The 144179-nt window shown below is 37.2% G+C and overlaps 2 protein-coding genes across 2 annotated transcripts; both read left to right on the forward strand.

The window, feature by feature from the left end:
• The first annotated feature begins 8799 nt into the window (after window positions 1-8799).
• Window positions 8800-42700, forward strand: LOC130247417 (CD109 antigen-like). The gene is made up of 24 exons (XM_056480640.1): window positions 8800-8812; window positions 8952-8980; window positions 12007-12243; window positions 14091-14216; window positions 17197-17236; window positions 17322-17403; window positions 17490-17583; window positions 18609-18747; window positions 18865-18974; window positions 20110-20451; window positions 22712-22791; window positions 24810-24977; window positions 25050-25113; window positions 25806-25982; window positions 29393-29545; window positions 30004-30096; window positions 30180-30258; window positions 32538-32646; window positions 33993-34072; window positions 34162-34268; window positions 35096-35182; window positions 41299-41440; window positions 42346-42522; window positions 42609-42700. Exons 1-24 carry the CDS (start codon window positions 8800-8802, stop codon window positions 42698-42700), a joined length of 2820 nt encoding a protein of 939 aa, XP_056336615.1.
• Window positions 42701-44875: 2175 nt separating this feature from the next.
• cd109 (CD109 molecule) lies at window positions 44876-110693 on the forward strand. Its single transcript, XM_056480641.1, is given in 33 exon segments — window positions 44876-44881; window positions 45208-45444; window positions 47277-47370; window positions 47373-47401; window positions 50370-50409; window positions 50482-50575; window positions 50660-50684; window positions 50686-50757; window positions 51775-51913; window positions 52030-52139; window positions 53277-53618; window positions 58045-58143; window positions 58216-58278; window positions 58973-59149; window positions 62557-62709; window positions 63168-63257; window positions 63340-63418; window positions 65690-65798; window positions 67100-67214; window positions 67302-67415; window positions 68113-68331; window positions 74459-74600; window positions 75506-75682; window positions 75769-75850; window positions 81079-81307; window positions 83281-83452; window positions 88539-88729; window positions 99306-99464; window positions 100817-100882; window positions 103386-103522; window positions 105682-105838; window positions 107685-107787; window positions 110306-110693. Coding segments are annotated over 33 exon segments (4215 nt in total). The 3' UTR covers window positions 110500-110693.
• Window positions 110694-144179: the final 33486 nt, after the last annotated feature.

Raw genomic sequence — 144179 nt, forward strand, 5'->3', positions numbered from 1 at the left:
AACATTGACTACCATAGTAGGAAAAACAGGTTTACAACGTTCTTCAAAATATCTTTTTTTGGGTTTGTCTTCTTTCCAATGTTATGGATGTGACATTTGCAGTTAAATCTTGAAACATAAATTCATAGAGATATTAACAGTATATTGAAACATCTATTTATATCTACCAAAACAACTAACCACCGAGTAAAGTGATCAGAAATATAAATCTGTATATTCATTTTCTTTTGGCTTAGTCCTCACAGCGGAATTAACCAACAACTTATCCAGCATATGTTTTATGCAGCGGATGCCCTTCCAGCCACAACTCAGCACAGGGAAACATCCAATACATGTGAAGTTTCACAAACTAATTTCGAGAGGAGCACATGATATGATCGACTACAGGTGATCCTTATCGCTAATCATTAGTTAGCCTATCGGATTATTCCAAAATTACCATAAATATCCTGCCTAAACTTCATTCTCTATGATTCCCTAAGTCACAAGCACTAAACGCATACATACTGAATAAATCAGAACCACCATATTAGCCAAAGTTTAAACGGGGGGCTCTCGAGAAATACCTGATCTCGTATCCCTCCTAATGCTCATTGACCTGGCGGGAACGTTGGGCTCATCTATCGCCGAGCTCAGAGTTCTCTCCCGGGACAGCATGCCAAACCTGCTATTATAGTCGAGCATTAAGTGTTCATTCATTCATTCATTCATTCATTCATTCATTCATTCATTCATTCATTTTCTACTGCTTTTCCGGGTACGGGTCGCGGGGGCAGCAGTCTTAGGAGATAACCCCAGACTTCCCTCTCCCCAGACACTTCCTCCAGCTCCTCGGGGGATCCTGAGGCGTTCCCAGGCCTGCCGAGAGACGTAGTCCCTCCAGCGTGTCCTGAGTCTTCCCCGAGGCCACCTCCAGGTGGGACATGCCTGGAACACCTCCCTAGGTAGGTGTCCAGGAGGCACCCAAAACAGATGCCCGAGCCACCTCAGCTGACTTCTCTCGATGTAGAGGAGCAGCGGCTCCACCCCGAGCTCCTCCTGGGTAACAGAGGTCCTCACCCTATCCATAAGGGTGTGCCCTGCCACCCTGCGAAGGAAACTCATTTCGGCCGATTGTATCCCAGATCTTGTCCTTTCAGTCATGACCCAAAGCTCATGACCATAGGTGAGAGTAGGAACGTAGATTGACCGGTAAATCAAGAGCTTTGCCTTTAGGCTCATCTCCTTCTTTACCACAACAGACCGATACATTGACCACATTACTGCTGCCACTGCACCAATTCGCCTGTCAATCTCACGTTCCATCCTTCCCTCACTCATGAACAAAACCCCAAGAAACTTGAACTCCTCCACCTGGGGTAAGGACTTTCCTCCAACCTGAAGATGGCAAACCACCTTTTTCCAGTGGAGCACCATGACCTTGGACTTGGAGGTGCTGATTCTCATCCCAGCCGCATCACACTCGGCAGCAAACCGCCCCAGTGGATGCTGAAGGTCCATGTTCGATGAAGGCAACATAACAACATCATCTGCGAATAACAGAGATGAAATCCTGTGGTCCCCGAACTGGACCCCCTCCAGCCCAAGGCTGAACTTTGATATTCTGTCCATAAAAATTGTGAACAGATTTGATATTATGTAAGTGGGAACTCTTAAAATACACTACAGCCAGTTTAGTTTATGAATTCACCTATAGTGCATGTCTTTGGACTTTGGGGAAAATCGGAGCACAGGAAACCCATGCTAACACGGGGGGAACATGCAAACCCCACACAGATATGCCAAATGACCCAGCTGGGACTTGAACCATCGACCTTCTTGTTGTGAGGTGACGGTGCTAACCACTAAGCCACCCAAAATCAAAGACAATGGATCCAACTGTTGATGAAGTCCTAACATACGGCCCATAAACGTAACAACTTTTGACTAATAAGCTCTAATAACAAGACAATTCCATAATGAATGGAGAGTAAACAAGTAAATGATGACAGAGTTTACAGTGAACTATCCCTCTAAATAGATTTCTCATTTGCTCTCTGTGGTGTTATGTAAAGTGTGTGGTATATGTGCAGTGAATGTGCTGTTATTCCCTTAGGTGTGTACAGTAGGTGGAGTAATGCAGGATCAGGTGTTGAGTCTCGCTTTTAAAAGCGTCTGCAGGTCTCAGTACCTTAGTAAACTCTTGCACTAAAGTCTAGCACCTGCAAATGGAGTGGCTTCAGCTCTTTGGGATCCTTGTGTGTTCACTAGTCTGCAGAGGAGCGATGATTACATCAAGGTCTGATATGTTTTTTTACATTCTATTAAAGTCACGTAGTCGAAGTCAATTATTTGCCAATCAGTGAATTTTCTTGTCTGTTTAAAATATTTCCCAAATGATGTTTACCAGAGCAAGGCATTTTTCACAGTATTTACTATAATTTTTTTTGTCTTATTTGTTTTATTTTGGCTCGAATAAAAGCAGTTTTTAAGGTCAATATTATTAGTACTCTTAAGAAATATATATTTTTTGATTGTCTACAGAACAAACCACTGTTATACAATGACTTGCCTTATTAACCTACACTGAAAAAAATCCTTCAAAGATGATTCCTTGGATTTACTAATTTTGTTTAAGGGGTTGTAAATAGTTTATTTGGGCTTGATTTAAACAAACAAATTAAGTTAAACTTTACTAAATTTAATTTGTTTGTTTAAATTAAACACATTTAACTTTTATGTTTAGAGATTTGTTGACAAAATCTCTCCATTAAACAGAAATTGGGGAAAATATTAAATAATTCAAATTGAACAGGAGGGCTAACAATTCCGACTTATATCTGTCACTAGTCCTTTAAGGCTGATTAATAAAAAGTATTATTATAAATAACCCTCAATTAAACTTCTATCATGCTCTAAAAAAGTCAAATTTGCAGTGGTGGTATGAAAAAATAGGGTTTTTTTTTGTTCAAAACTTTAAAATGAGCATTTTATTTAAAAAGAACAACTTTCTCTTTTTGGTGTGAAAATTTTATTTTATTTTTGCTGAAGTTTAATATTTTATTATTATTTTTTTTTTATAAATTACTTTTTGTGCAGTGGAATGTGTAATGATTGTTCATGTAATTGTTAATGGCATAAAGAACCTTTATTTTTAGTTTAAGCACACTATGGCAATTGCTTTTGGTGTTTTTTTTTTTTATGGGTATTTGAATAATGTTATCAGTTTAGGATAACGTTATATACAGCGGTCAACATTTGAAATGGAGCACCACAGTGGCTCAGTGGTTAGCCTTGTCATCTCACAGCAGGAAGGTTGCAGGTTTGAGTCCTGGCTGGGCCAGTTGGCATTTCTGTGTGGAGTTTGCATGTTGGCTTGGGTTTCTTCTGGGTGCTCCGGTTTCCCCTACAGTCCAAACAAATGCACTATAGGAGAATGAATTGAATAACCTAAATTGGGTGTTGTGTGTGTGAGAATGAGTGTGTATGTGTGTTTCCCAGTACTGGGTTGTGGCTGGAAGGGCATCCGCTGCGTAAAACATATGCAGGATAAGTTGGAAGATCAATCTTCTGTGGCGACCTCTAAAAGTAGAGACTAAGTTGAAGGAAAATGAATGAATGTTTCTTTGAAATGGATCAAAGAAGCTTTTCAAATTTGTCCTAGTACAAGAATGGGGGTTGTTGAATAGTTTTAGGACAACTTTGAAAGACGATGATCCATTTCATATATTGACTACCGTAGATTATTTATTTAGAATATTTATAAATACCTTATTCATTCATTCATTCATTTTCTTTTCGGCTCAGTCCCTTTATTAATCCAGGGTCGCCACAGCAGAATGAACCACCAACTTATTCAGCACATATTTTATGCAGCGGATGCCCTTCCAGCTGCAACCCATCTCTGGGAAACATCCATACACACTCATTCACACACATACACTACGGACAATTTAGCCTACCCAATTCACCTGTACCGCATGTCTTTAGACTGTGGGGGAAACCGGAGCACCCGGAGGAAACCCACGCAAATGTGGGGGAGAACATGCAAACTCCACACAGAAACGCCAACTGACCCAGCGGAGGCTCGAACCAGCGACCTTCTTGCTGTGAGGTGACAGCACTACCTACTGCGCCACCGTGTCACCTATAAATACCTTATTTCAAGATAATTATTTTATTGCAGTCTATAAGCAATACCATGACCAATTTTTCTAATCTAGATTAATCTTTACATTTACATTTACATTTAGTCATTTAGCAGACGCTTTTATCCAAAGCGACTTACAAATGAGGACAAGGAAGCAAATTTACACAACTATAAGAGCAGCAGTGAACAAGTGCTATAGACAAGTTTCAGGTGTGTAAAAGTCTAAGAAGCAAAAACATTAGTAGAAAAATTTTTTTTTTTTTTTTTTTTTTGAGAGAGAGAGAGAGAGGGCACAGTGGTATAGCCAGAGAGGCAGTTGCAGATTAGGAAGTAAAGTGGAGACTAAACAGTTGCGTTTTTAGTCATTTCTTGAAGACAGCAAGTGACTTTGCTGTTCTGATGTAGTTAGGGAGTTCATTCCACCAACTGGGCAGATTGAATGTGAGAGTTCGGGAAAGTGATTTCTTCCCTCTTTGGGATGGAACAACGAGGCGACGTTCATTCACAGAACGCAAGTTTCTGGAGGGCACATATATCTGCAGAAGTGAGAGCAGATACGAAGGAGCACAGCTAGAGGTCACTTTGTAAGCAAACATCAGAGCTTTGAATTTGATGCGAGCAGCAACTGGCAGCCAGTGCAAACGGGTGAGTAGCGGAGTGACATGTGCTCTTTTGGGTTCATCAAAGACCACTCGTGCTGCTGCGTTCTGAAGCAGCTGAAGAGGTTTGATAGAACTAGCTGGTCTTTCAAGAAATTGTAATTTCATTATACACTACCATTCAAAACATTTATTATTATTATTTGTTTATTTATTTTTATTACTGAGAGGTTAAAAATAAAAGCAATTATCTGAAATAGATTTAAGTGAGAAATTCTGTCTCTTTTGATCAGTTTAACGCATCCGTGCTGAATAAAAGTATTAATTCTTTATACTATTTTAGCAAAAACTTATCAAACTATATTATATTATATTATATTATATTATATTATATTATATTATATTATATTATATTATATTATATTATATTATATTATAATATATTACATATTATATTGTTTTTATTGGAAATATTGTATGTGTGTATGTGGAGGAAGATGAAACTAGCAGTCTATATAGACAGTCTTCATGCTTTTAATGTGGAACTAAACACTGCTAGACAGACTTTCTTTTCAAGCCTTATAAACAACAACCTAAATAATGCTTGTACCCTCTTTGCAACAGTAGAGAGACTTGCAAACCCCCTAGTAGGATTCCTAGTGAACTACTTTCCCAAAGCAAATGTAATGAGTTTGCTCATTTCTTTTCTGACAAGATCAATAATATCAGAAAGGCAATCAGCTCATCCAATCAGCCAAGTTGTGTCGAAGTCAGACTAGCTCAACCACAACTTAAGAAATCAGACATTATGTCTGATTTCGTGACAATTAATGGTAAAATCTTAGAAGAGATCGTGCAAATTATGAAAACATCAACCTGCAGTCTCGACACGCTCCCCACATCATTCTTTAAATCGGTGTTTACCTGTTTAGAAATGGATCTTCTAAAAGTGGTAAATGCTTCACTTCTCTCAGGGATTTTTTCAAACTCACTTAAAACTGTAGTTGAATAACACCCTATTGAGCAATTACATGTCAATCTCAATTCTCCCTTTCATTGTTTAAATCATTGAAAAAGTTGTTTTTAATCAGGTTAACAAGTTCTTAAACTTCAAGGGATATTTAGACAATTTTTAATCTGGTTTCAGACCACATGACAGCACAGAGAGCGCCCTTATAAAGATAATCAATGACATCCGCCTAAATACAGATTTAGGCAAACTAACAGTGCTGGTACTGCTCGATCTCAGTGCCGCATTTGCCACTGTCGATCACAGCATACTTCTGGACAGGCTGGATAACTAGGTTGGGTCCTCAAATGGTTCAGATCTTACCTTGAAGGGAGAGGTTACTATGTCAGTAAAGGTGACCATAGGTCAAGGTGGACACCCATGACATATGGAGTCCCACAAGGCTCAATTCTGGCACCTCTCCTGTTCAACCTTTATATGCTCCCTCTGAGCCAAATAATGAGAAATAACCAAATTTCCTACCACAGCTATGCTGATGACACTCAGATCTACTTAGCCTTACTGCCTAATGACTACTATTGACACCCTCTGCCAATGCATTGATGAAATTAACAATTGGATGTGCCAAAACTTTCTTCAGTTAAATAAAGAGAAAACTGAAGTTATAGCATTTGGGAGCAGAGATGAGGTTTTCAAGGTGAATGCGTACCTTGGCTCTAAGGGTCAAACAACGAAAAGTAAGGGCAAGAATCTTGGTGTCACTCTGGAGTCAGATCTGAGTTTCAATAATCATATCAAAGCAGTAAATAAATCAGCATACTATCATCCCAAAAACATTGCAAGAATTAGATGCTTTGTTTCCAGTGAGGACTTAGAGAAACTTGTTCATGCTTTTATCAGCAGCAGCGGCCTCCTCACAGGCCTTCAGACAGTTGCAGCTCGTCCAGAATCCTTCGGCCAGGATTCTGACCAGAACCAGGAAATCAGAGCACATCACACCTGTCCTCAGGTCTTTACACTGGCTCCCAGTCACATTCAGAATAGATTTTAAAGTATTATTACTGGTCTATAAATCACGAAATGACCTAGGAGCTCAATACATCACAGATATGCTGACTGAATACAAACCTAACAGATCACTCAGATCTTTAGGGTCACCTAAACTAGAAATTCTAAGAGTTCAGTCAAAGCAGGGTGAATCCGCCTTCATCTACTGCGCCCCTCGCTGCTTCCAGAAATGATCAGATGTGCTCCAACATTAGGTACATTCAAATCAAGGCTGAAAACACATCTGTTTAGCTGTGCCTTTACTGGCTCCCAGTTACATTCATAGACTTAAAATAGAGATTTTCAAGTATTATTACTTGTCTATAAATCACTAAATAACATAGGACTTCAATACATTACAGATATGCTCACTGAATACAAACCTAACAGATCACTCAGATCTTCAGGATCATATAAACTAGAAATTCCAAGAGTTCAGTCAAAGCAGGGTGAATCTGCCTTCAGCTACTAACAGCGCCCCCTACTGCTGGAATCAGCTTCCAGAAATGATCAGATGTGCTCCAATATTACACACATTCAAATCAAGACTGAAACACATCTGTTTAGCTGTGCCTTTACTGAATGAGCACTGTGCTACATCCCACAGATCACACTATTATGTCATTCTTTTCTTTTTCATTCTTTTATAAACCTGTTTTAACACATTTTAATCTGTTTTATCTGTTTTATAATCATTTTTCTAATTTGTTTTTTTATTTTCTTATACTTGTCTTTTTTATTCTTGTTTATGTAAAGCACTTTGAATTGCCACTGTGTATGAAATATACATAAATAAACTTGTCTTGCCTTGCCTAATATATTATATTATAATGTATTATGTTATGTTATGTTATGTCATATTATATTATGTTATGTTATATTATATTATATTATATTATATTATATTATAACATTATATAGTATTAGATTATAATTTATATTATATTATATTATATTATATTATATTATATTATATTATATTATATTATATTATATTATATTATATTATATTATAACATTATACTGTATTACATTGTAATATATATTATATTATATTGTAAAAAAAAAACATTATAAAGTTTAGGCTTTCTAAAAATAATTGCATCAATTTTCAGACAATTGCCTGCATTTTTTTATGAAAATAAAGCCAAAGTCAGCTTTGTTGCACTTACAGAGAATCGAAAGTGTGTCTCTCAGACCCTAGGTGCATAACAGATAGTATTATAAATACAATTACACATGCTATAATCTAAAAAACATTATATAAACATTATATATAATACAAATACAATTAAGGGCACATGTCAAGAAGTGCAAACCAGAATTGTGCAGAGGCTATAATTATGTAAAACTATAATTGTAAATAAAACTATAATTATGAATAGAAAAATAACTCTTTTAAAATCAAGTGGAATTAAAATATGTTCTGATTTCAGCGCTCGTCAGAACCTCTCCTATCTCATATCGGTGTCTGAAGTTCTGCGCTGTGGCGTTCCCACCACATTATCAGTCACCGTTCTGTCAGATTATCCCATCAATGTCACAGCCAGACTTACTCATGGAAAGACCAGTGTGGCCCAAACACAGAGTACCGTCCCAGCAGGTATACATCAGCATCAGTTACTGTCATTTTTATTGTTTGATTGCATTATTTTATTGCATAAATAAATGTTCATCAAGGTCATCCTCAGAAGTTTGTTTATACTTGCATTTATTTAACACATGCAATTATTAGATGAAGAATTAAAAAGAATTAGCATTTTCTTATGCTTACACATTTGTGCCTTATATATTTTGGTGCCCAAAATTGTGCAATATTTTTTTCTATTTACACTTTTACTTTAAATCAGTTTGTCAAGCATATATTTATTTATCTGTTTATTCATTTACATAGTTATGCATTTATTTATGGATGTTTATTTATGCATTTTGCTGTATTTACCTTATTTATGCACTTCTTTATTTATTACTCCTTTAAATCTCCTTTACTTCATACTACGTATCAGTAGGGCATCTCATTGTTTACAAAACAATTCATAATTATATATACAGAAATGTCGGTATTAGGTTTTTTGTTCCTCCAGAAAGCACTTTGCAGTTTCTGAAGGTGTAACATTGATGTAGCTTAATGTGGTAAAGTGTAATTGAAATGAACCTCCATCCTGCTCAAACAAGCATTGATGTGTGTTCTGCTTTGATTTTAAAGGCTCCTGCAGAATTCTGTCTCTCCCACCTGTAAGTATCGATTGAATTTCCTAATAAGATAAATTAATTGATTAGAAATCAGAAAGCATCAGTGACTATTTGTTTGTGAACTACAGAAGTAGCCAAAATGTTTGGGATCAGTACAATATTTTAATGTTTTTTAAAAGCCTTGATTTATTATACAGAAAAAAACCTGTAAAATTGTGAATTGTTATTGTTATTATAAATTAAATGTAATTCTATGATTTAAACCATTCATAAATCATTCTAATATGCAATTTTTAAAAATTAAAAATTCATTCATTCATTTATTTTCTTTCGGCTTAGTCCCTTTATTAATCAGGGGTTGTCACAGTGGAATGAACCGCCAACTTATCCAGCAAATGTTTTACACTGCAGATACCCTTCCAGCTGTAACCCAGTACTAAGAAACATCCATACACACTCATTCCCACTCATATACTACAACCAATGTAGTTTATTCAATTTACCTATAGCACATGTGTTTTGAACTGTGGGAGAAACCGGAGCACCCAGAAGAAACCAACGCCAACACGGGGAGAACATGCAAACTCCACACAGAAATGCCAACTGGCCCCGTCAGGACTCTAACCACTGATCTTCTTGCTGTGGGGCGACAGTGCTAACCACTGAGCCACTGTGCCGCTCAAATTAAGAAATTATTATTATTGTAAAATTATGAAAAATGGATGATTATTAAATGTATTAAGTTATAAATCTATTAACTTTTATTATTCAAAGACATGGCAAATTGTTTAAGAGTGACAGTAAAGACATGTATATTGCAATGGATCACTATTTCCACACTTCTATGACACAGAAAAGGCATTGATAATTATAAGTGAGTATCATTATTAAATATTGAGTACTTAATCATAATAGGACAGAAAATTAGCATATTGAATCATTTTTGAAGGATCAAGCGACTCTTTATACTCCATACTCATTTGATTTGGCTTTATTATTTTAAACTATTGTCAATAAGTAAATTAAATGTTCAGAAAATAAGATAAATGTAATGTAAAATTAAATGTAAAGAAAATAAACAGTTATTTTAAATGTTAATACTATTCACAATTGTACTATTGTAATTCACAGTTGTAATTTCAAGGTAAATAGGGAAAAACAAGAAACAAACGAAAGGAAACAAAATCGGCTGTTTCTGTCAAGGTTCAAATACTATTTTCTTGTTAAAGTACTCCATAAATAGGTTCCATTTTACATAAAAAATGTAACTTAATTTTTTTTGTATCTTAAGCAGGTCGCACACCAGAAGCACCGCTCGGCGGCGCGGCGCGTAGAACCACGCAGCGCCATACATTTCAGAATTCTAAACATAGGTTTCTATCAAGGTACACACACCGGTGCCGCAAGTCGGCAGCTGTCTGCAGCGCCCAGCCACGACTCAGGACACTGTTCATTTTTCTGCCGCACCACAGAGCACCATCTGAATAGTTCAGTTTAAAATAGCATGCAAATGTGCGCGTCTGGTGTGCGATACTTTCAACCGTCATGTGCATGCCGTGTCGCGGTGCATCCGGTGTGTGACGGCCTTAAGATGTAAAATAAGTCTCTAATGTCCCTCGAGTCTGTTAAGTTTTATAACTCTTTGAAACTGCCCATTATACACTCAAAAAAATATTTAACCCCAAAAGTTAAACTTTATGTAATTCAATTGAATGTCAATTTTCCATCCAATTTAATCACATAAATCCAACGTAAAAGTTAACATTAGTTTAAGCGTAACCTCTTTATGTTTAGTTTACATGAATTAATTAAATAAAGTTTATGACAACTGCTGTACTCTGTTTTATGCTTGTATAATACATAAACTTTACTTATTTCTAATAAGTTATTGTTATTTGCCTTATATAATCACCTTTTATGTACTTAAATATATATTAAATAATTACTCAAAACAGGTTACATTTTCAAATATTTATTGCATTATTTCTCCATGAGTCCAAAGTAACATCTAAACTGACCAAAAAAGAAATAAATAAAATACTGTAATGCCATTCTTAACAAAGAAAGACAATGGTTTTCTTTTGTGCCTACAAGTAACATAAACAAGGAAACGTAATACAACATCAATGATTAATTTCACATTTTCAACGTAACACTGTTATAGCATAGTATGGTAAACAATGTGCTTTCTCCTGATCTATAACACAAGTAAATGATCCCCTCTCTTCCTGTTTGTTAAAAAAGTTAATTAACAATAAACCTTAGATAAAAATGCAATTAAATAGATTCAATAAAAATAAATCATTTGACTTCACATAACTGAATTTGTATAACCTTTTAATTACATAAAAAATGAAAACACTTCAGCATTTAGAAGAGCAAAGCATATCCTACTCACAGCAGAGGGGCACGCTGCATTTCTAAAGATCAGTCATAGCTTTAAAGGCATAGTTCATTCAAAACTGAAAATGCTGTTATCATTTACTCACCCTTCAAACCTCACTTGTTTCAAACCTTAATTGTTTCTTCTTCCATTATTAAAATAAGAATATATTTTGAAGAAATCTGTAACCATTGACTTCCAGCCTTGATCCTAATTGTGTCACATTGGTGACTGTTGCTTTAAACTTAATTGAGATTGTGCTCTTTTCAAAAGAGGGTGGAGTTATAAATGCCTGTGTCAGCATAGTGACAGATTCAAAAACAAGACTAACGTCCTATGCTAACGAGGGAGAGATGTCAGTAATGGGAACAAAGAGGGAATGTCAATCAAACTGTTTCTCAGACTGTTTTTAACTAGTGTAATTATAAAAAATTAAATGAATACATCTTTATCATCAGAAGCTGGTTATATTCACAGACTAAATCCCTTATATAAGTGATTTTTGGATAATAGGTAATAAAGTCTGATCTTTTCACAACTACTGTCCTATTTTTACAATGAATAATTGCAGCATTGGGAAGCAGAATAGACTTCTTTTAAATCATTTTATGAATCGTACCAATCCCAAATATTGTGACATGTAGTTTACATACAGAGTTTATTTTGTGTTGTTTGTTCTTCGCAGGTTTTTTATGATGACATGACTTACTGGTATCCATATCAGCTGTATGTGGAGGGCTTTTCGGGAACTCGTCTAGTGTTTTCCAACTCCACCTCCATGGTCTTCAGCCCCAGGTGCATGTCCATTTTTATCCAGACCGACAAGAACTACTACCAGCCCGGACAGACGGTCAAATTTCGGGTTGTATCAGTTACTCCTGAAGGAAAGCCGTACAGCGGTCGGACTGATATTTTTATTAGGGTAAGTGTTTAGTTGGCATATAAACAAACGCATTAGCTGTGTGTATGAGGAGATGGATGAATGAATACACTACAATACCTAACAATAAAATTCAAATAAATGAGTTAATTTCACTCAAATGTTGAAAAACGTTCTTTTTGTACTTAATATAAATTAGTTACGTGAACTCAACATTTTATGTATTGAGGTGAGCTTAAACTGACTCCGTAATAGCAGATTTTTTTTGTTCCAAACTTGCGTTTCTTATTAAAATCAAGTGTTTTCTGTTTGTTTTTACACAAGATTAATTATTTTGCAATTTACAAATTTCTAAGGTTACTATTGGAGTAAAGAGTAGAGTCTGTGGTTTGGTTTTTCTTTTTCCTTCTTTTTTTATTGGGTTTTTCTCAACATTAAAACAAGACATTTAAACATCTGAACAACACATTACGACTAAACAACTCCAGGATAACATACAAAACTTTAAAATAATAATAACAGTAAGAAAATTAAAAAATAAATAAATAAAAAAAAAACAAAATAAATGAATAAAAAAAGAAAATAATAATAAATAAAAAAATTATAATAAATAAATAAATAAATAAATAAATAAATAAATAAATAAATAAATAAATAAATAAAAAAGGGGTTAATATAGAGTATAAATATTGACATACAATATCAAAATGAAATTCACTGATTAACCTTGGTGTTTTATTTAAGTTCTATTCTTCTGTCAGGTCCACTTGGTTGCAAAAGTGTAGAAAGGGGTTCCAAATGCTATAAAAGTCTTTTAACTTCCCTTTGACAATGTATGTTAGTTTTTATTACAGGACATTTCCTTGATCCATTGATTAGAAGAGGGCCTTTGAGTCTCTTTCCATTTTAATGCAATAACGCGCTTGGCCTGCAGCAAACTAAAATCTATTAGTTTGCATTTCTTTGTATGCACAACCAGAGTACTTGGGTATATATGAAATAAACACATTTTGGGGTCGAGAGGAACATTTTCCTCTGTTAATTGACAAATTAAACAAAGAGTCTCCTTCCAGAATTTCTGCAACTCTTTGCATTTCCACATACAATGATATAGTGTACCTCTTTCTTCTCTGCATTTTGTACACCAGTCAGAAATATTTGAATTGAATTTATTTAGCTTTACTGGGGTAATGTATGTTCTAAAAAGCCATTTATACTGCAATAGTCTGCATCTAGTGTTGATACTATGGGTTTGGGCAAATACACGTGATTCTTCCCATTCTTCTTTTGATCTGTGGTTTGGTTGAGGAAAAATTATTTATAGTATAAATAAAATAAAAGTATAATATAAATATACAATTATTTATATACAGTGCTGCGTAAATTACTTCATTATAATTGTATTTAGGCGACGCAGTGGCGCAGTAGGTAGTGCTGTCGCCTCACAGCAAGAAGATCGCTGGTTCGAGCCTCGGCTGGGTCAGTTGGCATTTCTGTGTGGAGTTTGCATGTTCTCCCTGCGTTTGCGTGGGTTTCCTTCGGGTGCTCTGGTTTCCCCCACAGTCCAAAGACATGTGGTACAGGTGAATTGGGTAGGCTAAATTGTCCGTAGTGTATTTGTGTGAGTGCGTGTGTATGGATGTTTTCCCAGAGATGGGTTGCGGCTGGAAGGGCATCCGCTGCGTAAAACATGTGCTGGATAAGTTGGTGGTTCATTCCGCTGTGGCGACCCCGGATTAATAAAGGGACTAAGCCGAAAAGAAAATGAATGAATGAATAGTTTGTTTACTCAAATATTTTGAGTATCCACGAAGATTGTGTAATCTGAGCTTATCAGGTTTTCCAGTGCACTCTTTGCATTGTTTTTGTGTGTTTTGTAATACGAGCAGGATCCCAAGGGGAATATGATTCGACAGTGGCTCGCTGTGGAAAGTTTTCTAGGCGTCATTTCTAAAGAGCTGAACATCTCTCAGAATCCACCACTCGGATCCTGGAAAATTACAGCTGGAGTCAATGTAAGTGAACAATTAAGGAAGTTTTGAGTGTTTTTTTTCCTGTTAGAGCTGGGTGATGTATATCTTTAACAGATTTCGACCTTGATTTAAACATCAGTATCAGAATCATTCAGTGGCGTATTGTTGATGGCTGGTTGTCGCCAGCAATTTGTTAAGTAATGTAATTGCTACATATTTTGAGCATCAAGTTAAAAGGCATATGATAGTGATTAAACTGTGATTTAAATCTTTACCATACATCTCAACTATAAACTCTTATCCCAGCACGTATGCGTTATTTGATTATTTCTAACTTTGTAACTAACTGAAAAGTGTAAAACCTGAATCAATGCAGATTTGAATGCAGCGCTTTGTTGGACAAATTATAAAGATCCTAAAGAACTGTATGCTTCTCACTTGGCTTGGGCGGTATCCAAATTTTGATACCGTCAAACCTCCTCCCTATTTTACCTCGATATCCGGTATTATCGGATATCGAGGTAAAAAAAATTATGACGTAAGGCTCAGACAGCATCAACAAACTTTTGGCTTGTGCCTAAACCATTCAGAAACTGAATACTGTATATGCGACCTTCGAGGTCACCTGTTTGTCCTGTTCGTATTAGAGATCTGTGCGGGATGCTCCCTCTCATTCTTATTCTCACAAACACACACATAGAGAGCACCAAGCATCACACAGCATCACGCTCTCTTTCATTCACATACACACACACACACACACGCACATAAACAGCATCCATGCGGTTGCACGCGTGCTCGCTCGGGGGTGATATTGTTAGACCACCCGCCCGCTCCCTTTCAAATTACACCAGTGTTACCGACCGCTCCCGCGCTTTATTCGGAAATTTATTCCCGCACTACAAGAAATCTGGTCTGGTCCTGCGGATCCTGCTGTACAGCAGCAGGAATGCAGACCTCTAGTTCGTATTTACCACGTCTCCCCTCTCGTTCAGTCGAAACCAGAAATACTGCCAAACTGCAGGTCACTTGGTGCACGACTCGCTATCTTACCTTACCCCTCTCTCTCTCTCCTCCACACTGTCTGTGATGACAATCACGCATACGCATTTTTAGGCATTAAATAAATAAGATTTATTATTTAATACTTGTCTCCTATTGAAGTGCATTGTTTTTATGATGATATAACGGTATTGAAACTGACACCGTTGCTATTTTTAGATCCCGCAGTATACCATATTACCGTACTACTGCCCAAGCCTACTTCTCATGCTTTATGAGCGTCATTCATGTCTTTTCAGGTGCACTCGGTCAGAAGACAATCGCCTGTGATATGTCATTTTGTTTTTGATTTTCAGGATGATGTAGGCCTGTAGTTATAATAATATTTATACAATATAGTTATAATGATATACATGATTAAACTAGTGTGCAACTTAAGCAAAACTGAAACTAAAATTAATATAAAAACCAGACTTTCATGCCTTCTTCATCTCGGGAGGCTTTTTCTGTTTATTCGTGACAATTTGCTTTTGTATAATGTTGTTATTATTAGCAGTGTTATTTATTATATCCATTTTTATATTTGTTTTATTAAGAAACAGCTTTGATTTGCCCACATGTCAGTTTTAGACCTGTTACGTAGCGGCTGCACCTCGCTACGCACATAAGGTTAAGAATGACCGCTGTTAAAAGAGGTCACCCGGAGTCCCCGTTCCTGTTCCCCAAGCACTCACACACAGGCCAAGTTGCGAAAAAGGAGTAACAAATTTATTAAACAAAAATTCCAGAATAGGAACCAGGGAACAAAAAGGCTAAAACAATAAACAAAACAAGGTACGCTACCTATTATTAAATTTCTTACCTAAAACCGAAATAAAGTTCTGTAAATGGAAAACAATTCTGACCTCCATAACTATCCATTAAACAGGAGAAAACTGGACAAAAGAAAAAAGGGGCCTTCCCTTAGATCATTCAGCAGTAAGTAAACATTTAGCCACAGCTAACACAGAATACCGTCCTAGTACCGTATTTAACAGAGTATCTCACCAGATTACTTTGAAACAGGGTTGTAGACATTAAATAAACGATCAGCCACCGCTAATGCAAGTTACCGTCCTAGTACCGTATTTAACAGAGTATCTCACCAGATGACTTTGGAAAAAGGTTTCAGACAGAAAGATATCACTGCCACATAGAGAACTTATAGCGATCTGCTCACACACACAACAGCGAGGGGAAACAGGAAGAGAACTCGATGAAGAGCGCAAACAGCACGCTTTTATAACTGGCGCCGCCCCTCTCACAGCTGCACCTGATCTCCGCTCATGTGGAGAGAGAGAGAAAAAGAAACAGATAGAGGATACAACACACACAGGAACAATACACACTAGCATTGTCAAAATAATGTTACTCAATATGTAACAGACCAAATGGGGCACAGCATGTGTATTAGGATATAACTCAGTGTTTTGACCACACTTCGTTAGTATTGTTCATTATTTCGTTTGCTGGAAATTAGAACTGAATTTAGAAATAGTTTTGAAACAAATCTTTGCGCTTAAAAAAACTAAATTAATTATTTCTAGGCTAATAGATGTCTGTGTGTATAACACGTTTCCCTATCCACGAGAGTGAAAGTGGATAATGAGGAGGCCTTATCTCTCATTCTCGCGCTGCAGATGCTCTATTTAACTGTTTTCTTGCTAGAGAAACGCTCAGTTTTTTCACTTGCAAAGTCCATCATGTAAATAGCAAATGCGCTATGGCATAAGGCTCTTAAAGGGAATGGGAGATGAGACTCTGATTGGTTTATTCTCAAAACACACCTATAACTCATTAAGAAAATGAGCTCAACCCTTTTAGACCACCACGGCGCAAAGCGTTTTTTCCCGTCCTTATATTAGTGGATTCTGACACACCCTTAATGCGTTTGCGCCCTGCACTTTGCACTTTGCATGGATCGTCAAAATAGAGCCCTTAGACACACATCACTTTCATTAACTGTTATTTTTTCTTGCAGGATGTTATTCATGAGAGAGCGTTCACTGTGGACCACTATGGTGAGATTTCACGCATTGCACACATTTATTACGATCATTGTTTTGTCAGTGCATTGGTAATAAATGAATTAGCATGTGTTTGCAGTACTTCCTAGATTCGAGGTAAAGCTGGACGTTCCCTCTGTCGTGTATTATGAAGACACACTGACGGGGACGGTCACAGCCAAGTGAGTTTTTGTCATGAACAACTGTTTCATTATTCATTAGAGACACAAAAAGATTACATTTGACAATGATACATCTCTCCTCTCAGATATTTTTATGGGAAGCCTGTCAGTGGGTTTATGGATGTTACATTTGTCCATAGTTTTAATGGCATTGAAATGCGATATGAACACACAGAAATGGTGAGTATCTTTCACACAAACACATAAAAAAAATTTTAAGTCTTAAAGTATCAGCCCACCTGTATATCCCCCCCCCCAAATTTTTGTTTAATGGAGAGAATGTTTTTTTCAACACATTTAACATAATAATTTTAATAACTCATTTCTTTTATCTTTGCCATGATGACAGCACATAATATTTCACTAGATATTTTTCAAGATACTAGTATTCAGCTAAAGGTGACATTTGAAGGGTTAACTAGGTTAATAAGGTTAGTAAGGGTATATTGCAACAGAGGCTCATTCTAAAAACGGTACCCTATATTCATTTCTGGAGATCGCGAATTATGTAGCCAGATGTACGTATGGCTGCATTTCATCTTTAAAACAAACGCTATGAGGGCGGTATGACGTCGTTCCTCTTCGCACTTATGGGTCAATCGGTGCTTTTGAAAACACTATCGGTTGGGTTTAGGGAAGAAGGTGGGTGAGTCAGTCAATCAGTCAGTCATTCAGTCAGTCAACAGCCGCTTGTGAAGGATTTATGTGAGAACTGCAGGCGCAAATGACACTTGCGAAAGAAATTTGAGATCTTAAAAAGCGTACACAGCGGCCTCTGGTGGATTTGCGTAAACAAAAAGCAAAAAACTTACCTTCTGGGATGTATTTGGCGCTCTCCAGAAATGGATATAGATATAATATACATTTTTCAGAATGAGTCTGGGTTGGTAATTAGGCAAGTCATTTTAGGATGATTTGCTCTGTAGACAATCAAAAATATAGCTTAAGGGGGCTAATAATATTGACCTTAAAATGTTTGAAGAAAATTAAAAACTGCTTTTATTCTAGCTAAGATAAAACAAATAAGACTTCCTCCAGAAGAAAAGATGTTATAGGAAACACTGAAAAATTCCTTGCTCTGTTAAACATCATTTGGGAAATATTGGAAAGAAAAAAAATCACAGGAGGTTGAATAATGTTGACTTCATTTCATTTGAAACCTGTTATATGTCATATCAGCTAACGTTTTATTTTCTCCTCTATAGATAGAGGGCTCTGTTGAAATCACTTTTGACATGCAGGACTTTTCCACACGATTCAATGATTATTCATATACATATTATGATGGCTACAGACCCATTGAATTTATTGATGTTAATGTGAATGTCACAGAAAGTGCTACAGGTACGTCATTTTTCTATTTCTATTAAACAAATCATAATTGTTTATGCAAAATTAATAATATATTCTTAAAAATGCACACATTGAGATTTGTGCTGTTTTTCGTTTGTGTGTCTGTAGGTTTAATGTACAACAGCAGCGCAAGGGTTTCCATTGTGACAAATAAATATCAGCTAGAGTTTCTGCAATATCCACATATTGTTAAACCCTCCATGACCTTCACCGCTAAGGTAAAGAATGAAAAACATTTTATTTATCTACGTTTTAAGTACATTGGGTTGTAGTTGTAGTGATAATCAATGTTTATTGATTCGATTTATGTATTTGGAACAGAAAAATCAAACACTTTAAACAATTCTTCAAATAAAATGCATCTCATCATAATCGATTATTATTTTCCATTATTATCTTTCTACATCATTGATCGATTACTTCAACTTATTTCTTCTACATATTATATATTCAATTCACCTCTTGAAGTTTTCACCAGATGTTGGTAACAACCAAAGAAGTCCTCAAATGCAGAGAAAATTAGTTAACAAAGTTATGCACAATACAATAAAATTACACGGGGAAAGAGTATTGAAAACATGAAGAAAAGGAGGTGTAGAAGGCAGTGAAAGCCCAGACAGCAGCTGAAGTCTCTTAGTAGTTCTTCGGCCGTCCTCTGCCTTTCCAAATTGAGATCTTGATGCGTCTGTGGGTCTTGTCTATCAAATCTGAGCTTTAGTTTGTGTTTTATATTGGATTTAAGTCAGGTGATTGGCTGGGCCATTCTACAGCTTGATTTTCTTTCTCTGAAAGCATTTGAGAGTTTCCTTGGCTGTGTTTTGGATCATTGTCTTGCTGAAATGTCCACCCTGGTTTCATCTTCATCATCTGATAATGTAGATGTTGGACTGAAGCAGCTGATATTCATTTACACTGAGGAAGGGCAGAGAGTTGCTGAAGAACTACTGAGAGATTTCAGCTGCTGTCTGGGCTTTCACTGCCTTTCTACACCTCCCTTTCTTCATGTGTTCAATACTTTTTCACTGCGTCATTTCATTTCATTACAGAGAACTTAATTTGCAATTGAATTAGATTAGCTTTCTTTGCATATATGAGTTTCTTCAGTTGTTACCAACATCCGGTGAAAATTTCAAGTCAATGGCAGCTTTAGAAATAGGTTTTCTGACAAAATGGTGACGTGTTCAATACTATTTTCCCCGCTCTATATTGTATGTGTATGTATTTATTCATTTTTATTTTGTTTCTCCTTAAAGTTCCTAAATTAATAATGACAGTGTTAATACAAGTTTATTTGCTGTTTTTTGGTGTTAAATAAGACCTTGAGAATGATACTTTGTTGTATTTGTGTTCTAGCTGAAGTTGAGTCTGTATAACCAGCGGGCGCTGTCTGCTGAGGATCGGAATATAAGTGTTCGTCTGGCAGTGATGCAGCACAAGCTCAGCCCCTGGACGTGGATGTGGAGTGACGGAGGACCTCTAGGGCCTCGTATGATGAACAGCACACCTTCCACCAGCTTCACTCCCATCAGTGATGGAAGACCTCTAGGGCCTCATATGATGAACAGCACACCCTCCACCAGCTTCACTCCCATCTACGACCTCCCTGTCCAGAACATTGAGCTTCCTGTCACTGCTGACGGCTTGATGTCTTTCCAGATCCAGCTCTCCGACAGCGTGGCCACTCTGGATCTAGAGGTGCCAGCACTGCTTTCACACATTAGTGCTGCATAAGGAGCCGATCACGCCGAACATGCTTTGTGTGTTGAGGCGCATCTTTTTAATGGTTTTCTAATGCAGAGCGTCCTGCGTGCCTTACATTTTAACCGCCCCCAGTTAAAAAAACTCCACTCTGAGTCAAAAACATCAGTCGCATCTTTTTCATCCTCCAATCAAATGAAAGCAGAGGCGGGGTTTCTGTTGAGGTGAAAGCAGGCAGTGTTTGGCTGCATCCGAAATTGCATACTTCTATACTATATAGTATGCTAAAAACAGTGTAGCGAATTAGTTCAATGTGAATTGAAGATTAATTTGAATGGGGCTTCAAAAGAATCGACTCTTTAAATCTGAACAAATTGTCCAGCCATCGTTCAAATGGACCGTTGACTTCACCTATAGCTATTGCTATCAAAAATAAAACCCATTTATGTTTAAGCAGGTAACAAGATCGAAGTTTAACACATTAGATTCATAAATATGCACAGGCACCTTTCTTTATACAAAATTAAACTTTATTGACTAATCTAAGAGAAAGTAAAAGTCTAACACAAACATATGTTCATACAGGTTGTAGAAAAGAGTAAAGGAAGAACAATAAGAGTTTGAGAGAGTTTAATAAAGTTATAAACCTCAGATTTTGCAAGAGTAATTTAACCCTTCTATGGTTTCTTTACGGTTACATTTAGTTTACAACAGTTCAGTGTTAATCTGGAGGTGTTACTTGTGTTCTTTTTGTAATGTGAAGAAACTCCCTCTGTTGAGCGGGGGGTTCCCATGTGGTTAGCTGGTGGTTGGCTCCTTGTCCTGTGAGGCTTGCAGTGGGGTGGAGTCTGTGGTTTCAAGTTTTTGAAGCAGCGAAAGGACTAGTCGTGTTGATCTCTGGTTTTGCGGCGTACTACACTTAACTAGACTCTCGATGGAAAAGGAAAAAATGTATCGGAGATGGGAATGTCTGAGTGGTGTGGTTAACCGATTTTTGTCAGGGTCCACATCTGCACCCATGACCTGATGAAAAGCTGTGTCAGTTCTCTTCTTCGTTCTCATGGTTTTCTCTGGGGTTCTTCCTCGGGTGCGACCTTAGTCACCAGCTTTTATAAGGGTGGTTTGGACCCACCCTTGGGAGCCGAGTTGACCAATGAGAAGTTAACTACCGCGAGGCATGTTCTGTTGTTTTGTTCCAAGCATGGTGATTTGCGTAGGCATTCTGGGTGTAAGCTGATGCAAAAATGTTTAAAGTTTCTTAAAATGTTAAAATGCTTCACATGTATTAACATAATGTAAACAACTGTTCAGTACACTAAATTAGCTTTGCAGGGACATCAAACATGAACCATCTATGATCTTGTTTAGCTATGGTTAAACATTGATTGCAGGAGTATTAAAACCATAATATTAATACATGAGCAAGAGCAAGACCACAAAGAGAGAATAATACTGACATTCATACTGTATAGAACATACTTTTCTAACAGTCGAGTGGTACGTTTAAATACAAATGCAAGTACCTACTGAGTAATAGGCAAACCCCAATGGAAACCCCGCTTTTGCTTTCTTGTGATTGGACAATGGAAAAAAAACACACCTGACGTAACGCTTTTTCCGATCAGAGCTGGCTTTTTTCAACTGCAGGCAGACAGAGTACAACACCAAACACACAAGGCGCAGCAGGCTGTTAAAAGGCTAGACGCAAAGGGCACATAAGCAGCATAATACAGGCACTTGTGGCCATTATTAAACCCTTCAAAAAAGACATCTCCCAACAAGCACGTTCGGTGTCATCAAGGTCTAATTCTGCAATAAACTAGCTGTGTCTTGTTTCAGAGGCTGCATCCTCCGAAGGAAATTGATGCCAAATTGATGAGTTTCCATTAGTTGTATTTTCAATTCGCAGTTTCAGTTTGTGATATTTAAAGTATAATGGAAATGTACCTGTTGTTTGTATCCCAACTTTTATCTCAGCACTTCTGTCACAAGTTTTTAATGCAGAAATAATAATGCTAGAAGAATTTTTCCATATGATCTCCATGTGTTTATTAAACGCTTGTTGATCACATCTCTACATTGTGATCAATGAGTTAGGGCTGGTATGTGGCCTGGTGGCCAGGTTTTTTCCCATGAAACCTGACCGGGCTTGGCCCGAAGGAGCGACGTGGGACCATGCAGGGGGAGCCGTAAGGGACCGGTGCATTTTGGAATGCATGGTGGTTGAAGGTTAGGACCATGAAAACCCGATCGTCAGGCACAGAAACTGGCTCTTGGGATATGGAATGTCACCTCACTGGGAAGTAAGGAGCCCGAGCTTGTGCGGGAGGTGGAAAGGTACTGACTAGAGATACTTTGGCTCACCTTATGCACAACTGGGTCTCTGGAACTCCACTTAGCCACCATGTGTTGGAGTTTTCCCTGGTGAACAAGAGGGTCGCCTCCCTGCGCCTTCAGGTCAGGGATAGGTCTCTCACTGTTGTTTGTGCCTATGGGCCAAACACCAGTGCAGAGTACTCTGACTTCTTGGAGTCCTTGAGGGTCAATTAATCACCACCTTGTGGTGAGTTGGATACAATGACAGGGGAAAAAAAGCTGGAGAGACCTGGCAGGTCTAAACGTATTGTGGGGGTCCTCTGGGAACATCTGGCTGAACCTCAAGTCAGAGGGATTTTCAACCCTCATCTCCCGAAGAGCTTTGACCAGATCTTGAGGAAGGCTGGAGACATTGAGATCGAGTGGTCCATGTTCTCTGACTCCATTGTTGACGTGGCAGTGAAGAGCTGTCGCCGTAAGGTTGGTGGTGCCTGTCGAGGCGACAATCCATGAGCCCGGCGGTGGACACCGGAAGTGACACCAAAGAGATTCTGGCAAACCGTCTGGTGCTTCAGGAGGGGAAAGCAGCTCCACATCGACACTGTTTACAGCAGAAGTGGGGAGCTGTTGACCTCGACTGGGGATGTTGTCAGAGGTGGAAGGAATACTTTGAGCATCTCCTTAACCCCACTGACATGTCTTTCATTGAGGAAGTAGAGACTGGGGATGCAGCGGCGGACTCACCCATCACCCAAGCTGAGGTCACTAAAGTAGTTTGTAGCTCTACAGTGGCAAAGCACTGGGGGTGGATGAGATTCACCCTTTGTATCTTAGGTCTCTGAATATTGTAGGGCTGTCTTGGCTGACACGTCTCTACAATATCGCATAGAGGTCTGTGACAGTACCTCTGGACTGGGCAACTGGGGTGGTGGTTCCCATTTTTAAGAAGGGGGACCGTAGGGTGTGCTTACCTATAGGGGGATTACGCTCCTCAACCTCCCTGGAAAAGTCTATGCCAGGGGTACTGGAGAGGAGGATCCGGCCGATGGCTTAACCTAGTTATCAGGAGGAACAATGTGGTTTTCGTCCAGGCTGTGGTACACTGGACCAGCTCTATACCCTCACCAGGGTGCTTGAGGGTTCATGGTCGAATGCCTTCTCCAAGTCCACAAAACACGTGGACTGGTTGGGCATACTCCCGTGTCCCTCGTGGCATTCTGTGGAGAGTGCTCTGGGAATATGGGGTAAGAGGTGCTTTGATAAGGGCTGTCTCACACCTGTATGAACAGAGTAGAAGTTGGGTTTGCATTGCCGGCAATAAGTCAGACTTGTTTCTAGTGCATGTTGGATTCCGAAAGGGCTGCCCTTTTTCACCAATTCTGTTCATAACTTTTATGGACAAGTATCTTGGGGTTTTGTTCACGAGTGAGGAAAGGATGGAACGTGAGACTGACAGGCAGATTGGTGCAGCAGTAATGCAGTCGATGTACCAGTCAGTTGTGGTAAAGAAGGAGCTGAGCCGAAAGGCAAAGCTCTCGATTTACCGGTCAATCTTCGTTCCTACTCTCACCTATGGTCATGACCTTTGGGTCCTGACCAAAAGGACAAGATCATGCATACAAGTGGCCATAATGAGTTTCCTTTGCAAGGTGGCAGGGCACAACCTTATAGATAAGGTGAGGATCTCTGTCACTCGGGAGCAGCTCGGAGTATAGCCGCTGCTCCTCCACATCGAGAGAAGTCAGCTGAGGTTGCTCGGGGATCTGTTTTAAATGCCTCCTGGATGCCTTCCTAGGGAGTGTTCCAGGCATGTCCCACCGGGAAGAAGCCTCGACAAAGACCCAGGACATGCTGGAGGGACTATGTCTCTCGGCTGGCCTGGGAATGCCTTGGGAAGTCTGAGGTTCTCTCCTAAGACTGCTGCCCTCGCGACCCAGCAGAATGAATTAATTATTGAATCTCTACATTCAAATTAACCTCTGACCCAAAGAGATCAGTTGTCATTTATGCTTATGAAACTTTTAAAATTAATTGTGCAGCTCTACATTTCATGGCTTTGCAGTACAGGAGTGTAGGTTTGATGTGCCTGTCTTCATGATGGTTTCAGGCAAGGTTTTAAAGACACAGTCCAGCATCTTCAGCTCTACAGGAGTTATTCTTCGCCAAGTAAATCCTACATTCAGCTTCACAGAGACAACAAGCCTCAGGTACTTTAGAAATTGAAACATGCTGTATTTTTTCCTTTGAGTTTTCACTGACAGTCTGATTGATTTCTGCAGGTTGGACGGCCCGCTGAATTTCACTTTGGAGAGCAGTTTTAACTTGACCAAATTCCACTACCTTGTAAGTATTATGAATCAAACAAGCATCCTTTTTAGGACTGAGCTTTATGCTTGGCAAAGCCAATACTAAAAAGTACTCCGTTATTAGTACTAATTTTAATATGAGTTCACAAAATGTACTTTTAATTGAACACATTTTTTAAAATTTATTCTGTGATTCAGATGGATTTTATATTATTTTAATTATATATACCCAAAAAGTGTTGAAAATTGTTTAAAACTATAACTATACATTGTTTTAAATATATCGTATACTATAATGTAATATATAATATAAAATATTTTTTTTCTGACAGTTTGGATTAAATACATATAATCTGCATTAAAGACTAATGCATAATATATAACTATATATATCAAATGTATTTCTAATGAAAACAATTTAATTATGATTGCATGTTTGTATTTTTGTATTAAAATTGCATTACATTTAAAGGTTATTTGTAAATGCTATAAATAACAAAATGTATTTAAATGAGAATCAAATCATGTAAATGTGCAGTCAAGTGATGCGATTTCGCAGGTCAGAGTTCACCAAGCTTGAACTTTGCACCGCAGCGACCTGCGAAACTTGACGCATGACCTTGCGTTTCCAGTCTGATGCATTCGCGTGCGTATGAATGGAAGTCTATGGGAAGAAAAGTCCAGTGTGACCGCACCTTTAATCCTGTATTATTATTGGCTGTTTTACAGGTGACGTCTCGTGCTGGAGTGGTGGATGCTGGGACAGTTCAGTCGTCCTCCTTCAGTCTGAACACAGATCACCTGTGGGCTCCCCAGGCTTGTGTGGTGGTTTATCACACACTTCCAGATGGAGAGATCGTGAATGACGCTCTACACGTCTCTTTCACTGAAGTGCTCAGAAACGCAGTAAGAGCTCATCATAACACATACTGTTTGAAGTCAGGTTTTTAATCATAACATAATAGTTTTAATAACTCATTTCTAATAACTGATTTATTTTATCTTTGCCATGATGACAGTAAATAATATTTGACTAGATATTCTTCAAGATGCTAGTACTTAGCTTAAAGTGACATTTTAAAGGCTTAACTTGGTTAACTAGGCAAGTTAGGGCAATTAGGCAAATCTGGTATAGCGATGGTTCGTTTTGTAGACAATTAAAAAAAAAAGAAAAGCTTAAGGGAGCCAAGAACAATGACCTTAAAATGGTTTTAAGAAAATTAAAACTGCTTTCATTCTAGCTGAAATAAAACCAATAAGACTTTTATCTAGAAGAAAACAATATTATAGGAAATACTGTGAAAAATTCCATTCTCTGTTAAACATCATTTGAGAAATATTTTAAAAAAGAAAAATAAATTCACTGGAGGGCGAATGATTTTTTCCCCCCTTAAATTTTCACTCTGTTATATTACAGCTATTTGCTAAAATCATTTAAGTTCATTCATCCACAATAATGTACACACAGCAGCCCATATTGACAGAAAAACACAGAACTGTTGACATTTTTGCAGATTTATTAAAAAAGAAAACTGAAATATCACAGGGTCCTAGTATTCAGACCCTTTGCTCAGTATTTAGTAGAAGCACTCCTCTGTTCTAATACAGCCATGAGTCTTTTGGGAAGATGCAAGTTTTTTCACACCTGGATTTGGGGATCCTCTGCCATTCCTTCTTGCAGATCCTCTCCGGTTCTGTCAGGTTGGATGGTAACATTGGTGGACAGTCATTTTTAGGTCTCTCCAGAGATGCTCAATTGGGTTTAGATCAGGGCTCTGGCTGGGCCATTCAAGAACAGTCACTGAGTTGTTGTGAAGCCACTCCTTCATTATTTTCGCAGGATATCCCTGTACTTGGCTGCATTCATCTTTCCTTCGATTGCAACCAGTCGTCCTGTCCCTGCAGCTATAAAACACCCCCACAGCATAATGCTGCCACCGCCATGCTTCACTGTTGGGACTGTATTGGACAGTTGATGATCAGTGCCTGGTTTTCTCCACACATACCGCTCAGAATTAAGTCCAAAAAGTTCATCTTGGTCTCATCAGTCCAGAAAATCTTATTTCTCACCATATTGGAGTCCTTCAGGGCAGTCTTTCATGTATTTTGCACCAAGGAGAGGTTTTCATCAGGCCACTCTGTCATAAAGCCCTTGAGTGGTGGAGGGCTGCCGTGATGGTTGACTTTCTACAACTTTCTCCCATCCGTACAAGAACCAGCATGTACAGTTTTCTTACACAACAAAATCACTTTACATTTCTTAACAAAAATGGAAAACAATGAGAAGAAAAATGTTAAAGGAGGAGCATATATTAATTGTTTTAATTGCTTTTCTATTTTTAGACTTAGAAATCACTTGTATATACATTTGAATCTCTTATTCTAGCACCATGAAGAGAGGTTTGTTTTTGGCAAACTTGGATTTATGGATGTGAAATGTACATAATAATAAAATAAAGTTTATAATAAAACCAGCATCTTTTAAAGAGTGATCCTTAACATAATAACCTCAAATCACATGTTTATAAGATAAGGAAAATGATTTAAAAATATTATGAGCAATAAAAGCTTCAACATTAATCCAAAAAAGTCGAGTATATTGGCAAGACCAAAATAAATGCGAAATAGTTTCACAAAGCTTTCACAAAAACAGCATTCTAATTCAATATCAAGTTAAAATTTTAGTAGAGCTATTTTTGTAGGATAAACTCTATGAAGTAATTTAAATGATATTTCTTTAGCCTTATTTTTAATAAAACATTTTTGAGGTAATGACCATACTTAAGTCCAGTTTACATTATTAAAGATATTGTTCCAGTAAAAATCAACATATGGTATAGAGGTATTTTCCTTTAAGATTAAAGATCTAATTTTGTGATTATTAGGCTTAAATCCAGAGAGACAGATAAACCGACTGAGGTCTGTTCAGGTTTAGGAGGACAAACAGAAAGCGCTGATGAACATACACTGCTTTTGTACAGCATATGTCTACCAGCAGGAAATGCCCCTGTTAGTATCGTAAATTCCTGTAATGTAATAGGAATTTTGTATCTTGCGATAAATTCTGTAAATGTAAAAAACCACCTCTTGCATCTCTGGAGCTCAGCCACAGTGATCTTTGGGTTCTTCTTTACCTCTCTCACCAAAGCTCTCCCCGATAGCTCAGTTTGGCCGGATGGCCAGCTATAGGAAGGACTCTGTCATCCCAACATCTTCATTTAAAGATTATTGAGGCCACTGGGCTCTTAGGAACCGTAAGTGCAGCAGAATTTTTTTAGTTACCTTGGCCAGATCTATGCCTAGTCACAATTCTGTCCTCTGAGCTCTTCAGGCAGTTCCATTGACCTCATGATTTTCATTTGCTCTGACATGCACTTTGAGCTGTAAGGTCTTATATAGACAGGTGTGTGGCTTTCCTAATTCAAGTCCAATCAGTATAATCCAACACAGCTGGACTCAAATGAAGGTGTAGAACCATCTCAAGGATGATCAGAAGAAATGGAGAGAACCGGAGTTAAATATAGTGTCACAGCAAAGGGTTTGAATACTTAGGACCCTGTCATATTTCAGTTTTTCTTTTTTAATAAATCTACAAAAAGTCAACAATTCTGTGTTTTTCTGACAATAAGGGGTGCTGTGTGTACATTAATGAGGAAAGAAACAAACTTAAATGATTTTAGCTAATGGAGGCTGCAATATAACAGAATGAAAAATGTAAGGGGGTGTGAATACTTTCCCTACTCACTGTATATATACATTGCTCAGCATATATAAGTACACCCCTCACAAATCTCTCTTTTAAGTTTAATTTATAAATAGGAAGCGCTACAATATTATATTTGTGCATATACATTAGATTAGTCAGTACTGAAGCAAAATCGGGAGCTTATCTAACAAAATAACTTACGATAACGGTCCAAAAACAAGTACAGCCTAATTTATATGTTAGAGAAAAATATTAAATACAAATTTATAATAGAGGAAAAATCAAGAGAAGCAAAAAAATGTAGTTTAAGTTTTGTAGGTTGTACTTTTTTTTTTTGCAATATGTCACTTGAATTTTATTGTGTTATCTTTCAATTTCTTAATATGTTTGGTGACTAAAATAATATTTTAATAAATATATCTGTTTAATAAATGAAGAAATGGATAAAAATGTTCAAAATGGCGTGTACTCAATTATGCTGAGCACTTTATATAACTAAACTAAATGCCATGTTTGTGAACACTTTATTTACATGTTAGTTGCAATTTAGATATTAGATTCATATTAAATTCTCATTCTAATAATGAATTACTGTGTATGTGAACCGCAGGTGTCTGTGCGCTGGAGTCAGGATCGCACAGAACCAGCAGAATCCGTGTCTCTATCTGTTTCTGTATCCGAACCTGGATCTTGTGCTGGGAATCCTGGTGGTAGACAAGCCACGCTGAACTCAGCTGAAGACAATGGCCTCTCGGAGAAGACGGTAACATGGTCTCATACAAATCACACGCAGTGACATCAGTCCAACATACTTATGCTTTTGTCTCACCTGTTATCTAATCTAACTCACCGCATTGAGTGTTAAAGTGTGGAAATCATCTTTTGGGATATCCAGACGATTGTTCATCCCACAAAAAGAATCACACGATAACTAAAAACCTCTTATGCTAAGAAAACCAAACGCCGCCACCCCACCCAGGTTTCACTCGCAAACAAAGCAAGAAACTGATAGGAGGGCAGTTTATCAGGACTAGGTGAACGGGTTTGATAGTACAGACACCATTGTGCTGTGCAATTTGTTGTTCTGGAGCACATTCACAACAATAGGGGTTTATGAACACCAAAACGCTGACCCCGGAACAGCTCGAACTTTTTTTTATATGACGCCAGCGATTACAAAACCTGATCAGCAATCTGAGCTCCTCCATGTTTGTTTTCCAGGTGCTTGAGGAAGAATTTCTGTCGTACAGCAGAGAGATGACCCACACGGATAACAGAGGCATGAAAATGGGAGATCCGTATTCTGTATTCACGGTAGATGGGATTTACGCGTGTCGTTATGACGCCTGATTTTGATCTGAGAACGCTTGTTTATGCTCGATTGTTTGCTTCTGTAGGCTTGCGGCGTCACGGTTCTGACTGATGCCAGGCTGAATCAGGAGATGGCGACCAATCAGGAGATGTTTCCAATGTTCCGTAAGTTTAAAAGCTGAATTCGCCTGAAACTGACCGACCGATAGGTAGAAATGTAGTGTATTTGTATTAAGTTCACTTGAGGTTCAAATTAATACTTACATGTAATTGTAATTACTTAACTTTAATTGTGCATTTAAAGCGTACTAATTGAATACCACTTGGGACTAAATTGGCCCACTTTAGTATATAAAAGTAATCTTTTCTGTCCACGATTAGAGCAATATTTAATTGCACATAGAATACTACTACATAAAGTACTTCATATATACGTCAACAATACTCAAGGGCAACTATTTTACCCCTTTTTCAAGATTTAAGATGAGTCTTTTGTGTTTCAGCTCAGTTTCAGCTCAAAACACCCATCAGATTATTTTTTTAGACCTTTTTAAATGTGGAAAGTTTGAGCTGTTTGGATATTGTAGCTGTTTTTGTGGCCTGTGCCTTTAATGCAAGTGAGCTGGTTCCTGCATGTAGCCTTCATGTAGATAAACAGCACAGTGACAGACAAGAATGAAGCAGGTCTCCCTTACTTTCCCAACTGGTATTTGATTATATTTGTTGTGGAGTTAATTCAAGCCTTTCTGCAACAAGAAGTCACACACAATGTCGTTATAAAGATGTTTAGTTTTGCACTGTTTTTGTCAACCAGGCTCATTCTGAGAACGTAGTCCGGGGACGTTACTGGAGACCGCGAAATACGTCCCGGGAGGTACGTATTTGTGCAGTTTTTGTTTTCGCGAGTCCGCGAGAGGCCGCTGTGCGCGCTTTTTTCCCGCGCCGTTCTCGCGTAAACCCGCTAGGAGGCCGCTTGTCGAACGACCTTCCGCCTGTCTGCCTGAGATGACAGAATGATTGACTGTGCGACGGCCAATCGGCTGACCCACCCTCCTCCGTCCCTAAACCCAACCAACGACGATTCACAAAGCCGTCCAGAAAAAGAAAAAGCCCTCGTCTGATTTTTACCACGTTTTCGGATTTTGACCACATTCTCACCCTGTGACGAAACTTGTTCGCTTCATTTTTGGATTTTGTTTTTGTTTTCTTACATGATTTCTGGAACCGCTCTTCCCCGGACTCGAACCGGTCCGTCGTCGTCGTGGGTCAGCCCCCTCCTCTGCGCCTCGAGTCCGCCAGAGTACACGAAGAGGCTAACCGGACAAAACTGGCTGCAGCGGGAAGGAAGCCCTCCCACGGAGGCGATGCGGCCGGCTGGCCGGCCGGCAAGCGCCGAAGGGAACGGCCGTCACACCGCCCCCCGCAGCGTCTCGCTTAAAAAAATTAAATGCAACCGTACGTACCCCCGGCTACGTATTCACGGTCTCCAGAAACGTCCCCCGGGACTACGTTCTCAGAATGAGCCTGGGTTGGTTTTTTGTACTGCAAACGTGACAGGATAAGGTTAATATCACTGCTGTATGGATATCCATAATGTAATGTACAAATAAACCTGATTTAACGTCCACAAACGGGGGATTAAGCGTCTTCTTTTTTAATTGTACTGACACGCAGCTGTGCTGATAAAGTAAAGATGGTTTAAACCACTGTAATTCATTACAAACATGCACTGTTTTAAAAACGTTGATGATTGATGATCACAGCGAGCTGAACAGAACTTTTAATCTCAGCTGCTTTGTGCACATCCTGTCTTATTGATATGATTATACACGTTACTATGGAGAAATGTTAATACTCTGCTGTCAATCAATTCGGTGGGTGGGGAAACCATACTCCTACGTTAGGTTGCGGTGGGCCTCAAAATGGGAGGGATTTGGATCCTATCTGAACATCAGGGAAATATAAAAAAAGAGAGACTTGCTGTGTTTCTATCACCCCAATATGACTGTGAACACACTATACCTACACATCCTGTCCAAACAGCTTACAAAAGATGATTTTCATCATAGGTGATGAAAAAAATCTTCATGCCACTATAATCTTTACTTAATATTCTAAGGCTTTTTGTCTTACAAAAAATTATATTGACCCATATATGTATTTTTGGCTATATTTATACCCGCACCGCATAAGATTGCTTTTGTGGTTCAGGTTCACATATACAGTATAAAGTGTACTAAACACTTAAATGTGCATTCTGGATGTTTTTTCCTCCATTGTAGTCTAGATGTTAAGTTATGAAAGCAAAAAATAGTCCAAACTGTTTAGTGCTTGAAAAATAAAAAAACTTAAGATTTTTTTTCTTGTAGTGTCCTGCCTGTATTAAAAGTAAAGAAATTATGTTTTGCTAATGGTTTCCTGACGAATGCTCCTGTGATCCACAGCAGGGGAGGAGGGACTCTTTATGACTGCGATGCCTGACAGCAGTATTCAAGAGCCCAGACAGAGAAAAGACTTTCCTGAAACCTGGATCTGGCTGGATGCTAATGTGAGGTGTGTGTGAAGAAATCTGTCTGACCTTGAGCTGATTTCACTTGGAAATAAATGTACATCCAGTTGTTAACCATGATCAGGGGTTTATGTTTTTGCTTATTATCTTCAGTCAAAACATTTAAGGCAGAATATACATCCATACCATCATTACATGGCTTTTCACTTAATATGGGACCACAATATAAAATAAAAAAAAATCGGGGATGAAATCAAAATTTACGAGCAAGAAATAATAACTTGACTTCTAGTTGATCATTCGTAAATGTGGCAGAAGGTGGATTTTTCTGCTGAATCATCTGTTGAACTGCATCCCAATCATCACAAATACTGCAGAAGACCTACTGGAACTCGCATGGACTCAAGATTGTCATAGAAATCAGTCAAGTTTGTTGAAGGAAAAATCATGGTTTGGGGGTCACATTCAGTATGGGGGTGTGGAGAGATCTGCAGAGTGGATGGCAACATCAACAGCTGAGGGTATCAAGGAACATTTGTGCTGCCATTACTTACAAACCACAGGAGAGGGCAACTTCTTCAGCAGGATAGCGCTCCTTCTCATACTTCAGCCTCCACATCAAAGTTCCTGAAAGCAAGAAGGTCAAGGTGCCCCAAGATTGGCCAGCCCAGTCACCAGACATGACCTTATTGAGCATGTCTGGGGTAAGATGGAGGAGGCATTGAATATGAATCCAAAGATTCTTGATGAAACTCTGGGAGTCCTGCAGGAACGCTTTCTTTGCCATTCCAGATGACTTTATTAATCAGTGATTTGAGTCATTGCAGAGATGTATGGATGCAGTCCTCCAAGCTCATGATGGAGTCAGACACAATATTCATTCTGTCTCCACTGAAGCATGACTTTATATTCTATATTGGACATTATTTCATTTCAGTGACAAGACGTTTGTCTAAGCAAAGTCAGACCTACTGTCCTAATTAAATCATTAAAAATTAAATTACTATATATGCATTTAATTTAATTTAATTTATAACTGTCAGTTTCCAGACTTTGAAATAGTCTTTTCTCAGTCAAATATTGAGTTATCTTAACAACAATGGGAAAGCTTATTTATTTAGATTTTAGATTCTGTTATATATGTGATGATATATAATACATGTAATGTAAATTCCGCAATATCAAATAAATGGCTGGTTTTGGGGTCCACAATGTGCAACAATATCTGCATTGAAAGCTCAGGATTTCATGTAATGAATGCAAATATTCTGGATTTCTCATTATATGTAAACTTTTCATGTGTAAATTGTATTGTGACGGATTTTGTGTGTGTTTATGTTGTGTTGCAGTGACTCCTCTTCACGGTCTTCTCCTTGACTGTGCCAGACAGCCTGACCTCATGGGTGGCTTTTGCTATCGTCATGTCTGAGAATCTGGGTTTGGGCATCAGCGCTCCTGCAGAGGTGATACGTCACACACACTTCACCTATCACTGATTATTAACATGCATAACACAGGACACAGATTGTTCTAAAGATGTCTGATTCCCAGCTGAACAGTGTTCAGAGATTTTCTTCCTGTCGCTGGACCTCCGGCGTTCCTCATCCGTGGAGAACTGCTGCTGCTGGAAGTCAATTTATTCAACTATATGGATGTAGATTTGGAGGTGAGATACGTCTGACGTTTGTAACCTTTCTTTGATTTGATAGTTTTATTCATTAATTTGCTTATTAAAGTGCCTTATTATAAATTTTAAAGGTTTGCGAGGTCAGATATTTTTAAAGGCTAGATTGTGACCATTGTGATCATTCTTCATTTTCCTTCGGCTTAGTCCCTTTATTATCAGCATATGTTTTACACAGCGGATGCCCTTCCAGCTGCAACCCAGTACTGGGAAACCACTATACACACTCATTCACACACTACAGTACACTATGGCCAATTTAGCTTATTCAATTCACCTATAGCGCATGTGTTTGGCCTGTGGGGGACGAAATGCCCAACTGACCCAGCCGGGACTCAACCAGCGACCTTCTTGCTGTGAGGCGACAGTGCTAACCCTGAGCCAACACAAATTGTTTAGAAATTGTTTAAAAATGAGCTCTGATGGTCTGCTGGCCTAGTGTGTTCTGATTGGCTGACCTGTCTTGTGCAATATATCAGTAAATGTTACATTAATATAGGATTCTTGATGTCACAAATTCAGGATAGTTTGTTGTAGTGATTTCTGTCAAAGAAATGATCTCGCTTCAATCAAAACTTTACAGATGTTGTTTATGCTCAAACAACTGTGATGATCATTTAGATGAAAGTGAGATGTAAAATAAACTATGAGCTGAAGCTGTTTTTTTTTCCATCACAGGTGATTGTAGTAGTTGCAGAAAGCGGGATGTTTTGAGTTTGTGTCAGCAGACAGCGCAGATTTTTCCGTGGCCAACGTGAGAAAGTGTCGGTGTTGAGTCAGAACTTCACCACGCTTCTGTTCCCAATCAGAGCCACGATGCTGGGAGAAATTCCCATCTCTGTCAAAGCCACGTCCGTCTACTCTTCAGACTGGCTCCACAAAACTGTCTAGTCAAGGTAAGCATTACTCATGAGAAGATCGAATCATTTTACTGACTCTTTGAGTCATGTTCAGGGTGATGAACGAATCTTTTTTTCGAGTCATTTTGTTCAATTTGAGAAAATATGATTTAAAGGTCCTGTGAAATTATGGCCTTTTTTAGATGTTAGTTTTAGGCAGTTTTAAGGATATTCATAAGCTCCAAAACTGACCAAAAGTAGTGTTAGAAAATATAACAACTGATATAAACATGCTCAGTTTGCAGTTTGTCACTTCCGCCTAAATGGATCAATGACTTCATTTACATGAACACCAATAATTCGATTTTAATGCGACTAAGACAATACTCTGATTAAGAGTTAACCATGTAAACATCGTTTTTTTGATTAATTTAATCAGATTAAGGTCATAATTGACCTAAAGAGAAATCGAATATAGACGTGTGGAGTATGCTGATTTTAGTCACATTATTGAAGTGCAGTAAACACCTTAATCAAACTATTAGCGTCATTTAGGGCTTTTCGCCACGTTTTGTGACACACACACACACACACACACAACTGTTTGACACTCTTTGCACCTACCGAGTCAGTGCAGATCACAGACACCTGCATCGTGAAATATGGAGGTTTTTTTCTTCCATTTAGCATGCGGTATGAACTTCCATTAAAACAACACTCTTCCAGCAGTTCATGGTTGCATCCAATATCTCGTTTGTCACGGGGGGCATGCCTGGATGAAAGTAAAAGTGCCAAACCGCTGTTAAAGTCGACAAATTAATAATGAAACACATGAAATTACTTGAAACTCCGGAGGAAATGCGGGGATAGAGTGATGACGCAATGACGTGAAACGGGATCATAAAGGAAATATTCAAAAAGCAACTCATGTAAACCTCTTAATCTTATTATTGTCTTAATTAAATTAAGGTAAATAATTTGATTATTGGTGTCCATGTAAACGTAGTCAGTGATTTGTTTTTTTTCACCTCATACTACAGTTTCTCATCAAATCTTCTGATCAATCAAATGCTCTCTAGTATCTGACATGCCCCGCCCCCTTCAAGATGCTTTTCATTTGAGGAACTTGAGCTCAACCACTCTCACTGGCAGAGCTGTGATAAAAGCTAAACACTATTGGCTGTTTTTGGAAAAGGAGAGGAGCTACTCTACGTCCCGCCCTCTCTTCATTTTTCTGAATCATGAGATTACGTCAGACATGGAATAAAATCAGCACTTTCATAGCGCTTCACAAGATCCTTTAAATGTTACAAGTTGCTTCCAAACACATCAACAACTAGCCTAAACGATGATCACACTACAAACAAGTCATAACTAAAATGCTATAAGAAAGAAAAAACAATCAGTCATTGTTTTCCTGGGTCTTTTGTTTATGATTAGCTCAACTCAGCTCGTCTGACAAGTCTTCAAGTTTGAGTCATTCATTCATGCGACACAGCAGTCCCATATAAACCTAAAGTGCAAATGAAATCAAAACACACCATGTTGAGGTTGTTAGCTTACATTGCTAGTTTTTAGTGAACATCTGTGTTTAGCATTAAGAACAAAAAAAAAACAATAGTTAGCCCTTTTAATCTACAATTGATGTTTGAAAATGCACTTCCTGTTTGTTTTCAGTTCAATTCTCATATTACGTCTGTCTGAGGTATTGGGCGTGGCTAACATACGTAACCACGCCCCTCCAGATGTCAGTTTTGACAACAAACAGAAATGGTGAGCTAGGGTCTGTTCTTCGTACCTCGATTAAATAATCTAAGATGATTTGGCAGATCCTGGATCTTTTAATCTTGATAACTGATCTCTGGCTAATTTGGTTCTTCAAACAAGTTCGTGAATCAGATTAAAATATCTGGATGAACTGATCTGAGATCGCTGCGCGTGTTGTGAAGGGCAAATCTATCGATCCTCGAAATCATGATCAGCAATGCAATGATTGGCTGACGGCACAGCAGAGTAATGACATCATCTGATTAATATTCAATTATCCATGCAAGCAAGTTACATATTATTCATAGGAAACGGTTTGTTAAATATGATACGCAATAACTTTTCACATTTGTTGTGAGCTGCAGGCATTACACTTTCATGTGTCAGGAGTATTTAGCAATTTATTAGTTTTACAGTTAGGGGGGATTTTCTTTATTATTGTAGTATTATAGTAGCCGGTTTCTTAATCGGTGTAAAGAATAACTGGATGTTTAAATTAATTTAGCATCACAAAAGCATTTTTTTGTTGGTTAAGATGTTTGCAACTTTTGTAAAACATTAACTCACCATCATATTAGCTGTCAAAACATGTGCATGACTGCATAAATGTATTATTCCTTTAAAAAAAAGTTGATTATTATTATGGAAATTATCATACACAAATTGTACTAAAACGATTGCACATGTTTGTATCTAAAAAGTCCATATCAATAAATTTTCTCTTTGAACCACCACGTGACAGTCTATGTACTTTTATTTCAGAGTGCAGATTGCATAAGTTTTATTGATATATATTTTTAAACTTTATATATAGTTTAAAATATATATTTACTATTCTCACAAGTGTATATAACTACTACTGTAAAAAAATATCAGAAATGGGTACATACTTTCAGTATTATCTTTGCTTGAACTGACCAGATCTAATCCTGTTTATATGAAATGAGCCTGCTTCCGAGCAGGTTTGAGCTACCAGAACTGTTGCTATGACAACAAGTCTCGGATCAGTTTTGAAGAACGAAACTATCCTGGATCATGCCAAATCGTCAATAACCAAATCCTGCTAACTGAGTAATCCACGTACGAAGAACGGACGCCAGGAGGAGTCTGTTAGGTTGTAATAACTCTCCACAAACCCTTTCCCCGATCTTTCTGAATGAAATGCCTACTTTACTACATCCAATCAGCTCACAGTAGAAAAAACAAGCCACGCCCACTGTTATCTCATTTAATATTCCATTTCTCTAGAAACTGCATCACTATATGGAAATAAAACGCAATAAATCACAGCTTCCAGTTCATGCTGACTGAAACTAATACACACAGCCGAAAGAACCCATTATTAGTTCACTTTTTTGAGTCTTTATTCATGTACAACTCAAACCCGAGGACTCGATAGATGAATGGATCAAATCTTCTTCTGCCTCTGACTGCATATGATTGGCTTCTGTTTTCATGTGGTGAAAGAATGACTCAAACCTGATGATTGGAGAAATGAATGATCAAATCTTTTTATCCTTTAAGTGATGAACAAAAACTCAAACCTCATTGAAGACTCAAAAAAGAAACTAATCTTCTCCCCCTCCTGGACAATGTGTGCATCCAACATTAGATCAGACGTGCTCCAACATTAGGCACATTCAAATCAAAACTGAAAACACATCTGTTTAGCTGTGCCTTTACTGAAAGAGCACTGTGCTACGCCCAACAGATCACACTATTATGTCTTTCTTTCTTTTTCAGTCCTGTAAAACCAGTTTTAACACATTTTAATCTGTTTTTATCTGTTTGAATCATTTTCTTGTTTCCTTTATTCTTGTTTATGTAAAGCACTTTGAATGAAATGTGCTGTATAAATAAACTTGCCTTGCCTTGTGCATGTTTAAATGAATCAATCACTGCCTGAGTGGACTCATCGTTCCTGAGTCACATTAAAGGTTTGTTAAAAACTGAACAAATCATTCAGGAACGACCCATCACTCTGATATTTCACTCTAAATTCAAAACCGTGAAATAAGAGATTGGCTTCTTTTACTTAAAGAAAATGCCATTCGTTTTAGGACTTTTTTTTGTTTATTTATATAGTGTATTTATTGGTTTGTTTGCTCAGTTTATTCACTGCTTAATTATTTATTATTCATTATTAATTATATGACATAAACTTTTTTGGCTCATAGGACTTTATCATTTTCAGCTTTTGTTTTACTACAGGAAGAATCTACAATATGTTCATTTTTTATATAAATAAAACTTTAATCAAGTTTAACTTTTTTGGGGGGCATTTTGACATTTTTGCATGGTTGTTGATGATATTGGTGATCTAGCATTTTTAAGTATATAAATTTATTTTAAGTATCTATATATGAAGAGTTCAGATGCAAAACCCTTTAAACCCATCAGACCTCTTTTCTTGTAAATGAGCATTTTCTATCAGGCTCCTCTGATTAGGTTTAGAAGTTTCATTTTATATGTAATGAAAAGGTTATTAGCTTGTAAATAAAATGTTTTTTTTTTTTTTTTAAATGTCACTATAGACAATTCTTTGGTTTTTAACAAGGTAGATTTTCTTTTGCATCAAAACCAGCTAAATCCACTTGTGCTTTTTATGCAAAAACCTCTAAATCCACCCATTGAGACAAGACAGTGTAATTAGTTGAAACTCACTAAAGATGCCATTAGAGATTATTTCACCAAACATAAAACACATTACACAAACCACCTACAATTAAAAATACATTTGTCAAGTAAGTGGCGGTTCATTCCGCCGTGGTAACCCCTGATAAACCAGGGACTAAGCAGAAGGAAAATGAATGATTGAAATCTGTCAAGTGCATTAATCAATAACATTAAAACTGACATTAATTAAATATTAACAATCTGTTGTCATTTCTGATATTTAGGATTTGGATTTAATGCAAGTAGAGCAATGTAAACAAGCTTGTTATTTTCAAATAATGTAGTGTAAAAACATTGAAACATCAATATCTCTGCATTGTCCATTACTAAAAAAATAATATAATTTATTGAAGTAAAATAATTAATGTATAGTTTTATGCGTTATATTTATCTTTCAAAACATAGCTTGCATTAGCAAATAAAACACATCCTTACTATACTCAAGGTCTTTGTCTCTTTTTCGTCCTGTTTATCCTCATAGCATCCATGCAGAATAAAAGAACAGCATCTTAACTTCGTCTTTCGTGAAATGCAGTTGCCGTTTAATGTATAGTAAATCAGACTCATTCAAAGTAGCGTCGCTGCGCAAACAAACGTTAAGAGTGCATGTTACACTTCTGACTGTGCAGTGTGTTTTCTTTTTCTTATAATGCACAGAGTTTTGAGGTAAGGGGCGTTTTCATTTGCCGTTCACTGACAGTCGGACAGGCTCATCCAGTTCATCAAACTCCGTCTTTTAAAATCAAAATCGAAAGCGGAATAAATTTTGCTGTCAAAGGCAAGTGGTGTTTAGCGGCTTTTGCACACAAACTGTTATTTCTGAATGACCTGACGCTGCGATTTAAAACATTTTAACATTCTGCTATTTTTAAACGATTTAAAACAAAATTATTTGTTGAATATGTAGTACGTGCCTAAAGCATTCGCTCAATGTCATTAGCTCATTTTGGTGGAAATGGCATTTAGCGGCTTTTGCATCTGAACTCTTCATTTCTTATGGAAAATCAAAATCTGTAATTGCAATTGAATAAGGTACAGTTTTTTTTTTTTTTTTTTGCCAATTTGAGATTGTAATGATGGCTTCTAATTAATATTTTTTAACCTCATATTTAATCCTGATTTTAATGCATCTGGACATTTTGTTTAGCATTTAAAAAACATTCCATATTTTTTATTGCATGAAATAAATATGTTGATGTTTTTATTTACATAACTACAACAATTAATTAGCATTTTTATTGTTCAACAATTGCATTTTTATAGTTCATGCAACAAAAAACTAATGCTGAAATATGTTGATGTTTTAATTGAAATTAAAAATAAATGTACACTAGTTTTTTAAAATTATTTCTATTTTCTCGAGAATTAAGCACATTTATTTTAGTTTGGTATGCTTAATGGCATTCTGCATTTCTTTCAGTAATTGTGTGATAACCCTATATTTATTACATCAAAGCTAAGCTATCTGTAAGATCTTAATATTTTTAAGACTTTTATTTTATATTATATTTAAGATTTTATTTTTTAAAAACTTTTTTAGATTAAAAAAATAAACAATTTTAAGTTAATTTTTGCATTTTCGTGATAGTGATTTTTTTTAATGTAATGTATTTCACATTTAAAAGCAATTTTCTCATTATGTTTTATTATTCTGCATTTATAAATTATACAATAATGAAACTTTTTTTATGTGTGTGTGTGTGTGTGTGTGTTGAATAATTTTTCTCCAGCCAGAAGGACTGCAGCAGTCGTTCACTCAGACCTTGTTTCTGGAGTTTCTTCTGCAGCAGCACACACTGTCCAGGAAGATGACCTTCAGTTTTCCTGCAGATGTGGTTCCTGACAGTCAGAGGGCCAGTGTTTCTGCTGTGGGTATGTGTCTTCACACTGTATTTCTACTCCAATGCTGAGTTCAGACTGCATGATTTTAGCTCCGAATTTGACTCGCCAACAGGTTTTGAGAAATCGCCGACAAATGCCTGAAATCACAGTCAAATCGCTGCTCGTTCATGTGAGTGACAATTACTCAGTGTGAACGATCAAAGATGCAATCTGAGAAAATCGCAGATGAGTCACAGACACCCGTGAGATATTTGGTATGCTAAATATCTGGAGCTGTCAGCGATTCAAAATCATGCCGTGTGAAATGTGTTCTGATTGAAAATATCATCGGCGATCACCAGCCAATGAGAGAGAAGCATCCACTAGTATGGGATCTGAAGGCCAGCGGGAGGTTGGTGGAGAAGTTAAACGAGCTTCTTTTCAGTCTATTTAGACCCAAGAAATGGAGGAAAAACTAGTGTAAGTTTGGCAGGAGCACCCATGTGTGTTTGACGTGTCATCTGAGCAATACCACAACCGACTTGAAAAAGAAAAAGGTGGAGAAATGATTCCCTTTTAAAGAACCTTTGAAATAAGTTCATTTTCCACCCCCCCTAAAGGCTTCTTTCTCATTATGTAGTTAATAACAAAAGATGTACTACGTGACCTCACGTTGTTTCCATGTCACTTCTGGCGTGTGTTTGGTTGTGAGACGTAGTTTGTGGACCAATACATTGTCGTCTGCGATTCTCCTATTGTTAACTCGTGCAGTGTGAAACTCCATGTCGCAGTGTAAACACAACAGTGATGGAACGCTACCCCACATAGTCATGCAGTGTGAAAACAGCCATGACGGCACTACTTTGAAAATCCTGCAGTCTGAACTTGGCATTCTGCCTTTTTTCATGCATAATGACTAACAATATCTAACCTTCTCTTATGCATCTATACTGAAGGTGATATTCTGGGCCCGTCCATTGGAAATCTGGACTCCCTCATTGATATGCCTTACGGTTGTGGTGAGCAGAACATGATCCATTTTGCTCCAAATACCTATGTTCTCCGGTATCTTAAAAGCACTAAGCAGCCTGAAGAACAGACCAGGAGGAAAGCTATGAGCTATATGATGGAAGGTGAGTTTTTGTGAAGACTTCTAATCCTGAGATTTGATCATTGACAGATATCACAGAGTTTACACATCTGTTCTGTTTGATTGCAGCTTATGAGCGTGAGCTTTCCTACCAAAGGGTTGACGGCTCCTTCAGTGCCTTTGGAGACAGCGATGATTCTGGCAGCACGTGGTATACATGAATAAATACACTTTAAAGCAACACATGCTCATTGGGAATATGTGACGAGGGATACACTTTTGAGAACCGTGAAATATGTGCCTGGGGCTATATACAGTGCATCCAGAAAGTATTCATAGCGATTCACTTTTTCCACATTTGTTTATGTTACAGCCTTATTCCAAAATGGATTAAATTCATTTATTTCCTCAAAATTCTACACACAATACCCCATAATGACAATGTGAAGAAAGATTTGTTGAAATTGTTTCAAATTTATTCAAAATAAAAAAGCTGAAAAATCTCATGTACATCAGTATTCTCAGCCTTTGCTCAATACTTTGTTGATGCACCTTTGGCAGCAATTACAGCCTCAAGACTTTTTGAATATGATGCCACAAGCTTGGCACACCTGTCTTTGGGAATTTTTGGCCATTCCTCTTTGCAGTACCTCTCAAGCTCTATCAGGTTGGATGGAAAGCGACGGTGATCTCTCCAGAGATGTTCAATAGGATTTAGTTCTGGGCTCTGACTGGGCCACTCAAGGACATTCACTGAGTTGGTGTGAAGCCACTCCATTGATATTTTGGCAGTGTGCTTTGGGTCATTGTCCTGCTGGAAGATGGACCGTTGCCCCAGTCTGAGGTCAAGAAGCAGGTTTTCATTCAGGATGTCTCTGTACATTGCTGCATTCATCTTTCCCTCTATCCTGACTAGTCCTCCAGTTCCTGCTGCTGAAAAACATCCCACAGCATGATGCTGCCACCACCATGCTTCACTGTAGGTATGGCATTAGCCTGGTGATGAGCGGTGCCTGGTTTCCTCCAAACGTAACGCCTGGCATTCACTCCAAAGAGTTCAATTTTAGTCTCATCAGACCAGAGAGTTAAGTTTCTTATGGTCTGAGAGTTCTTCAAATGCCTTTTGGCTAATTCCAGGCGGGGTGTGGCGTCCGTCTGACCACTCTACCATACAGGCCTGATTGGTGGATTGCTGCACAGATGGTTGTCCTTCTGTGAGGTTCTCCTCTCTCCACAGAACTCTGGAGCTCAGACAAAGTGACCATCAGGTTATTGATCACCTCCCTGACTAAGGCCCTTCTCCCCCAATCACTCTGCTTAGATCGTCGGCCAGCTCTAGGAAGAGTCCTGGTGGTTCCAAACATCTTCCACTTATAGATGATGGAGGCCACTGTGTTCATTGGAACTTTCAGAGCAGCAGATATTTTTCTGGAACCTTCCCCAGCCCTCTGCCTTGAGACAATCCTGTCTCAGAGGTCTACAGACAATTCCTTTGTCTTCATGCTTGGTTTGTGCTTTGACATGCACTGTGGTGACACTGGGACCTTATATAGACAGGTGTATGCCTTCTCAAATCATGTCCAATCAACTGAATTTACCACAGGTGAACTCAAGTGAAGCTGCTGAAACATCTCAAGAATGATCAGTGGAAACAGAATGTACAATGAGCTCACTTTAGAGCTTCATGGCAAAGACTGTGAATACTGATGTACATGTTTTCAGGTTTTTTATTTTTAATAATTTCTTTTGTGCCTACAAGTAACAAAACAAGGAAACGTAATACAACATCAATGATTAATTTCACATTTTCAACGTAACACTGTTATAGCATAGTATGGTAAACAATGTGCTTTCTCCTGATCTATAACACAAGTAAATGATCCCCTCTCTTCCTGTTTGTTAAAAAAGTTAATTAACAATAAACCTTAGATAAAAATGCAATTAAATAGATTCAATAAAAATAAATCATTTGACTTCACATAACTGAATTTGTATAACCTTTTAATTACATAAAAAATGAAAACACTTCAGCATTTAGAAGAGCAAAGCATATCCTACTCACAGCAGAGGGGCACGCTGCATTTCTAAAGATCAGTCATAGCTTTAAAGGCATAGTTCATTCAAAACTGAAAATGCTGTTCATTTACTCACCCTTCAAACCTCACTTGTTTCAAACCTTAATTGTTTCTTCTTCCTTATTAAAATAAGATATATTTTGAAGAAATCTGTAACCATTGACTTCCAGCCTTGATCCTAATTGTGTCACATTGGTGACTGTTGCTTTAAACTTAATTGAGATTGTGCTCTTTTCAAAAGAGGGTGGAGTTATAAATGCCTGTGTCAGCATAGTGACAGATTCAAAAACAAGACTAACGTCCTATGCTAACGAGGGAGAGATGTCAGTAATGGGAACAAAGAGGGAATGTCAATCAAACTGTTTCTCAGACTGTTTTTAACTAGTGTAATTATAAAAAATTAAATGAATACATCTTTATCATCAGAAGCTGGTTATATTCACAGACTAAATCCCTTATATAAGTGATTTTTGGATAATAGGTAATAAAGTCTGATCTTTTCACAACTACTGTCCTATTTTTACAATGAATAATTGCAGCATTGGGAAGCAGAATAGACTTCTTTTAAATCATTTTATGAATCGTACCAATCCCAAATATTGTGACATGTAGTTTACATACAGAGTTTATTTTGTGTTGTTTGTTCTTCGCAGGTTTTTTATGATGACATGACTTACTGGTATCCATATCAGCTGTATGTGGAGGGCTTTTCGGGAACTCGTCTAGTGTTTTCCAACTCCACCTCCATGGTCTTCAGCCCCAGGTGCATGTCCATTTTTATCCAGACCGACAAGAACTACTACCAGCCCGGACAGACGGTCAAATTTCGGGTTGTATCAGTTACTCCTGAAGGAAAGCCGTACAGCGGTCGGACTGATATTTTTATTAGGGTAAGTGTTTAGTTGGCATATAAACAAACGCATTAGCTGTGTGTATGAGGAGATGGATGAATGAATACACTACAATACCTAACAATAAAATTCAAATAAATGAGTTAATTTCACTCAAATGTTGAAAAACGTTCTTTTTGTACTTAATATAAATTAGTTACGTGAACTCAACATTTTATGTATTGAGGTGAGCTTAAACTGACTCCGTATAGCAGATTTTTTTTGTTCCAAACTTGCGTTTCTTATTAAAATCAAGTGTTTTCTGTTGTTTTTTTACACAAGATTAATTATTTTGCAATTTACAAATTTCTAAGGTTACTATGGAGTAAAGAGTAGAGTCTGTGGTTTGGTTTTTCTTTTTCCTTCTTTTTTTATTGGGTTTTTCTTAACATTAAAACAAGACATTTAAACATCTGAACATCACATTACGACTAAACAACTCCAGGATAACATACAAAACTTTAAAATAATAATAACAGTAAGAAAATAAAAAAAAATGAATAATAAAAAAAAATTATAAAAAAATGAATAAAAAAAAAAATAAATAAATAAATAAATAAATAAATAAATAAATAAATAAATAAATAAATAAATAAATAAATAAATAAAAAGGGGGTTAATATAGAGTATAAATATTGACATACAATATCAAAATGAAATTCACTGATTAACCTTGGTGTTTTATTAAGTTCTATTCTTCTGTCAGGTCCACTTGGTTGCAAAAGTGTAGAAAGGGGTTCCAAATGCTATAAAAGTCTTTTAACTTCCCTTTGACAATGTATGTTAGTTTTTATTACAGGACATTTCCTTGATCCATTGATTAGAAGAGGGCCTTTGAGTCTCTTTCCATTTTAATGCAATAACGCGCTTGGCCTGCAGCAAACTAAAATCTATTAGTTTGCATTTCTTTGTATGCACAACCAGAGTACTTGGGTATATATGAAATAAACACATTTTGGGGTCGAGAGGAACATTTTCCTCTGTTAATTGACAAATTAAACAAAGAGTCTCCTTCCAGAATTTCTGCAACTCTTTGCATTTCCACATACAATGATATAGTGTACCTCTTTCTTCTCTGCATTTTGTACACCAGTCAGAAATATTTGAATTGAATTTATTTAGCTTTACTGGGGTAATGTATGTTCTAAAAAGCCATTTATACTGCATAGTCTGCATCTAGTGTTGATACTATGGGTTTGGGCAAATACACGTGATTCTTCCCATTCTTCTTTTGATCTGTGGTTTGGTTGAGGAAAAATTATTTATAGTATAAATAAAATAAAAGTATAATATAAATATACAATTATTTATATACAGTGCTGCGTAAATTACTTCATTATAATTGTATTTAGGCGACGCAGTGGCGCAGTAGGTAGTGCTGTCGCCTCACAGCAAGAAGATCGCTGGTTCGAGCCTCGGCTGGGTCAGTTGGCATTTCTGTGTGGAGTTTGCATGTTCTCCCTGCGTTTGCGTGGGTTTCCTTCAGGTGCTCTGGTTTCCCCCCAGTCCAAAGACATGTGGTACAGGTGAATTGGGTAGGCTAAATTGTCCGTAGTGTATTTGTGTGAGTGCGTGTGTATGGATGTTTTCCCAGAGATGGGTTGCGGCTGGAAGGGCATCCGCTGCGTAAAACATGTGCTGGATAAGTTGGTGGTTCATTCCGCTGTGGCGACCCCGGATTAATAAAGGGACTAAGCCGAAAAGAAAATGAATGAATGAATAGTTTGTTTACTCAAATATTTTGAGTATCCACGAAGATTGTGTAATCTGAGCTTATCAGGTTTTCCAGTGCACTCTTTGCATTGTTTTTGTGTGTTTTGTAATACGAGCAGGATCCCAAGGGGAATATGATTCGACAGTGGCTCGCTGTGGAAAGTTTTCTAGGCGTCATTTCTAAAGAGCTGAACATCTCTCAGAATCCACCACTCGATCCTGGAAAATTACAGCTGGAGTCAATGTAAGTGAACAATTAAGGAAGTTTTGAGTGTTTTTTTTCCTGTTAGAGCTGGTGATGTATATCTTTAACAGATTTCGACCTTGATTTAAACATCAGTATCAGAATCATTCAGTGGCGTATTGTTGATGGCTGGTTGTCGCCAGCAATTTGTTAGTAATGTAATTGCTACATATTTTGAGCATCAAGTTAAAAGGCATATGATAGTGATTAAACTGTGATTTAAATCTTTACCATACATCTCAACTATAAACTCTTATCCCAGCACGTATGCGTTATTTGATTATTTCTAACTTTGTAACTAACTGAAAAGTGTAAAACCTGAATCAATGCAGATTTGAATGCAGCGCTTTGTTGGACAAATTATAAAGATCCTAAAGAACTGTATGCTTCTCACTTGGCTTGGGCGGTATCCAAATTTTGATACCGTCAAACCTCCTCCCTATTTTACCTCGATATCCGGTATTATCGGATATCGAGGTAAAAAAAATTATGACGTAAGGCTCAGACAGCATCAACAAACTTTTGGCTTGTGCCTAAACCATTCAGAAACTGAATACTGTATATGCGACCTTCGAGGTCACCTGTTTGTCCTGTTCGTATTAGAGATCTGTGCGGGATGCTCCCTCTCATTCTTATTCTCACAAACACACATAGAGAGCACCAAGCATCACACAGCATCACGCTCTCTTTCATTCACATAACACACACCACACACGCACATAAACAGCATCCATGCGGTTGCACGCGTGCTCGCTCGGGGGTGATATTGTTAGACCACCCGCCCGCTCCCTTTCAAATTACACCAGTGTTACCGACCGCTCCCGCTTTTATTCGGAAATTTATTCCCGCACTACAAGAAATCTGGTCTGGTCCTGCGGATCCTGCTGTACAGCAGCAGGAATGCAGACCTCTAGTTCGTATTTACCACGTCTCCCCTCTCGTTCAGTCGAAACCAGAAATACTGCCAAACTGCAGGTCACTTGGTGCACGACTCGCTATCTTACCTTACCCCTCTCTCTCTCTCCTCCACACTGTCTGTGATGACAATCACGCATACGCATTTTTAGGCATTAAATAAATAAGATTTATTATTAATACTTGTCTCCTATTGAAGTGCATTGTTTTTATGATGATATAACGGTATTGAAACTGACACCGTTGCTATTTTTAGATCCCGCAGTATACCATATTACCGTACTACTGCCCAAGCCTACTTCTCATGCTTTATGAGCGTCATTCATGTCTTTTCAGGTGCACTCGGTCAGAAGACAATCGCCTGTGATATGTCATTTTGTTTTTGATTTTCAGGATGATGTAGGCCTGTAGTTTAATAATATTTATACAATATAGTTATAATGATATACATGATTAAACTAGTGTGCAACTTAAGCAAAACTGAAACTAAAATTAATATAAAAACCAGACTTTCATGCCTTCTTCATCTCGGGAGGCTTTTTCTGTTTATTCGTGACAATTTGCTTTTGTATAATGTTGTTATTATTAGCAGTGTTATTTATTATATCCATTTTTATTTTTTTATTAAGAAACAGCTTTGATTTGCCCACATGTCAGTTTTAGACCTGTTACGTAGCGGCTGCACCTCGCTACGCACATAAGGTTAAGAATGACCGCTGTTAAAAGAGGTCACCCGGAGTCCCCGTTCCTGTTCCCCAAGCACTCACACACAGGCCAAGTTGCGAAAAAGGAGTAACAAATTTATTAAACAAAAATTCCAGAATAGGAACCAGGGAACAAAAAGGCTAAAACAATAAACAAAACAAGGTACGCTACCTATTATTAAATTTCTTACCTAAAACCGAAAATAAAGTTCTGTAAATGGAAAACAATTCTGACCTCCATAACTATCCATTAAACAGGAGAAAACTGGACAAAAGAAAAAAGGGGCCTTCCCTTAGATCATTCAGCAGTAAGTAAACATTTAGCCACAGCTAACACAGAATACCGTCCTAGTACCGTATTTAACAGAGTATCTCACCAGATTACTTTGAAACAGGGTTGTAGACATTAAATAAACGATCAGCCACCGCTAATGCAAGTTACCGTCCTAGTACCGTATTTAACAGAGTATCTCACCAGATGACTTTGGAAAAAGGTTTCAGACAGAAAGATATCACTGCCACATAGAGAACTTATAGCGATCTGCTCACACACACAAACAGCGAGGGGAAACAGGAAGAGAACTCGATGAAGAGCGCAAACAGCACGCTTTTATAACTGGCGCCGCCCCTCTCACAGCTGCACCTGATCTCCGCTCATGTGGAGAGAGAGAGAAAAAAAACAGATAGAGGATACAACACACACAGGAACAATACACACTAGCATTGTCAAAATAATGTTACTCAATATGTAACAGACCAAATGGGGCACAGCATGTGTATTAGGATATAACTCAGTGTTTTGACCACACTTCGTTAGTATTGTTCATTATTTCGTTTGCTGGAAATTAGAACTGAATTTAGAAATAGTTTTGAAACAAATCTTTGCGCTTAAAAAAACTAAATTAATTATTTCTAGGCTAATAGATGTCTGTGTGTATAACACGTTTCCCTATCCACGAGAGTGAAAGTGGATAATGAGGAGGCCTTATCTCTCATTCTCGCGCTGCAGATGCTCTATTTAACTGTTTTCTTGCTAGAGAAACGCTCAGTTTTTTCACTTGCAAAGTCCATCATGTAAATAGCAAATGCGCTATGGCATAAGGCTCTTAAAGGGAATGGGAGATGAGACTCTGATTGGTTTATTCTCAAACACACCTATAACTCATTAAGAAAATGAGCTCAACCCTTTTAGACCACCACGGCGCAAAGCGTTTTTTCCCGTCCTTATATTAGTGGATTCTGACACACCCTTAATGCGTTTGCGCCCTGCACTTTGCACTTTGCATGGATCGTCAAAATAGAGCCCTTAGACACACATCACTTTCATTAACTGTTATTTTTTCTTGCAGGATGTTATTCATGAGAGAGCGTTCACTGTGGACCACTATGGTGAGATTTCACGCATTGCACACATTTATTACGATCATTGTTTTGTCAGTGCATTGGTAATAAATGAATTAGCATGTGTTTGCAGTACTTCTAGATTCGAGGTAAAGCTGGACGTTCCCTCTGTCGTGTATTATGAAGACACACTGACGGGGACGGTCACAGCCAAGTGAGTTTTGTCATGAACAACTGTTTCATTATTCATTAGAGACACAAAAAGATTACATTTGACAATGATAATCTCTCCTCTCAGATATTTTTATGGGAAGCCTGTCAGTGGGGTTTATGGATGTTACATTTGTCCATAGTTTTAATGGCATTGAAATGCGATATGAACACACAGAAAGGTGAGTATCTTCACACAAACACATAAAAAAAATTTTAAGTCTTAAAGTATCAGCCCACCTGTATATCCCCCCCCCAAATTTTTGTTTAATGGAGAGAATGTTTTTTCAACACATTTAACATAATAATTTTAATAACTCATTCTTTTATCTTTGCCATGATGACAGCACATAATATTTCACTAGATATTTTTCAAGATACTAGTATTCAGCTAAAGGTGACATTTGAAGGGTTAACTAGGTTAATAAGGTTAGTAAGGGTATATTGCAACAGAGGCTCATTCTAAAAACGGTACCCTATATTCATTTCTGGAGATCGCGAATTATGTAGCCAGATGTACGTATGGCTGCATTTCATCTTTAAAACAAACGCTATGAGGGCGGTATGACGTCGTTCCTCTTCGCACTTATGGGTCAATCGGTGCTTTTGAAAACACTATCGGTTGGGTTTAGGGAAGAAGGTGGGTGAGTCAGTCAATCAGTCAGTCATTCAGTCAGTCAACAGCCGCTTGTGAAGGATTTATGTGAGAACTGCAGGCGCAAATGACACTTGCGAAAGAAATTTGAGATCTTAAAAGCGTACACAGCGGCCTCTGGTGGATTTGCGTAAACAAAAAGCAAAAAACTTACCTTCTGGGATGTATTTGGCGCTCTCCAGAAATGGATATAGATATAATATACATTTTTCAGAATGAGTCTGGGTTGGTAATTAGGCAAGTCATTTTAGGATGATTTGCTCTGTAGACAATCAAAAATATAGCTTAAGGGGGCTAATAATATTGACCTTAAAATGTTTGAAGAAAATTAAAAACTGCTTTTATTCTAGCTAAGATAAAACAAATAAGACTTCCTCCAGAAGAAAAGATGTTATAGGAAACACTGAAAAATTCCTTGCTCTGTTAAACATCATTTGGGAAATATTGGAAAAGAAAAAAAATCACAGGAGGTTGAATAATGTTGACTTCATTTCATTTGAAACCTGTTATATGTCATATCAGCTAACGTTTTATTTTCTCCTCTATAGATAGAGGGCTCTGTTGAAATCACTTTTGACATGCAGGACTTTTCCACACGATTCAATGATTATTCATATACATATTATGATGGCTACAGACCCATTGAATTTATTGATGTTAATGTGAATGTCACAGAAAGTGCTACAGGTACGTCATTTTTCTATTTCTATTAAACAAATCATAATTGTTTATGCAAAATTAATAATATATTCTTAAAATGCACACATTGAGATTTGTGCTGTTTTTCGTTTGTGTGTCTGTAGGTTTAATGTACAACAGCAGCGCAAGGGTTTCCATTGTGACAAATAAATATCAGCTAGAGTTTCTGCAATATCCACATATTGTTAAACCCTCCATGACCTTCACCGCTAAGGTAAAGAATGAAAAACATTTATTTATCTACGTTTTAAGTACATTGGGTTGTAGTTGTAGTGATAATCAATGTTTATTGATTCGATTTATGTATTTGGAACAGAAAAATCAAACACTTTAAACAATTCTTCAAATAAAATGCATCTCATCATAATCGATTATTATTTTCCATTATTATCTTTCTACATCATTGATCGATTACTTCAACTTATTTCTTCTACATATTATATATTCAATTCACCTCTTGAAGTTTTCACCAGATGTTGGTAACAACCAAAGAAGTCCTCAAATGCAGAGAAAATTAGTTAACAAAGTTATGCACAATACAATAAAATTACACGGGGAAAGAGTATTGAAAACATGAAGAAAAGGAGGTGTAGAAAGGCAGTGAAAGCCCAGACAGCAGCTGAAGTCTCTTAGTAGTTCTTCGGCCGTCCTCTGCCTTTCCAAATTGAGATCTTGATGCGTCTGTGGGTCTTGTCTATCAAATCTGAGCTTTAGTTTGTGTTTTATATTGGATTTAAGTCAGGTGATTGGCTGGGCCATTCTACAGCTTGATTTTCTTTCTCTGAAAGCATTTGAGAGTTTCCTTGGCTGTGTTTTGGATCATTGTCTTGCTGAAATGTCCACCCTGGTTTCATCTTCATCATCTGATAATGTAGATGTTGGACTGAAGCAGCTGATATTCATTTACACTGAGGAAGGGCAGAGAGTTGCTGAAGAACTACTGAGAGATTTCAGCTGCTGTCTGGGCTTTCACTGCCTTTCTACACCTCCCTTTCTTCATGTGTTCAATACTTTTTCACTGCGTCATTTCATTTCATTACAGAGAACTTAATTTGCAATTGAATTAGATTAGCTTTCTTTGCATATATGAGTTTCTTCAGTTGTTACCAACATCCGGTGAAAATTTCAAGTCAATGGCAGCTTTAGAAATAGGTTTTCTGACAAAAATGGTGACGTGTTCAATACTTATTTTCCCCGCTCTATATTGTATGTGTATGTATTTATTCATTTTTATTTTGTTTCTCCTTAAAGTTCCTAAATTAATAATGACAGTGTTAATACAAGTTTATTTGCTGTTTTTTGGTGTTAAATAAGACCTTGAGAATGATACTTTGTTGTATTTGTGTTCTAGCTGAAGTTGAGTCTGTATAACCAGCGGGCGCTGTCTGCTGAGGATCGGAATATAAGTGTTCGTCTGGCAGTGATGCAGCACAAGCTCAGCCCCTGGACGTGGATGTGGAGTGACGGAGGACCTCTAGGGCCTCGTATGATGAACAGCACACCTTCCACCAGCTTCACTCCCATCAGTGATGGAAGACCTCTAGGGCCTCATATGATGAACAGCACACCCTCCACCAGCTTCACTCCCATCTACGACCTCCCTGTCCAGAACATTGAGCTTCCTGTCACTGCTGACGGCTTGATGTCTTTCCAGATCCAGCTCTCCGACAGCGTGGCCACTCTGGATCTAGAGGTGCCAGCACTGCTTTCACACATTAGTGCTGCATAAGGAGCCGATCACGCCGAACATGCTTTGTGTGTTGAGGCGCATCTTTTTAATGGTTTTCTAATGCAGAGCGTCCTGCGTGCCTTACATTTTAACCGCCCCCAGTTAAAAAAACTCCACTCTGAGTCAAAAACATCAGTCGCATCTTTTTCATCCTCCAATCAAATGAAAGCAGAGGCGGGGTTTCTGTTGAGGTGAAAGCAGGCAGTGTTTGGCTGCATCCGAAATTGCATACTTCTATACTATATAGTATGCTAAAAACAGTGTAGCGAATTAGTTCAATGTGAATTGAAGATTAATTTGAATGGGGCTTCAAAAGAATCGACTCTTTAAATCTGAACAAATTGTCCAGCCATCGTTCAAATGGACCGTTGACTTCACCTATAGCTATTGCTATCAAAAATAAAAACCCATTTATGTTTAAGCAGGTAACAAGATCGAAGTTTAACACATTAGATTCATAAATATGCACAGGCACCTTTCTTTATACAAAATTAAACTTTATTGACTAATCTAAGAGAAAGTAAAAGTCTAACACAAACATATGTTCATACAGGTTGTAGAAAAGAGTAAAGGAAGAACAATAAGAGTTTGAGAGAGTTTAATAAAGTTATAAACCTCAGATTTTGCAAGAGTAATTTAACCCTTCTATGGTTTCTTTACGGTTACATTTAGTTTACAACAGTTCAGTGTTAATCTGGAGGTGTTACTTGTGTTCTTTTTGTAATGTGAAGAAACTCCCTCTGTTGAGCGGGGGTTCCCATGTGGTTAGCTGGTGGTTGGCTCCTTGTCCTGTGAGGCTTGCAGTGGGGTGGAGTCTGTGGTTTCAAGTTTTTGAAGCAGCGAAAGGACTAGTCGTGTTGATCTCTGGTTTTGCGGCGTACTACACTTAACTAGACTCTCGATGGAAAAGGAAAAAATGTATCGGAGATGGGAATGTCTGAGTGGTGTGGTTAACCGATTTTTGTCAGGGTCCACATCTGCACCCATGACCTGATGAAAAGCTGTGTCAGTTCTCTTCTTCGTTCTCATGGTTTTCTCTGGGGTTCTTCCTCGGGTGCGACCTTAGTCACCAGCTTTTATAAGGGTGGTTTGGACCCACCCTTGGGAGCCGAGTTGACCAATGAGAAGTTAACTACCGCGAGGCATGTTCTGTTGTTTTGTTCCAAAGCATGGTGATTTGCGTAGGCATTCTGGGTGTAAGCTGATGCAAAAATGTTTAAAGTTTCTTAAAATGTTAAAATGCTTCACATGTATTAACATAATGTAAACAACTGTTCAGTACACTAAATTAGCTTTGCAGGGACATCAAACATGAACCATCTATGATCTTGTTTAGCTATGGTTAAACATTGATTGCAGGAGTATTAAAACCATAATATTAATACATGAGCAAGAGCAAGACCACAAAGAGAGAATAATACTGACATTCATACTGTATAGAACATACTTTTCTAACAGTCGAGTGGTACGTTTAAATACAAATGCAGTACCTACTGAGTAATAGGCAAACCCCAATGGAAACCCCGCTTTTGCTTTCTTGTGATTGGACAATGGAAAAAAAACACACCTGACGTAACGCTTTTTCCGATCAGAGCTGGCTTTTTTCAACTGCAGGCAGACAGAGTACAACACCAAACACACAAGGCGCAGCAGGCTGTTAAAAGGCTAGACGCAAAGGGCACATAAGCAGCATAATACAGGCACTTGTGGCCATTATTAAACCCTTCAAAAAAGACATCTCCCAACAAGCACGTTCGGTGTCATCAAGGTCTAATTCTGCAATAAACTAGCTGTGTCTTGTTTCAGAGGCTGCATCCTCCGAAGGAAATTGATGCCAAATTGATGAGTTTCCATTAGTTGTATTTTCAATTCGCAGTTTCAGTTTGTGATATTTAAAGTATAATGGAAATGTACCTGTTGTTTGTATCCCAACTTTTATCTCAGCACTTCTGTCACAAGTTTTTAATGCAGAAATAATAATGCTAGAAGAATTTTCCATATGATCTCCATGTGTTTATTAAACGCTTGTTGATCACATCTCTACATTGTGATCAATGAGTTAGGGCTGGTATGTGGCCTGGTGGCCAGGTTTTTTCCCATGAAACCTGACCGGGCTTGGCCCGAAGGAGCGACGTGGGACCATGCAGGGGGAGCCGTAAGGGACCGGTGCATTTTGGAATGCATGGTGGTTGAAGGTTAGGACCATGAAAACCCGATCGTCAGGCACAGAAACTGGCTCTTGGGATATGGAATGTCACCTCACTGGGAAGTAAGGAGCCCGAGCTTGTGCGGGAGGTGGAAAGGTACTGACTAGAGATACTTTGGCTCACCTTATGCACAACTGGGTCTCTGGAACTCCACTTAGCCACCATGTGTTGGAGTTTTCCCTGGTGAACAAGAGGGTCGCCTCCCTGCGCCTTCAGGTCAGGGATAGGTCTCTCACTGTTGTTTGTGCCTATGGGCCAAACACCAGTGCAGAGTACTCTGACTTCTTGGAGTCCTTGAGGGTCAATTAATCACCACCTTGTGGTGAGTTGGATACAATGAGAGGGGAAAAAAAGCTGGAGAGACCTGGCAGGTCTAAACGTATTGTGGGGGTCCTCTGGGAACATCTGGCTGAACCTCAAGTCAGAGGGATTTTCAACCCTCATCTCCCGAAGAGCTTTGACCAGATCTTGAGGAAGGCTGGAGACATTGAGATCGAGTGGTCCATGTTCTCTGACTCCATTGTTGACGTGGCAGTGAAGAGCTGTCGCCGTAAGGTTGGTGGTGCCTGTCGAGGCGACAATCCATGAGCCCGGCGGTGGACACCGGAAGTGACACCAAAGAGATTCTGGCAAACCGTCTGGTGCTTCAGGAGGGGAAAGCAGCTCCACATCGACACTGTTTACAGCAGAAGTGGGGAGCTGTTGACCTCGACTGGGGATGTTGTCAGAGGTGGAAGGAATACTTTGAGCATCTCCTTAACCCCACTGACATGTCTTTCATTGAGGAAGTAGAGACTGGGGATGCAGCGGCGGACTCACCCATCACCCAAGCTGAGGTCACTAAAGTAGTTTGTAGCTCTACAGTGGCAAAGCACTGGGGGTGGATGAGATTCACCCTTTGTATCTTAGGTCTCTGAATATTGTAGGGCTGTCTTGGCTGACACGTCTCTACAATATCGCATAGAGGTCTGTGACAGTACCTCTGGACTGGGCAACTGGGGTGGTGGTTCCCATTTTTAAGAAGGGGGACCGTAGGGTGTGCTTAACCTATAGGGGGATTACGCTCCTCAACCTCCCTGGAAAAGTCTATGCCAGGGTACTGGAGAGGAGGATCCGGCCGATGGCTTAACCTAGTTATCAGGAGGAACAATGTGGTTTTCGTCCAGGCTGTGGTACACTGGACCAGCTCTATACCCTCACCAGGGTGCTTGAGGGTTCATGGTCGAATGCCTTCTCCAAGTCCACAAAACACGTGGACTGGTTGGGCATACTCCCGTGTCCCTCGTGGCATTCTGTGGAGAGTGCTCTGGGAATATGGGGTAAGAGGTGCTTTGATAAGGGCTGTCTCACACCTGTATGAACAGAGTAGAAGTTGGGTTTGCATTGCCGGCAATAAGTCAGACTTGTTTCTAGTGCATGTTGGATTCCGAAAGGGCTGCCCTTTTTCACCAATTCTGTTCATAACTTTTATGGACAAGTATCTTGGGGTTTTGTTCACGAGTGAGGAAAGGATGGAACGTGAGACTGACAGGCAGATTGGTGCAGCAGTAATGCAGTCGATGTACCAGTCAGTTGTGGTAAAGAAGGAGCTGAGCCGAAAGGCAAAGCTCTCGATTTACCGGTCAATCTTCGTTCCTACTCTCACCTATGGTCATGACCTTTGGGTCCTGACCAAAAGGACAAGATCATGCATACAAGTGGCCATAATGAGTTTCCTTTGCAAGGTGGCAGGGCACAACCTTATAGATAAGGTGAGGATCTCTGTCACTCGGGAGCAGCTCGGAGTATAGCCGCTGCTCCTCCACATCGAGAGAAGTCAGCTGAGGTTGCTCGGGGATCTGTTTTAAATGCCTCCTGGATGCCTTCCTAGGGAGTGTTCCAGGCATGTCCCACCGGGAAGAAGCCTCGACAAAGACCCAGGACATGCTGGAGGGACTATGTCTCTCGGCTGGCCTGGGAATGCCTTGGGAAGTCTGAGGTTCTCTCCTAAGACTGCTGCCCTCGCGACCCAGCAGAATGAATTAATTATTGAATCTCTACATTCAAATTAACCTCTGACCCAAAGAGATCAGTTGTCATTTATGCTTATGAAACTTTTAAAAATTAATTGTGCAGCTCTACATTTCATGGCTTTGCAGTACAGGAGTGTAGGTTTGATGTGCCTGTCTTCATGATGGTTTCAGGCAAGGTTTAAAGACACAGTCCAGCATCTTCAGCTCTACAGGAGTTATTCTTCGCCAAGTAAATCCTACATTCAGCTTCACAGAGACAACAAGCCTCAGGTACTTTAGAAATTGAAACATGCTGTATTTTTTCCTTTGAGTTTTCACTGACAGTCTGATTGATTTCTGCAGGTTGGACGGCCGCTGAATTTCACTTTGGAGAGCAGTTTTAACTTGACCAAATTCCACTACCTTGTAAGTATTATGAATCAAACAAGCATCCTTTTTAGGACTGAGCTTTATGCTTGGCAAAGCCAATACTAAAAAGTACTCCGTTATTAGTACTAATTTTAATATGAGTTCACAAAATGTACTTTTAATTGAACACATTTTTTAAAAATTTATTCTGTGATTCAGATGGATTTTATATTATTTTAATTATATATACCCAAAAAGTGTTGAAAATTGTTTAAAACTATAACTATACATTGTTTTAAATATATAGTATACTATAATGTAATATATAATATAAAATATTTTTTTCTGACAGTTTGGATTAAATACATATAATCTGCATTAAAGACTAATGCATAATATATAAATATATATATCAAATGTATTTTCTAATGAAAACAATTTAATTATGATTGCATGTTTGTATTTTTGTATTAAAATTGCATTACATTTAAAGGTTATTTGTAAATGCTATAAATAACAAAATGTATTTAAAATGAGAATCAAATCATGTAAATGTGCAGTCAAGTGATGCGATTTCGCAGGTCAGAGTTCACCAAGCTTGAACTTTGCACCGCAGCGACCTGCGAAACTTGACGCATGACCTTGCGTTTCCAGTCTGATGCATTCGCGTGCGTATGAATGGAAGTCTATGGGAAGAAAAGTCCAGTGTGACCGCACCTTTAATCCTGTATTATTATTGGCTGTTTTACAGGTGACGTCTCGTGCTGGAGTGGTGGATGCTGGGACAGTTCAGTCGTCCTCCTTCAGTCTGAACACAGATCACCTGTGGGCTCCCCAGGCTTGTGTGGTGGTTTATCACACACTTCCAGATGGAGAGATCGTGAATGACGCTCTACACGTCTCTTTCACTGAAGTGCTCAGAAACGCAGTAAGAGCTCATCATAACACATACTGTTGAAGTCAGGTTTTTAATCATAACATAATAGTTTTAATAACTCATTTCTAATAACTGATTTATTTTATCTTTGCCATGATGACAGTAAATAATATTTGACTAGATATTCTTCAAGATGCTAGTACTTAGCTTAAAGTGACATTTAAAGGCTTAACTTGGTTAACTAGGCAAGTTAGGGCAATTAGGCAAATCTGTATAGCGATGGTTCGTTTTGTAGACAATTAAAAAAAAAAGAAAAGCTTAAGGGAGCCAAGAACAATGACCTTAAAATGGTTTTAAGAAAATTAAAACTGCTTTCATTCTAGCTGAAATAAAACCAATAAGACTTTTATCTAGAAGAAAACAATATTATAGGAAATACTGTGAAAAATTCCATTCTCTGTTAAACATCATTTGAGAAATATTTAAAAAAGAAAAATAAATTCACTGGAGGGCGAATGATTTTTTCCCCCCTTAAATTTTTCACTCTGTTATATTACAGCTATTTGCTAAAATCATTTAAGTTCATTCATCCACAATAATGTACACACAGCAGCCCATATTGACAGAAAAACACAGAACTGTTGACATTTTTGCAGATTTATTAAAAAAGAAAAACTGAAATATCACAGGGTCCTAGTATTCAGACCCTTTGCTCAGTATTTAGTAGAAGCACTCCTCTGTTCTAATACAGCCATGAGTCTTTTGGGGAAGATGCAAGTTTTTCACACCTGGATTTGGGGATCCTCTGCCATTCCTTCTTGCAGATCCTCTCCGGTTCTGTCAGGTTGGATGGTAAACATTGGTGGACAGTCATTTTTAGGTCTCTCCAGAGATGCTCAATTGGGTTTAGATCAGGGCTCTGGCTGGGCCATTCAAGAACAGTCACTGAGTTGTTGTGAAGCCACTCCTTCATTATTTTCGCAGGATATCCCTGTACTTGGCTGCATTCATCTTTCCTTCGATTGCAACCAGTCGTCCTGTCCCTGCAGCTATAAAACACCCCCACAGCATAATGCTGCCACCGCCATGCTTCACTGTTGGGACTGTATTGGACAGTTGATGATCAGTGCCTGGTTTTCTCCACACATACCGCTCAGAATTAAGTCCAAAAAGTTCCATCTTGGTCTCATCAGTCCAGAAAATCTTATTTCTCACCATATTGGAGTCCTTCAGGCAGTCTTTCATGTATTTTGCACCAAGGAGAGGTTTTCATCAGGCCACTCTGTCATAAAGCCCTGAGTGGTGGAGGGCTGCCGTGATGGTTGACTTTCTACAACTTTCTCCCATCCGTACAAGAACCAGCATGTACAGTTTTCTTACACAACAAAATCACTTTACATTTCTTAACAAAAATGGAAAAAATGAGAAGAAAATGTTAAAGGAGGAGCATATATTAATTGTTTTAATTGCTTTTCTATTTTTAGACTTAGAAATCACTTGTATATACATTTGAATCTCTTATTCTAGCACCATGAAGAGAGGTTTGTTTTTGGCAAACTTGGATTTATGGATGTGAAATGTACATAATAATAAAATAAAGTTTATAATAAAACCAGCATCTTTTAAAGAGTGATCCTTAACATAATAACCTCAAATCACATGTTTATAAGATAAGGAAAATGATTTAAAAATATTATGAGCAATAAAAGCTTCAACATTAATCCAAAAAAGTCGAGTATATTGGCAAGACCAAAATAAATGCGAAATAGTTTCACAAAGCTTTCACAAAAACAGCATTCTAATTCAATATCAAGTTAAAATTTTAGTAGAGCTATTTTTGTAGGATAAACTCTATGAAGTAATTTAAATGATATTTCTTTAGCCTTATTTTTAATAAAACATTTTTGAGGTAATGACCATACTTAAGTCCAGTTTACATTATTAAAGATATTGTTCCAGTAAAAATCAACATATGGTATAGAGGTATTTTCCTTTAAGATTAAAGATCTAATTTTGTGATTATTAGGCTTAAATCCAGAGAGACAGATAAAACCGACTGAGGTCTGTTCAGGTTTAGGAGGACAAACAGAAAGCGCTGATGAACATACACTGCTTTTGTACAGCATATGTCTACCAGCAGGAAATGCCCCTGTTAGTATCGTAAATTCCTGTAATGTAATAGGAATTTTGTATCTTGCGATAAATTCTGTAAATGTAAATAAACCACCTCTTGCATCTCTGGAGCTCAGCCACAGTGATCTTTGGGTTCTTCTTTACCTCTCTCACCAAAGCTCTTCCCCGATAGCTCAGTTTGGCCGGATGGCCAGCTATAGGAAGGACTCTGGTCATCCCAAACATCTTTCATTTAAAGATTATTGAGGCCACTGGGCTCTTAGGAACCGTAAGTGCAGCAGAATTTTTTTAGTTACCTTGGCCAGATCTATGCCTAGTCACAATTCTGTCTCTGAGCTCTTCAGGCAGTTCCATTGACCTCATGATTTTCATTTGCTCTGACATGCACTTTGAGCTGTAAGGTCTTATATAGACAGGTGTGTGGCTTTCCTAATCAAGTCCAATCAGTATAATCAAACACAGCTGGACTCAAATGAAGGTGTAGAACCATCTCAAGGATGATCAGAAGAAATGGAGAGAACCGGAGTTAAATATAGTGTCACAGCAAAGGGTTTGAATACTTAGGACCCTGTCATATTTCAGTTTTTCTTTTTTAATAAATCTACAAAAAGTCAACAATTCTGTGTTTTTCTGACAATAAGGGGTGCTGTGTGTACATTAATGAGGAAAGAAACAAACTTAAATGATTTTAGCTAATGGAGGCTGCAATATAACAGAATGAAAAATGTAAGGGGGTGTGAATACTTTCCCTACTCACTGTATATATACATTGCTCAGCATATATAAGTACACCCCTCACAAATCTCTCTTTTAAGTTTAATTTATAAATAGGAAGCGCTACAATATTATATTTGTGCATATACATTAGATTAGTCAGTACTGAAGCAAAATCGGGAGCTTATCTAACAAAATAACTTACGATAACGGTCCAAAAACAAGTACAGCCTAATTTATATGTTAGAGAAAAATATTAAATACAAATTTATAATAGAGGAAAAATCAAGAGAAGCAAAAAAATGTAGTTTAAGTTTTGTAGGTTGTACTTTTTTTTTTGCAATATGTCACTTGAATTTTATTGTGTTATCTTTCAATTTCTTAATATGTTTGGTGACTAAAATAATATTTTAATAAATATATCTGTTTAATAAATGAAGAAATGGATAAAAATGTTCAAAATGGCGTGTACTCAATTATGCTGAGCACTTTATATAACTAAACTAAATGCCATGTTTGTGAACACTTTATTACATGTTAGTTGCAATTTAGATATAGATTCATATTAAATTCTCATTCTAATAATGAATTACTGTGTATGTGAACCGCAGGTGTCTGTGCGCTGGAGTCAGGATCGCACAGAACCAGCAGAATCCGTGTCTCTATCTGTTTCTGTATCCGAACCTGGATCTGTGCTGGGAATCCTGGTGGTAGACAAAGCCACGCTGAACTCAGCTGAAGACAATGGCCTCTCGGAGAAGACGGTAACATGGTCTCATACAAATCACACGCAGTGACATCAGTCCAACATACTTATGCTTTTGTCTCACCTGTTATCTTAATCTAACTCACCGCATTGAGTGTTAAAGTGTGGGAAATCATCTTTTGGGATATCCAGACGATTGTTCATCCCACAAAAAGATCACACGATAACTAAAACCTCTTATGCTAAGAAACCAAACGCCGCCACCCCACCCAGGTTTCACTCGCAAACAAAGCCAAGAAACTGATAGGAGGGCAGTTTATCAGGACTAGGTGAACGGGTTTGATAGTACAGACACCATTGTGCTGTGCAATTTGTTGTTCTGGAGCACATTCACAACAATAGTGGGTTTATGAACACCAAAACGCTGACCCCGGAACAGCTCGAACTTTTTTTATATGACGCCAGCGATTACAAAACCTGATCAGCAATCTGAGCTCCTCCATGTTTGTTTTCCAGGTGCTTGAGGAATTTCTGTCGTACAGCAGAGAGATGACCCACACGGATAACAGAGGCATGAAAATGGGAGATCCGTATTCTGTATTCACGGTAGATGGGATTTACGCGTGTCGTATGACGCCTGATTTTGATCTGAGAACGCTTGTTTATGCTCGATTGTTTGCTTCTGTAGGCTTGCGGCGTCACGGTTCTGACTGATGCCAGGCTGAATCAGGAGATGGCGACCAATCAGGAGATGTTTCCAATGTTCCGTAAGTTTAAAAGCTGAATTCGCCTGAAACTGACCGACCGATAGGTAGAAATGTAGTGTATTTGTATTAAGTTCACTTGAGGTTCAAATTAATTACTTACATGTAATTGTAATTACTTAACTTTAATTGTGCATTTAAAGCGTACTAATTGAATACCACTTGGGACTAAATTGGCCCACTTTTAGTATATAAAAGTAATCTTTTCTGTCCACGATTAGAGCAATATTTAATTGCACATAGAATACTTACTACATAAAGTACTTCATATATACGTCAACAATACTCAAAGGGCAACTATTTTACCCCTTTTTCAAGATTTAAGATGAGTCTTTTGTGTTTCAGCTCAGTTTCAGCTCAAAACACCCATCAGATTATTTTTTTAGACCTTTTTAAATGTGGAAAGTTTGAGCTGTTTGGATATTGTAGCTGTTTTTGTGGCCTGTGCCTTTAATGCAAGTGAGCTGGTTCCTGCATGTAGCCTTCATGTAGATAAACAGCACAGTGACAGACAAGAATGAAGCAGGTCTCCCTTACTTTCCCAACTGGTATTTGATATATTTGTTGTGGAGTTAATTCAAGCCTTTCTGCAACAAGAAGTCACACACAATGTCGTTATAAAGCATGTTTAGTTTTGCACTGTTTTTGTCAACCCAGGCTCATTCTGAGAACGTAGTCCCGGGGACGTTACTGGAGACCGCGAAATACGTCCCGGGAGGTACGTATTTGTGCAGTTTTTGTTTTCGCGAGTCCGCGAGAGGCCGCTGTGCGCGCTTTTTTCCCGCGCCGTTCTCGCGTAAACCCGCTAGAGGCCGCTGTCGAACGACCTTCCGCCTGTCTGCCTGGATGACAGAATGATTGACTGTGCGACCGGCCAATCGGCTGACCCACCCTCCTCCGTCCCTAAACCCAACCAACGACGATTCACAAAAGCCGTCCAGAAAAAGAAAAGCCCTCGTCTGATTTTTACCACGTTTTCGGATTTTGACCACATTCTCACCCTGTGACGAACTTGTTCGCTTCATTTTTTGGATTTTGTTTTTGTTTTCTTACCTGATTTCTGGAACCGCTCTTCCCCGGACTCGAACCCGGTCGTCGTCGTCGTGGTCAGCCCCTCTCTGCGCCTCGAGTCCGCCAGAGTACACGAAGAGCTAACCGGACAAACTGGCTGCAGCGGGAAAGCCCTCCACACGGAGGCGAGCGGCCGGCTGGCCGGCCGGCAAGCGCCGAAGGGAACGGCGTCACACCGCCCCGCAGCGTTCGCTTAAAAAAATTAAATGCAACCGTACGTACCCCCGGCTACGTATTTCACGGTCTCCAGAAACGTCCCCGGGACTACGTTCTCAGAATGAGCCTGGGTTGGTTTTTGTACTGCAAACGTGACAGGATACAGGTTAATATCCACTGCTGTATGGATATCCATAATGTTAATGTACAAATAAACCTGATTTAACGTCCACAAACGGGGATTAAAGCGTCTTCTTTTTTAATTGTACTGACACGCAGCTGTGCTGATAAAGTAAAGATGGTAAAACCACTGTAATTCATTACAAACATGCACTGTTTTAAAAACGTTGATGATTGATGATCACAGCGAGCTGAACAGAACTTTTAATCTCAGCTGCTTTGTGCACATCCTGTCTTATTGATATGATTATACACGTTACTATGGAGAAATGTTAATACTCTGCTGTCAATCAATTCGGTGGGTGGGGAAACCATACTCCTACGTTAGGTTGCGGTGGGCCTCAAAATGGGAGGGATTTGGATCCTATCTGAACATCAGGAAATATAAAAAAAAGAGACTTGCTGTGTTTCTATCACCCCAATATGACTGTGAACACACTATACCTACACATCCTGTCCAAACAGCTTACAAAAGATGATTTTCATCATAGGTGATGAAAAAAAATCTTCATGCACTATAATCTTTACTTAATATTCTAAGGCTTTTTGTCTTACAAAAAATTATATTGACCCATAATATGTATTTTTGGCTATATTTTATACCCGCACAGCATAAGATTGCTTTTGTGGTTCAGGTTCACATATACAGTATAAAGTGTATTAAACACTTAAATGTGCATTCTGGATGTTTTTTCCTCCATTGTAGTCTAGATGTTAAGTTATGAAAGCAAAAAATAGTCCAAAACTGTTTAGTGCTTGAAAAATAAAAAAACTAAGATTTTTTTTTCTGTAGTGTCCTGCTGTATTAAAAGTAAAGAAATTATGTTTTGCTAATGGTTTCCTGACGAATGCTCCTGTGATCCACAGCAGGGGAGGAGGGACTCTTTATGACTGCGATGCCTGACAGCAGTATTCAAGAGCCCAGACAGAGAAAAGACTTTCCTGAAACCTGGATCTGGCTGGATGCTAATGTGAGGTGTGTGAAGAAATCTGTCTGACCTTGAGCTGATTTCACTTGGAAATAAATGTACATCCAGTTTGTTAACCCATGATCAGGGGTTTATGTTTTTGCTTATTATCTTCAGTCAAAACATTTAAGGCAGAATATACATCCATACCATCATTACATGGCTTTTCACTTAATATGGGACCAAAATAAAAATAAAAAAAAATCGGGGATGAAATCAAAATTTAAGAGCAAGAAATAATAACTTGACTTCTAGTTGATCATTCGTAAATGTGGCAGAAGGTGGATTTTTCTGCTGAATCATCTGTTGAACTGCATCCCAATCATCACAAATACTGCAGAAGACCTACTGGAACTCGCATGGACTCAAGATTGTCATAGAAATCAGTCAAGTTTGGTGAAGGAAAAATCATGGTTTGGGGTCACATTCAGTATGGGGGTGTGGAGAGATCTGCAGAGTGGATGGCAACATCAACAGCCTGAGGTATCAAGACATTTGTGCTGCCCATTACTTACAAACCACAGGAGAGGGCAAATTCTTCAGCAGGATAGCGCTCCTTCTCATACTTCAGCCTCCACATCAAAGTTCCTGAAAGCAAAGAAGGTCAAGGTGCCCCAAGATTGGCCAGCCCAGTCACCAGACATGAACATTATTGAGCATGTCTGGGGTAAGATGGAGGAGGCATTGAATATGAATCCAAAGATTCTTGATGAACTCTGGGAGTCCTGCAGGAACGCTTTCTTTGCCATTCCAGATGACTTTATTAATCAGTGATTTGAGTCATTGCAGAGATGTATGGATGCAGTCCTCCAAGCTCATGATGGAGTCAGACACAATATTCATTCTGTCTCCACTGAAGCATGACTTTATATTCTATATTGGACATTATTTCATTTCAGTGACAAGACTTTTGTCTAAGCAAAGTCAGACCTTACTGTCCTAATTAAATCATTAAAAATTAAATTATATATATGCATTTAATTTAATTTAATTTATAACTGTCAGTTTCCAGACTTTGAAATAGTCTTTTCTCAGTCAAATATTGAGTTATCTTAACAACAATGGAAAGCTTATTTATTTAGATTTTAGATTCTGTTATATATGTGATGATATAAATACATGTAATGTAAATTCCGCAATATCAAATAAATGGCTGGTTTTGGGGTCCACAAATGTGCAACAATATCTGCATTGAAAGCTCAGGATTTCATGTAATGAATGCAAATATTTCTGGATTTCTCATTATATGTAAACTTTTCATGTGTAAATTGTATGTGACGGATTTGTGTGTGTTTATGTTGTGTTGCAGTGACTCCTCTTCAGCGGTCTTCTCCTTGACTGTGCCAGACAGCCTGACCTCATGGGTGGCTTTTGCTATCGTCATGTCTGAGAATCTGGGTTTGGGCATCAGCGCTCCTGCAGAGGTGATACGTCACACACACTTCACCTATCACTGATTATTAACATGCATAACACAGACACAGATTGTTCTAAAGATGTCTGATTCCCAGCTGACAGTGTTCAGAGATTTCTTCCTGTCGCTGGACCTCCCGGCGTTCCTCATCCGTGGAGAACTGCTGCTGCTGGAAGTCAATTTATTCAACTATATGGATGTAGATTTGGAGGTGAGATACGTCTGACGTTTGTAACCTTTCTTTGATTTGATAGTTTATTCATTAATTGCTTATTAAAGTGCCTTATTATAAAATTTTAAAGGGTTGCGAGGTCAGATATTTTTAAAGGCTAGATTGTGACCATTGTGATCATTCATTCATTTTCCTTCGGCTTAGTCCCTTTATTTATCAGCATATGTTTTACACAGCGGATGCCCTTCCAGCTGCAACCCAGTACTGGGAAACACCTATACACACTCATTCACACACATACAGTACACTATGGCCAATTTAGCTTATTCAATTCACCTATAGCGCATGTGTTTGGCCTGTGGGGGAAATGCCAACTGACCCAGCCGGGACTCAAACCAGCGACCTTCTTGCTGTGAGGCGACAGTGCTAACCACTGAGCCAACACAAATTGTTTAGAAATTGTTTAAAAATGAGCTCTGATTGGTCTGCTGGCCTAGTGTGTTCTGATTGGCTGACTGTCTTGTGCAATATATCAGTAAATGTTACATTAATTATAGGATTCTTGATGTCACAAATTCAGGATAGTTTGTTGTAGTGATTTCTGTCAAAGAAATGATCTCGCTTCAATCAAAACTTTACAGATGTTGTTTATGCTCAAACAACTGTGATGATCATTTAGATGAAAGTGAGATGTAAAATAAACTATGAGCTGAAGCTGTTTTTTTTTCCATCACAGGTGATTGTAGTAGTTGCAGAAAGCGGGATGTTTGAGTTTGTGTCAGCAGACAGCGCAGATTTTTCCGTGGCCAACGTGAGAAAAGTGTCGGTGTTGAGTCAGAACTTCACCACGCTTCTGTTCCCCATCAGAGCCACGATGCTGGGAGAAATTCCCATCTCTGTCAAAGCCACGTCCGTCTACTCTTCAGACTGGCTCCACAAAACTGTTCTAGTCAAGGTAAGCATTACTCATGAGAAGATCGAATCATTTTACTGACTCTTTGAGTCATGTTCAGGGTGATGAACGAATCTTTTTTTCGAGTCATTTTGTTCAATTTGAGAAAATATGATTAAAGGTCCTGTGAAATTATGGCCTTTTTTTAGATGTTAGTTTTAGGCAGTTTTAAGGATATTCATAAGCTCCAAAACTGACAAAAGTAGTGTTTAGAAAATATAACACTGATATAAACATGCTCAGTTTGCAGTTTGTCACTTCCGCCTAAATGGATCAATGACTTCATTTACATGAACACCAATAATTCGATTTTAATGCGACTAAGACAATACTCTGATTAAGAGTTAACCATGTAAACATCGTTTTTTTGATTAATTTAATCAGATTAAGGTCATAATTGACCTAAAGAGAAATCGAATATAGACGTGTGGAGTATGCTGATTTTAGTCACATTATTGAAGTGCAGTAAACACCTTAATCAAACTATTAGCGTCATTTAGGGCTTTTCGCCACGTTTTGTGACACACACACACACACACACACACAACTGTTTGACACTCTTTGCACCTACCGAGTCAGTGCAGATCACAGACACCTGCATCGTGAAATATGGAGGTTTTTTTCTTCCATTTAGCATGCGGTATGAACTTCCATTAAAACAACACTCTTCCAGCAGTTCATGGTTGCATCCAATATCTCGTTTGTCACGGGGGGCATGCCTGGATGAAAGTAAAAGTGCCAAACCGCTGTTAAAGTCGACAAATTAATAATGAAACACATGAAATTACTTGAAACTCCGGAGGAAATGCGGATAGAGTGATGACGCAATGACGTGAAACGGGATCATAAAGGAAATATTCAAAAAGCAACTCATGTAAACCTCTTAATCTTATTATTGTCTTAATTAAATTAAGGTAAATAATTTGATTATTGGTGTCCATGTAAACGTAGTCAGTGATTTGTTTTTTTTCACCTCATACTACAGTTTCTCATCAAATCTTCTGATCAATCAAATGCTCTCTAGTATCTGACATGCCCCGCCCCCTTCAAGATGCTTTTCATTTGAGGAACTTGAGCTCAACCACTCTCACTGGCAGAGCTGTGATAAAAGCTAAACACTATTGGCTGTTTTTGGAAAAGGAGAGGAGCTACTCTACGTCCCGCCCTCTCTTCATTTTCTGAATCATGAGATTACGTCAGACATGGAATAAAATCAGCACTTTCATAGCGCTTCACAAGATCCTTTAAATGTTACAAGTTGCTTCCAAACACATCAACAACTAGCCTAAACGATGATCACACTACAAACAAGTCATAACTAAAATGCTATAAGAAAGAAAAAACAATCAGTCATTGTTTTCCTGGGTCTTTTGTTTATGATTAGCTCAACTCAGCTCGTCTGACAAGTCTTCAAGTTTGAGTCATTCATTCATGCGACACAGCAGTCCCATATAAACCTAAAGTGCAAATGAAATCAAAACACACCATGTTGAGGTTGTTAGCTTACATTGCTAGTTTTTTAGTGAACATCTGTGTTTAGCATTAAGAACAAAAAAAAAAACAATAGTTAGCCCTTTTAATCTACAATTGATGTTTGAAAATGCACTTCCTGTTTGTTTTCAGTTCAATTCTCATATTACGTCTGTCTGAGGTATTGGGCGTGGCTAACATACGTAACCACGCCCCTCCAGATGTCAGTTTTGACAACAAACAGAAATGGTGAGCTAGGGTCTGTTCTTCGTACCTCGATTAAATAATCTAAGATGATTTGGCAGATCCTGGATCTTTTAATCTTGATAACTGATCTCTGGCTAATTTGGTTCTTCAAACAAGTTCGTGAATCAGATTAAAATATCTGGATGAACTGATCTGAGATCGCTGCGCGTGTTGTGAAGGGCAAATCTATCGATCCTCGAAATCATGATCAGCAATGCAATGATTGGCTGACGGCACAGCAGAGTAATGACATCATCTGATTAATATTCAATTATCCATGCAAGCAAGTTACATATTATTCATAGGAAACGGTTTGTTAAATATGATACGCAATAACTTTTCACATTTGTTGTGAGCTGCAGGCATTACACTTTCATGTGTCAGGAGTATTTAGCAATTTATTAAGTTTTACAGTTAGGGGGGATTTTCTTTATTATTGTAGTATTATAGTAGCCGGTTTCTTAATCGGTGTAAAGAATAACTGGATGTTTAAATTAATTTAGCATCACAAAAGCATTTTTTTGTTGGTTAAGATGTTTGCAACTTTTGTAAAACATTAACTCACCATCATATTAGCTGTCAAAACATGTGCATGACTGCATAAATGTATTATTCCTTTAAAAAAAAGTTGATTATTATTATGGAAATTATCATACACAAATTGTACTAAAACGATTGCACATGTTTGTATCTAAAAAGTCCATATCAATAAATTTTCTCTTTGAACCACCACGTGACAGTCTATGTACTTTTATTTCAGAGTGCAGATTGCATAAGTTTTATTGATATATATTTTTAAACTTTATATATAGTTTAAAATATATATTTACTATTCTCACAAGTGTATATAACTACTACTGTAAAAAAATATCAGAAATGGGTACATACTTTCAGTATTATCTTTGCTTGAACTGACCAGATCTAATCCTGTTTATATGAAATGAGCCTGCTTCCGAGCAGGTTTGAGCTACCAGAACTGTTGCTATGACAACAAGTCTCGGATCAGTTTTGAAGAACGAAACTATCCTGGATCATGCCAAATCGTCAATAACCAAATCCTGCTAACTGAGTAATCCACGTACGAAGAACGGACGCCAGGAGGAGTCTGTTAGGTTGTAATAACTCTCCACAAACCCTTTCCCCGATCTTTCTGAATGAAATGCCTACTTTACTACATCCAATCAGCTCACAGTAGAAAAAACAAGCCACGCCCACTGTTATCTCATTTAATATTCCATTTCTCTAGAAACTGCATCACTATATGGAAATAAAACGCAATAAATCACAGCTTCCAGTTCATGCTGACTGAAACTAATACACACAGCCGAAAGAACCCATTATTAGTTCACTTTTTTGAGTCTTTTATTCATGTACAACTCAAACCCGAGGACTCGATAGATGAATGGATCAAATCTTCTTCTGCCTCTGACTGCATATGATTGGCTTCTGTTTTTCATGTGGTGAAAGAATGACTCAAACCTGATGATTGGAGAAATGAATGATCAAATCTTTTTATCCTTTAAGTGATGAACAAAAACTCAAACCTCATTGAAGACTCAAAAAAGAAACTAATCTTCTCCCCCTCCTGGACAATGTGTGCATCCAACATTAGATCAGACGTGCTCCAACATTAGGCACATTCAAATCAAAACTGAAAACACATCTGTTTAGCTGTGCCTTTACTGAAAGAGCACTGTGCTACGCCCAACAGATCACACTATTATGTCTTTCTTTCTTTTTCAGTCCTGTAAAACCAGTTTTAACACATTTTAATCTGTTTTTATCTGTTTGAATCATTTTCTTGTTTCCTTTATTCTTGTTTATGTAAAGCACTTTGAATGAAATGTGCTGTATAAATAAACTTGCCTTGCCTTGTGCATGTTTAAATGAATCAATCACTGCCTGAGTGGACTCATCGTTCCTGAGTCACATTAAAGGTTTGTTAAAAACTGAACAAATCATTCAGGAACGACCCATCACTCTGATATTTCACTCTAAATTCAAAACCGTGAAATAAGAGATTGGCTTCTTTTACTTAAAGAAAATGCCATTCGTTTTAGGACTTTTTTTTGTTTATTTATATAGTGTATTTATTGGTTTGTTTGCTCAGTTTATTCACTGCTTAATTATTTATTATATTCATTATTAATTATATGACATAAACTTTTTTGGCTCATAGGACTTTATCATTTTCAGCTTTTGTTTTACTACAGGAAGAATCTACAATATGTTCATTTTTTATATAAATAAAACTTTAATCAAGTTTAACTTTTTTGGGGGGCATTTTGACATTTTTGCATGGTTGTTGATGATATATTGGTGATCTAGCATTTTTAAGTATATAAATTTATTTTAAGTATCTATATATGAAGAGTTCAGATGCAAAACCCTTTAAACCCATCAGACCTCTTTTCTTGTAAATGAGCATTTTCTATCAGGCTCCTCTGATTAGGTTTAGAAGTTTCATTTTATATGTAATGAAAAGGTTATTAGCTTGTAAATAAAATGTTTTTTTTTTTTTATAAATGTCACTATAGACAATTCTTTGGTTTTTAACAAGGTAGATTTTCTTTTGCATCAAAACCAGCTAAATCCACTTGTGCTTTTTATGCAAAAACCTCTAAATCCACCCATTGAGACAAGACAGTGTAATTAGTTGAAACTCACTAAAGATGCCATTAGAGATTATTTCACCAAACATAAAACACATTACACAAACCACCTACAATTAAAAATACATTTGTCAAGTAAGTGGCGGTTCATTCCGCCGTGGTAACCCCTGATAAACCAGGGACTAAGCAGAAGGAAAATGAATGATTGAAATCTGTCAAGTGCATTAATCAATAACATTAAAACTGACATTAATTAAATATTAACAATCTGTTGTCATTTCTGATATTTAGGATTTGGATTTAATGCAAGTAGAGCAATGTAAACAAGCTTGTTATTTTCAAATAATGTAGTGTAAAAACATTGAAACATCAATATCTCTGCATTGTCCATTACTAAAAAAATAATATAATTTATTGAAGTAAAATAATTAATGTATAGTTTTATGCGTTATATTTATCTTTCAAAACATAGCTTGCATTAGCAAATAAAACACATCCTTACTATACTCAAGGTCTTTGTCTCTTTTTCGTCCTGTTTATCCTCATAGCATCCATGCAGAATAAAAGAACAGCATCTTAACTTCGTCTTTCGTGAAATGCAGTTGCCGTTTAATGTATAGTAAATCAGACTCATTCAAAGTAGCGTCGCTGCGCAAACAAACGTTAAGAGTGCATGTTACACTTCTGACTGTGCAGTGTGTTTTCTTTTTCTTATAATGCACAGAGTTTTGAGGTAAGGGGCGTTTTCATTTGCCGTTCACTGACAGTCGGACAGGCTCATCCAGTTCATCAAACTCCGTCTTTTAAAATCAAAATCGAAAGCGGAATAAATTTTGCTGTCAAAGGCAAGTGGTGTTTAGCGGCTTTTGCACACAAACTGTTATTTCTGAATGACCTGACGCTGCGATTTAAAACATTTTAACATTCTGCTATTTTTAAACGATTTAAAACAAAATTATTTGTTGAATATGTAGTACGTGCCTAAAGCATTCGCTCAATGTCATTAGCTCATTTTGGTGGAAATGGCATTTAGCGGCTTTTGCATCTGAACTCTTCATTTCTTATGGAAAATCAAAATCTGTAATTGCAATTGAATAAGGTACAGTTTTTTTTTTTTTTTTTGCCAATTTGAGATTGTAATGATGGCTTCTAATTAATATTTTTTTAACCTCATATTTAATCCTGATTTTAATGCATCTGGACATTTTGTTTAGCATTTAAAAAACATTCCATATTTTTTTATTGCATGAAATAAATATGTTGATGTTTTTATTTACATAACTACAACAATTAATTAGCATTTTTATTGTTCAACAATTGCATTTTTATAGTTCATGCAACAAAAAACTAATGCTGAAATATGTTGATGTTTTAATTGAAATTAAAAATAAATGTACACTAGTTTTTTAAAATTATTTCTATTTTCTCGAGAATTAAGCACATTTATTTTAGTTTGGTATGCTTAATGGCATTCTGCATTTCTTTCAGTAATTGTGTGATAACCCTATATTTATTACATCAAAGCTAAGCTATCTGTAAGATCTTAATATTTTTAAGACTTTTATTTTATATTATATTTAAGATTTTATTTTTTAAAAACTTTTTTAGATTAAAAAAAATAAACAATTTTAAGTTAATTTTTGCATTTTCGTGATAGTGATTTTTTTTTAATGTAATGTATTTCACATTTAAAAGCAATTTTCTCATTATGTTTTATTATTCTGCATTTATAAATTATACAATAATGAAACTTTTTTTATGTGTGTGTGTGTGTGTGTGTGTGTTGAATAATTTTTCTCCAGCCAGAAGGACTGCAGCAGTCGTTCACTCAGACCTTGTTTCTGGAGTTTCTTCTGCAGCAGCACACACTGTCCAGGAAGATGACCTTCAGTTTTCCTGCAGATGTGGTTCCTGACAGTCAGAGGGCCAGTGTTTCTGCTGTGGGTATGTGTCTTCACACTGTATTTCTACTCCAATGCTGAGTTCAGACTGCATGATTTTAGCTCCGAATTTGACTCGCCAACAGGTTTTGAGAAATCGCCGACAAATGCCTGAAATCACAGTCAAATCGCTGCTCGTTCATGTGAGTGACAATTACTCAGTGTGAACGATCAAAGATGCAATCTGAGAAAATCGCAGATGAGTCACAGACACCCGTGAGATATTTGGTATGCTAAATATCTGGAGCTGTCAGCGATTCAAAATCATGCCGTGTGAAATGTGTTCTGATTGAAAATATCATCGGCGATCACCAGCCAATGAGAGAGAAGCATCCACTAGTATGGGATCTGAAGGCCAGCGGGAGGTTGGTGGAGAAGTTAAACGAGCTTCTTTTCAGTCTATTTAGACCCAAGAAATGGAGGAAAAACTAGTGTAAGTTTGGCAGGAGCACCCATGTGTGTTTGACGTGTCATCTGAGCAATACCACAACCGACTTGAAAAAGAAAAAGGTGGAGAAATGATTCCCTTTTAAAGAACCTTTGAAATAAGTTCATTTTCCACCCCCCCTAAAGGCTTCTTTCTCATTATGTAGTTAATAACAAAAGATGTACTACGTGACCTCACGTTGTTTCCATGTCACTTCTGGCGTGTGTTTGGTTGTGAGACGTAGTTTGTGGACCAATACATTGTCGTCTGCGATTCTCCTATTGTTAACTCGTGCAGTGTGAAACTCCATGTCGCAGTGTAAACACAACAGTGATGGAACGCTACCCCACATAGTCATGCAGTGTGAAAACAGCCATGACGGCACTACTTTGAAAATCCTGCAGTCTGAACTTGGCATTCTGCCTTTTTTCATGCATAATGACTAACAATATCTAACCTTCTCTTATGCATCTATACTGAAGGTGATATTCTGGGCCCGTCCATTGGAAATCTGGACTCCCTCATTGATATGCCTTACGGTTGTGGTGAGCAGAACATGATCCATTTTGCTCCAAATACCTATGTTCTCCGGTATCTTAAAAGCACTAAGCAGCCTGAAGAACAGACCAGGAGGAAAGCTATGAGCTATATGATGGAAGGTGAGTTTTTGTGAAGACTTCTAATCCTGAGATTTGATCATTGACAGATATCACAGAGTTTACACATCTGTTCTGTTTGATTGCAGCTTATGAGCGTGAGCTTTCCTACCAAAGGGTTGACGGCTCCTTCAGTGCCTTTGGAGACAGCGATGATTCTGGCAGCACGTGGTATACATGAATAAATACACTTTAAAGCAACACATGCTCATTGGGAATATGTGACGAGGGATACACTTTTGAGAACCGTGAAATATGTGCCTGGGGCTATATACAGTGCATCCAGAAAGTATTCATAGCGATTCACTTTTTCCACATTTGTTTATGTTACAGCCTTATTCCAAAATGGATTAAATTCATTTATTTCCTCAAAATTCTACACACAATACCCCATAATGACAATGTGAAGAAAGATTTGTTGAAATTGTTTCAAATTTATTCAAAATAAAAAAGCTGAAAAATCTCATGTACATCAGTATTCTCAGCCTTTGCTCAATACTTTGTTGATGCACCTTTGGCAGCAATTACAGCCTCAAGACTTTTTGAATATGATGCCACAAGCTTGGCACACCTGTCTTTGGGAATTTTTGGCCATTCCTCTTTGCAGTACCTCTCAAGCTCTATCAGGTTGGATGGAAAGCGACGGTGATCTCTCCAGAGATGTTCAATAGGATTTAGTTCTGGGCTCTGACTGGGCCACTCAAGGACATTCACTGAGTTGGTGTGAAGCCACTCCATTGATATTTTGGCAGTGTGCTTTGGGTCATTGTCCTGCTGGAAGATGGACCGTTGCCCCAGTCTGAGGTCAAGAAGCAGGTTTTCATTCAGGATGTCTCTGTACATTGCTGCATTCATCTTTCCCTCTATCCTGACTAGTCCTCCAGTTCCTGCTGCTGAAAAACATCCCCACAGCATGATGCTGCCACCACCATGCTTCACTGTAGGTATGGCATTAGCCTGGTGATGAGCGGTGCCTGGTTTCCTCCAAACGTAACGCCTGGCATTCACTCCAAAGAGTTCAATTTTAGTCTCATCAGACCAGAGAGTTAAGTTTCTTATGGTCTGAGAGTTCTTCAAATGCCTTTTGGCTAATTCCAGGCGGGGTGTGGCGTCCGTCTGACCACTCTACCATACAGGCCTGATTGGTGGATTGCTGCACAGATGGTTGTCCTTCTGTGAGGTTCTCCTCTCTCCACAGAAGAACTCTGGAGCTCAGACAGAGTGACCATCGGGTTATTGATCACCTCCCTGACTAAGGCCCTTCTCCCCCAATCACTCTGCTTAGATCGTCGGCCAGCTCTAGGAAGAGTCCTGGTGGTTCCAAACATCTTCCACTTATAGATGATGGAGGCCACTGTGTTCATTGGAACTTTCAGAGCAGCAGATATTTTTCTGGAACCTTCCCCAGCCCTCTGCCTTGAGACAATCCTGTCTCAGAGGTCTACAGACAATTCCTTTGTCTTCATGCTTGGTTTGTGCTTTGACATGCACTGTGGTGACACTGGGACCTTATATAGACAGGTGTATGCCTTCTCAAATCATGTCCAATCAACTGAATTTACCACAGGTGAACTCAAGTGAAGCTGCTGAAACATCTCAAGAATGATCAGTGGAAACAGAATGTACAATGAGCTCACTTTAGAGCTTCATGGCAAAGACTGTGAATACTGATGTACATGTTTTCAGGTTTTTTATTTTTAATAAATTTGCAACAATTAAAAATAATCGGATGCACTGTATGGCTGCATTTTCAGTGTAAAACGAATGCTACAGGGTGGTGGACAGCTTTTCTGGCATTACAATTTTGCTTGGTAGTTTAGTAATATGGCATCAGACAGGGGTTCGAGTTCCAGAAACCAGGTAAAAAAAAAAAATAGTTATAAAAGTGGCATGTTTTGATGCACTTCTCTTTTTTCCCCAAAATATATTTATTGGGTTTTGTTTGAACTACAGAACAAAATACATAAAAAAATACGTAATTAAATTACATAAATACAAATAATTACAGTACATAATTAAAAATAAATAATAATAACAATGTTCAGTGCATTTTTGCATCTTGCGTTTCACAGCTTTCCAGTGTTACTGGTTAAACAAACTTGTTAATTGTTGCTGAAATGTAAGATATCTGAACAATACAAGAAGACCCCAACTAGGGTTTGAAAGCTTAAACATCAAAAAATGTTGCATGGTCCACCGGGTTCACAAAAAAGTGTTGAAAGGGGGCCCAAATTTGATAAAAATATAGTAATTTTCCTGTAACAGTGTATGTCAGCTTCTCCAGAGAAAGAGTGCTAGTCATTTCTTTAATCCACAGGACACAGAATGGCCTTTGAGTTTTTTTTCCCAATTTATCGCAATAACATGCTTCGCTTGGAGTGAACTTTTTGATGCTATTCTAGTTTGCTTTTGAAAACGCTATCGGTTGGGTTTAGTCTGTGGGTCAGTGGATATTAAGCTGATATATGATGCATGACGACAGGGGCGGAACCAGACATTATAAACATCCAGGCGTTAGCCCTAATGTAGTTGGTCACAACACCCCCCTTTCTCCCCCACTACTCCTACCTTTTAAAGGCCTGTTCAGTTGAGCCATTGTAGATTAGAATACACATTTTCTGAAAAAAATTTGAATATAACTAATGTTGCAAAGCATAAAATACAGCATACAGTAGCTAGCAAACCTAACTTTTTAGCTACAGCTCGGCAGAGTCGATTTAAAAATAGGCAGTTTTAATCCTAATAAGAATATTTATTGTTGTCAGACTCCACTTTCACATAAATAGACCTGAATCAATCAAAGAGGTGGCTCAGTAGTTAGCACTGTCGCCTCACAGCAAGGTTTCAATGGTTTGAGCCCCGGCTGGGTCAGGTGGCATTTCCGTGTGGAGTTTGCATATTCTCCCTGTGTTGGCATTGGGTTTCTTCTGGTTTCCCCCACAGTCCCAACACAGCAGCTATAGGTAAATTGGATTAATTAAAGTGGCCTGAGTGTATGAGTGTGTGTGAATGTGTGTATGGGTGTTTCTCAGTACTGTGTTGCAGCTGAAAGGGCATCCGCTGTGTAAAACATATGCTGGATAAGTTAGCGGTTCATTCCGCTGTGGCGACCCCTGATGAATAAAGGGACTAAGCCGAAGGAATCAATCAATCAAAACTAACAGCTAATCAGAACAGCCTGTGCGCGTAGTATCTTGTCAAATCACATGGAACTGTCAACCAAAATCTGTGGTAAACTTTAAATCAACCAAAATAAGATCTTGTTGTGTGTGTAGTTGCTTACAGCAGCAACACAACGTTCTCCTCAGAATATTCAACAAGCTTACTTTAATGAGAAATTAAAGCAGGTAGCATAAAAAAACGGTGCAGCGATGAAGCGAGTGTCACGTTGAGTCATTGACAGGAGGTGTGGCTATGTAGGACCATGGTGTGTAAAAAGAGGGAAAACCTCTGGTGCATTTACAAGAAATGGCACATATGAGATAATGTGCACTAGTAACGTACTTAAGATTGTCAAAAGTCTATATAGCAGCCTCTTGTGGAATTTTGGAAAAAAACAAACAAAACTGCAAGCGTATGTATCCCCGGGCACATACAGTTCTCAAAATTGTAGCCCTGGGCACATGTCTCTAATGAGAAATTCTGTCATCATTTACTTATTTTTACTTATTTTTAATTATGTTTCAAGTGAGTTTCTTTCTCTTGTTTAACACAAAAGAATATATTTTGAACAATACTAGCTGCGTTTCCACTGTCGTGTCTAAAGCGAGCGAGCCAGGGCCAGTCGCGTTGGGCCATTGCGAGTCAGCTGGAGCTTCGAGGGGGAGTAAAAGCAGAGGCGGAGTGTGTAAGATGGTGTGCCGCTGTCATTACACTAGTTTACCCATCATGCACGAGTACATGTGCCAAAATATATATATAAATAATAGAAAGAAAAAACAGACTACTGGTCAATTTAAGATATTCCATAAAACCCTTTATAGACTAGGGGTCTTTTGCACAATTAAAGCTAACAGGTGCTAACATTTTCTTAACTGATGCTCAACACAAACAAACCTGTTAAAATCTCAAAAAAGTTCTCGAGGGTGTCTTGAACCTTTACATTTAAGGGTGTTGCACAAAAAAATAATTAAAAGTGTTTTAATTTAGTAAGTGATATTTCTTTGCGGTGGCGCAGTAGGTAGTGCTGTCGCCTCACAGCAAGAAGGTTGCTGGTTCGAGCCTTGGCTGGGTCAGTTGGCGTTTCTGTGTGGAGTTTGCATGTTCTCCATGCGTTCGTGTGGGTTTTCTCCGGGTGTTCCAGTTTCCCCCACAGTCCACAGGCATGTAGTACAGGTGAATTGGGTAGGCTAAATTTTCCGTAGTGTATGTGTGTGAATGAGTGTGTGTGGATGTTTCCCAGTGATGGGTTGGGGCTGGAAGGGCATCCGCTGCGTGAAACGTGCTGGATAATTTGGCGGTTCATTCCGCTGTGGTGACCCCAGATTAATAAAGGGACTAAGCCGAAAAGAAAATGAATGAATGTTTCTTTGCTGCATCCTCCTTGATGTTTCAATAACGCATAATAATCTTTACACTAAATTAAAGACACAGCAGCCAGTAACTTTCAGTTGTGAGAGTTTTTGTCAAGATTAAGTGGTGTGTTGTGCATGAAACATGCACGTTTATATGCATGTGTGTGTGTGTGTGTGTGTGTGTGTGTGTGTGTGTGTGTGTGTGTGTGTGTGTGTGTGTGTGTGTGTGTGCGTGTGTGTGTGTGTGTGTGTGTGTGTGTGTGTGTGTGAGAGAGAGAAACCGGGCGAAATACATATAATGAAATGCTGTACAGGAACGTGTAATTTGCTTGTTTCGGTTTTCTCCATTTTAATCGTTTCTTGATGATGTGATGGTGTGCTTCTAAACTGGGCGAGTTGTGTGACATTTGATTTATGGGGTCCTCTGGGGGCGAAGATTGCGTGCTGTGCTGCGAGTTATTGGCCTGATAGTGGAAACGCGACATGATTTCAGCCTCACTGCTCAACCTCCCGGGCAATTGGCCTGGCCCGGCCCGATAAAAGCCCTGGCTCGCACTGGCCCGACAGTGGAAATGCAGCTACTGAAAACCTTTCACCACTAATTTCCGTAGTAATTTTATATATGTGTTCATATATGGTCAGATTTGAACATGTATATGTGCATATTTGTAATTCCAATGGTTGAAAAAAGTAATCTACTATTTTTGCAATATTTTCAGTCGACCCGATGGTGATAAAGTGGACTGTAAATTAAAATACTTGGTTGAATTATCACTTTGAAATCAAACATCTTCTTTCCACATTTGAATCCAGTACTAATAAATAAATGAAATCAAACACAAGTGCAGTGAATAAGTGATTAATGGTGTGTTCTGTGATATTCAGGCTGTCAGCGTTCGTGCTCAGGTGTTTTCTTCAGGCTCAGGACTTCATTTTCATTGAGCCACTGGTGATGGAGAGAACTGCATATTGGCTGGTGGCCCATCAGGAGTCGGATGGTTCGTTCAGGGAGCCGGGTCGGGTCATCCACACTGAGCTACAGGGAGGACTGGATGGATCGGTGTCTCTCACTGCATATGTCCTTATAGCACTTCTGGAGGATGCCAAATATGAGGTTAGGTGGAGAGATGGATGGGGAGTGGATTAAAGGACTATTGGATGGAATGAATAGGTGGATATATTAAAGATGGGTGGAAGAGTTAAAAGATGTATAGGTTGATAGATGGATGAATGAAAAGATTATTTGATTTAATGAATAGGTAAATGGACGGATGAAAAGAAGTATGGGCTAATAGAATAGATGGATTGATGGATGGATAAAAATATTATTGGATGTAATGGATAGGTGGATGGAAGAATAGATAGATGGATGGATGGATGGATGGGTGAATTAAAAGAACAATAGGCTGATGAATGGAAATATTGGATGGAATGGATTCAATATTATGGAGGGATGGGTGGATTAAAAGAAATATGGGCTTATTGGATGGAATGGGTAGGTGGATGGAGTAATGGATGGATTAAAAAGAAGTAGAAGTATGGATGGATGGATAGATGGATGGATGGATGAAAAGATTATTTCATGTAATAGATAGGTAGATGGACGGATTAAAATAAGTATGGGCTAATGGATATGTGATTATTGGATGAAATGGGTAGGTGGATGGATGGATGGATGGATGGATGGATGGATGGATGGACTGATGGATGGATGGATGGACTGATGGATGGATGGATGGATGTAAAACTTATTGGATAGAATGGATAGGTGGATGGAAGAATGGATAGATGGATGGATGAAAGGATTATTGGATGATAGGGTATGTGGATAGATGGATGTATGGATGAATTAAAAGAACAATAGGCTGATGGATGGAAATATTGGATGGAATTGATAAGTGGATATTAAAAGATGAATGGATGAATTAAAATGTGTATGGGTTGATGGATGAAAATATTATTTGATGTAATGGATAGATGGATGGAGGGATGGATAGGTGGATTAAAAGAAGTATGGGCTGATGGATGGATGAAAGTTTATTGGATGGATGGATGGATGAATGGATGAAAGGAGTATTGGATGGAATGGATAGGTGGATGGATGGATGGATGTATAGATGGATGGATGGATGGAGGGAAGTATGGATGGATGGATTTAAAGAGGTATAGGCTGTTGGAAGCTTGGATGAAAATATTATTAAATGGAATGTATAGGTGGATGTAGGGATAGACAATGGATGGATGAATTAAAAGACATATGGGCTGTTTGAAGGATGGATTAAATGGACAGAAGTATTAAAAGATAGAATGATGGATGGATGGATGGATGGGTGGATAGATTCACTTATTTACATATATTTACAAATGGATTGACAAGTGGATTTACTGAATGATGGGTTAATGCAAAGATTATGGATGGATGAACTGGAGGACTGATGGATAAAAGGATGAAGATGGGTAAATGATGGAAAGATTAAATTGATTAGTGAATAAATTTTTGGAGTAAAGGATGACTGGGTAGAATGGTCTATAGACGAATAGAAGGGTAAACTGAAGGATAGATGGATGGACATATGGATGAATGGGTGGGTGGATTGATTGATTGATTTATGGATTTAAAAATGTATAGATGGATGGGTGGATGAATTGAAATATAGATGGAAGAACTGAAATATGAATGAATGGAGAGATAGATAGAATGCCTAAAATATTGGTGTATGAGTAGATAGATGGAACGGTTGGGTGGATTGAGATATCTTTGAATGAACTGATGGAAGAATGGGGAAGTGGGTTGATTTATGGATTGAAAGATTAATAGATGGATGGATGGATTCAAAGATTGGTGGATGGCTTAATGGATAGATTTACTGAATGGTTAAAGAATACAACAACGTACACATTGATGGATTGATTAGTTTGTTCATGGTTTGAAGGCAATGAGTAAACTGTTGAAAGGAAAAACTGAAAGATAGGTGGATAAATGTATATATGGGTATATATGGATTGAAAATGGATGGATTGAAAGATTGATTGAATGATTAATTGACTGACTGATTGATTGACTGAAGTGTTTGTGTCTCCTCTTAGAACACACATAAACACAGTGTGTCTTTAGCCTTGAGTTTCTTGACATCTCATCTGGCTCAGGGAATCTCCAGTAACTACAGCTTGTCTTTAGTGGTCTATGCTCTGTCATTGGCCAAGAGCAGCGCGGCTCCAACTGCCCTCACCACACTGCTGAACAGAGCACTGGTCATAGGTAAATATCCTCTCAATTTACACTCAGAGTCAGTGATTGTCTGTGCTACTCAACAAACGGTCACACATGTTGACCAGGGTGTCTACAGATCCCTAACGAGTTCCATAGTATAATAATAAGGGCTTAATGAGTCTTAAAACACCTTAAAACTGCATTTCAAAGGTCTTAAAAATGCTACCAAACTGACCCCTGAATTGACGTTGAAGTTGTCAGCAAATGCATAACAAGAACAAGATCAAACAAAGTCAGAAAATAAGTATCTATAAAACTATAATAAAAAACTATTCATATAAAATATTGTTATTTTTAATTTAATAATAAGCATATGTTTTTAACATTGGCAGATGTAAGTGTTGTTACTACAGTTTGGGGGAACTGATGTACAATTTTTATTATGATTTTTATTGATATTATTACTATTATTGATATTAATAATAATAATAATAATAATAATAATAATAATGTTTTAAGGTTTGTCTCTCTTTATATGTATAATCAGGGGCGTCGCTAGACCCAATTCACTGGGGCACGTGCCCCAGTAAAAATCGCCAGTGCCCCAGTAAATGCATTGAGATCTGATTTACTTCAAATGCAAGAGTATTTATTAAGAGTGGTAATTCCGAAATAAAGACGTTATTCTCTATGTGCAACCGAACCAACGCTGATGAAAGCAATGTGTTTAATAAAAAAGCAAACTGACGCATCTCTGCGTGTGCGCATAGAACCCGCGCACCTCTCGCACGCGCTGCTCTTCTGCTGGTGCGAGTCCCGGTAGTTAACGTGCGTGCCGAAAAAGCAGGCTACCTGCTTGTGACGCGCCCCTCATGCGTTGTAAAACCAGAGTAACAGCATTTTTTGTTTTGCAAGTCGACAAAACTAAAGTTTAAACAATATGATGGTGATCTTACTAAGCATGCCTCCTCATAGATTCTTTTGTATGAAGCAAAAAGGAGGGTGAGGAGTCAGGGAGGTAAAGACTTTATAAACCTAATTATCTGCCATGTGTCAAGTCTACAACAGATAATTCTATAACACATATTTTTTTTTGTATTTTATTGAATTGTCTATAGAATTTCATTAAAATGAAATTAATATTTATGCAAAAGTAATTTCTTAAATTATCATAGCATCACTCCAGTTGTCTTAACATTGTTTTCCAGTTACATTAAGGATTATTTAGAAGAATAATTGTATAATAATAAGAATACTTTTATTTATAATAAATATTATACACACACACATATATATATATATATATATATATATATATATATATATATATATATATATATATATATATATACGTGCCCCAGTATAGCTTTATGTCTAGCAACGCCCCTGTGTATAATTAATAGTATTAAAGATGGTCATTAGTTGTGTTGCGTGCACTTCTTAATGCAAATTCTGTACTATAAAATTGGTCTTACAGTAGGTGTCATTCTGTGTGGTATTAAAAGGTCTTAAAAAGTCTTACATATAACACTTAGAAAGCTGCAGATAACCTGTTGACCATACACTACCAGCCAAAGGTTTGGAATCTGTAAGATTTTTTAATAAAAAAAAGGCAATTCTGCTCACCAAGGCTGCATTTATTTGATCAAAAATACAGTAAACTTGTAACATTCATTTTCTTTTCGGGTTAGTCCCTTTATTAATCTGAGGTCGCCGCAGCATAATGAACCGCCAACTTACCCAGCATATGTTTTACGCAGCCCTTCCAGCTGCAACCCATCACTGGCAAACACATACACTCTCATTCGCACACATACATGTACACTACAGCACATGTGTTTGGACATTGGCGGGAAACCGGAGCACCCGGAGGAAACCCACGCCAACACGGGGAGAACATGCAGACTCCACATAGAAATGTCAACTGACCCAGCCGAGGCTCGAACCAGCGACCTTCTTGCTGTGAGGCGATCGTGTTACCCACTGTGACGCCTAAAATTGTAACATTTTATTACAATTTTAAAAAACTGTTCTCTTGTTGAATGTAGTTTCAATTTTTTATTTCTTCATGTTATTCAAAGCTGAATCATTACTCCAGTATTCAGTGTCACATGATCCTTCAGAAATCCTTATATTATGATTCTTTGCTGTTCTGTTATGATCAGTTATTATCGTTCAAAATCACGAATAAGGATTGTACAATTATCAGTGCTGAAAGATTTTGCTTTGCTTAGCAGTATCATGGCAACTGATACATTTTACTGTAAGGGTTATTGGATTCAAAATAAGTTTCTAAATAATAGCTCATATTTGCAATATATATTTTTCATATTATAAATGTATTTACTTTCAGTAAGTAAGTTTTTAATGCTACTTCTGAATAGTTTTAAATCAGTTTCCCAAACGGACCCTAAAGGTGCCCTATAAAGAAAATCTGCATACATTGCTCAGCATATATAAGTACACCCCTCACAAATCTATCTTTTAAATTCATATTTTTAATAGGAAGCTTTACAATATTATATTTGTGCATATACATTAGATTAGTCAGTACTGAAGCCAAATCGTGAGCTTATCTAACAAAATAAATTGCGATAACGGTCCAAAAACTAGTACAGCCTAATTTATATTTCTGTGTTTAAAGAAGGAAAAATCAAGAGAAGCAAAACAAAAGGAAAAATTTTGTTGAAAATTTGTAGTTTGTAATTTTTTTGCAGTATTTTACTTGAATTTAATTGTATTATTTTTCAATTTCTAAATATGTTTGGTGACTAAAATATTATTTTAATAAATAATTCTGTTTAATAAAACTGTTTTGTTTAAATGCACCAAAATACCTACAGGGTGAACCATTTATATGGATACACCTTAATAAAATGGGAATGGTTGGTGATATTAGCGTCCTGTTTGTGGTACAATAGTACACTGTTTCCCAACCCTGTTCCTGGAGGCACACCAACAGTACATATTTTGGATGTCTCCATTATCTGACCCATTAACTTCAGGTTTTGGAGTCTCTTCTTATGTCATGATAAGATGGTGTGTTTGATTAGGGAGAGGTTGAAAATGTGGACTCTTGGTGTGCCTTCAGGAACAGGGTTGGGAAACACTGCATTAGTATATGTGAGGGGGCAAACTTTTCAAGATGGGTTGTGACCATGGTGGCCATTTTGAAGTCGGCCATCAAGGAAGAGGGTCATGTGACACATCAGATTTATTGGGAATTTCATAGGAAAAACAATGGTGTGCTTGATTTAACATAAGTTTATTCTTTAATGAGCCCCCTCACATATACTAATGTGCCACAAACAGGACGTTAATTTCACCAACCATTCCCATTTTAGTAAGGTGTATCCATATAAATGGCCCACCCTGTATATTCACTGAGAAATGGATAAAAACATTCATTTTCAAAATGGGCTGTACTCAATAATGCAGAGCACGGTGTATGGAAGTGCCATACTGTGACACCATGTCCTGAAAATGTGACACATGCTAAAATCAACCCAGGCTCATTCTGAAAATGTAGTCCCGTGGACGTTTCTGGAGACTGCGAAATACGTAGCTGGGGGTACGTACGGCTGCATTTCATTTTTTTAAGTGAACGCTGCGGGGTGGTGTGACGCCGTTCCTTTTGGCGCTTGCCGGCCGACCGCTCGCCTCCGTGTGAAGGGCTTTCCTGCCGCAACCAGTTTGTCCGGTTAGCTCTTTGTGTACTTTGGCGCAGAGAGGGGCTGACCACGGCGACGATGAGCGGGTTCGAGTCCAGGGAAGAGCGGTTCCAGAAATCAGGTAAGAAAACAAAAACAAAATCCAAAAAATGAAGCGAACAAGTTCATCACAGGGTGAGAATGTGGTCAAAATCCGAAAACGTGGTAAAAATCAGACGAGGGCTTTTCTTTTTCTGGACGGCTTTTGTGAATCGTCGTTGGTTGGGTTTAGGGACGGAGGAGGGTGGGTCAGCCGATTGGCCGGTCGCACAGTCAATCATTCTGTCATCCAGGCGGAAGGTCGTTCGACAGCGGCCTCTAGCGGGTTTACGCAAGAACGGCGCGGGAAAAAGCGCGCATAGCAGCCTCTCGGCTCAGCCTTTCGGATTCGCGAAAACAAAAACTGCAAAAATATGTACCTCCCGGGACGTATTTCGCGGTCTCCAGAAACGTCCACGGGACTACGTTCTCAGAATGAGCCTGGGTTGGCTAAAATCTATCTCTTCCATGTTGAAAGGAGCTTTCATCCTAACCTTATGCGATGGTGATGCACAAAACTTCCATTTTAGAAATGCTTTCTATTTCCACGACTTCGCAGCAGGATGCAAAATGCAGGATATACAGATTATAAATGTATTCAGCTCCACTCCAAAGACACCTAAGCTTTGTTTAATTGTATTGTTTGTCAATTTATTGTGTTTATTGTGACATTTGCCACGTATATTTGTAATTAATCAACAAACACAGACTGCTGAGTATAAGCGTGCACTTAGTATAAAATAGACGTTTAGTAATGGTGTCATATAACTCATAGTCTCATTTTTCTGAAGAACAGCAATACACTTTATTAAGCGTCATCTATGAAGTGGTTGATACTAATTGCTGTCTTTACATTTACATTTTAGCATAAAATATTAACACAATATATCTCTGTTGTTGCAGTTTAGCCTATATTATCTACAACACAATTCAGGAGCACAATAGGTTATTCTAATGGGTTGACAATTGAAGTATTCATATTTTGCACATGTTTATTTCAGAGTAGACCATACTATGTGTTTCTGAGTGAGGGAGAGAGAGAGAGCAATGGGAGCTGACCATCAGCAGAGCTCATTAATATTCATGACCTTTCCAAATATGGTCAATATAGAGCTTCTGATTCTAAGGGCATTTTATGGAGCAATAAATGATCATGTTTTTTTTTTATTTTTATTAACCTAAGATTCACACCTACTACGTAGATTTCTGAAAACTTTTTGAATCACTACAATATGTACTTTAAATGTTTTATTTTGAGCAGATCATGATACAAGAGTATACTTGAAGGATTTAGTGACTCGTCATGCTTTAAATGGATCTGACATGATGAAATGTTATTGTGTGTAAAGCAGTTGGATGGTAATGCTGCGTTCTGGGTGTTTCAGATGGAGTGCCAACATGGAGATCTCCAGGCAGCGTTCTGTATGATTCCTGGCAGCCGCGTTCAGCAGATATTGAGATCGCTGCTTATGTCCTGCTCACCATGCACAGTCTCAGACGAATGGATGAAGGATTCGTTCTGATGAAGTGGCTCAGTCAGCAACGAAACCATCTTGGAGGATACGGATCCACTCAGGTAGGCGTCAATCCGACATCCAGCTCAAAGGAGACTATAGAAACAAATTTGATGAACACAAACAGCACCTTTACACTGCAAAAAATGCATTTCGTATAATTTCTTATTCCCAAATTAAGTGATGTATTCCTTAAAACAAGCAAAATAATCTTGTACGTAAGATTTGCGGCAGATCGTTTTGCTTGTTTTAAGGAAAAACTCACTTAATTTGGGAATATTATTTATTAAAACAAGACCATATTTTCTGCTTGTCTAGAAAATGCTTCTTAATTGAATAACTTTCAGATATTTGGACTAGAAACAAGACCAAAAATCTAAGTAAGAAATGCATTTTTTTTGCTGTGTTGGCATTCAGGCTTACAGTGATGTAAATCTCAACATTAGTGTTATCATAATTGCTGGTTTCAAGGTAAACCATGGTATATTTGATTAATATTGCTGTTTAAAATTGTAATTATCATTAATAACGTGGTTGATTGATTTAAAAAACCCACATTAAATCCCGTAACATTGTGATTAGCTTTTATGAAAATGCATGTTTTTAAAGACACCCAGGGCTTGACATTAACTTTTTTGACCACCAGCCACTGTGGCTAGTAGTTTTCCAACATCACTAGCCACTCGCCATTTTCACAAGGCACAATTTTGTTGTTGGTAAAATATATTTTATAGATGCAGAAATTGGACTTTGGCATGCTAAAATTGCTTGATTTAGGGCAGAGGTAGGGAACCCATGGCTCAGGAGCCACATGTGGCTCTTTGACCGAAAATATGTGGCTCTCCAGCTGTCTCTCTTCAATAATATTGTTTCCTACTGAAAATACAATTACAGTTCCCTTTTATTGTATTTTCCACAGCAAAATGAATAAGAACTCAGTTTACAATTAAAGGACTTTTTAATATCTGTGATGCTGTGGTTTAACTTGAATCGCGACACCAGTAAAGAGTTAGCAACTTACATTTCTATGGTAAACTCACGCACATAAATTCAAACAACATCATGAGACTATAAAATCTATAAATCCTTTCTTCATACATTGTGATGCGCCATATTTGTTTATTTTTAAGTTGTGCATTGTTACGTGTTTAAGTTGTTAAGGTATTAAAAAGGATGAAACGTAACAATCAGTGAGTCTACTGATGCTGGATGAGTGAGAATACACAACCACTTGTTAAGTGAAACAAATTAAGTATTTAATATTCAGTGAATGTCAAACAATGAATAGAGAATGTAATATAAATGTAATTTTAAATAATCGAATTAAAGAAAATAGGAGTGTTGCCAAAACAAAGAAATAAATATAACAAAACGATCTAACTAAACCCCAACTGACTAAACTGACTAACCAAAGAAAAATGCAGAAACAAAAGCGTAATCTTCAGCACGTAGCTTAACTAAACTTCATAACCTCAAAACATAATTATACATGTGGCAACGCCTCCTTAAACTAACTAACAAATAAATATCCTAAGCTGCTCACATTACTAGAGTTCTCGTAAAGTACACACTGTTAGCCGTTAGCAAAACACAATCTCATATAATCCAATTCTCACAAAGATCGTTCAACTTCTCACTAGATAATAACTGAGCTGCACAAGCATATCTAATAAAGCAGTCTCTTAATACAGAGAAAACTAGAAAACAGCAAATCGCATACAAATAAACACAGATGAACAGGCTGGCCGTCACAAGTGAGGAGACTGGCTGTGAGCCAAGCGCTCCTCAAGAGCAGCGCAAGCGCACGGCTTTTATACGGAGCGGACCCGGTTCTGATTGGCGTGTCGATGGTGATTGACAGCTCCTTTGACCAATGGTTGCACACCTAGAAACAGCACATGACACACAGCAGAAAAGAGAGAAGAGCACGCAAAACAGAACAAACAAAACATACGTGAAATGTAACATGCATGAACATGAATAAAAGTTTTGTTCATAAATAAATACAGGTTTTGATATATACACACACCTCAATGGCTTTTTAAAAAATACATTTGATAAAAAAGTCTTGCTGAAAAAAGGTTCCTGACCCCTGATTTAGAGGTTATGTCCATATAACTTCTTATTCATTGCACTCAGAGGCGCAAAAATGGGGTATGCAGTATATGCAGTGCATAGGGGCGCCGCACATGGGGGGGGGGCGCCATTGTGCCAAAACTATTTTTGAAATGAGCCTTTTTAAAAGTTTCAAATAATATTGAATAAATAAATATATTTGGTAAAAAAAAGTTTATTTGGCATTTTATACGAGTTTAATATTGTATTTTATTAAATAAAAATAATATAATACCACCCCTCCCCGTCCGTAGACCAGTTGATTAATCCGTTATTCAGTTACAGTCACTTGTTTAAAATGGAGAGAAGAATGAAGAGGAGTGGTGCCCAAAATAGAAAACGAAAAAAAGAACATGTAAAACAACGCCTTAAAATGAAATCTGCTATGTCAAATTGGATAATCAGAGATTGGTAAGCTTATACTTTTATTAACATACTATTATTCACCTTCTGTTTTTGGGAAAGAGTTCATAAATCATAACCGCCACCTAGCCTGGGCTTTACCCAGGGCCGGAGCGAGCTGAACTGGCGCTTTAGGCGAACGGCGATCACGCCGCCCTCAACCCGTAATGTTAAGTGAAAAAGAAAGTTACCGGTTCGCGAGGACCGGGGGGTTCGCTGACGCCGCCCTCCCTATTCTGCCGCCTATACTGTAGGTCGCCTCTATAGACGCGCCGTTCCAGCTTTTACCAAACGTAAGAGCAGAGGAGGTGGTTTTGTCCAGGCAGGGGGACACCGTGGCTGCGTCCGAAATTGCATACTTCCATCCACTAAAGTATGTAAAAACAGTATAATTCGATGGGCTAAATACATATACCTGGCGTAAGTCCATGTGACTTTACGGTAGACGTTTGATAGTCGCAAATAACTTTTTTTGTGAAGCATATAACTGACAAGCATACTGGGTTATATGATAACACATGTAAAAGTCATAAAAATCAATCAATAAAAAATACATTACATATGGGGAGATCCATCATATTTAAATAATTAGATTGTACAGATAATTTTTTTATTATTATTATTAGAAAGGTTTTATGGCCTTCTTGTATCTTGTAATTGAGGTCAAATAATTATAAAATATTTTAAAATCTTTACAGAAAAAAATAAAGGAGGAAGTTATAGACATTAATTTAACCTTTAAAATTTCCCAAGAACAATTATCAACTTCAGAGCAATATTGAGTGTATTATAGCCAGTTTTACAGTTAAAAAAAAAGAAACATGCATTCGTTATTTTGTAAAATGAATTAAAAAGCAACCCTGAAACCTGTTTACAAAAATCATCAGAAAATGTACAAGTACAAAATAGATGTAAAAGACTTTCAGGCTCAGTGTTACAAAAAGAACATTTGTCTTTAAAATTTTAATACATATATTGCAGGGGTAGAACCTGTGTAATTTTTTTCTAATTAATTTCTTTTACCTTATTTGGGAGTAAAAACTTATTACTTGTTGACCAAATATCATCTACAAGAGGTAAAATAACAACGAATTCCAGTCAAACAGCCAAGTTTAAAGTGTTCATGTAGATGTAACTGTTTAGATTAAATTAAATAAACTGTCAAATCACACGAACAGTTGAGGTCAAAATTTGAGAAAACAAACATTTTTATTTATTTCATTATTTTACCAAAATAAGAGGATCATACAAAATGTATCTTTGTTAAGTTAACCTGAATATATTTCAGATACAAGAGAAAGTAATAATTGGTTTAAAAATAATTAGCGCACATAAAAGTTGCCATCTGCTGCGTAAAACATATGCTGAATAATTTGGTGGTTCATTACACAGTGGCGAGTAATAAAAAGACTAAGCCAAAAAAATATATATATAAAAAAATGAATGAATAAATAGTGACAGTGTGAATGTTTTTAATACTATATTTTTAATAGTTTAGTAGAAATTTTTTATTTATTTTTTTTGTTAAATATCTGGTCTATTTTCTTAGCCATGAAGATGGGGAGGGCAATGACAAAATAGCAGTAAATGAGTTCAGAGCAGGTGAGGAGAACAGGTAAGAAAGGCTCAGATTGTATATCTATTTTAGTTATGTTAAGAAACATTGTAAATTAAGTTATTCTAGACTTTGCTGATTAAATGTTATAAAACATCTGTTTTGTTTACTTAGTCATGAAGATGGTGAGGACAGAGAGCAAGAAAATGTAAATAGAGCCAGAGAAAAGAACAGGTAGGAATGGCCCCACAAAAAATAAATGAATAAATGGCAGGTCAGGGTTTTGCAAATTTAGGTATTGTTTGTCTTGCAATTTTATTCAGCAGGAAAATCTTGACAAGGTCTTCCCAAATTTAACAGTGGCATTAAGAGTTTTCCTAACAATGCCACTAACTGTTGCCTCTGCAGAAAGATCTTTCAGCAAACTGAAACTTATAAAAACATACCTTCGTTCAACTATGCACAATGACCGCTTGTCACAGCTTGCAATCATCTTCATTGAAAACAATCTAGCAAGGTCAACCTCATTTGATGAAATACTTGACAAATGGGCAAGTACAAAAGCAAGGCGTGTTAAAGTGCAGTAATCATTTAGTAAGGAAATTAAGAAGAAATTAATTGAACTTTTACCACTAATTGTTCAGATTTGTAAAATGTATTTGTTATAAAATATTGTTTACAGCCAGAACACTTGTCTATGGACTTCTTTTATTTTTGTTTGTATTGTGTGTGTTTAGATGTGTGGTCTTGGTTAGCCCTGCATCCTCACAAATTTTGTTATACGTAAACTCTTAGGGGGTGGGGGCGCAAAACTTGATCCCGCATACCCCTCAGTAAATGTGCAGTTGCGCCCCTGATTGCACTGTTTGTGTGTTATGTATGACCTTGCTCAATGAGCATGAGCGAATGGGGTTGTGGTTGCATAGTGTTTTATCAACATTCTGGTCAACATTTTTTTTTCACTTGACTTATCAGGACTCAGCACTAAGGATTTACCATTTTTTTCTTTAGTCACATCAAAAATAAATGAATATTTCTTAGCCAAGTCATTTAAATAATGTGTAAAAACAAGCTAAATATAGCTGTATACCTGCACTTTTTGTTCAACAAATAAAATAAAAAAAAAAAAATTGACATTAAAAAAAGAATTACTGTCATATATCTAATACTATGTTCAGGTAACTATACATAAATGGAAAGTTAAACTATACATAAATGGAGAGTTATTCTCCTATTAAAGCAATGTTATTGTAAAAGGTGATAATTAAACCATATTAACAAAAATAACTAAGCAAAAGAAAGCAGGTGAAAAACATTCAGTGTGCGATAGTGAAAAGACGATCACATGCACAAGGTTAACATTAGGCCCAGTAATAATCTGCTCAAAGAATGGTTAAAGTGAAAGCGGGAACTGCTGCTGCTTACAAAAATACCTTTAAAAAATTCTCGAAAGCAGCAGGACTGTAGGTGTGCGAGCATTGCTTTTTATCCAGTCTATTTGAATGAGAACCGATCACACCAGTTACGTTCCCAGGCACGGTTGCTTCACGGAAAGAAACACTCATGTGCATCAAATCACCAGTGTGCACGACGCTGAAGCCTTCGTCAGTGAACGAGGGTAGTCTCACGGTGCGCATGGTCATCATCTCATTCGGTATTCACCGGTTTCTTTTGCTCACACAAACACAGTAATTTTGTCATATCTCATGCTGGCCCCTCACTGGGCAATTCTTATAGTTGAACTCTGCTTTTTAAGAAAACTACAATTTAAAAATGATTTTCAACTAGCCAAAGTGGCTAGTGAGAGCAACTGTCTAACCCAACCCAGCTGAAATGTACCCGCATGTGGCTAATGTCAAGCCCTGTAGACACCCGATAAACAAATACACAGTATTTTGTATTTCTTTCGTTTAAAGTGTGAGCTGAAGCTTGACTTAACAAAATTAAATTGCAAATCAAATCTGTCAGAAATATCACAAGTCGATATTTTCGTCAAATTCAATTCAATTCAATTCAGCTTTATTTGTATAGCGCTTATACAATGTAGATTGTGTCAAAGCAGCTTCACATAAAAGGTCATAGTAAATAGTAAATAGGAACAGTGTAGTTCAGTTTGTAGTGTTTAAGTTCAGTTCAGTTGAGCTCAGTTCAGTGTGGTTTAATAATCACTACTGAGAGTCCAAATATTGAAGGGCAAATCCAACGATGCGCAGCTCTACTGATCCCGAACCATGCAAGCTAGAGATGACAGCAGAGAGGGAAAAAAATCTTCACTAAATGGCGGAAGTGAAGAAAAAAAACCTTGAGAGAAACCAGGCTCAGTTGGGCACGGCCATTTTAATTTCTCCGCTGGCCAAACGTCTTGTGCAGAGCTGCAGTCTCAGTGGCGGAGGCTGGAAGCTGGCCTCAGCGAAGACTCGTCTGTCTCTGGAGCGTCACAGGAATCAGTCTCATGTTCTCCACTCCTCCATGACCATCACAGTAGCTGCTCAGGATTCGGCCAGGTCCAGGATATAAAAAACCTTGGGATCATCTCGTCGTTGGTCTTGGATCGAATCAGTAACTCTGCATAGTCTGAGAGCCTCGGGAAGAGTATCCCCAGGTGGAAATGGAGAATAAAGAGAGTAATTAGCGTAGCTGCTGTTCATAGTGTATATCAACAAGATGCAGAACCTGTGTGGAAGCCCCCTAAGTGGTGCACTAAGTGTATGCTTTACTGAACAGATAGGTTTTTAATCTAGTTTTGAATTGGGAGAGTGTGTCTGAGCCTCGGACGTTATCAGGAAGGCTATTCCAGAGTTTAGGAGCCATAAATGAGAAGACTCCTTTACTCGACTTTGCTATTCTAGGTACTACCAGAAGCCCTAAGTTTTGAGACCTTAAAGAGCGAGTTGGATTGTATCTCACAAAATCTCACAAAATCACAACAATTTGTGAAAGTCTTGTGAAAAACAATGTAAACATGGATCTCTTTGAGGTAGCTTTTTAAATGCATGTTTAGCAAACAAGCAAATGTACCTACACACAAAAAAATACAAACTGTCACAAAACTGCATGAAGTTGCAAATTTGATTGGTTGTTTGTTCATTTCATATACAGGACTTTTAGGGCCCTATCATACACCCGGCGCAATAAGGCGCAAGACGTGTTTGCCCCGATGTGTTGCTATTTTCAGACCAGTGCAACCTTAATTTTCCCATTTTCCACCATGTTGTTTAAATAGCAAATCCATTTGCGCCGCTTTGTATACTCATGGGTGTTCTGGTCTAGAAAAGAGGTGTGTTAAGGCGCAATGTTGGCGTGTTGCTATTTTGAGAATCTAAAATAGACTGTACAATAGACCAGCTGACAGCAGGTCTAAAGTCCAGCGCAGAGCGTGTTAGTTGCGCCTCGCTTACACATTGCTTGAAACACACAGGATGTACAGCAATACACAAATATTTTTACAAATGAAAAAGAATTAAAGGAATAAAATATGACAAAAATATTATTTTCTACATAAATATAAAAACCAGTAACTGCATGCCTCCTTCACCTTTGGCGGTTTCTAGATTTGTCATCTCTAGATTTTTCTACCTGTCAGGTTTTGGATTATATGGGGAATGAAAACAGGACGTGTGTTTGGATATAACTCTTTACTCTATAACTTTTTTTGACCACACTTCGTTATTATTGTATATTTATTTGTTTGCTGAGAATTAGAACTGAATTTAGAAATAGTTTTGAAACAAATCTGAAATTAATTATGTAGGCTAATGGATGTCTGTGCGTAGCCAACAACACTGTTTCCTTATCTACAAAAGAGAGGAAGAGAAAGTGAAAGTAAAGGCCGATTGGAGGAGGCTTGTTTTTTATCCTTGCACTGCAGATGGTCTGTTTAACTCTGTTTTCTCTCGCTAGTGTAACGTTAAATTTTTCCACTTACAAAGTCTGCCATGTAAATAACAAATCCGCCATGGTGAGACACATCTGACTCCTAAAGGGAATGGGAGATAAGATTCTGATTGGTTTATTCTCAAAACACACCCGTAACTCATTAAGAGAATAAGCTCAACCCTGTTAGACCATACGCCGAGGCGCAGAGCGTATTTTTCTGTCCTTAAATTAGCAAAAGTGGATTCAGACACCCTCTTAATGCTTTTGCTGTCAGGGTTCTGCCACTCTGGTCTTGTTAATTCTTGTTTTGTGGCAGAATCCGGACACTAGCTCTGTCTTGTCCTGTCCTGTTAGTGCTCGGCTCGAGTTTCCTTGGGTCGAGCACTTGTTTTGCCATTGTCTCGGTGCGCGTCATCAGAGGTGCGCGCGGACCGTGTTTGTGTTGTTTCGTCAGCATCGCGCTGTTTCATTCTCAGCGTCTCCGTCTAGTTGGTTTCGGTTTTGGTTGGCGCTGAGATGAAACATGCTCGTTGCATTTATGTGAGCGCACGGTAAAGTGTTTTCACTTATCGTGTGCTCGTGTCTTGCGTTGTCAAAGCACGCGGCTCTGTTTACATTGGTCGCGTGCTTTTGTTGTGTGTTGTTGTCTTGTCATACGAACACGCGGTTAATGAGTTCTCTCATTGGCTGCGTGTTCTAGTCTTGTTTTATGTGAGCACCTGGCTTGTGTTGTCTCTTTGTGTCATGTGCTCTCCCGTCTATCGTCTAGTCCCACCCTCCTTGTTAACCCATTATTAGTTAATTATGTTCATCTGTTTGTGTAATAATTTACTCCTGCTTATATTCACCTCATGTCTGCTGTCCTTTGCCAGTTCGTTGTCGATATTTCCCTGTCCTGTTGTGTCTAGCCCTACTTTGTCCAGCCAACCCAGTCAAGTTTGTTTTTGCTTTATTATTCATGTTTTCCCCCTCGCGGTAGTTTGTTTTGCTGTTTTTGCCTTTTATTTTGTTTTATTATAAATAAATTCTTATTTACCCTGCACTTGGGTCCACGCCCCTTTTTCCCCTCTACGAACCGTGACATTTGCACCCTGCGCTTTAGACTTGCCACCTAGATCATTAAAATAGAGCCTTTAAAGATTAAAAACATCCATAATTGAGTGCATTGATTTTAGGGGTGAATTTCTTAAAGAGGTGACTGTTTCGATTAGATATTAAGATGTGTGCAAGGCGATCAAGAGGAAATAAGAAAATATAATTGTAATTTAACAAAAAAAGCTTCATGAAATTTAGCTGGAAGTCTGGCTTGAAGGCCTGCGTTCTGTCAGGAACACCAACCTCAATGAAGACTAGCAGTAACTGGGACTTGAGCTTTGATAACTCATGTTGAAGCTTTTTGCTTTGACACAAAGACCAACATCTGACTGCACTTGAGAGAAAGAGAGAGAGGGTCTGGTGTGTTTTAATGGAGCATGTAGAGATTAAAGCATCTGCACTGTACAGTGTTGTTTACCAGACAGCGGCTGATTGAATGTGATTAAATCAGTTTCTGTAACAAGGATGCAGCTGTTTTTAGATGTTGAACACGCAATCTGTTTTACAGCCAGCGTTAAATCAACACTGATGATTTTTCTTTTGTTTGAAAACTCTCAATGATTGTGAGAAAAACATACAGACCGTTTTACTTATATTCAAATTAAGATATGAGTCACACAACCAATCAGAGACAAGAACCAATGCCTCGGTTAAATAATTCGCTGCCAGTTGTTTGTTTTTCGCATGCACGTATAGAACTGTGTCATCAGCATACATCTAAATATATTAGTAGTTCGACAGACTTGTGGGAGGTCATTTATATACCGACTAAACAAGATAGGGCCCAAAATGGATCCTTGAGGAACTCCATAATTACTGATTCTGTATACTGATTGCTTATTTCCTATTTGTTAGATATGAAGTCATCCACATTATAGCCTCTGATGAAAAGTTAAAAGTAGTGAGCTTTGAGATGAGTACCTCATGATTTACTGTGTTAAATGCCCTTTATAAATCTAAAAAAACCCTCCTACTATTACTCCATCTCTGTCAAGTTTGGATTTCATATTCTCTATAACAGTGTTTCCCAACCCTGTTCCTGAAGGCAGATAACAAGATAACAACTAGCAGATTCAGTTGAGTGATTAGTTCTAAATCCAAACTGCATTGGATGTAAAGGGGTATGTCCCGCATTCAAGTAAGCAATCAATTGCTGTGTTACCTATTTCTCTGCTACTTATGCAACTGTAGGCTCTGCCATGCCGCATACCTTGATGCTCATGACAAGAATAGCATGTGTAGTAAAAGTGAGGTGTGCATCGCCGTCATGCATGAGTGAATGATATTTTTGCACTTTTACACATAATAATCCATGATCACATTACACAATACTGAAACCGCAAGTCAAAATAACACTGTCAATATATTTGAGACCCCCAAAATTTTACAAATCATATTTTCAGGGGAGCTCATGCCTTATTTAGGGCAGCAGAGCTTCCCCTAGCTTCCCCGTAGATCGCACCCTGCTTAATCCAACACAATAATGTACTATGAATGAAAGAGAGTTTCACCTTTTTCATTTGATTTAATTCAGAGTTCAGAAGTTCTGGAGCTTTGTTATAATATCTGCTCTCTCTGTTTTATTCTATTGTCAGGATACAGTGATGGCGTTGCATGCGCTGTCAGTTTACGCCACCTTCAGCAGTGCAGAGTCCATGGATCTCACCATCAGAGTGAATGGAGGCTCCAGCACCGTGGCCATATTCAGCATAGACAAATCCAACTACCTACTCCAACAGAGCCACGACCTGCCCGTATGCAGAGAAATCTTTAAGAAATAACACTTTGATTACACAGGGCTGAATTAAAGCAAATAGCATAGAATTAACAAGAGGCAACACTCTAGTGCGATTTGGGAAAACGGCCACTAAATGGGCGCGGTGGCCATTTTGGAATGAAACCTCTAATTGAACCACAGCATATTATAAGTCTGTAAAATAAACTATTAAAAGTGCTGATATTGTGATAGTAAGTGTTGTATTGTCGTCTTTCAGGTTGTATCTCAGCTTTAATGCGCTTTTTAAATAAATAAATAAAAAACCCAAGAAGCTGCTTGCCATCGTGAGAGCAATGAGATGGCGATCACTTTCACTCCAAAATGGCGGATCGCAGTGCGGTTGCTGGGCGCTGCTGTTGCAATGGAACGTTCTATTGAGTGTCGCCTCTTGGTCATTCTAAGCTCTTTGATTAAAGTGATCAATAGTCTCGATAAAGGCATTTTTTAAAGTTACAAATTATATACAGTTGAAGTCAGAATTATTAATTATTTATTTTTCTTTTTTAAATATTTCCCAAATGATGTTTAACAGAGCAAGGACATTTTCACAGTATGTCTGATAATATTTTTTCTTCTAGAGAAAGTCTTATTTGTTTTATTTCGGCTAGAATAAAAGCAGTTTTTAATATTTTGTAAACTATTTTAAGGACAATATTATTATCCCCTTTAAGCTATATATTTTTTCGATAGTCTACAGAACAAACCATTGTTATACAATAACTTGCCAAATTAACTTCCCTAACCTGCCTAGTTAACATAATCAACCTAGTTAAACCTTTAAATGTCACTTTAAGCTGTATAGAAATGTCTTGAAAAATATATATTATATTATATATTATAAATAAAATATTATTTACTGTCATCATGGCAAAGATAATATAAATCAGTTATTAGAAATGAGTTATTAAAACTATTATGATTAGAAATGTGCTGAGAAAATCTTCTCTCCGTTAAACAGAAATTGGGGGAAAAAATAAACAGGGGGGCTAATAATTCAGAGGGGCTAATAATTCTGACTTCAACTGTATATTTCAAATAGATACTTTTCTTTAGACATTATTATTCATGACATAGTATCACATGCTCTCACATTATCAGTGCGGTGTAAGCATTATCTAAATCAGTTTTACATGGATATTAAAATACATTTAAACTATGCATTTGCATTGGAACATGCATTGTTTTTCTTATTATTTATCATGAATATGTAGACATTAAATGAAACATTAGGCCATGAAAATTTACTTGAAAGTCATGGAAAAGTTGTGGGGTTTTAGTAGTAATACTGTGTATGAACCCTGTGTATTAATGTTGGGTTTGCATTTACAGATCGAATCTGAAGATGGGGTTGACATTGAAGTGGAGGCAGAGGGTACAGGCTTTGCTCTGTTTCAGGTACTTCTAAACACACATCAAACGTCACCATAGTGTGTGTCAAGCTGTGCTCAAAGAAAAATAGCTGTTATTATTATACCATACAATACAGTTTGTAAAGTAATATTTTCTGACTTTTAGTTGATATATTATATGAGAGACTTGCTTTGATTACCCAATAAAGTTGATCTAATTGGATTTGAAATGTTAACATTAAATAAAAGTTATAGCCAGTTGCTCATTACATGACTAGTTGACCGTTTTGTATCATAATTTAACAATCATATCTACACTCATCAAAAATATTTAGGCCTAACATTGTATGTTGTAATGTACATTGTAATGGCGCCGATGAGAGCAAACATGTGGTGAGTGTTGATCCGCCAGCCGAGATCAATCGAGTGTTTTTGGAGAGAGTGCTGAAAGACTCAGTGGATCTGCTGTTTTTAATGGCCCGAATCTCAATACGTTGCATTCACTGCGTGTTCAGTGCAAATGGCTGCTAAATGTAAAATCTCAGTGCTCATTCAAAGGAAGACGATGAAGGCTCTTTTGTTGAGCCCAATGAGCCTTACATTTAAAAATAGAGCAAGGGTGTTCCTTTGGTGACATCGCTTTGACTCACACTAAAAATGGCGGACGTGAAACAACAATATTCAATAACGGTGGGCGGGGGGACCGCACTCCTACGTCAAGTTGCGGTCGGTCTCAAAACTGCTCCAATTGGTCCACCGTTTTTATGTCGTTAAATTAAAAAAAAGTACTGGGTGTGTTTGTATCACCCCAATATAACTGTCTATACACTATACCTACACACATGTCTGTCCAAAACAGCATGAAAAGGAGATTTTTTTATATTTTAAATATCAGATGTCTTACATTTAATGCAGACAACTAAAAACAGTGGTAGTCATCATCTAACCGTATCTGTAGTAAATATACAGCTGACTGGATGAGGTCTCAATGGGGATTTCTGTGTAGGTGGAAGTAATGATACACTGCATGGAGTGAAACTGCACACTGTGTGACGTTATGTGAAAAGGGTCTATTGGATCTGACTTTTTATATATATCTATATCATATTCATATCTTTTGGATTTTAACAGATTTAGATTGAGTCTGTATCTGACAACATACATTTAAAAAAAACTGACAAAATAAAGAAAATCAAAACGTTGCTAATGATAAACTTCATCGTGATTCAGTTTTGTGGAGTGGACTATTGTACTACTAAAACAGGTTCAGCAGCTGTGTAAACCCCTGAAAAGTTTCTTTTAAATGATGCAATGTAAGAAATATTGTGTCCTCATCAGCAGTCGGATCCCTTCTTTTTTCAGGCCAGAGTTTAATTATACTTGTGATCGTTTCGCCATGGATTACGTGATCCAGCCCAGACACTGTTTTCCTCATCATCGAGACACTAACAACATCTTGAGCTGCTTTATCCACAAATCTGTTCTGCAGAAAGAGGAGATAACCTCATCGCAGTTTCTGCTTCAGGCATGAATGAGTCCTAAAATGACTTGCAATACAGTGAGCTCATTAATATTGCAAAAATAAATGAAGACCAGGAGGGGGAGAATTATGGGTTGGGGGGGTTAGGGGGGGAGTGAGGGGATGGACCCCTCTTAATGGTGAGAATTAGTTTTCGCTGATCTGTATCTTAAATATTTATAATAATTATTAAAATAATACGGGTGGCACGGTGGCTCAGTGGTTAGCATTGTCACCTCGCTGCAAGAAGGTCGCTAGTTCGAATCCCAGCTGGGCCAGTTGGCATGTCTGTGTGGAGTTTGCATGTTCTCCCCGTGTTGGCGTGGGCTTCCTCTGGGTTTTCCTCCCTAGTCCAAACACATGCGCTATTGGAGAATTGGATGAACACAATTGGCTGTAGTGTATGAGTGTGTGTGAATGTGTATGGATGTTACCTAGTACTGAGTTGCGGCTGGAAGGGCATCTGCTGCGTAAAACATATGCTGGATAAGTTGGTGGTTCCTTCCGCTGTGGCCACCACTGACAAATCAGGGACTAAGCCGAATGAATGAATGAATTAAAATAATAGATAATATAAGCATACATTTGACCACCCCTATATTGGGTCATACCATTACAGGGTTACATAATCTCTCCAATCAGTCTAAGTGAGAATTGTTTAACAGTCTGGAACTGCCAGATCTAGAGCACGGATCGACATCATAAGTGTTCACAAGACACTTTTCTTATAAAATCTGAGTTTGTATTTACATTTAGCTTCAAAGTAGTCAAATTAGACGCATAGTTTGACCTATTTTGACCTCTGAAATAGCTAATCAGAGGATACTGTGGGTCAGAATACACTGAACATCTCTCTCAAAACACTGAAAACTGAAATATGTCTTTTTATTAAATTGGGTGTCATTTAATTAAATACATAAACTTGATTTACTGAAAGATGTATTACACAAACTAATATTGGCATGTGTTTTATATTTCAAAGCAGCCCCGTAGTATAATATTTAATAATTGGCTTGAATTATTGTTTCAGCTTACTGTGTTCTACAACGTGATGAATGCGAGAAGATCGCTCAGACGTCGTGACATTCACACAGATGAGGCCTTCTACTTGTATGTGGACATTATGGATAAGGAGGAGTACCATGTAAACCTTTACACATGTTTCAGGTGAGCTGTGGGCCATATTAATTTCATCAACACACACACACACACACACACACACACACACACACACACACACACGCACACACTAAAAAGTGGTTTATGTCTCCAAAAGCTTCTAAGAAGTATTTGGATGCTTAAGTCAATGTATAAATGGACGCTATTTTACCTATATAGGCACAAAGTCTAAAGTGCATGGTGCAAAAGCATTAAGAGCGTGTCCAAATCCACTTTTGCTATTTTATGGATGGATAAATACACTTTGCTCCCCAGCGCATGGTCTAATAGTGTTTAGTTTATTCTCTTATTGAGTTCTGGGTGTGTTTTGAGCATAACGTACATTAAACCGATCAGAGTCTCATCTCCTATTCCCTTTAAGAGTCTGCGTTGCGACATGACACATTTGCTATTTACATGACGGACTTTGTAAGTGGAAAAACTGACCGCTTCACTGTCAAGAAAACAGTTAAACAGAGCATCTACAGCGCGAGGATAAAGAAAGGGCCTCCTCCATTCAGCCTCTTTACTTTCTCTTTACTTTTCCTCTTTACTTTACTCCTTTACTTTCGTGGATAAGGAAACGGTGTTGTACCCTCTCCACTGAAGACATCCATTAGCCTACATGTTTAATTTAGTGTAAGCACAAAGATTTGTTTCAAAACTATTTCTAAATTCAATTTTAATTTCCAGCAAACTAATAAATGAACAATAATAATGAAGTGTGGTCAGAAAACTAAGCTATATCTAAACACACGTTCTGTTCTTATGCCCATTATGGTAATGCACACGTCTACAAAACCTGACAGACGGACAAATCTAAACTTGATTTTAATAAAACAAATGCATATGATAAACAATGCTGCTAATAATAATAACATTATACAAATGCAGATTGTCATGAATAAACAGACCCCCCCCCCCCCCCCCCCCCAAGGTGAAGAAGGCATGGAGGCAGTGGTTGTTATGTTTATGTAGAAAATAATCATTTTTGTAGTATTTTAATTCTTTATTGTTTTCATATGTAAAGATATTTGTGTATTGCTGTACATCCTGTGTGTATTAAGCAATGTGTAAGCGTTTGAGCTTGCATAAGCGCAAAACTAAGCGCTCTGCGCTTGACTGTAGATCAGCTTTTAGTTGGTCAATGGTGTAGTCTATTTCAGTTCTTCAAAATAGCAACACGCCAACAATGAGCCTTAACACACTCATTTTTTCAGACTAGCACACCCATGAGTCCACAAAGTGGCACAAATGGATTTGCTATTTGAACAATGTGGCACAAAATGTGAAAATTACAGTTGCGCTGGTCTGAAAATAGCAACAAATCACTCCAAACATGTCTTGCACCTTATTGTGCCGGGTGTAAGATAGGGGCCAATGAGTTAATAGTGCAGTAAGGTCCAAAATAAATCAATGCAAGACGTACATTCACAGGTTTCGATTTTTTAATAATGTATTAGTAGATGTTAAAATGATAAAAAAGTTACATAATAAAAAACATTCTTTAGCGATTTAATCGCATCTAAAGCAAGTTTGTTTTGACTTAAAATATACTAGCATGTGTGTGCTGTGTTCATTTATTAAGTACATATAAAAAGACACATGCATGCATATTTAAGAAAATGTTTATATTTAGATATAAAATATATACAATATAAATCAAAATTATGAGCCCTCCGTTCATTTAAAAAAATATATTTTTTCTTTTTCAAATAATTGCCAAATAATGTTTAACAGCAAGGAATTTTTCACAGTATTTCATTCATTTTCTTTTCGGCTGAGTCCCTTTATTAATCCAGGGTCGCCACAGCGGAATGAACCGCCAACTTATCCAGCATATGTTTTACGCAGCGGATGCCCTTGCACTGGAAACACCTATACATTCTCATTCACACTCATACACCACGGTCAATTTAGCTTATCCAGTTCACCTATAGCACATGTCTTTGGACTTGTGGGGGAAACCAGAGCACCCAAAGGAACATGCGGATTCCACACAGAAATGCCAATTGACCCAGCTGAGGCTCGAACCAGCAACCTTCTTGCTGTGAGGCGATCGTGGTACCCACTGTGCCACCGTGATGCCCCCATAATAAATAAAATGTATTATTATTTTTATTATTATTGAAGTGTGTTTAAAGCATGATCTTTGTTGTTTGTTTCAGGCTGAGGGGAGGTCAGGGTCTGAATCAGACAGGTATGGCCATATTGGACGTTGGTTTACTGACAGGCTTCAGTTTGGCTCAAGATGGCGTTCAGATTGACGATACAGTCAGAAGAGTAGAGACGCCATCAGGGCGAGTTATACTTTACTTAGACAAGGTGAGATCCTCTTATTTACTATCTTCATAAACTTCGTACTTTAGCTCAATGCAAAGAATTATTTACTAACTCTGTATTTTTGTCTTGTCTTCCATTGCATCAACAATTAATATTTTCTGTCACATTTTGTTTTTACCCCATTTTGACTTTAAAGGGGGGGGGCCTATTATGCCAAAATCACTTTTACAAAGGGTTGTGTGGAAATGGTGTGTGAATATAATTAGCTTCTAATGGTAAAAATTAATTAATTCTATTTTTTATAATCACACTTGATAAAAACAGTCTGCAGAAACACTTTGATTGACATTCTCCCTTTGTACGTGTCATCAGAGGGAGAAAGCTCCGCCTATTAGTGACAACCTCAGGAAGAGACATTTGCTCCATTTGTTAAAGTGACAGTCACCAAAATGGCACAATTAGGATCAAAGCCTATAATGAGCAGTTTCATAGAGTTATGAAAATGATCTGTGTGGTATTTTGAGGTGACATCAGAGAGTAATGTTACATCTTGTAAAGTGGGACATAATAGGTCCCTTGAATGACTTAGAACTAAACGGTCACTTCTATGATTAACTATTTTGCTTAGGAAAATATGTTCTTGTCATATACACTGAATAAGGGTAATTGTGGTTATAAAAATGTAAATACTCAGTACATATACAATGATGGTAAACACAGTTAAAAACTTTACATGTATTATGATTACATCGTTATTTTTGATCTCTAAAAAAGCTGTGGAGACAGTGCTGGGATCAGCAGATGGGAAGCTCAATAATATAATAATAATACTAATAATACTAATAAATAATAATAAACATTATTCCCTGTCAACTCAGAAAATTTGGCAATGTTTTTGACTTACGAATATGACTTGTTTTTATTTTTTATTAAATAAAATGTTACCTCTTCTGTAATTTTCTTCACTCTTTAGATGTTGCCAAGCCTAAATGATAACATTTGAACTAAACAAACATGGGACGATTTATTCCATCACTGACAATCCTACAGTATATCTGAAAATGTCACCTAATAACTCTTATAAATATTATATAGTGTATATATGAGCAATATCGGCATGAAATGCCATCAGTCTAGAGAGATTTCCCAGTATTTCTCTGTTGCAATCGGGATATTAACCTCAAAAAAAGCCCAAGCAAAGCAAACACTACCAACTTAGAAAAGTCAATTACCTGTTTTATAATGATATATTTGATGATGATTTGATCAGCGTTAGTTAGAAATTACACTGGGTTTTTCTCCTCTGAGAGCTTATAATGCGATCTCTGTCATCATCTTGTGGTGGAACGTCAACCGTCTTTGCTCTGCTCAGTATGACAGGCTGGATGCCGTTGCGCTGTATCTCAGAAATTAGAAATATTTAAACTAGGCATCATCCTTATAAATAAACTGCACAGTTGCAATGTAAACAACTGCATTCTTGACTAAAAAAGCCTCAAAAGCACATTGTTGTCCAACAGCAGCAATAAACTGTAGTGAGTTTATTGACCTGCTGTCACTATATATATACACACACACACACACACACACATCCATATATATATATTTATCTATGTGTGCATATATATGTGTGTGTATATATGTGTATATATATGTATGTATGTATGTATGTATGTATGTATATATATATATATATATATATATATATATATATATATATATATATATATATATATATATATATATATATGTGTGTATGTGTGTGTGTGTGTGTGTGTGTGTATGTTTGTATGTATGTATGTATGTATGTATGTATGTATATATATTTATTAAAAATACTAACTAAGAAACAATCCAATCTCACCATTTTTGTCTCGCATCATCACAGGTGACCACAGTGGAACAGTGCCTTGAAATATCCACCATAATGGACTTTAAGGTGGCCGGTGTCCAGGATGCAGTGATCATCATCTACGACTACTATGAGCCACGTAAGACTCTTTAAATATTTACTCCAAACTCTCTGATGCATAGATATTCACATGCTTTTCTGATGTACTCCATAATGCTGATAAGGTAAGTAATTTAAGTAAGTTAATAAAGTATGTAAAGTAAGTAAATAAGTTAAGTAATTTAAGTAACGTAAGTTAAGTAATAAAGGAATTAAGTGAGTAAAATCTAATCTAATATGACTTTTTATCAGTGATGTTGTTGTTTGTATGCTTTTTGTGGATAATTATTCATGAACGATTATGATTGTAACTTGTATATTGGATACTTAGTAGTACAAGTGTTCCCATGAATATAGCCAATGCTGCTAATATAGTATTAAAACAAACATAAAATAAATAAATAAATAAAGTGAAGTAAATATAGGAAGGTAAGTAAATTAAGTAAGAAAAGTAATTTAAGCAAGTATGTAAAGTAAGTTAAGTAAGTAAAGTAAATAAAGTAAGATATTTAAGGTAAGAAGGTAAAGTTAAGTAATTTAAGTAAAGAAAGTTAAGTATGTAAAGTAAGTTAAGTATGTAAAGTTAGTTAAGTAAAGTAAGAAAAGTAAGTTGAGTAAAGTTAAGTAAACTAATGCAATGCTAAGTAAATAAGTAAAAGGTAAGTGAAGTAAATAAAGTAAGTAATTAGGCAAGTAACTTAAGTAAGGTAAGTAAAGCAAGTATGTAAAGTAAGTTAAGATTAGATTAGATTAGATTCAATTTATTGTCATCACACATGTACAAGTACAAGGCAACGAAATGCAGAAGTAAATAAAGTATGTAAGGTAAGTGAAGTAGGTAATTTAAGTAAGTAATGTAAGTTAAGTTAGTTAAGCAAGTTAAGTAAATCACGTAAAGTAAGTTGATTAAGTAAAGTAAGTAATGCAAGTAAAGTATGTAAAGTAAGTTTATTAAGTAAGTAAAGTAAGTTGAGTAAAGTTAAACTAATGCAATGCTAAGTAAATGAGTAAAATTAAGTAAGTTATGTAAAGTAACTGAGGTAAGTGATGTAAATAAAGTAAGTAATTTAAGTAAGTAGGCAAGTAACTTAAGTAAGGTAAGTAAAGCAAGTATGTAAAGTAAGTTAAGTGAAGTAAATAAAGTATGTAAGGTAAGTGAAGTAGGTAATTTAAGTAAGTAATGTAAGTTAAGTTAGTTAAGCAAGTTAAATAAAGCATGTACAGTAAGTAATTAAGTAAAGTAAGTAATGCAAGTAAAGGATGTACAGTAAGTTAATTAAGTAAGTAAAGTAAGTTAAGTAAACTAATGCAATGCTAAGTAAATAAGTAAAATTAAGTAAGTTATGTAAAGTAACTGAGGTAAGTGATGTAAATAAAGTAAGTAGGCAAGTAACTTAAGTAAGGTAAGTAAAGCAAGTATGTAAAGTAAGTTAAGTGAAGTAAATAAAGTACATAAGGTAAGTGAAGTAGGTAATTTAAGTAAATAATGTAAGTTAAGCTAGTTAAGCAAGTTAAGAAAAGCATGTAAAGTAAGTAAATAAAGTAAGTAATGCAAGTAAAGGATGTAAAGTAAGTTAATTAAGTAAGTAAAGTAAGTTAAGTAAACTAATGCAATGCTAAGTAAATAAGTAAAATAAGTAAGTTATGTAAAGTAACTGAGGTAAGTGATGTAAATAAAGTAAGGAATTTAAGTAAGTAGGCAAGTAACTTAAGTAAGGTAAGTAAAGCAAGTATGTAAAGTAAGTTAAGTGAAGTAAATATAGTAAGGTAAGTGAAGTAGTTAAGCAAGTTAAGTGTGTAAAATAAGTTAATTAAGTAAAGTAAGTTAATTAAGTAAGTAAGGGAAATTGAGTAAAGTTAAGTAAATAAAGTAAGTTAAGTCGGCAAAGTTAAGTATGTAAAGTATATTAAGTAAGATAAAGAAAGTAAGTTAAGTATGTAAAGTAATTAAGTTAAGTAAATTATGTAAAGTAACTTAAGTGAATTAAATAAAGTATGCAAGGTAAGTGAAGTAGGTAATTTAAGGAGGTAATGTAGGTTAAGTAAGTTAAGCAAGCTAAGTAAAGTATGTAAAGTAAGTCAATTAAGTAAAGGTAAGTAAAGTATAATGCAAGTAAAGTATGTAAAGTAAGTTAATTAAGTAAGGAAAGTAATATGAGTAAAGTTAAGCAAAATAAGTTAAGTAAATAAAGTAAGCAAAGTCAAGTAATTTAAGTAAGATAAAGTAAGTTATGTAAAGTAATTAAGTTCAGTAATTTAAGGTAAGTAAAGCAAGTATAAAGTAAGAAACGTAATTTAAGTAAGTGAAGTAAATAAAGTTAAGTAGGTAAAGTAAGTTAAGTAAAGTAAGTAACGGTTAGTATGTAAAGTTAATTAAGTAAAGGTAAGTAATAAAAGTAAGTTGAGTAAAGTAAACTAATTAGGCAAAGTAAGTAAGTAAGTATGTATGTCATAGTCATTGTTCAAAAATGACTGAATTTTATTTGTTGACTTGTTGTGTGAAATGACCGTCACTGCAGGGGTTTCAGTGTTGTGGTTTATTGTGTTGTGATCTGCAGGCCGGAGAACGGTGCGCTCCTACACGTCTGAGAGGAGACGGGACATGTCTGTGTGCTCTTTCTGCGGCTCAGATTGTTCTCTGTGTGGGACTCAAGGTTTCAGCACTGATGGGACGCCGTCCATCAACCATCATCCACTTCTGGCTCTGAGTTTGACCACAGCGCTCATCCTCCTCCTGTACATCTACAACTAATCAATGTTTCACTAAATCACTGCCATTTTAATCAATAACATTATAAAGCCAGGAAAACTGTGGATAAACACTCATTTCTAAACAATAGATGCTGTAAATGTGTAAGATCCTGTGTACATGATGGTAAATTTGCTAATTTAATTCAGTACAGCTTTGATTGATTTAATAAGAGTTTAGAGAAAGTTATTTTAATAATGACCTTAATTAAAAAATAAATAAAACATTAATTGATAATTCATTAAATGAATTCATTTACATGTATGTTTAAATAAATCATGCTTTTTAGATATTTTTTTTCTAATGCATTCATTTTTATGCATTAATTAATATGCAATCAATTTATATATTAAAATGCAATAATATGCTATTTTTAATGCAGTTTTTATTTTAATAATGATTGACATTGTAATTCATGGTCAGTCGCACTGCTGAAATATAACTGTAAATGTTAACACTGATTCTTAAACATGATTCTTACATTCCATATCATTATTGTTATTATAATCAACTGTAATAAATGTTATTAACGTTTGATAATAATTATGAATAAACCTTTTTTTTTAGATCATTCTAATACACCTTTATTGTTTACTATATATATATATATATATATATATATATATATATATATATATATATATATATATATATATATATATATATATATATATATATATATATATATATATATATGCATGCACAGGAACTTTAATTCTAAATGAGCAAGCTCAAGCGCTTCTGGTGAAACTCACTGCATTTAAGATCTGGTTTCTTTAAAATCAATGAGATACAATATAAAGTGAGCATCACACAACACTATAAGCACTGCATTAAAATGCATTGTTCCATATCATGTCTTTAAAATATGGAAATTTATTTTACCTCAGTATTTTCAATGGAGTTTCAGCGCTTGCCTGCTGCTTCTGATGGTGCTCGCGTTTAAACGAAATTTTACCTCATTTTATGCTTGTAAAACCGAAATGAATGTTTATTTAACTGAGTATATGCTATTTAAACTTCATTATCGATGCTTTAAAAGGAACCTTAGGAAATTGAAAATAATCACGTTCAATTCAATTCAATTCAATTCAATTCAATTCACCTTTATTTGTATAGCGCTTTTATAATGTAGATTGTGTCAAAGCAGCTTCACATAAAAGGTCACAGTAAATAGGAACAGTGTAGTTCAGTTTGTAGTGTTTAAGTTCAGTTCAGTTGAGCTCAGTTCAGTGTGGTTTAATAAACACTACTGAGAGTCCAAACACTGAAGAGCAAATCCAACGATGCGCAGCTCTATAGATCCCGAACCATGCAAGCCAGTGGCGACAGTGGAGAGGGAAAAAAAAAACTTCACTAATGGCGGAAGTGAAGAAAAAAAAAACCTTGAGAGAAACCAGGCTCAGTTGGGCACGATCATTTTAATTTCTCCGCTGGCCAAACGTCTTGTGCAGAGCTGCAGTCTCAGCGGCGGAGGCTGGAAGCTGGCCTCAGCGAAGACTCGTCTGTCTCTGGAGCGTCACAGGAATCAGTCTCATGTTCTCCACTCCTCCATGACCATCACAGTAGCTGCTCAGGATACGGCCTGGTCCAGGATATGGAAACCTTGGGATCATCTCATCGTTGGTCTTGGATCGAATCAGTGACTCTGCATAGTCTGAGGGCCTCGGGAAGAGTATCCCCAGGTGGAAATTTATATTTATATGTAATGTTTAACAGTGGCTGAAAAACACTTGCTGTGCATATAATCGTTTTATTAGCCTAATCTACTGCATAAATCTATGTCTTGTTGAAAACTGCTATTCATAAAAATGCTGGTTATCGCTAGGCCCACACGGAATCTGCGTGCACAGAATTTTGCAGATTTCTACCCATCATTGATTCTGTTTATTTGTGTAAATGTGTGTACATTTATATTTATTCAGTTTTTAAATTAATTTCAGTATAATTATTGACTAACATGAAAATATTCGTATGATTTATGTACAATACAGTTTGTAAAGTAATACTTTCTGTCTTTTAGTAGAGATATTATATGAGAGACTTGCTTTGTTTACCAAATAAAGTGGATCTAATTGGATTTGCTTTGTAAACATTGAATAAAAGTTAAAAAGGTATTACTTTTTATTTTATATATTAAGGTTTTAGTTATGATATTCCTAAAATCATTCCACATAAAGCCGCAGATTTTTAACACAATTCTGCGCAGAAATAGCAAAAAATGTCCGCAGATTCCGTCTGGCCCTATTTATCGCTGATGTCTGCAATTACAATAATTCTCAGCAGTAAACATGCCTTTTTTTTTTTATCGTGACAGCTGCAGCTTGTAAGTAGGTCTAATATCAGCAAGCAACTGAGGGTATGATTATTGCATACGATTATTGGAGTCAAGTTGGTTTTATATTCGCACATTTGTTTATTTTTCAGCACTTGCAACTTGTGACATGATCACTATGAGCTCTATTTTAGCAATCTAGGCGCAAAGTCTAAAGCGCATGGCACAAAAGCATTAAGAGCGTGTCCGAATTCACTTTTGCTATTTTAAGGACAGAAAAGTACGCTCTGCGCATGGTCTAACAGAGTTGTGCTTATTCTCTTAATGAGTTCTGGGTGTGTTTTGAGCATAACGTGCATTAACCAATCAGATTCTCATCTCACATTCCCTTTAAGAATCAGTTGTATCATGCAATGGGGCATTTGCTATTAACATGACGGACTTTGTAAGTGGAAAAACTGAACGCTTCACTAGCGAGAAAACAGTTAAACAGAGCATCTGCAGCGTGAGGATAAAGAATGAGCCTCGTCAATTTGGCCTCTTTACTTTCTCTTTACTTTTACTCCTTTACTTTCATGGAGTAAGGAAACGGTGGAAACTCACTCCACTGAAGATATTCGTTAGCCTACATATTTAATTTCGTCTGTTAAGCACAAAGATTTAATTCAAAACTATTTCTAAATTCAGTTTTAATTTCCAGCAAATTAATAAATGAACATAATAATGACGCGTGGTCAAAAAACTGAGTTATATCCAAACACATGTCCTGTTCTTATGCCCCATATGGTGATGCAGAAGTCTCCAAAACCAGACAGACGGACAAATCTAAACTTGTTTTATTAAAACAAATATAAATATGCATATAATAAATAATACAGCTAATAATAATAACATTATACAAATGCAGATTGTCATGAATAAACAACAAAAAAAGCCCCCCGAGGTTAAGGCATGGAGGCAGTGGTTTTTATATTTATGGAGAAAATAATAAATTTTGTAACATTTTAATCCTTTAATTGTTTTCATATGTAAAGATATGTGTGTATTGCTGTACATCCTGTGTGTATTAAGCAATGTGTACGCATTTGAACCTGCATAGCTAACGTGCTCTAAAAGTCCATATACACGAATATAAAACCAACTTTACCTCAATTCACTGATTTATACAATCATGTACAGTATATTGTCCTGCACTCTTAATTACTTCACGCATGTAATTAAATATGCTGTAATCTGACACAATATCAAGACAAAATATTGTATGGTCTGAAATGGGTGTACTACTTACCGTTTTTACACCAACAGGAACAACATTACCACAGCATTTATCACCATGATTGACATCAATCTTAATTTGTGCTTGTAAAATGGCGAAATAAACGGCAGAAACACTAAGTGAAGAATCACATGGCAGGAAACATTTTCAGCAAAGTTTGTTTTCATTCAGTGATGGTGAAGGCATTTTTACTCAAACCGTCAGTGATTTTAAAACGAGACAAATGTGACACACATTTCAGTCCCAATCAAACGCAAAATCGCTGTTCAAGATGGCGAAACCACACACTTAAAGGGACAGTTCCCCCAAAAATTAAAATTCACGGTAAAGTCTAGATACAGATACACACATCAATATAGCATCAGTTCTGTGACACTGTACAACAATAATTAATATTTTTACATTACTGTGATGGTTGGGTTAAGGGTTGAGGTATAATAAAATACAATTTACTGGGTAATTTAATAAATAACATTAATATTATGTGGTGAAATTACCTGTTTTTACATTACTGTGATGTTTGGGGTAAATAAAATTACTAATAAAACACAATTAATGGGTAATTTAATAAATAATATGAATATTTAACTTCAGTTCAGGGAAAAGGTGGAAAAGAAAAGCGAGATGCGACGTGGAAGGACGCAAAGTCAGAAAAGAGAAACATAACTCTCACAATTACAAAAACCAGCATATGAACTGTAACAATCTTTACATCGTCAAAATAAAAATCATAAATGCATACCTGCACAGAGAATGTTATTATGTTCGTGACAGATCGGCAGCCTCAGCTCATACCATTAAACGTACACTGTCAACAAAAATAACTATCTATAATATAACTTGTTTTTACATCAGTAAATAAAACAAATGATTAAAATTAAACTTAAATATGTACTTGTGTGTGTGTTATTTACGACCAATGCTAAATTCAATGTGGAACAGGTATAGCAGGCCCTTCAGTTCAGGGAAAAGGTGGAAAAGACCTCTCAAACAATAGTGCAACAGATATGGCTGCTTGGACTATACCAACTTAATGTTAACCCCAAGGGGGAGAAGAGGTGAAACCACTGTCGCTTTACAGACTCTTTTCACATTTATATTGTGAACACAAAACAAAACAAATTAACAGTAACTAAACAGGAGGAAAATATAGTGAAATCAATATACTTGAAATGATCTTGTTACACTTACATCTTATCTTAAAGGGCTAGTTAAAAATGTCCTCACCATTTACCATTCACATTCAAGTGGTTCCAAACTTTTATAATTTTTTCTTTCTTTCATTAACCTCAAAACAAGATATATTATGAATGTTAGTTACAAAAAAAGCAGCCGTTGACATCTTTAGAAAGAAAAAACCATTCAGTCAACATTCTTCAAAAGATCTTCTTTTGTGTTCAACAGTGGAAAGACACTTCAAACTGTTTGAAACAAGTGAAGAGTGAATAAACGAGGACAGAATTTTCGCTTTTGGGTGAACTATCCCTTTAAAGATCATCCCGTGATCACATGAGTGTTTACGACCAAGTATCGTAATGCGTTCAAGATGTGTTTGTATTCATTAGTGGAGATCCGTGAGTGTGTTTTACTGAGGTTTGATCTCTGATGGAGCCACACGGAAGGTTTTCTCTGCCACCTCATTAGTGCGGCCCACATGGAGAGCTTTATCCTGCAGGAAGCGCATCATCCGCTGGCTTCATCCTGGTTCCTGACCCGCGGGCCTGCGCTTCCTTCAAATCCTCCACCTTAAGTTTACAGTGTGGATTACGCGTCTTTGTAAACAACAGATTTATGGGCCGATGTAAACACATCAAGGAACTGCCTCCTTTAGTGCTTTATTAAGCCACGACTGAGATTTATTTTTAAAGTATGTGCATGTTAAAAAGTATTTTAGTTCGTTTGATTGATCTACTTCCCATTACGAGTATTTTTTTTACTGACAATAGCAATGTAATACAAAAACAATTTATTAAATGCACAAGTTCAATGGATTAATTTAATCGAAACAGTAAATTCTGTCATCATTTGCTCATCCTACACTTGTTGCAAATCTGTAACCATTGACTTGACTGTATACTTCACCGTAGTATTTGTTTTCCTACTATACATGTCAATGGTTACAGGTTTTCAGCTTTTTTCAAACTATCTTCCACTTGATAGTGAATAAATAATGAGTCAGTTTTAATTTTTGGGTGAACTATCCATTTAAACAAGTATAAGCTGGTTGGCTGGTCAGCCTGGTTTTACAGGGGTTTTGGCCAGTTTGAGCCTGGTCTTAGCTGGTCAAGCAGGGAGATGACCAGCTAAAACCAGCTTTAACTGTCTGGAAATGGCCAAAACCCCTCTAAAACCAGGCTAGTCGACCAGCTAAAACATGCCTACCAGCTTAGGCTGGTTTAAGCAGTTTTTTTAGCAGAGAGAGGAAAGGAGAGAGACATATTTTGACATCTTCTCACATTTCACCAGTGGTGTAAAGAGTACTGAAAAATCATACTCAAGTAAAAGTACCATTACTTGCCTAAAAATGTAGCGCGAGTAAAAGTATCTGTTGTAAATATTACTCAAAGTATGAGTAAAAAGTAGACCTTTCAAAAGTACTCAAGAGTAGTGAGTATTACGCTGTAAAAAGCTGATGCATTTACATGTAATTTGTGGATGTGTGTAAACGTAACATTCTGTAGTGCACTTAGTTATTGCCCAGCAAGCACACAATGTCATAAGACGTTAATATTAGGTTAGATTTAGGTTGTGATGTCAGGTGGCTAAAAATTTTTACGTCTAGCCAGCGTCTAAGGACAACTTTATTTTGATGTCCAATAAGGACATCAAATGACGTTGATATTTGGTTGATTTTAGGTTGTGTTAGAAAGTTACCAAAATTCAACGTCGAGCCAACATCTTAAACCAACATCATATTGACATCAAATACTGACATTTATTCATCAGGTGTGGCAACCAAAATCCAACCTCTGACAGACGTCATAGTGATAACGTCCACACAACGTCAAGCTGTAACATCTTTAGACGTTGATATTTGGTTGTTTTTAGGTTGGACGTTGAACATTGACATCGGCCTGACGTTGAGTTCTTATGTCAACCCGATTTTTATTTCCAATCAAAATACGTCCCCATGACGTTGGGGTACAACATCAGTCTGACATCATGTTGACATCTTGTGCCTCCTGGGTGTTTAAGGCCAGTTTGGTCATCATACAGTAAACATCCGTCATCTTTTCATCAGTGACATGCATCTAAACAGTCTCTGGGTCAATGCGTGTTAAGATTTTGGACATCTTCTTGGACACTTTTAATGCTTCCAAACAGTTTGATGCATTTATAAATCACCCATGTCTTGAGGTTGTTCATTATGAGGTGATTTACCTTCTATGTGTGATTTGATTGGACAGGAATCACAGGACAGATTTTTCTAATTTCCGTAGACAGAAATAAATAAAGTAGTGAGTGCAGGTTGTAGGAAAGTAGTGGAGTGAAAGTACCGATACTGCACTACAAATGTACTCAAGGGGAAGTAAAAGTACACATTTATAAAACTACTTTGTAATTTATAATTCCTGAGAGAAACTACTCAATTACAGTAATTTGAGTGTTTGTAATAAGTTAATTTACACCACTGCATTTGCCTTTGTGTTATTTTATCATTTTAATGGGTAGAATGAATAAGTTAAAGATACTAATATTATTGATTTAAAAAGCTTTTTTTTCATGCTAATCTCAAAAATATTGCGTGAGCGCCGTGCAGGTCTCGTCTTGTTCTGTTCCTGATTTAAACAAACAAAACAGATATTTGTCATTTTTTTTATATGGAAGTCTGTACCTTTGACACATCCAAGATGTCTTCTGTTTTTTATTTTCGACCCATATCGGAGAAAGAGTGGCGAAAGCTTCTACATTAGGGAGATTTTTTATATAGCTAGGCTTTACAAAAAGTCAAATAAAACCATAGGCCTACCTAATGAAGAAGCTTTCGCCACTCTTTCAGGCCTACCAGTTGATTAAATATTCCAATGATAAGCCAACAACCACACCAGATAAAAATGTGAAACTCTGCCAATGATTGGCTCAAAATAAATGTGCATGTAAAGAGAAAAACTAAAGGGAACTTTGCTTTTATGGGACATTCTAGAAGAAATGTACATTGTCACTTGAAAATGTGACAAGGACTGACCTTTAAGCTTGTCTTCCTCAAAAATTCACACAAAAACAAGCATAAAATCATACAATTCAATGATAGAACACATCTTTGATCGATGTGAGCTTCTCCATCAAATGATGTCACTTCCTTTGAGTCATAGCCTTAAAGGTGTACTGCACACATTTTATGTTAAATTTAATGCAAATGTGACAGGACTGACTGAAACATGGGGACAATTGTACATTTATTTGTATTACATATTTGTAGTTATTTGAAGAATTTATTTATAATTTCATGTTTTTAATCAGTTGATGTGAATGATAACAACTTAAGCTATTTCTGATGGGCTTGTTTCTTCTCTAAATAAGTTTTAGCATAACAAAACAATTAAAGCAGTAGGTTCAATTGAGCTGAGGACCAGAAAAATGACCGGGTTTGTAAATTTGTAGTGTTTTTAATAAAGAACAAAAACCCAAGAGTGGCACGGTGGCTCAGTGGTTAGCACTGTCGCCTCACAGCAAGAAGGTCGCTGGTTTGAGCTGCGTTTGGGTCAGTTGGCGTTTCTGTGTGGAGTTTGCATGTTCTCCCCGTGTTGGCGTAATTTTCCTCCGGGTGCTCCAGTTTGCCCCCCATTCGCTATAGGTGAATTGAATAAGCTAAATTGGCCGTAGTGTATGTGTGAATGCTGGAGTGCATGGATGTTTCCCAGTGTTGGGTTGTGGCTGGAAGGACATCTGCTCCGTAAAACATGTGCTGGATAAGTTGGCGGTTCATTCTGCTGTGGTGACTCCTGATTAAAGAAGGGACTAAGCTGAAAAGAAAATGAATGAATAAAATTGACCATAGTGTATGTGAATGCAAGAGTGTATGGGTGTTTCCCAGTGCTAGGTTGCAGTTGGAAGGGCATCCGCTGCGTAAACCAAATGCTGGATAAGTTGGTTCATTCCACTGTGGCGACCCCTGATAAATAAAGGGACTACGCTGAAGGAAAATGAATGAAACATCTGAGAACCAAATGAATATTCCTTTACAGAACAACTCACAGAAATCAACCCTCAGTCCATTTTAGAAATTTTTGAGATGAAATACTTCTTATTCACTGTATTTACATTTTTATTTCAGGGACAGATATTGTACGCTTCTGGTAGAATGTCCCATAAAGAGATGTTTTAAGTTATGTCTCTTTCACAATGCTAACCTTATTAGCCAGCTAAGTGTCTTGAAGATGAATGTGAATGCTAACAGATCGCCCTCTAGGTAAAACAGCCCTTGCTTGTCCACACTGATTCACAAATGGATCAATTTCAATTCATCATATCTCTTTAACTGGGAATTTCATCAGGTCAGGATGTTTGGTGATGTGAGCCGTGTTCCTAAAATGAATTTTGAAGATTCAGAAATAAATTCAGCTGTTACTTAGTAACTGCTTATCATAAACAAACAAGATCACTTCACCAAACTATATTACATTCACAGGAAGCCACTGTAAACTCAAAAAGCTGAGGTAGGTAAGACTGGATTAAATGTTAAAGAAACCCTCTTCTGCTCACCAAATGTTAAATCAATAAGATAAAATCACAAGGTAATATTGTGCAATATAAATTAAAGCTGCATTGTAAGTCTTATTTGTATGATCTTTTATGAAACATGTATTATTATATTATTATCAGGTGTTGATTAACTGGATAATCTGACACATTTTAAAGCTCTGTTTTTACATTAGAAACATCTTCACGGTATAATTTCTGATTGAACAACAGGGCTATTCCACCAAAAATGTATTTCTTAAAAGTTAAAACATTAATCATTCTATGTGAAAACATGGTAAACATGTAAACAATTGACAACATTTTATTTACAATTATGAAGAAATGCCATTAGTAGTTTAAAAAGTATAAATTAAAAATGTATTCTATCTATCTATCTATCTATCTATCTATCTATCTATCTATCTATCTATCTATCTATCTATCTATCTATCTATCTATCTATCTATCTATCTATCTATCTATCTATCTATCTATCTATCTATCTATCTATCTATCTATCTCTATAAGTTCATCTATCTATCTATCTATCTATCTATCTATCTATCTATCTATCTATCTATCTATCTATCTATCTATCTATCTATCTATCTATCTATCTATCTATCTATCTATCTATCTATCTATCTATCTATCTCTATAAGTTCATCTATCTATCTATCTATCTATCTATCTATCTATCTATCTATCTATCTATCTATCTATCTATCTATCTATCTATCTATCTATCTGTCTATCTGTCTGTCTGTCTGTCTGTCTGTCTGTCTGTCTGTCTGTCTGTCTGTCTGTCTGTCTGTCTATCAAGTATAAATTAACAATGTATTCTATCTATCTATCTATCTATCTATCTATCTATCTATCTATCTATCTATCTATCTATCTATCTATCTATCTATCTATCTATCTATCTATCTATCCATCCATCCATCTATCTATCTATCTATCTATCTATCTATCTATCTATCTATCTATCTATCTATCTATCTATCTATCTATCTATCTATCTATCTATCTATCTATCTATCTATCTATCGGTCTGTCTGTCTATCTATCAAGTATAAATTAACAATGTATTATATCTATCTATCTATCTATCTATCTATCTATCTATCTATCTATCTATCTATCTATCTATCTATCTATCTATCTATCTATCTATCTATCTATCTATCTATCTATCTATCTATCTATCTATCTATCTATCTATTATAAATTAACAATGTATTCTATCTATCTATCTATCTATCTATCTATCTATCTATCTATCTATCTATCTATCTATCTATCTATCTATCTATCTATCTATCTATCTATCTATCTATCTATCTATCTATCTATCTCTATAAGTTCATCTATCTATCTATCTATCTATCTATCTATCTATCTATCTATCTATCTATCTATCTATCTATCTATCTATCTATCTATCTGTCTGTCTGTCTGTCTGTCTGTCTGTCTGTCTGTCTGTCTGTCTGTCTGTCTGTCTGTCTGTCTATCTATCAAGTATAAATTAACAATGTATTCTATCTATCTATCTATCTATCTATCTATCTATCTATCTATCTATCTATCTATCTATCTATCTATCTATCTATCTATCTATCTATCTATCTATCTATCTATCTATTATAAATTAACAATGTATTCTATCTATCTATCTATCTATCTATCTATCTATCTATCTATCTATCTATCTATCTATCTATCTATCTATCTATCTATCTATCTATCTATCTATCTATCTATCTCTATAAGTTCATCTATCTATCTATCTATCTATCTATCTATCTATCTATCTATCTATCTATCTATCTATCTATCTATCTATCTATCTATCTATCTATCTATCTATCTATCTATCTATCTATCTATCTGTCTGTCTGTCTGTCTGTCTGTCTGTCTGTCTGTCTGTCTATCTATCAAGTATAAATTAACAATGTATTCTATCTATCTATCTATCTATCTATCTATCTATCTATCTATCTATCTATCTATCTATCTATCTATCTATCTATCTATCTATCTATCTATCTATCTATCTATCTATCTATCTATCTATCTATCTATCTATTATAAATTAACAATGTATTCTATCTATCTATCTATCTATCTATCTATCTATCTATCTATCTATCTATCTATCTATCTATCTATCTATCTATCTATCTATCTATCTATCTATCTATCTATCTATCTATCTATCTATCTATCTATTAAATGAAGAATAACTGAGGAAGTGCTATTGAGGATTTCCCCTCATTTCCCAAAAGTCTGCATTATCCAGCAACTCCCCGCTGTGCTGTCCAAAATAATAAATGTCAAAAATTGATTTCACATTACATCAAGCCCATTGTTAACTGACAGAGGTTTGATGTGTTCATTGTATCCAGAGTTTCGGAAGTGTCTGGAGCTGTATTAATCCCCCGAGACCACCGCGCGTGTGGGCGATGAATGAGCAGCGGCGGCGCACAGGAAGTGATTCAGCGGCCTGCAGATGCACTTTATCCGGCATGAAACAAGCGAGCACACCGCTGACCGCTCCGGAGACGCTGGATGAGTTGAGTTTAGCTTAGCTCCCGCTAGGTGGCAGCCATGACTAAGCGATGCTCGATATGTTTTTTGTGCTTACCTCGTCTGAAGTCTGGACTGGAAGAAGCCTCATAAAGCATGTGCTGATATGGAGAGAGGTGAGTGTTTTCCATCTTGTGACTTTTCTCAGGGAAAAACTGAAGTGTAATCACCCCCAAGGCGCGTGTAAAGCTGTTAGCATCACAGCGGCCTAAAACCACAAACATGAATGAAGCAGAATATTTGAGAACACATGTGATTTAAAACACTCAAGTAACTAACTCAGCAAGATACAAGATTAAAGTCCACCTGAAATCAAATTAAGTGAGTTAAGGATGTTGGTTTAGAGGTTGTAAGCTAGTGTGGTCCAAAACCATGACAAAACTAGCATTTCTCTCTCCCGCCACAATTTTTGATGGCATTACTGCACACTTCAGTTTCTCATCAGAACTTCTAAATGACCTTTGTATTTTCCAAATTTATTTATTTTTTTTGCTGAGTTTGAATCTCTTGTTTCCATTTTTAGATTTATTAAACACAAGAAAGGTGCTACTTTTTTGACTATGACAACATTTTTAAAGACACTTTTCGATTTTTAAAAAATGTATTTTTCTCTGATGAGAATGTAATAGCTTTAATTAATGTAAACCCATTCATGCAAGCCCACATTTTTTTTTGGTTTATTTTTTTGTTATTGTTTATTTTCCCATCGTATGTTATCTTTACATGTTGTTTAATGTTGTTGATGAACCCTGGGTTTACTGGTGCAGTCACCTTATTGTATGGTTTGTATTGTTTTGTCTGTCTTTTGTACTATTGACAAAGAGAAAATCTTTACCCTTAAGAGATGTACGATAATATATATTGTATAGTAGGGTTGCACAATATATAATTTCAGCATCAATATCGCAGTGTGCACATCTGCAAGTCACATCGCAGGATCTGCAATGTTTAAAAAAAAAAAAAACATTTATTTGTGATTATTTTCTCAAGCTTTAACAAAACATTTTGTACAATCAAGGATGTAATTTTCCTCCCATTTTTGAACGTTGCCGCCGAAACGAATTAGCAAACAAATAAAATTAAAATACACTTACAAGAGGAATAGATATAAATATAGCAAAATGGAAAATATTAATAATAATAATAATAATAATAATAATAATAATAATAATAATAATAATAAATAAATAGAATAAAATAATAATTTAAAAAATTATTAAAAAAATAAAATAAATAAATAAACTTTAAAAAATAATTCAAATAAATAATTACCTACAGTACATGATAATACAAATCAATAATCTGATACATTTATAGTGGTCTTTTACATAAATATCAAACCAAACCATATTGGTGATCACAATTAAACCTGTTGGCACAGATTTCTTTATAGAAATCAGTAAAAGGAGAGAGTCTTCCCTAGGTTGCCATGTCTCATAATTTTTTTTTACAGATCCCTTCATTAAATACTTAATTTTCCTCTAATTTAAAATATAAAATCAGATCACACATCCACATTGAAGCTTTGGGTGAAGCTGCTGATTTCCACTCAAGTAGTATTCTTCTCCTTGCTAACAAAGTAGCGAAGGCGATAACATTTTTTTCCCTTGTTTGTCAATGACATCTTGTGTTCTGGTACACCAAAAATAGCTAACTCAACACTAGGTTTTATCTCTAAATTAAAGGCGTCATTTAATGTTTGAAATATTTGTGTCCAATAGCCACTCAACTTTTGACAAGCCCAGAACTAATGGAAAAAGTCTGCCTTTTCACTTCTACATCGATCACACACCTCATCAATTGAAGGATATATCTTTGAGAGTCTACATTGTGTGTAGGCTCGATTAATACTTTTAAATTGTATGAGATAGAGGCGTACACAGGAAGGGGATCCATTTACTCTACACAGAACCTCTTCCCATATTTCATCAGGTATTTCAGTTCCAATGTCCTTTACCCACTCTCCTCTAATTCGGTCAATTAAAGCATCATTTGGAGACATAATAATCAGGTATAATGCTGCAATTTGAGGATCTGCAATGTTAAGTCTGAATTACAGTTGACAAGGAACTAAAGAACACATCTAATTTGTAAGTTTACACATAATAAAGTGAAACTTTATCCTTTGCATGTGTTCTTTCCGCCTTTGACTGAGCATAAAAATGATAATGTTGGAAAGTGTAGCAAAGATTAATTGTAAATGAATTCAAACTGAAAACATTATTATTTTACTTACCTCGTTGGCAGACAATTTAGCTTGTTTTAAGTAAAGGTTTGTAGTTTCTTCTGAAGGTGAAAACAAAACCATTTTTTTTACGTTTTTGTTGATATTTGGGCTAGAAATGAGACAAAGCAAAGTAAGAAACACATTTTTATAATTGTGATTATTCAATTTCCATTACTGAATACTTTCAGACTCTCCAGAAAAATGTCAAATAGAGTTCTTCAAACCATCTTGTGAAGTTATATTCAAATTGCAGAAAATTAAAATATCTCAATGTCAGATTTTTCCAATATCGTGCAGCCCTATTGCATAGATTTCTCTGAGCCATTCAGTAAAAAACAACATCAACAACAACAAATCTTCTAAACAAATCCCTGTAATTTTTGACACTGTCCTAAGGAAAAAGGTAGAAAATAAATATCAACCAATATTTTTTTGTTTGTATGTACATTAATTATTAAATTTTCTATAGTTTGATTTATTTGACAATTTTTGTTGATTATTATTATTATTAATATTATTATTGATGCATTAATAATATTATTATTATTATTATTGTCTCTCTTATAGTTTATTAAAATTGTCAATCCTGTATATCTGTTATTCTGTTTATCTATTGTAATGTTTTATTACTTTTCACTAAAAAAAGATCTTCTGACCAATCAAATACCCTCTTATATCTGAATCGTCCCACCCACTATAAGATATGTCTAATACTCATTCACTCGCATGTGTTTGTCATTGTAATCTTTCACATTTTTGTTAATTTTTGTATGGTTTATCTAATTTAAAGTAACATAACCTATTTTGCTCACAAGATCTGTTGTGGGCAATGGCTAAATTATAATTAAACTTAACAAAGGAGACAGGAGATTTGTGTTGCTTCACTGCCATTCATAAATTCTCTCGCAGTGCATCAAGGGATAGCCTAGTGTCCATCCAGTGTACACTTCTGAATGTCGCCGGAAGTAGTAGGTCATCCGGGTACTTCTTACATACTGTTTTTGGAATTCTATTAATTCGGACATACTACTCGGTTTTCATACTGTTTGTATTGTACTATGTAGTATGGAAATATGCGATTTCGGGCACAGCTGTACTGTGTTGTATTTTTTTAAGCTATAATATCAATCAAAAAACACAGTCAGGAATTAATATTAACCTCTGCATCAACAAGATAACAGTTAATTTGAGTAATTTGACATAATTCAGCAGTATGCATGTGTTTGTTGAAACATACGCATAAAATTTCACTGTAAACACGATGAATTATCAAAAGATACAATTAAACATGCCTTATACCTCTTCAGAGTGGAGCTAAATAATTGTAAAATCTGAATATCCTTTTTGCCTCCTGATTTGAGTTGGTTTGAACAGAATGTTCATGCAGCTGTGTCCCCCGTTTTTATAATAAAAGTCACACTTGCATAGTTGGTTGCATATAAACTTAAAAATAAGGAGGAAAATGATCGTTGTTGTCTCAGTAGGAAATGTTGTGGCTTATCAAACACAGCCTGAGGCATGCATATTAATGATCCCAGACTAACATACTGTATCTGTCTATGTTTTGGCTAGTGATTTCTCTTTGATGATGGAGCAGCTCTTCAGGTCTGGATGACGTTAAAACGTAACCTAAAGGACATGCAAATGATGAGGCCGTGCCCCATGAATCACGCAACAGTCTGCTTTGTGCTCTGATTGGCATTTTGTTCACCGGGGGTTTCCTTTTGTGGAATTTACACAAGGACGAGGAAATGATGGTGTCTGAGGAGCACGGTAAGACCATTTCCATATACTTATTATTCGCTATGCCTTGATATAGCCAGATTTTTTTGTACTAAGATTATTCTGAGAGCATTCGTGCATTCATTGTTGGAACCCCAGTACTGATAGAAGTTATTGGTGTGTGTGTGTTCACTACTGTGTGTGTAGTCGTATCGGTTAAATGCAGAGCCCAATCTGAGCATGGGACACCATAACTGGTTTTACGAACTAATTGATAACCACAGATGTTACAAAGGTATACTAATATATACTTGTTTACATGCTGTACCAATCAAAAACTTATTGTGGACTACTTTTGCACTTAAACTTTACTCGTTACACTTGTAGAATGCTTAATACTAAAAAAGGGGCCATTTTAGTTCCAAGCAGTATTGAAGTAGTAGACTTACAAGGAGTCATGGTGTCAATTTGTTTCTTTTTATAACAGCAGTAAATAACTCAACAATTATTTAAACTGTACAACCGTACTTAAGTGTACAGTGTACTTCTTTTTCCTAAGATTCTGGGTCTTGTACAGCCAAGTGGAGTATTGCTGCCAGGGCCTTCGCTAGACCCAATTTACTGGGTCACTTTTGCAAGTCGACAAAACTAAAGTTTAAACAATATGATGGTGATCTTACTAAGCATGCCTCCTGATAGATTCTTTTGTATGAAGCAAAAAGGAGGGATGAGGAATCAGGGAGGTAAAGTCTTTATAAACCTAATTTTCTGCCATGTGTCAAGTCTAAGACAACAGATAAATGTATAAAACATCTTTTTTTTTGTATTTTATTGAATTGTCTATAGAGTTTCATTCAAATGAAATTAATAAATCACTCCAGTTGTGTCTAAACATTGTTTTCCAGTTACATTTAAGATTATTTAGAATAATAATTGTATAATAACAAGAATACTTTTATTTATAATAAATATATATAAAAAAAAAATAATAATAATAATAAAATAAAATAAATAAATATATAAATATTTGGGGTTTGGGGTCACGCCCCTGATTGCTGCTCGGACAGCCAAGTTGGGTCAAAGCTACGGATGCTCTGATCAGGATTTTTGCAGCCGATACAGAGTACCGTTTCTTTGTCATGGTGATCGGTTGATACTGACCACTGATTCTAATGCTTCAAGCTTTATAATGCATTGAGCACATTTTCCCTCTATGTATGAACCCTAAGACAAGATCTTCCCTTACCCAAGAGAATAAATTAAGGATGCTGCATATAATCCCTTAAACACGTCTCTTATAACTATTTAGGTGTGAACGTGTCATGGCCAGAAGCAGCTTAATAACTCATCCATTCATTCATTTGACTTAGTCCTTTATTTAGCAGGGGTCTCCACAGCGAATGAACTGCCACAGAAAAAAATTTAACACATATATAAAAATTATGAAAAATTACAAAGCAATTTGGAAACAATGCAAATGATGAATGAAGAATTCAACATGTCTCAATCAAGAACAAGTTTGGAGTGCACATTTGATGCATAAGAAGTTAAAATGCAAAAGCCCCCCTAAAATGACCTAGCGACGCCCATGACAAGAAGTTTTATAATTAAATATTCATGTTAAAAAATAAAGTTTTATTTATCTAATAATTCCAGCCAGCTTTTAGTGAACCTGTAACATTGTCAAAAACATAGAACTTTCAGTTGTTATATGTAAAAAGGCCTAAATACATGCAGGACCATTCAAATATTTTGCTCGTCTCCAACTATTGACAGCAGATATCTTAATGGGAGAGAGAGAGGGATTTGCACCCACGATATCTTTACTGTTCTATTCATTTAACCTAACAAATGTAATGTTTGGACCGTCACTGCTCCTCTCGCTATCTGTTCTCTTGCTCATTCTCTCTCGTCGCCATGATTTCCGGGTATTTTAACTCATTTTTGGGGACGCGCGACCACGTAGAGACAGAAATCACATGCCGCTGTGTTTGAATAAGATATTACAAACAGCTATTTAGCTTGTTTATTAAAACAAGTTGTGATCTGGCGCTATATATAAAATATAATTAACTTGACTTCAAGGGGGGCGGGGCGGGCGGGGGGGCCGGCTGGAGGGCGGTCCGCCCCCCTGATATAATGGTTGGGGAAACACTGGAACCCATTCCTGAAGCTCTCTACACACTGTTTTTTAAGCTAATCGGAAGGCCATACAAAGTTTGGAGGACTGTAGCTATTGGCAGAAAGTTAAAGATCCGTTAAAGAGCAGTTGAATCTGAAAGATCCTCATTTAAACATGACAAAGCAGTTATTCTATTTATAATTTTATCTTTATGTATTTAATTAATTTTTTTGCTAGGGTACTGTTTTTGACAGTATTTTTCAAATTCATATCTTAAAATTCCCGATTGTTACTTGACATATCTCCTTTATTTATTGTGAAATCCAGCCCGATCTCATGAGGAAATTTTTTTCTTATATATTTTATACGTTAAAATATTTTACGTTTTGTCAGTATAGTCCAAATGCTTTCTGTTATTGTGAAAGTTCTTAAGAACATTCCATGTATATGATTATTAGTCAGTGTAGCGTGTGGACATGATCACGTTACAGATAATATAAGATGTATCTCACACTGGGGTTTCACAGTAAAACCATAACCAGCTTGAATTGGTTCATTTTAAAGCAGAAATTCAAGAATTCTACAGAGGTTTCTCATGTATTTAGATCTTCGTTTTCACATTTGAGCAAATTTAGCGTTATGGATGAGACATTTGCAGTAAAAACTTAAAATATAAATCCACAGAGAAGAAAGTATATGTTAACATTATATTGAAACATCTGCTTATATTTTCAGAAACTACTAACCACAGAGTTATGGGATCAGAAAAAATATCAATCTGTAAACATATTTTATATTTTAAATGAGGGAAATAAACATGCGTTATGGATGTGACCAAAAAAGTCTGTGAGTTTACAGTATACAACATACTTTCTAGAAATTCTGTGAGTTTTGCTATTTTGATCAAAATGTAATCTATTGTTTTTTTCATGGCAAGGTTGACATTTGCATGGAATTGCTCATTCTCAACTGACAGAGCGGACTTTAGTGATGCTGGTGTGTTTACTTTGCTGCAGTTTCACCTGATAAATTAGCTGGTTAACACTAACACAATATCCGACAAGATCATGACAAAGTTACCATGTGGGCATTTGATTGTTTTGAACCCTACTTATCCATAAGTGCACTGAAAGCTGTGTCCTTACATTTGTCCAGACAAAAACCTCTATCAGAGGAGTGAGAATTTTTAAGAAAGTGTTGTATTACGCACTGTAGTTTAATGGATGAGCACAAGGACGAGCTGAGCGTTGTGTACTGCTTTACAGTGTGGACAGGGTTTCCACGCTTCTTTAAAGTACTTCTATTTCAGGAGTACCTAAAAACTCCTGGAAAGTTTTTGGAAAGTACCTAAAGCAAACCCAGGTCTTTGAAAGTGCTTGAATTAAATTTGAAATTAAATTTGTGTTTATTTCAACAATTGTACTGTGCTGCTGTTAGAAACATAAAAAAAAAATAGAATTTCCTTATTTAAAAATCTGAAATTTTAATCTTGCACAGGAACTATGACAAATAATGCACATTTTATAAACGTTTTCAGAAACTGCATTTGAACATTACCAATATTGAATTCAACAAATCTGATTAAAGTTCTTTGAATGTGATTCAGGTCATCACTCTGAAATTTAAATGTAAATATTAAGCGTAAGTGAAATGTTAAGTACAGGGATGACTTTTATAGTGCTACATATGCTGGCGGTGTGTATTAGAAAGGTTGATTTTGAAAATAATGGTGCTTTTAAAAGTCCTTGAATCTGCTGTTCATGAAAGAGTGGAAACCCTGGTTGATCATTCAGTTTTAGTATTTTTAAGACAACAGTTTCTTACATAATTTGATTTGCAGAGGTTTCTAACCTTGAGGTCACAACCCCACGATCCCCAGAAATGGTGATTTCGGTAAATTAGTGAAGTTTCATAAACTAATTTCGAGAGGAGCACGTGATATGATTGAGCATGTCTGGCCACTCATCTGTAATCAGTAATAATCCAATCAGAGTGATCCTGGTCTACTATAAATTGATCATTTTCTCCCTACTGTTCTATCGTCGTTTGGAAGAATCCCCCCTTCCACCCAATCTCCTCCTTTTCCTCCCTTTTCTAAGGGGGGAGCTCTGGAGACCTACCTGATCGGATCGGATCGGATCTCCTGATATACTTATCGACCGGGCTGGAGCCCTGGGCTCAAATATTTCCGAGCTCAGGGTTCTCTCCCGGGACAGCATGCCAAACCTGCTTTATACGCCAAGCATATCTAAGTGGGAACTCTTGAAACATCTTTATGGTGCAACTCTTAAACAACCTGTCTTCATTCTGTTATGAAATGCCTATTTTAAATCATCCAAATAAGTCATTTTTTGCGAATGTCCTTGAAAATCCATCACATTACTCAAGTAAAAAGATTTGCATACTGTGATGCATGAGCAATGGGATCACACGCGTGCAACGTGTTAAGCAAACATCTGCATCTGTGTTTGCATTTTTTTGACCTAAAACCATAGACAGGATGTGATTTGTGTAGTTGCTCAGATCTCCTGGCTTTTGTTTGCCTACTGTTTATCCTGCAATCAGAGAGGACAATAGCGCATTTATAGATTTGGAAAAAGAGGATGTATCTGCGTTATCGATGGGAATTATTAAATGCTTAAATGGGCCATGACTATAGCTACTAATGTTTCGTTGTTTCCCCATTTCAGTAATTTGTTTTACAATCGTACATAAAGCAATGAGCCTACGAAGCGTCAATTCAGATGGAATACATTAGCGAGTTATCATATCAACTCGACATCTCTCAGACGAACGTTTTCAAAGCTTACATTGGTTATCGTGTACAAATTAGATTAGTCATCATGGCTTGGGCGATTTGGCAGTATCGCGAAGTGATGTCATAGACCGGAGTAGCCAGTAGGAAAGTTCTCATTTGTTTCAGACAAACAAGCAAACGTAACCTTGCACTGGCCTGCGGTGATGATGTGTTCTCCTGGCCGGGACAGCTCACGCTCTCTTTGGGGAGTCATGGAAAAACCGTCTGGTGTTGTCATCCCACCCAGAGGTTTTCTTTAAACAAGATCGCCCGCGCATACCTCCGTCTGGGGGTCTGAAAACCGAGAGTATGGTGAATGACCCACATTTGCTGCTCTCTCTCACAGCTGCTGCCGCTGCGCTGGAAATTGTGAATAAAGCCTGGCAATACGTCATTCTTGGTTGTAAAGCTGCTGCTATGATAATGTTTGTTTTAATTTGCTGATAAAATATGTTTATATCTCATGCGGGGTCCATTATATCTCATAAATACCACTGATGTCAAATTCTCTCAACATGCATGTCACTCCTTAAACTCCAGCTTTAAATGCCCTTTGGGTACCATGCCTTAATGCTTGCTTGAACAAACCTAAAACCTCATAGCAATCTGTTAAATATCCATTAGCAACTCTGTTTTAGTCCACAAAACACTCGTTTAACCAAACAGAACATTCTAGCTATCAGGCTGAGCGAATGCAGACCAGGGGTGCATTTCCCAAACAACGATGTAACTAGCGGTTGAACTATCATAGTATGATACATCATTTGGGAAAAGAACGATGTAGTGACGAGTGTTTCCCAAAACTGTAGTTTCTTTGTCGCAAATCTATCTTTGAACCATGTTAGTTATAACGTAAAACGCCCATAATGATGCTCTAAATGGGGTGGTAACTTCTTTAGAGAAGAACCCTATAATTTCTTTGTGCAAATTATATTGTTTTACACGCACACGCATAAAAAAAAAAAAACAATATTAGTTTTGGGAAAAACATGCACTCGCTTTCCATATTAATTGAAATAAATGTAAATGTATTCTGTTCTAAAACATAAAATCATTTACAAAAGCTAACACGTATTCTAGTCTCATATATAAATCGTATAAATAAATAAATAATGAGGGTATTTATTTAAAAAATGTATTTAATATTTATTATTTATTAGGTAATGAAAAAAATCCTACTTTAATAATACTATTAATAATATGAATGATGATGATGATGATGATGATGATGATGATTTTTATAATTATTAACAATATAATATTGTTTATTTATTTATTAATTTTTTTAAAGTTTACTTTTACAATTAGACACATGCAAAACACTGTAGAAATGTTCAGGCCCATGTCATATACTGTACAGTACAGATACTTAATAAATTACCTACTATAAATTAAAAGCGTTAACGTATGCTGTTTTTTGTTTTCACAAGCTTTGGAGACATAACATAAATTCCGCTTTTAAATAATTGGTCTCCTATCGCTTTCATCATAAGCCACGGCTGTGTTCAAAATGACATCAATGTTTTCAAAGTGCACTATGAAGGGAGCACAATTGTAAACATGAAGATCGCTAAAACTGAACTGTAAAAATACTTTGAAAGAAAATTACACCTAAGAGTAATGACTTTAATACCTTTTAAAAAAAATAATTTAAAGTTTAAATGTTAGAATGTTCTAAAGGAATAGGGCTTAGGGTCGATAACTGGGAATAGAACACTACCAGGAACTATGTTTCTAACTGCAGATCCAGAGGTGTAGTTGCAAGCGTTTTTTTTAACAGCCCTTTCCCAGATGTTAATCAAACAGTTTTTCTCTATCATTGCTGTATTTAGGGGTAACACTGCACTTTTTACCCCATAGTTTTACATTCAAAAGTGTGTGACTGCGGCAGGCTGGTAACGCAAGCTCGTGCGACAAGTTTCGCAGTTCGCTGCATTGGAAATTTCAAGCTTGGTGAACTCTGACCTGCGAAATTGCAACACGTGGCTGCGTGAGACCAATCGAAGTTCAAAATGTGACCTCTCTGTACAGAAATTTTAAATATGAACTTATCGCTTGCTTTTTTAATGTCTAATCATCTTGTTCAATCCCACCCCTTTTTACAGCACCATACGACAGAATTTTGCAGGCTCAAACTCTAGTATGATCACGGCATAACACATTTACAACCCCACCTACTGCAGTGCTGGGTGTTGGAGTGTTCAAAAACAATATACTGTCAGCCTTTTCAAACTTTTTTTTGCCCTTAAACGGAGAACGCCAAATAACTTTGTTTGAAGTATACTGTGGCTTTTAGTAATGTGTAATCAACATTCAAACCTATCAGAAACTTCTAGCAACCTTCAAGTAACTGCACAGCATGGTGTTCAAAATGAACACTGCTGCATGCTACAAATCACCCATGACTTACAGCACAGGCGTCAAACCTGGAGGACTCTGCACAGTTTAGCAAATACGTTAATTATACACACCTGATCAAACTAATTGGCTGCGTCCGAAATCACCTACTACTCATTTGGATTTGAATTTACTACTCTACCGTTAAAAAAAACATTCTGTACAGTATGAATGTGAGTAGTATGAATGGAACTTGGAGGTACTACATCCGCCAGTTGTGTCGCGTCTACTATATAGTACGGAAGTATGCGATTTCGGACGCAGCATTTGAGTCCTTTAGGCTTGTTTGAAACTTACAAGTAAGGCCCAATTCCAATTCTACCCCTTAGCCCTTCCCCTTACTCCTACGCCTCGTTTTGCGCTTTCATGTCCCAATTCTCTTTAGGGCTAAGGGGAAGGGGTGAATAACCACACTCGAAAATAAGTTGTAAGAAAATTTCCCAGAATACACCAGCCACAGTATTGCTGAACCCGGAAGTAAGGAGATCCACAAATTTGTATTTTTGTCATTATTACAAATTTTTACGACAAACAAGCACATATTTTAATACATTCATAACCGCGTTTGTATTAAAAAAACCCAAAAACAAAACAAAAAAAAAACGCTAAAATAAAAACCGCTAAATTTCGTGATCTTTAATCCATAATCATAACTCCTGTACAGCAGTCCCAGAACATTCTGACACTCTATAACACTCGAATACCCTGTCAGAAAAGTCTAATTGCTGAGAATGAGCCTTTTACTGTGTCTGCTATAATGTTAATGATGTTTTCGTGTGTTTACATAGGTGAATATGGCCACTGTGTAAATACACAGTAAAGTTACGATCTTATTGCCTCATTACATCGTTATAATAACATAATATATGCCTTCAGTGATTTCTTGAAGATAAATAGCAAAAAATAACACAACTGGAATTACTTCAGCAGTCGCGATTGTCCGATCTCATATGAAGCAAGAGATTGTGATGACAAATAATGACGTGTGCAGGTGCTGTAGTGCTGTCCCAATTCTTAGGGGTAAATTTTTAAGCCCTTCCCCTTCACACTTGGTTTTAAGGACCAAAGGGGAAGGGGTAGGGGAACAAAAATAGAATTAGGATTGGACCTGAGTTTGTTGAAGCAGGATTGTAACTAAACTGGCTGATACCTTCTAGGAACTGAGTTTGACACCCCAAACCAAAGTCCCTTTGAGGCAAGTAATTAGACTCGGTAGCCATCTTTGAAATGCCTCTTGTGCAGTATGCTCTGCCATTCTGTTTGAATGGGGAAACATCTAATTCTCCAAAATTACTTCCCAAGCTTATGTTTAAATTTCATATTAGGAGTCGCCAATAAACTTAAACAACAACAGTCTTTTTAGTTCATGTATAAATGTTAGAATTACACAAAATCTGCAGAAGCTCACATCTGGTCCAAGCCATAGGAAGAGCATTATAGCAACACCCTAGCAACCACATATTAAACAACAGCCAAAACAATCTATTAACTGCACGACGACAGCCACAGTGCACTTGCAGCAACAGTTTAAAAATCAGCCAGAACACAATAGCAAAGCTCTAGAAATCTGCCGTAACACCCTGTTGCAATTACCCAGAACACCCTGCTGCAGCTGTGAGTTTCCGCAGGCAAACAGGGCTCGCATTATCTGTAGAAGCTAAAATATAATTGAGCATTTCTTTTGTGTGCTTCTCCATGTCTATAAGGGCACCATTCAGGAAGAGGTCAAAGATCATATCTGACTATCATTTAGCTCAGAAATGACGTAACCCTGACAGTCAGGCTTGATTTATAGTGAGAACTAAAACATGGGGAAAAAACTGGTCATATTTAACAGGTCTTGGACGTGTCTCTGCTGGAAAAAAATGCAGCTTTCCTTGGAGAGGGCAACAGAGGGCAAATCCCTCAAGGGTTCATTTCCAGCTCCTGAAGACAGCGTATTTTAGGAATCCGTGGTGAGTAGCCCACTAACTAACTGATCCTGAACATGCTTATCATGGGTAGTTTATGAGTTCTCAGACAGTCAGTCAGTCTCTCCACGGGTTTCCTACAGCCTCTGTTTGACTGGAAATATGCTGTGTCATCCATGAACGGCCGAGATGGGAATGAAAGAATGTGCGTGATGAATGATCACTGACCATTCCAATCACTCTCTCTCTAACTCATTTGAGAAAGTTGCCTATGTTATGCAAGACTTCTGTTTGAGGTTTAGTTTTGGCTTCTTTCTGATATGCGTCTGACATCAGTGAGTAATACTTTGCAACAGATAATGCTGCTGAGGAAAGGTTCGAGTTGTAGTTCATCCAAAAATGAAATGCTGTCATTTGCTCACAGTCATGTTGTTCCAAACATATTGGCTTTCGTCTTTTCCTTGTAACGCAAAAGGAGACATTTGCAAGAATTGTTGCAACTTTTAAGGGCCGGGACACATCAAGTTGGACTTTGTTTGACGTTTTCCATGTTGCCTCTTGTTGGGTTAATGTCGGATCCCGTTGGCCCAATTCAGCATGTTCAATTAGTGTTGTCCATCAGGTAAAGGAGAGTGGTCTGATTGATTATTCAGCAACAAATCAGAGCACGAATGTGACATAGTGAAGGACCTTAGCCCTTACTTTATTATCAGACATATTTGCAGGAGCGAGTTCCTCCGTGGTGAGTGACAATTACTGTGATAATGGTTCTGAACGCTGCTTTGTTTACACTCTGTATGCATGCATCATAAGTTCCAGGTTTGCATTTCTGACCAAGAAAACAGATACTGGCCCCCGCACTCTAGAAAGACAAGTTCTCCCATGCAGGTGCAGAACACGCTCTATAGAATCAGCTGGCTGCCATCTGTTTGGTGTGTTCACGGGCAGCTTTTTAGTCCAGACGAGACCAGACATGAGACGACAACCCGGATGGATTTTGTCGGCGCTAGTTCTTTGGCATTGACTTGGTGTGTACTAATCTCCATGCACACCGGGATGCCTTTCGTTTGTGCTTTTCACTGACACTTATTGCCTTGTGGCTAAACAGAGGGTGTCAATGATTCAGATGGGACCAGATGCGAGATGACAACAAGGTTAGGTTTCGTCTGTGATGTTTGTTTGGCATCAGCTTGGTGTGCTAAGACACATCCTTCTATGAAAGCACAGAACGTGGGCTATTAAATCAGTCAGCTGCCGTCCATTTGCTGTGTTCACATGCACCTTTTTGGTCCAGATGAGACCAGACACGAGGCGACAACACAGCTAGGTTTTGTCTGTGATATTTGTTTGGCATTAGCTTAGTGTGTTCTTAGACACATCCTCCCATGCAGGCACAAAATGCACGCTATTAAATCAGTCAGCTGCCGTCCATTTGGTGTGTTCACGGGCAGTTTTTGGTCCAGATGAGATGAGACACAAGGCGACAACACATTTGGGCTTTGTCGGCGCAAGTTCTTTGGCATCGGCTTGGTTTGTACCGGTCCTGAGAAATATGCACAATGCGATGCATTTCGTTTGTGCTTTTCACCGACGTTTATTGCCATGTGACTAAACGGAGGCCGCCAGTGGTCCAGATGAGACCAGATGTGAGACAACACAGTTAGGTTTTGTCTGTGATATTTGTTTGGCATTAGCTTAGTGTGTTCTAAGTCACATCCTCCCATGTAGGCACAGAACGTGCGCTATTAAATCAGTCAGCTGCCGTCTGTTTGGTGTCTTCACAGGCAGATTTTTGGTCCAGATAAGACCAGACACAAGAAGACAACACAGTTGGGTTTTGTCGGCACTAGTTCTTTGGTGTCTGCTTGGTGTGCATCAGCCCTAAGACCCATGTGCAGCAGGATGCTTTTTGGTTTTAATTTTCACCAACGCTTATTGCCTTGTGACTAAACAAAGGGCACCATTGGACCAGATGAGACCAGACACAAGGCTACAACACGGTTAGGTTTTGTCTGTGATATTTGCTTGGTGTTGGCTTGGTATGTACTAGGACACATCCTCTTATACAGACACAGAACATGCGCTATGAAATCAGTCAGCTGCCATCCATTTGATGTGTTCACGGGCAGCTTTTTGGTCCAAACGAGACCAGACACGAGACGACAATCAAGTTGGGTTTTGTAGGTTTAGTTCTTAGCTTGCTGTGAAACAGCCCTAAGATCTATGCACAACGGGATTCTTTTTTTGTGTGCTTTTCACCAACGTTTATTGCCTTGTGACTAAACAAAGGGTGGCAATGGTCCAGACAAGACCAGATGCAAGATGACAACATGGTTAGGTTTTGTCTGTGATGCTTGTTTGGTGTTTGGTCAGCTGCCGTTCGTTTGGTGTGTTCATGGGCAGCTTTTTGATCCAGACGAGACCAGACATGAGGAGACTACACAGTTGGGTTTTGTCGGTGCTAGTTTTTTGGCGTCAGCTTGGTGTGTGCCGGCCCTAAAACCCATGCACGATGCGATGCTTTTCCTTTGTATTTTTTGCCAACGTTGATTGTCTTGTGACAACAGAGTGTGGCAATGGTCCAGACATAACCAGTTGCAAGACGACAACACTGTTAGGTTTCATCTGTGATATTTGTTTGGCGTCAACTTGGAGTGTACTAAGACACATTCTCCCATGCAGGCACAGAACGTGCGCTATTAAATCAGTCAGATGACATCCATTTGGTTTGTTCACAGGCAGATTTTTGGTCCAGATGAAACCAGACACGAGGCAACAACTCAGATTTTGTCTGTGATATTTGCTTGGAATCGGCTTGGTGTGTACTAAGACACATCCTCTCATGCAGGCACAGAACGTGCACTATGAAATCAGTCAGCTGCCATCCATTTGGTGTGTTCACGGGCAGCTTTTTGGTCCAAACGAGACCAGACACGAGGCGACAACACAGTTGGGTTTTGTCCGTGCTAGTTCTTTGGTGTCGGCTTGGTGTATACCGGCCGTAAGACCCATGCAGACCGGGATGCAGTTTTACCAATGTTTATTGCCTTGTGACTAAACAAAAGGCGCCAATGTTCCAGACGAGACCAGGTACGAGACAACAACACAGTTCACAGTTTACAGTTTCATCTGTGATAATTGTTTGGCATCAGCTTGGTGTGTACTAAGACATAACCGCCCACGAAGGCACAGAATGTCCGCTATTAAATGTGTTCACGGGCAGCTTATTGGTCCAGACAAGACCAGACCGGAGACAACAACACAGTTGAGTTTTGTCGGCGCTACTTCTTTGGCATCGACTTGGTGTGTAAGGGCCCATGCACAACGCAATGCTTTTCGTTTGTGCTTTTCACCATGCCAATGGTCCAGACCAGATGTGAGACGACGACACAGTTAGGTTTCGCTCTGTGATATTTGTTTGGCATCGGTTTGGTGTGTACTAAGACCCATGCGCACCAGGATGCTTTTTGTTAGTACTTTTCGCCAACGCTTATTGCCTCTTGACTAAACAAAGAGCGCCAATGTGATCATGCACACCAACGTGCTACGTCAAAAACTGCTCCACAAATGAGATTGGCACTTTTGTTCACATGCCTGGAGTTGCTGAAGTTGCAGTAAACACGACTTGATGGCGCTTAAGCACAAATTGGTTTAGGCTGGCAAACAGAGGCTAGATGAATGTGGAGCTGTTTTTTTTTTTTTATTTGTTTCTGACACCAAAAAACTATTATAATTAAACAGAGACTACAAAAAAGAAAAATAGGATGTTATTATGGAGAGAAATTGCAGAGCAAATAGAATTCGATTGGTGACATTCACAGATGAATTTTAGTCTAAAGCAGATTTCAAATGAATAAAAGCACAACGCATGCAATTGCAATAGCTTTTCCAATCTGCTTACTGATCATTTCTTTCCATGTCTGGGGTTTATAGCTCTGTTACCGGATGTAGTTCAAAGTTTGACTCTTCTCTGGCCCATGTAGGGTTCAAACTGACTCACAGCTGGAGAGTTCACTCCTAGATTTAGACAGCTGAAAACAACAAGGACGTAATTAAAAGCAGACAACAGTGATTCTCCGGAAGCGCCACTGTGTCTCACCAACAGACTTTTGAACATGACAACGAATGCTGAAGATGCTTCAGGAGGTGAATCATTGGAAGCTTGTAACATTGATTATGCTTTATTTTACAGCATTTCTCACCAGTTTATGATCGAACCATTGAAATCTATTACGCTTTTGATCAATATAGGGACCAGCACAGTAAAAATAAAAGTGTAGTTGTGTAGTCCAGCAGCATATAGTGCAAAATAAAAGTCTCACAGTTCATTTGTGCTTTCCAGTAAACAATCATAAATCAAGATTAGAATTACTTGAGAAGTAAAATGATTTATGATGTAAAGTCTTGTTTGCCCCAAAAGCTTAAATTGACTTCATGTTTTAAAACAACAATAAAATCTCCAAATGTCACTTTTTGATTTCTTTTAGTACTTTCTGAAGAACCTTCATCTTGTTTTTTTATCTGTATTGGAAATTTTTATTGTCAAAAAAATATATTGTAGTAAATACATTTTTATGCAGTATAGATGGACTGCAGGAAGAGTGTTGTTTTAATGGAATTTGATAGCGCATGCCAAATGGAAAGAAAAAACTCTGCATTTTGTGATCCTTCAAGGTAATCAAAAATCGCTGTTTACATGGTAAACTCTTAATCAGAGGATTGTATTAATGATATTAAAATCAGTGTTTTGGTGTCAATGTAAACATACTCAGTGAAAGTGCCACTGGCTTGCATGCTCCGGGACTTGCAGAGCTGCGCATCGATGGATTCGCTCTTTAGTGTTTGGACTCTCAGCAGTGAATATTAAACCACACTGAACTGAACCTAAACTCTGAAAACTGAACTGACACTGTTTCAATTCACTATAATCTTCTACGTGAAGCTGCTTTAACACATTTTACATTGTAAAAGCGCTTTACAAATAAAGATGAATGAATGATGTTTCAAGCTTTCTCAAATTTCATAAGTTTGACGTGCTTCCCCCCCTTATACGCAACTTTTGACTAAAATATAGCCACACTTTAGATCGCTTAGTTTAAGCAAATTAGATGAATACGATCATGCGTGTTGATGGAGTCGCTCACTGGATGCGCTTCACTGCGCGTCTTGCATTCTATATCTATGCAACAAGAACAATAGCCTAACTAGGAATGGGCCGGTATAAGATTCTGACTGTATGATAACCTTGGATAAAAATATCACGGTTTCACTGCATCACGGTATTGTGATGACTGCTCCTAAAATAAGTTCTTTTTAAATGTCTGGGTTAAAAACCAAAACTTTTTTTTTCACCTTTGAGCACAATATATTTTATATTTAGAAACATTTCAAATATTTTGAACTGTAAACATGTCAGGCTAAATGAATCATTGACTTCTGCTGTCTTCATTTGTTTTTAAAAACAGATTTTTTTACCATTTAAAATGGCATCTTTGAATATCTTTTCTGCTGTAGATACTGTTGTCCTAAAAAAAAAAAAAAAAAGAAAAGAAAAAATCTTACACATCCCTTCGGAACGGTATTACAAACATTTTTGACGTTTTTAAAACCTTGACTTTTCCCAACCGCGGTATACCTTGAAAACGGTTATCGTGCTATGCCTACGCCTAACATCACCGACGGTGTCCGTATTCCTCAAAGTTCTTTAGAATTAAATATTTAAAGATGGTGTGACACAACGCGTAATTATGTGTGTCATTGATGTACCTCTTGATGCTTCTTACGTCCTTGTTGCAGCTCCAGTGGCACCAAAATTGAGCACCGAAATTCATATGCTGATTTGGTCCGGTACATGGGTACATAGCCCACAAAGGTACCCAACCGTACTGATAATTGCAGCCAAAAGAGAGAACAACGCCAAATTTAGTGTCCTGCCCCTATACACTCTGTATTTAATACACATCGCACAAGCGGAAATTCATTTTTTGTAATTTTATGCAAAGATGATGTAATACATATGTAAATACATACAGGGCTTGACATTAACACCTGCCAACCTGCCAAATGCGGGTAGATTTCAGCTTAGGCGGGTTAGTCAGTCACTCCCACTAGCCACTTTGGCTGGTTGAAAATAATTTTTAAGTTGTTGTGTTCTTAAAAGCAGGGTTCGACAATATGGATGACCCAAAATGCATGCAAAGGCGATCTTAGAATCGAAAAGCAGCACCACTAACAAAAATAATTGTGTTCGCGTGAGCAAAAGAAAGCAGATGAATACCAAATGAGAAGATGATCACTGGCGCTAACAGCTGATGTGATGCGCGTGAATGTTTAAAACGCGTGCGCGCTCCTGTTTCCTTGCGTAAAGCAACCGTGCCTGGAACGCAACTGTGATCGGTTCTCCTTCAAATAGACTTGACAAAAAGTTTTGCTCATGCACCCACAGTCTTGCTGCTTTCAAGAGCTCCAGATTTGTCTTTGTAAGCAGCGCTGGTTGCTTTCACTTTCAACAGATTATTAATTGGCCTTAACCAGGTGCGTGTGATCTAGAGGTGGGCGATATGACCTAAAATTAATATCACGGTATTTTTCATCTTTTGAACGGTGACGGTATAATATCATGGTATTACTTTCAATAGCAAAATAATATACATCTCAAGGAAGAACAGACAAAAGAAAGTCTCACTTCTATCACTCTTTAAAAGTTTTGGTTTGGGTCATTGTAAATGCTCAGTCTCGTTATGAGCTGATCTTCATTTCTCTGCACCAATTTATGAGCAGACAGAGCAGAATTCTCATGATGACCACCGGTGCAATATCGCTCTTTGTTATTTTATACTTTATACTTTTATACTTTTATACTTTATATTTAGCGGACATTTGCGCAGAACACGCGGTGAATGCAACGCATCAAGATTCAGGCACCTTCTCCGAAAACACTCGATTGATCTCAGCTGGCGGATCAACATTTACGTCATGTCATGATCGCTGTCATCTGCGCCATTATTATTATTATAACTTTAGGTGAGGTTTGCAAACCTGTGCACTTTTCACTCTTCAGCCGTTTGCATTTCCTGCAGTAACAAAAGCTCCCTGTTATCTGACAGAGGGAAGCGTTGAGTGACTGACAGCTAATATGAACCAATACAGCGGCAGGGTAGAGCGATTCAGCAAGTTTATAGAGAAAATCAAATCAGATTGCACTACAACCATTATATTCAGTCGCACAAATGCTCCCAAATATATTATGAGGGCGCATAGATTACATTTCGGGCGCTCATGCGACCAAAATGGTTGCAATTTCGAGCCCTGTAATATAAGGACAGGTATTCAGACCACAACTGAACGTTTGAAGAAAATTGAATGCCTTATTATTTAGAATGAGCTATTATTGATTTAAATGCAGCCGTTTAAGGTGCATAATTGATTTATTACGGTATTGACGGTATTAGAAAATCCATGTCGTGGCGCACTGTCACACCGGTGATGACTATGACACCGGTGTACCGCCCACCCCTAGTGTGATCATCCTTTCATTATCACACACGATATGTTATTCAGCTTTTTTGTTTGCTTACGGTTATTTTTGTTAATATGGTTTAATTATAAATTTTTTTTACAATAATAGTGCTTTAATGTGAGATTAACTGTCCATTTTTGTTGGTGATCTGAGGGACCTTTAGCGAGGACAGATTACTGGGCATATTTTTGATACATGACTAATTATTTTTAAAAGTCAATTGTTTTCCTTATTTTTTTTTTTAAGAAATGTTTTGTTAAATAAAAAGTATAGTATAGAGCTATATTTAGCTTGTTTTGACACATTTAAAATTTGTGGCTAAGAAATAATTATTGTTTGGTGTGATCAGAGATAAATTTGGTAAATCCTTAATTTTGAGTTCTGAAAAGTCATGTGAAATAAAAACTAATTGCAATATAACACTATGAAATCATGACCCATTTGCAAAAGTGAAATGAATGAGGAGGCATGTGGACATAACACAATATCTTAATCAAGTATTTTAGAATGTCAAAGTCATATTTATGCAGATAAAAAATCCCAACAACAAAATCGTGGCTAGTGAAAATGCTGAGTGGCTAGTAACATTGGAAAACTAGTAGCTACTGTGGCTAGTGATCAAAACAGTTAATGTCAAGCCCTGAATATATATAAATGTATATACATATATTTTTTTAATTCCAAATATTTAATTTACCATGTTCATCAATTCATTTGCCATTTTATTTCTCCTGAGGAACATTGTAAAGTTGATGCTATAAAGGAACGTGACAGTGGACTCCATCAAATATAGTGTGTGAGCAAAAGCAACCTCTGAGCATTAAACTTTCCCTTTGCGCTCATCCATTTGAATTTCTCTTAACGTTAGTCTTTCATTAAACGTTCCCAAGGGTGAGGAGCAAAGAGCTGTGGCTGAACGCAAACCAAGGTTTCTTTGAAAGAGCATTTGTTTATGATCATCTCTCTTTCTGAGAACCGTTTGCTTTCTTGTCTTTCACTCAAATGATTGAAGCGCTTGGCATGAAATGACCTTGGAAGTAAATCTAGGCTTCACAGATCTTAAGAAAAGCAAATGCACAGCTATGTTATTATTTTAAGGGGATTTAACAATAAATCTCCAATCGCTCCCCAGGGAAAAGGGAGAGTTTTGACATCTCTGAACATGTG

Source organism: Danio aesculapii, chromosome 20 (assembly GCF_903798145.1).
Source record: "Danio aesculapii chromosome 20, fDanAes4.1, whole genome shotgun sequence".
In the NCBI taxonomy this organism is placed as follows: Eukaryota; Metazoa; Chordata; class Actinopteri; order Cypriniformes; family Danionidae; genus Danio; species Danio aesculapii.

Bases quoted from the DNA above. Each gene is read 5' to 3' on its own strand.
- LOC130247417 (XM_056480640.1), top strand. The intron at 25,114-25,805 runs GTAAGTATTATG...GCTGTTTTACAG, and splicing joins TGACCAAATTCCACTACCTT to GTGACGTCTCGTGCTGGAGT. The intron at 41,441-42,345 runs GTATGTGTCTTC...TCTATACTGAAG, and splicing joins GGCCAGTGTTTCTGCTGTGG to GTGATATTCTGGGCCCGTCC.